At 38.1% G+C, this 143279-nt stretch overlaps 7 protein-coding genes across 16 annotated transcripts; 4 read left to right on the forward strand and 3 right to left on the reverse strand.

Moving 5' to 3' along the window:
* Positions 1-9226: 9226 nt before the first annotated feature.
* Positions 9227-30228, reverse strand: LOC113157523 (macrophage mannose receptor 1-like). 4 transcript variants are annotated; one of them, XM_026353074.1, is made up of 5 exons: positions 30115-30228; positions 11830-11879; positions 10977-11354; positions 10415-10756; positions 9227-10055 (listed from the first exon to the last, which is right to left on the reverse strand). In XM_026353074.1, exons 2-5 carry the CDS (start codon positions 11861-11863, stop codon positions 9709-9711), a joined length of 1101 nt encoding a protein of 366 aa, XP_026208859.1. In that variant the 5' UTR covers positions 11864-11879; positions 30115-30228; the 3' UTR covers positions 9227-9708. The 4 variants fall into 4 exon arrangements, with proteins under 4 accessions (XP_026208859.1, XP_026208860.1, XP_026208861.1 ...); XM_026353075.1 differs by having other exon boundaries at positions 11830-11899; XM_026353076.1 differs by lacking the exon at positions 30115-30228 and adding an exon at positions 12212-12248 and having other exon boundaries at positions 11830-11899.
* Positions 17082-21662, reverse strand: LOC113157522 (macrophage mannose receptor 1-like). Of its 2 annotated transcripts, XM_026353073.1 has the most exons (6): positions 21553-21662; positions 20912-21020; positions 20275-20324; positions 19450-19830; positions 18899-19237; positions 17082-18375 (listed from the first exon to the last, which is right to left on the reverse strand). In XM_026353073.1, the coding sequence occupies exons 3-6, from the start codon at positions 20306-20308 to the stop codon at positions 18029-18031; spliced, it is 1101 nt and encodes a 366-aa protein (XP_026208858.1). In that variant the 5' UTR covers positions 20309-20324; positions 20912-21020; positions 21553-21662; the 3' UTR covers positions 17082-18028. The 2 variants fall into 2 exon arrangements, with proteins under 2 accessions (XP_026208858.1, XP_026208857.1); XM_026353072.1 differs by having other exon boundaries at positions 20912-21662.
* Positions 30229-40624: 10396 nt separating the features above from the next.
* Positions 40625-54740, reverse strand: LOC113157521 (macrophage mannose receptor 1-like). 2 transcript variants are annotated; one of them, XM_033326563.1, is made up of 5 exons: positions 43573-43646; positions 42999-43048; positions 42162-42554; positions 41624-41974; positions 40625-41376 (listed from the first exon to the last, which is right to left on the reverse strand). In XM_033326563.1, exons 2-5 carry the CDS (start codon positions 43030-43032, stop codon positions 41030-41032), a joined length of 1125 nt encoding a protein of 374 aa, XP_033182454.1. In that variant the 5' UTR covers positions 43033-43048; positions 43573-43646; the 3' UTR covers positions 40625-41029. The 2 variants fall into 2 exon arrangements, with proteins under 2 accessions (XP_033182454.1, XP_026208856.1); XM_026353071.2 differs by lacking the exons at positions 41624-41974; positions 42162-42554; positions 42999-43048; positions 43573-43646 and adding exons at positions 53252-53590; positions 53804-54205; positions 54640-54740.
* Positions 54741-64056: 9316 nt separating this feature from the next.
* LOC113157502 (solute carrier family 12 member 3-like) lies at positions 64057-75810 on the forward strand. The gene is made up of 27 exons (XM_026353047.1): positions 64057-64220; positions 64888-65038; positions 65148-65291; positions 65410-65485; positions 67210-67305; positions 67597-67736; positions 68074-68184; positions 68317-68428; positions 68676-68806; positions 68904-68988; positions 69250-69407; positions 70661-70768; positions 70901-71024; positions 71141-71242; positions 71494-71649; positions 71746-71845; positions 72032-72143; positions 72314-72448; positions 72587-72693; positions 72784-72866; positions 72948-73016; positions 73179-73283; positions 73557-73668; positions 74094-74180; positions 74366-74501; positions 74651-74718; positions 75672-75810. The coding sequence occupies exons 1-27, from the start codon at positions 64057-64059 to the stop codon at positions 75808-75810; spliced, it is 3111 nt and encodes a 1036-aa protein (XP_026208832.1).
* Positions 75811-80892: 5082 nt separating this feature from the next.
* LOC113157784 (macrophage mannose receptor 1-like) lies at positions 80893-83277 on the forward strand. Its single transcript, XM_026353408.1, has 4 exons — positions 80893-80935; positions 81512-81886; positions 82108-82446; positions 82931-83277. The coding sequence occupies exons 1-4, from the start codon at positions 80893-80895 to the stop codon at positions 83275-83277; spliced, it is 1104 nt and encodes a 367-aa protein (XP_026209193.1).
* A 6778-nt stretch (positions 83278-90055) lies between these two features.
* On the forward strand, positions 90056-93369 carry LOC113157785 (putative C-type lectin domain family 20 member A). Its single transcript, XM_026353409.1, has 5 exons — positions 90056-90089; positions 90554-90937; positions 91104-91442; positions 92946-93049; positions 93259-93369. Exons 1-5 carry the CDS (start codon positions 90056-90058, stop codon positions 93367-93369), a joined length of 972 nt encoding a protein of 323 aa, XP_026209194.1.
* A 12358-nt stretch (positions 93370-105727) lies between these two features.
* LOC113157267 (macrophage mannose receptor 1-like) lies at positions 105728-111212 on the forward strand. Of its 5 annotated transcripts, none has more exons than XM_026352631.1 (6): positions 105728-106956; positions 107064-107293; positions 107696-108073; positions 108287-108625; positions 110020-110123; positions 110623-111212. In XM_026352631.1, the coding sequence occupies exons 2-6, from the start codon at positions 107260-107262 to the stop codon at positions 110734-110736; spliced, it is 969 nt and encodes a 322-aa protein (XP_026208416.1). In that variant the 5' UTR covers positions 105728-106956; positions 107064-107259; the 3' UTR covers positions 110737-111212. The 5 variants fall into 5 exon arrangements, with proteins under 5 accessions (XP_026208416.1, XP_026208417.1, XP_026208418.1 ...); XM_026352632.1 differs by having other exon boundaries at positions 107244-107293; XM_026352633.1 differs by having other exon boundaries at positions 107254-107293.
* Positions 111213-143279: the final 32067 nt, after the last annotated feature.

The following is a 143279-nucleotide window of genomic DNA, read 5'->3' on the forward strand; positions in this document are numbered from 1 at the left end:
CCCACAGCAACTCAAATCCAGACCTGCATACTCACCTGACTCCATCTTCTTCCATTTGGACCTCTGCTGAACCCCCCCTTATTTGTCTATTCTCTATTTCTGTTGTTAATAAACTTTTATGAACTCTGAGTTATCTCTGGCAATGGAGTCCTTTATCCACCTCGTGACACCCTAACCTGAACCAAATCTTTCTATATGTTTTTATACAGTGGTGTGAAAAAGAGTTTGCCCCCTTACTGATTTCTTATTTTTTTGTTTCTTCGTCACACTTTAATGTTTCTGATCATCAAACGACAACTTAACATGTAAACAGCATATTAGGTTTAAAGTACTGACATTTTCAAACCACTTGGGGCCATTCTTTGTGGATCTTGTAAGTTGTCATCTTGTCTGTCCAGGTTGTATCCTGCCACTCACATAGTGACAGCTGGGATTAGCTCCAGCACTTTTTCCATCCTTCACAAGTGTTACGATGGTACAGTGTTGAAGACAACAACTTTTGACTCATAGCATAGAAAACGTGTACACAGGCCTCTCAGTATCTCTAACTAAATATTGTCTGATGTCCATATGGAAGCAAAAATAATAACATGTCCACTTATTTCACTTTTTAATCTCTTTTGTCATATATCTTTTGTTCTGTTCATGTACATGTGTTAGTGTCTCCAGGAGTCTTCCTGTCCTGACTGGATGCTCTAACATGTGAAAACCAGGAGGACATCCTCATTTACTACTGCCTCAGAGTCCTACGGTAACGGTGATGTCTTAAGAAATTTAATTAAAATGGAGTCCTGGAAACAAAGTGTGAACTGCCACAAAGCTAAGAAGTAAATACTTTTCTGTAATATCTACTTCACCATATGTGTTTATGTTTTTTCTCTTTTATTATTGTTGATTTGTTTTCACATGAAACATACTTTCAATTTTGTATATCTTGTTAAAGTGAACTACTAAGTTTTATAATAGTAAATGAGTAAATGCTATCAAAGTTAAGATCATTGACTTTGTGTATCTCCACATAATCTGCCGTTTGAGTATTTCTGTCGTGAAAAAACAAACTGTACCTAATGTTGTCTTACATTTTCTACTCTACTAAAACAAATCAATGTTTTTCTTCTTTTACAACTGAACAAACTGCTCTCTACAAAGTGAAAAACCTCACTTGAGCTGGGCAGTGTGTGAAAACAAGTGTTTGTTAGCAGAGACAGATAAAGTCTCAAGATAGTGTCAATGAAGCAGACAAAGACAGAGATTTAGTTTTTTGTTAGATGTTCTGCTCACGTATAAGAACTTTTCTCTGCTGTGCGATTTCACACAGACACCCATCTGTACAAATGTGACTAAACAAAATATGGCCTCTATCAAAAATTGTCATTTAAACACCCAGTTCTCAGTGGTGCATTTTGATATTTGGGAGCTGGTAATTGTGTTTATATTAATGGTTATTTTAGATGATTGGATAATAAATAAATAGAATTGTTAGAAATCTACCAAATATAAAAGGATAAAAGGTAGCCAACTACACCAGCAGATAAACCTACAACTAAAGTTTCATAGCCCTGCAGGTTCTTTAGAATTTGGTGTGAGCAAACCGTTAAAAAGCAGCAAAGCAGGTGAAAGCATTCAAATATATTTTACAATTTAACAGCGATTGAATGAAAATTTGATTTCTAAAACAATAAAAACCCCAAAAATGTCCAGACATTTTTCCAAAAAGACTGTTTAAGAACACAACTACAATATGGGACAGGAGTGGAATCATCCCGCTAGAGATGGGAAGTTCGGTTCTTTTAAATGACTCAGATTTTTAACTCTGGAACTGTAAATTGAACGATTGATTTTGAGTCATTTCGCTCATGTTACAGAAGGAGGTGGTGTTTCCCTCTTGTGGGCGTTGTAAATATGGCCGAGGTTCTTAAACACTAAATACTAAAGACAACATAGTTTGCTTCAGCTGACAGATTATAATACACAAAATGCCACAAGCAATTCAAACCATGTGAAAACCTAGGAAAGCAAATCCACTCCACAATAAAGTGACTTGTGTCCTGCATCCTCCCTGCTATTGTTGTTTAACAGCCTGACAGTGACTTGGCAGCTGACTTACCAGCTGCCTTTCAGGTGACAGCTGGTAAAGGATAAGTGAGAGTAAAACTTATTTTGACAATTAGTAAGACTTTTCAAGCAACAAGTAACAATAACTTCCCTAAAATGTTTACATGGTGCATTTATTGTGTCCAAAACGTGATATTATCATTATTAAAATTATTATCATTGCTGTTGTTGTGGTTGTTTAACACAAAATCAACATGTTACATGAACTTTCTACATGTCTTTAATTCACACATATATTAGATCACAGTTGTTTACTTACACACCAGTATAAACTATAAGAACCATGACAGAGGTGGGTGTTAAATTCAGTCCCTACCCCAGTACACTTATAATTTTTAAAGACACTTGGTGCAGCGTAACATGATTGTCATGTATTCATTACTGTACATTTTGACCTAAGAAAAAGCCAGTATATTAAGTTAGATGCAGTACCAGTTTGAAGAGTTACTTCAGAGTAACTGAGAAAATTGTAGATGTTGTGCAAGTTAACAAAACTAGGAGCATTTTAAATATTAAATAAAACTGACTGATTTCCATACAACAGATTGTCCAAATAAAATTAGATCTTTAAGTCAGAGCAACTACATAACTTGTTAAATGAATTAATAAATCTAAATCAACCAAACCAAGACAATATAGATCAAGATAACATTTAGGTGTCATAGAAGAACAAATTAGACATTGACATTTGTTGACTTAATGTAAAAAGAATTTAAAGCAGCTTTTGTAGTTGAAACAACAAGTTACGTTTTTCAGTGTGTAAAAACTACTATTACTTCATATAAGTAAAAAAAAATAGTCATAATGGGAGAATTTTATTCTTCAGCTTCAGGTTTCATAGAATATTAACATAGATATAAGCTAATGATACTTATTGACAGGGCGTCTTTTATCTCACCTACATCAACTAAACCTTTTAACCACAGAGTACAGGTATGGAAACTAATACTGTCCCCTTTTTAATGGTTAAGAAAAAGTGTTTATAATTTAATAATTTATGTTCTAATCATATACACTGTCTTTTTAACTGTTGACACAATACATGGGGCACTTAAATATTTCCATGAAATCATTCTTCTTCAATATTAAGATCACAGGCTGCCCCTGGATTTCTTCTCTTATCCTAATAAAAGTTTATCAATTTCCCAGCAGATTTACTGGCCACATGTTTGTTTTTTTATTTTTAAAGTACACAATGCACATGAAGGACTTAGCAATGGTTTTATGATGTCAGCATTAGTGTTTAGCTTTGAAATAAGTTTAAAACTTTTAAAATATTTTTGAACTTATGGTTGTTAATTATTCACAAATTAACTTAAATGTATAATAAAAAAAATCTGGTAACTGTGCTTTAAGTTTAAATGTAATGGTAACAAAAGAATAAACATAGAGATTGAACTAGAAAAACTTTAAACTAGAATCATTCTGAAATAGCAACTGTAATCTTAGTAGATTAAATCATATTCAATCCATCTGGTTCCGCCACCAAATCCAAAACCAAGTATCAATGCTTTCCCTGTTTCTTTGTCATTATTGTCAATATGTATTTTCTTCTTAGATGAGGTTAAATAAGACACGTTAACATCAGTGATCACAGATCTACATACTCTTGTGTCACATTAAAAACTGTGTGTGTTTGACCTTTGGTTGTTGATCTAGTTATGCTGTCCTGTGGCCATCACCTTTGTCATCCTTGTGGTCCTCGTTTTTTCTGAACCTGCAGTTTCTTGCCCAGTGGCCAGTTTTCCCATGTGCATAACATGGTTTGTCTCTCTTTTGAGGCCACCCCCTTCCTCCAAAGCTCCTCCCTCGGCCCTTTCCTCCTCTGTGACCGACTCTGTCTCTGTTCCTCTCTTCTTTGTGCTGTCCTGCTTGGTCAAACACACCAGAGAGTTGGTCTCCTGAAGGAATGGTTAACACATCATCATAATGCTTCATTCTTTTTCTTATAAACCCCCTTGTCATTAAAATGATTCTCATTATGGCCGGCACATAAGCATGATGCATAGTAATAAATCAATCTATCTCGGGAAAAGATAATAATAATAATAAAAATAAAAAAAATAATAAATTCATTTATAGAGAACTTTTCTAAACATATGTTACAAAGTGCTTCACAAGAGAGACAAAAACACATGTAGCCTAACAAAATCAACTTGAGCAAGCACTGGGCAAACAGTGGAGAAGAAAAACTACCCCTAGAGGAAGAAACCTCCAGCAGAACCAGGCTCAAGTTAAACGGCCATCTGCCTCGACCGGTTGGATTTTTTTATTTTTTTTTACAAACGATCGCAAAAGGCTCGCCGGTAGAGGTATGTTTTAAGGAGAGATTTAAAAGATGTTACAGAATCAGCTGATCTTATTTCCTCGGGTAAGTTGTTCCAGAGTTTGGGGGCTCTAACTGAAAAGGCTCTGTCACTTCTAGTTGTCATTCTAACATCAGGGACATACAGACTAATTGAAGATTTCTACCAGAGGATCTCAGGCTACATGCAGACTCATACGGCTTTAAAAGCTTGTATATATAGCAGGGGAAATACCATCTAGGGCTTTAAAAGTTATTAATGAAAATTTAAATCAATCCTAAAACATCCTGGCAGCTAGTTAAGAGTCTTGCAGCTGGGTTCTGAACAATCTGGATACAGGTGAACAGACTGTTGCAATAGTCAAGGCGTGAGAAAATAAATGCATGCAGGATTACTTCAGTGTCATGAAAAGATTTGAACGTATTTTGTAGACATTTCTAAGATGATAAAAACATGCCTGAACAAGCTTTGTGACATGATGCTCAAAGTTAAGTTTACTATCAAACCAAACACCAAGATTTTTTGCAGTGGGCTTAGGATTATCTAAGAGAGAATCTGTATGTGTTTGGCTACACGCTGTGGACTGATCACAACTATTTCTGTTTTGTCAGAATTCAGCTGCAGGAAATGTTGAGCCATCCAGCTTTTTATCTCATTTATACACTGATGTAAGGAACTCAGTCCCCCGTGGTCAGAGATCTTAAAGGGACAGTACAGCTGAGTGTCATCAGCATAGCAATGAAAAGAAACACTGTGCTTAGGAATAATATGTCCCAAAGGGAGCATATACAAACAGAACAAGATTGGCCCCAGCACTGAACCTTGAGGGACTCCATACTTCACAGGAGAAAAAGATGACTTACAGTTATTAACGGTTATTAACACAACAAATGTTGGACAGGTATGAAGAGAATCAGTCCAGCGCAGTGCCTTCTATTCCAGCCCAGTGCTTTAGTCGGTCTAACAAAATTTGGTGGCAGTAAGATCAAGGAGGACAAGAATAGCACATACCAGCGTTAGAGGCCAACGAAATGTCCTTAGTTACCTTCAGTAGGGCAGTCTCTGCACTCTGTTTGCGAAAACCAGATTGCATTCAAAAAAATGCAAAAAAATGTTATAGTTGTCTGCAGCTAGAAATAAGTGTTTAGACACATACTTTTCTAAAATCTTTGATATGAAGGGTAGTTTGGAGATCGGTCTGTAGTTTGCGGGGGATGAGGGATCTAGACCAGGTTTTTTCAAAAGAGGTTGCACAGATGCAATTTTAAAATAATCTGGCACAATCCCAGTGGACAGAGAGGTATTGAAAATAATCAGGAGAGGGGGAGCAAGCGAATCAATGATCGAGATTAAGAACTGAGTTGAGATGACATCAATTGGGCTGGAAGATGGTTTCATTTTAGAGACAGTTTGTAGTAGCTCTAATAGGGTCATGGGAGGAAACCGACTTAAAGTGAATTCTCTAAAGGGTGAGAAACTATGACTGGTGAGGAGTTGGGGAGAACAGAAGCTCTGATTGATTCTATTTTATCATTAAAATAGGTTAAGAACTTCTCACACTCTGCATCACTTTCAACCGGGATGCTAGGAGGGGTTGGGTTTACTAACTTGTCAACAGTCTGAAATAGAAACTTAGGATTTTGGCAGTGAGCAGTCATCAGGTCTGAGAAGTATTTAGTATTTAGCTTTGGCATTCTTTATCGTCGTGTTGTAGTGGAGTAATGCTTCTTTCATAGCTTCATAATGCACTTGAAGTCCAGTTTTCTTCCATCTCCGCTCAACTTTCCTACACTCATTCTACAACTACGAATGCTGACATCTATCCAAGGCTGTTTGTTGGTGTATTTACGGAACAATTTGCAGTTTTTACAGGAGCAGCAGCCTCTAGCGCATAGGCACAAATACTATTAAAAAAAGCTGATGATACCATCAACATGTGATGCGCAATAAATACCCTGCTTCAACGTAGAAAAGGTGCTAGTGAACTTTGCTGCTGACTGGCTGTTGAATAAACGGCATTTAACTGTGAATTTTTGAAGTACAGTGATAGGATGAAGACAAGTATCAAATAAGACATATTCATGATCAGAGATGGAGTCCTTTAACTCAGTTCAAAACTAAAGTGAATATCAAGTCAAGGCTATGGCCCTGGTTATGGGTGGGACCCTCTGGCATGTTGAACCAGGTTGAAAGATTCAGTAAGACTGATAAAATAATTTGCTAGAGTATTAGTATTATTATCAATTATGAAGGTTAAAGTCTCCAGCGATAATGACCTTATCATACCTCACAACAATGTCAGCAACAAACTGGGAAAATTCTGACAAAAAGTTACCATTAGCTTTTGGTGGGCGGTAAATGACAGTACAACATACAGGAACAGAGCAGTGGATAAGAAACGACAGAGCCTCAAAGCTGTGAACCTGTTTAAGTGATAGCATTGAGCATTTGAATTGATTGTTAAAGACCACAGCAATACCACCACCACCCCGACCACTTAATCTAGGAGAGTTAAAATACATGAAATTTGGGGGACAGAGCTCTTGCAACTGGATACACTCACCTATCCTCAGCCAGGTTTCATTTAAGACAAAGAAGTCTAAATTCTGAGAGAGGATAAAGTCATTTAAGAGAGATGTTCTGTTAAAGAGGGATCTCACATTTAGAAGACCAAGTCTTGCATTAGGGGAACTAATATTAGTACTGGGGTTGGTCAGAGGCTTAACAAGATTAGAATAGTTTCTTTGTACTTCTCTGTGACCTGTTTGCTGTCTGCCATTGATGATAACTGGAATAATATTGACACTGATTGGACCTTTGAGGGAGCTGGTGAAATTCCTCACTGATGAGGAGTAACACCTGCTCCCCCCTTGATGATAACCTGTGACAGGTGTGTTATCCTGAGCTGGGACAGAGTGGACAAGACAGCTGGAGGAGAGAGGTTAGTGGGGATCACAGAACAGAGAGGGGAGCAGATCCCTGAGATGAAGGTAGGAGGCGAGGATCTCCAGGTGGTAAAAAATTAAAATCTAAATGCTGGTAATGGTCTAATGGTCCAAACCTCAGGTTCTATGTCCAAGTGTGATCAAGCATGATAGAAGGTACCACTGAGATGAGGTGGTGGGTCTGGTTCATAAATAAGGCAGAACATGTTGACTATCACCTTTTCCCTCCACCTTTTTCTCTTTTAACTTTGAAATACATTAAATTACCTCTTTTATTGCTGTATGCTACTTCTCGTTAAACAGAGCTGTGTCTGATGAAACGTCTATATTTTAATATTCAAATTTATTCAGCAAGTAAAATTAATTTGTACAGCATGCAATATTTTATTGAGAGCAGTCTACATTAACATGTCAAAAGTGAAATAAAGAGAAGGTGAACAAAATGTAAAGCCACTTTATAACCATTGCTTAGGCAGGTTTTCTATAAATAAAGTTTATGGAGCATAATGTATTAAAGTATGTCTGTTGATATTTTGAAAAAAAAAAAAAAAAAGAGGGATGAGATCCAAGATGGTGCATCACACCAAACAGTAAGTACAGTGCTCCTTACAGACCAGACACAGTACATTAAAGTATTTGTATTTTACTTGAGGCATTTTCAAGAGCTAAATATTAATTTATCAATCTGAACAATTAGGGAAAGTGAGTGGACTGAGATTTACATTATTTTACCTGCACATGCAGTAAGTGCTCAGTTTATGTAGTAACCTGTTGTCTGGATCATAGCAGGGAAAACATGCAGTGGAGTCTGTTTCTACTCATTGTGATGGGTAAGTACATCATCTGATCAACTGTACAGCAGCCAGTTAAAAATCACATACACATTTATCCGACTCTCCTGCCAGTGTATGCAGGCACACTGTCACGAGCTGGACGAATGACTCCATGACCAGAGATAACACAGAGTTCATGAGTGAGTTTAAAGTTTCATTAATAACAAGGGTCCAAGCAATGAGTCAGATGGATAATGGTAGGAAACTTGTCAGTTCAGAATGAGTGTGGAGGTCTGGGTGAACCGGAAGTAGTCGGTGACAGGAAATGGTGGGGTGAGGTCACGGCCAGTATGGTCGACCAACAGAGGTCATGTGGAGCAGATGGAGATGTTTGCCGGGAATGGTGGCTGGCAACAGTGTAATGAGTCCAGGAGAGTGATAACAGTTTGCATGATGGGGAAAACTGTCCAAATCCAAATACAGATTATGATGACAATGATAGAACCAAAGTCCAGTAAATAGTGGGATAATATAGTCCAGGGTGATATACAGAGTTCAAACAGGCCAATATCTGAGGTTAAAAACAAAGGAGAGAACAAGTCAGGAGAAAACATTCACTGTAGATGAGGGGTAGGCTGAAGACAGGTTCAGGTGAGGCAGGTCTGGTGGGTGGAATCATGCAGGGACAGGGCAGAATAACTACAGGTCCAGGAAGGCGGATCAGACAGAGACAGGATCAGGTCCGGTACTGTGAGCAGGGGAAGGAGGATGAGGAGAATGCAGATCAGGAGGGATAAACTCACAGTACCAGAGGGTCAGGCAAAGGCAGGGTCCATATTGTAAATGCTGGATAGTTATACAGAGGTTGAAGTTAGACTATCTGGCAGGGGAGAAAGGTGTGCGCACTATTTGACACCAAACTGAAGACCAGTTCAACGCTGCTGGATTCTCAGCCTAATAGATGGACTCCTTCTGTTCATGTTTAATCCACATTTTGGTTTAGTTCAAAGTTTAAAGCTGTAATTATTACAATTCAAAGGTGTTTTGTCTTGTTAGGTTAGGTTTAGAAAATGAAAGAATGTCACCGTGGTTTAACAGTTTACTCATGTCCAACAATCACAAATCACTGTGATCATCAAAGACATTGACTTTACATAATAAAACCATAACACCATCACCAGATCTTAACCAACACTTAGAAAATACCAACATGTTCCACTAATGTATGACAGCACAATCACAGCAGTTTACTGTAGATAAAAACTTATAAACTATATTATATAACTGGATAAATGAGATTAATTCACACTTTCAGAAAAACAACTGGTCACTGTCATCTGACATTTAAGAATCATTCAGGTTAAATCAGAAACAAAAAGATGTCACAAACACACATCTACACATCTTTAGTGCAGCTGTTATTAAGTTATTATCTTATTTTAATTTCTCTTTTCTTAAAGTTGTGATTAATACATATAATTTGCTTCATATACAGTTTAAATCTCTTCTAATAAAGAACTAAAAACAAAATGACATGTAATTAAAATCTCCTGTGTTTTAATGAGTGTTTTAAATCTCAGAACAGATGAAATTAAATGTCTCATTATCAGGTTTTTTGAACCACTGATTTCTCCCTCCTCTCTCCATGACTGCAGACATGTCACAGTCATCACTCTCTACACCTGAAGCCCAGTTAGTGTAGCTGACGACCTCATCACTGACCCAGAACCACAAATCCAGAGTGCAGGTGTAGCGCAGTCCCAGCCAAACAAATTCAGTTGAGGCCTTCTTGACTCTCTCTTGGACCCATCTCTGCTGGTGAGGATTAGTGATGGAGACCAGGTCATAGTGTTTCTCTCTGCAGTAATTCAAGGCCTCCACCCAGGTCTTACTCTCATTGATCAGGATCAATTTATCTGTCAGACATAAACACAGGAGTTTTAGTTACAACTGTTGAGTACAAATATGAGAACCTGTGAGTTGAAATGACTCATTCTATTCTTTGTCAATAATAAAAATACTACAAAAAAAAAACAAACAAAAAAAAAAACAACCTGAAAATCATTAACGTAGCTTTACTTATATTCACAGAGTCCATCAAGTGACATTTCATTCCAATCAACTTTCATTGTTTAGCACATTGTGACCAAAGTGCTGAAAATGGCTAAATAAATATAAATACATATAAACAAGCCATTAATCAGTTGGTTTTTCTGATGCTTCAGCGAACCTCATAAAAAAGAAAATTGTTTAGTTAGATCTTCATCAAACTCACCATCATAGCAGAAGAAGGGTTTTTCTTCATTACAATCAGCAGAGCTCCATTTCCCTGCTGTGTTTAACACAGTTGTAGCACATTTCTTGTCACTTTGTCCATCAACCAAATCTTCAACATTTTCCCAGTTCCTGAAAGAGAAGTTTTTCCCATCTGACCACCTCCAGGTGTCTCTGAACACACCGATCCACAGTTTCACAGAATCAGAAATTAAACAGTCATCATCCAACTGATCAAGTCCACTGACCAGGTCTGTGTGATGTTCTCTGCAGTATCTCTGAGCCTGAGGCCAGGTCATCATAGAGCTGATCACATGAAATGATTTGTTGAATTGTTTTGTTTCTGTAGGAAAAAAATATTGATTTCATCACCACAGTTATCAGAAATGCACAAGCAAACAAAATTAAAATATGTAATAGCAGTACCTTTTTTAAGCTGTATAATTTAACCATATTGTTTAAGTTCTCGATTCCACAAAGAAATAAATTACAAGTCCAGATAAACAGCTGACAGGATGATCTACTAAAAACACATAACATCATTATTAGTCACATATTCTTACCACTGTAACAGATAAATTGATGTTTATCATTACATGGGTAGTCACTCCATTTTTGATCGTTCATCAACACACAGTTCTCTTGTCCTCGATAATCATTCGGCTCTTCAGAATCCCATCTTGTCTGAGTTTCACTGAACTCCAGTCCTGGCAGAGACCAGTACCACCTCCTGTTGTTCTTTCCTGGGTAGCTGTGCAGACCAATCCAGGCTTCAGTCAGAGTCTCTGTAGACTTACGGAGTCTCTCCATGTCTGTCATGTTAGACACTGTGGCCAGGTCTGTATAGTTCTCTCTACAGTATTTCTGAGCTTCATCCCAGGTTTTCTTCTCTCCAATAAAGTGGTACACATACATGTGACATGTGAAGAAGGAACTCTGACCTAAAAACAGAGGAAATACTGCTGTGATGATGTGATAATAAAATCTAAACCAGGAGAACAGAAATTATACTCGTTACACAGACTTTGCTGTTTCTATTTTCATTCCACTAGCTGTTTTATATATATTATTGATAAGAGTTTGTTGTTGTTGTATTTTTTAAATGTTTTATCAATCTGCATTAAGGCTAAGAGGAGGGTGATGTCAGGACATGATGTACAGTACAACACAACACGTGAATGAGAACAGTTCACAGGTCAAAGACATTTTTATTTCTTGTTCTCATTAAAACTACTTTGTTTAGAGTGATGGAAAAATCAGACATATTCTTATCAACAGTCAGATACTTTAGTAAATTTCAAGGTTAATCAGCTTGTTGGAATATTTCACTCACTGTTTGACTTGTTTTTTTCTGTTTTCAGTTGTTTTATTTAAAATGGTAATAGAGCTGCTGTAGATGACATTTAATCCACTTACCCATCAGAATGAACAGAAACAGACTCCACTGCATCTTTTCCTGCTTTCAACTGAAATTTGACAGAAATCTCTTTTACACACACACACACACACACACACACACACACACACACACACACACACACACACACACACACACACACTGTGTGTTCAGTTAAAATAAAGAAAAATTCAGTACAATCAGATTTTACTAATGATTCACATTCAGGAATGAATTTCAGCTCTTGAACTTGTCTGTAAGTAAAATACACATAACTCTCTCCACCAGGTCTGAACTATAAACACACACAAATGTATATAATAGAAATATCTATAGTTTGTTACAATAACATTTACAATATATATTGTTGAGATCACTATTCCCCACAAACTGTTAACTTACATCTGGTCTTTTTATCTCTCTTCTCCTTCACTCTGATGCTTCTCCTTGTTGTGCTAATCTAAACTGTACATAACTAACATCTCTATAAATATAGGTTGGTGCTCTCTTCCTGGATGTTAACATTTGGATAAATTAGAATATGGTGATTTCAGTCAGATAATGATCTATTTGCAAAAATAACAACATATCACATGAAAACATATGGAAACAACTGGGGACAGGATCTTTTTTAAATGTTACAGTCTCTTTATTGGGGAATGACTCAGTTTACTTGTTTTGTTTTTTGAATACTAAGTATCCTTAACACCAAAGATGAAATAAATCACTAATTGTTTAATTATAGTGAATCCTACAATAACATGTTTATTCCCCACTATTTGTATTTATCTCCTTCTTCTATGTGTATTGGTCATGTTGAACCAGTACCAAATCTGAGACCCTAACCAGAAAAAAATTGTTTTTATGTTTCTCATTAATGCTATTGCTTACCAATAGCTTGTCAGCTGATCCTAAATACCTGTATTATCTATCCTTTTCCTCTTTCCATACATTCTCATATTTTTTGCAACAGATATGTGACATGTTGTGTGCACAGGTGCACTGAGAAAAGAATAAAGCAAGTTTTTAGTTCAAACTGATACTTCCTTAACTTTGTTTCCTGGGAAAAACCCAGAGGGGCCTGTGTATCAATCATATCTCTGTTGTCTTCATCAGATCCTGACTTCAACTATCATGTGTTTATATTGTGGGTGATAGTTGGGTTGGACATGTTTGATGTGATGTGCTGTCCTGTATAGGAAATATTTATGTTTACTCTGACATGAAGAGTTAGACCTTAGATCAGTGCAAACATGATCCAACATATTCCACGTAAATATAGAGAAAAAAATTAAAGAGACATTAAAATCTGATACAGGTTCTATTGAAGCTTTCAGCAATTTACAAGTTAGTGCTGTTTGGAAAGCAACATCTTGGATCTCATTTTTTTATTTTTTAAGAATGTGTTTCACCTTTGCCATGTTAATGTAGACCTACACGACCTGGGCGCCGTGCAATGCTGGGGTGGGGGGTTCTTGTGACCCCAGGAAACTTGCTTTTTGTCCGTACTACAATAAAGTATAATTGCATATCCTGAACAGTAGAGGGCAGTGGAGTGTGTGCAGAGCATATTAGCTCTATTGCGTTATTGCACTATTGAGTATGATACCATGAAAAAATGTTTAGTTCTCTCGGGTGGGGGGCTCCAAAGATAACTCAGATGCAGAATAGAGTTCAAAAAGTTTAGTAACATCACATGTAGAAAATTGACAAATCAGGGGAGTTTAGCAGAGGGAGAAGACTGTGTCAGGTGACTATGAAGGTCTGGATGAGAGTTGCTGTGGAAAACCACAGGGAACGGAGCAGTTGGTAATGGCGGTGATTGATAAGAACAATGATGATCTGGAAGTGGTGAGAGGTGAAGATGACATCACCGTCTAAGATGGCCGGTGCAGATCAAAGAGCACTTTGAGCTGAGAGAAACAGGTGGGAAATGATTGTCCTGTGGCACAGAGCTAGCCTGCAAGCACAATACAAAACAGTTAGTGTCCAAACAGACTGATGTGATACGTTCAGGGACATAAACAAGTGAGCAGTTTCACAATTAAGTTTGCAAAGTCCAATAATCCAAAATCAAGGAGAAAAATGCAGTCCTGGATCATACACAGTGAGGTCTAGAGCATAAATGGAGAAGGACAGAGAAAGGAAAGGGAGCACGAGGGAGAGAACAGGTCAGGTGGGAACTTCCTCACGGTACTGGAAAGTAGAGCAGAGGCAGGGACAGGTTCCAGGGCAAGCAGGGTTGGAAGCAGGGTGGCAGGTTCAGTCCTGAGTGGAGGAAGAGCACACGAGAAGGAACAGGTCGGGTAGAAAACACTGATGGTGACAAGGGGACAGGCAAGAATCAAAATTCAAAAAACTTTATTAATTCCAGAGGGAAACTGTTTTGCCTCAATACAGTTGTTCTCAAAACAGACAGAATGAAAAAGAACCACAACCAGGAAAGATCCACACCAACATAAATACACATAACTAATAACATCAATACAGAAAAACTCAATATATGTACAGAATAGATAGATAGATGATAGATAGATACATACAGTATACACACAAAACATACAGCATAGACAGTAATAACAACAAAACACACTTTAGAACTTGAATGTAACGTGACTAAGTTACACATTGTTAAACCATCAGCGTGGACACTGACTCTCTGTCAGTGAATCATTGTACAGGCTGATGGCTGTTGGCACAAATGACTTCCTGAACGGTTCCTTGTCACAGCGGAGCTGGAGAAGTCTCTGGCTAAAACTGCTCCGCTGTTTGATAAGCAGGCTGTGGAGAGGATGTGAGCTGTTCTCCATGATGCTCCTCAGTTTGTGCAGCATCCTCCTCTCCACCACCTGCTCTAAAGGTTCCAGAGAAGCCCCCAGCACAGAGCCAGCTTTCCTGATCAGTTTATTCAGTTTCTTAGTGTCGCTGGCTCTGATGCTGCTGCCCCAGCAGACGACAGCAAAGAATATCACACTGGCTACAACAGACTGGTAGAAGATCTGCAGCATCTTGTTGCACACATTAAAGGACCTGAGCTTCCTCAGGAAGTAGAGTCTACTCTGTCCATTCCTGTGAACAGCCTCTGTGTTGAACTTCCAGTCCAGTCTGTTGTCCAGGTGAACTCCCAGGTATTTGTACCTCTCCACCACCTCCACCTTCTCACCCAGAATGGACACAGTGTCAAAGCCAGTACCCTTCCTCCTGAAGTCCACAACCATCTCCTTGGTCTTGCTTACATTCAAGGTCAGATGGTTGTTCCCACACCACTTCACAAAACTGTCCACCAGACCTATGGCTGTATACAGGAATGGGCAAACTGAAGGAGGTCAAGTGAGGATTTGACCAGAGGTCGGAGGGACTCCAGAATTAGCCTCTCAGAGCTTCATAATGTGTGATGTCAGAGCCACTGGTTTGAAGTCATTAAGGACTCTGGGATGTGGCGTCTTATTCACAGGAACCAGGTACGACTTTTTCCACCCGTGAGGAACTCTCTCCAGGTGCAGGCTGAGATTGAAAATGTGCTGGAGGAAAACATATAGCTGAGGAGCACAGGCTTTCAGCACCCTTGGGCTGACTCCATCAGGACGTGCAGCTTTTGTGGGGTGAAGCCTGTGCAGCTGAGATCACTATGGTAAAAGTCGTGGCTGAGTCATGTGGGGGAGGGACTGAGGAGCGAATAATGAACTGAAGTGGGCTCTGTGGATCAGCCTGGAATCGATTGAAACATTTTTCAATTCGTTGGCTCGGTCCACAGTCCCCACAGTCTCCTGGCTGCTGGACTTGTAGCCAGTGCTGGTCCTCATGCCCCTCCAAACCTCCCTGGTGTTGTTCTGTTGAAGATGGCCAACATATAACTCTTAATAGAACAATAAGAAAATTTGTGGCAGACCTGCTATTTTAGATTGCCTTAAATTGCACAGGTGTGCCTAATAAAGTGTTGTAAAATCACATGGAAAATTTGCAGTTAAATTACTTACATTTTGGTCACAATTACTTTTGTTTTTTTTTTTCCACCAAATTTTTAAACCACTAGGTGCCATTATTTGTGGATCTTGTAAGTTCTCACCATGTCTGTCAGGTTGTATCTCTCTACATGTCCTGGCTGGATGCTCTACGAGTAAAAGAGGAGGACGTCCTTAGTTACTATTGCCTCAGAGTCTTACAGTGACAGTGATGTTTTAAGACATTGAATAAATAATAAATATTAAAAAATAAAATAAAAAATATATATTGTTATGGCAGCCAGAGGTAGTGTGGGACTGAGGACAGCACACACAGTGTGAGGATCTGCCGACTACTCGATGGCTGAGGACTCAGTTTCATGGATTATTGCTTTGGATTATTGACTGTGATATTTTTTCCCGGTTTGTGTTTTTCGTTGGATTATCTCTTGGATTATGTGTGGATTTCCTGTTGGAGCTTCATGTTTGGATTATCTATGTTTCGGGGACTTCGATTACTCCAGGTATTCATATATAGACTCCTTTTTGTGTTTAACTTAAGAAAAGACTGTGTTCACTACCCAGCTGATGGTTGCACTGTAGTTTTTGTTTGTGTGTCAAAATAAACTCCTTGAACTGAATGGATTGCTTCGGCCTTATTATTGGTCCTAACTCCAGACACACAGTGGTCATACAATGCAGACTACTGGGTTATTTTTTAATCTTGAACTCTGCTGAACTAAATACAACTTTACAGTTTATGTAGTGTGACTTTTAAAAATTTTGGTGTTATTTCACACAGATGCCCATATACATATATACATACATACATACATACATACATGTTTACTCACATATAGATTTACACACTAATTTACATGTGATGATTTCAACATGTCATGTCTGGTGGGAACTGATCTGTTTATGTAAAAAAACAGCAACAACAGCTGATTGTTCAGAATATAAATATAAAATGGATCAATTCAACCTTTTGCTGTCTTCTATTGTGACTCTTGATTTCTGATTTTGCACCCTGTTGGTAAGGTGACACAATTTGTCCCTATTGAAGAATAAATGTGTTTTTTTTGTTTGTTTTTTTTTTTTTTATGTGGCAACACTATAGATAATGTCCGGTTAGTGGTAAATATACAGTTGGTTAAGTGATAACAGAAGACCATTATGTGGTTAAAATGGATTAGCAATTTTAGAAAAGAAAACAACTGTTTGGTTTTGATTAAAGAATGTATTTTTTTATACTTAAACATATACACATAACAAATATATAAGTGACACTTCTACACTTCAAGACAAAATCAAATATAAAACGTTTAAGAAATAACTAATAGTTAACAATAATCTGGCATGTAGTAACAGAAGGGTCAAATTTTTATCGTAGTCAATTAAAATCAATTTACATCTGCTACAATTCTATAAATATATTTTATTAAACCCAGAGAACAAACAGACGCATCTCAACAAACTAGAATATGGTCACATATTAATAATAATGAATACTTTATTGATCCCCTTGGGGACATTGTCGGTGGACAGCTGTTGGCGGTTACTTTGCATTACAGGGTTACATATGGTTTACAGCTCAGAAATATCCTCCATTTCTAAATGTTAGAATATTTTCTAAGATCAATCCAAAGAGGATTTATAAATGTCCAACTTCTGAAAAGTCTGTTAATTTATTCACTCAATAACACTTTAACACTAATCACTGCAGCACTGTGGTGGTGTTGAGGTCTTACTGAAGACCAGGTTTCTTTGACAGCAGCCTTCACTTCTGTTTTCTTGTCCAGATAAGACTCTTCTGATGTCTCAGTGACTTGATACTAGAAATGAAATGGCTGTTTCTTGAAGTCTTGATGCTCTGACTCCAGCCTCTCTCCACCCTATTTAAAGTTCTCAAACATTCTTACATCAGCTTTAAATGAGAATCTTCTTCAGGCTGACGTCATGACTATCTGTGACTTATCCTCCATATGGAGGATGTTGAGATGAGACAGCTTCTTTCCTGTGACTGCATTAGTGTGTACTGACCTAGACTGAGTGATACACGGTATTTCTACTAATAGTGATAGTGATTTTCAAGTATTTCAAGATACTGGATTTCAATTCTTTTAACTTTACACATATGGTATGAGAATTATGCTTTATGAGTTAAATTATAAATAGTTCACAATGTTCTAATTTGTTAAGATGCATCTGTATAAATTTTAAACTTCTTTAAAATTAATAAATCAGAAATAACAAAAAGTAAGTCTCCATTGTTTTAATACTTGGAACAGATAAAATTCAATTTCTCATTATCAGGTTTTTTGAACCACTGATTTCTTCCTCCTCTCTCCATGACTGCAGACATGTCACAGTCATCACACTGTACACCTGAAGCCCAGTTAGTGTAGCTGACGACCTCTTCACTGACCCAGAACCACAAATCCAGAGTAAAGGTGTAGCGCAGTCCCAGCCAAACAAATTCAGTTGAGGTGTTCTTGACTCTCTCTTGGACCCATCTCTGCTGGTGAAGATTAGTGATGGAGACCAGGTCATAGTGTTTCTCTCTGCAGTAATTCAAGGCCTCCACCCAGGTCTTACTCTCATTGATCAGGATCAATTTATCTGTCAGACATGAACACAGGAGGTTCAGATACAACTGTACGAATATGAGCTTTGATATGTTGAAATGACTCATTTTATCCTTTGTGACTAAAGAAAATATTACAATTAGCACAAAACCCTCCTTTGATAACAAACAAATAATAATAATAGAGAATTACCACAAACTCCAAAACCACAAACCATTAAAAGACAAAAAAGTAAATAAAAATGTAGCTTTATTGATGTACGGCTGGATCATGTACTAGTAAAATAGTAAATGTAAATCAAATGATATTTAAACCAAATTACGTCAACTTTGATTGTTTTTGCACATTTACAACTGGGACCAAAGAGCGGAAATTTTTTAAAAACTTGAACTTAAATTAAAACAAATTACAGTAAGTTAATCTCAAATAAATTCAAAAGGCACCAGTAAACAAATATATAAAAATATAAAACAGGAAATGAATAAGTTGGTTGTTCTGATGCTTCAATGAACCTCGTAAAGAAGAAAATTGTTTAGTTAGATCTTCATTAAACTCACCATCATAGCAGAAGAAGGGTTTTTCTTCATTACAATCAGCAGAGCTCCATTTTCCTGCTCTGTTTAACACAGTTGTAGCACATGTCTTGTCACTTTGTCCATCAACCAAATCTTCAACATATTCCCAGTTTCTGAAAGAGAAGTTTGTCCCATCTGACCACCTCCAGGTGTCTCTGAACACACCGATCCACACATCACTTTCATTCTTCACACTGTTATCATCCAACTGATCAAGTCCACTGACCAGGTCTGAGTAATTTTCTCTGCAGTATCTCTGAGCCTGAGGCCAGGTCAATGTATAGTTGATCAAATGAAATGATTTGTTGGATTGTTTTATTTCTGTAGGAAAAAAGTTCATTTCAACAGTTACCAGAAATACACAAGTAAACAAAAACAAGACGTGTAACTTTTTATTTTATTATTATTCAACCATGTCGTTCAAGTTCTTAAATCCACAAAGAAATAATTTACATGTACAAATAAAGAACACCTGTTAAACAACATGATGTACTAAAAACACAAACACAGCATTATTAGTCATGTATTCTTACCACTGTAGCAGATGAATTGATGTTTATCATTACAGGGGTAATCTTTCCATTTTTCATCGTTCATCAGCACACAGTTCTCTAGACGTCCATCATGATCATCTGGCTCTCCAGATTTCCATCTTGCATGATTTTCATTGAACTCCAGTCCAGGCAGAGACCAGTACCACCTCCTGTTGTCCTTTCCTGGGTAGCTGTGCAGACCAATCCAGGCTTCAGTCAGAGTCTTTGTAGACTTACGGAGTCTCTCCATGTCTGTCATGTTAGACACTGTGGCCAGGTCTGTATATTTCTCTCTACAGTATTTCTGAGCTTCATCCCAGGTCTTATTCTCTCCAATAAAGTGGTACACATACAGGAGACATGTGAAGAAGAAACTCTGACCTAAAAACAGAGGAAACACTACAATGATGGAGCTGATAAAACATCATGAAAACAGAAATTACACTTGTTGCATCAGTGTTTTTGTTCCCATTCCACTAACTTGGTTATTTCACTTTTAATTGAAAAAGTTTTTTTATGTTTAATTACAGATTTATCTTCAATTGTTTTCTTTCAGGGTGGTATCAGGACATGATGTACAGTATAACACAACACGTTAATGAGAACAGTTCACAGGTCAAAGATATTATTTATTGTTCTCATTAAAACTACTTTGTTTAAAGTGATGGAAAAATCAGACATATTCTTATCAACAGTCAGAGACTTTAGTAAATTTCAGGGTTAATCAGCTTGTTGGAATATTTCACTCACTGTTTGACTTGTTTTTTGTGTTGTTTTATTTAAAATAGTAGTAGAGCTGCTGTAGATGACATTTAATCCACTTACCCATCAGAATGAACAGAAACAGACTCCACTGCATCTTTTCCTGCTTTCAACTGAAAATAAAATAAAATTAAACACTTATTTCAGTGTCATTGATAGATTGATTTCACCTTGTTTGAATATTGTTCTGAAATGTATCTGACATCCAAAGACACACATTTCATTAACCAACATCACACATTCTCTAACATTGATCACAAACACCAACATTTATCCCATGAGACCGTACAACACAGTACAAACACTCAGTGATTAGTCACTGAACTTCACTGAGAACCAAACTCTGATTCAGCAGTTTGACTGAATTGTTGACAGACATTTGTTGAACTCTTACACACACACACACACACACACACATACACACACACACACACACACACACACACACATACACACACTTGTATGTTCAGCTAAAAGATAGAAACTCACAGTACAATTGGATTTGACTAATGAATCACATTCAGGAATAAATTTCAGCTCTTCAATTTGTCTGTAAGTTAAATACACATAACTCTCTGCACCAGGTCTGAACTAAAAACACACACAAATGTATATAATAGAAATATATATATAGTTTGTTACAATAACATTTACAATATATATTGTTGAGATCACTATTCACCACAAACTGTTAACTTACATCTGGTCTTTTCTTCTATCTTCTTCTTCACTCTGATGCTTCTCCTTGTTGTGCTGATCTAAACTGTACATAACTAACATCTCTATAAATATAGGTTGGTGCTCTCTTCCTGGATGAAAACATTTGAATAATATTAGAATATGGAGGTTTGAGATCTCTGACGGATAATGATTCATTTACAAAAACAAGAAGAACATGTGAAATGAAAACATGGAAACAACTGAGGACAGGATCCTTTCCAAAATGGTACAGTTTCTAATGTGGGGACTGACTCTGTTTACTTGTTTTGTGCTTTAAGTATTAAGTATCCTTAACAACAAAGATGACATGAAACTGTTTTATTATAGTGGATCATACAAACCTACTACTGTTGTTCTACTATTTGTAATTTATGTTTATTGGTCATGTTGAGCCAGTGCTTAATTTGAGACCCTAACCTGAACCAAATTGGTCAATAGGCTGTCTTTATGTCTAACTAATGCTAAAAACCTGTATTATTTATCCTCTTCCTCTTTCCATAGATTCTCATATCGACATGCTGTGTGCACAGGTGCACTGAGAAATAAATAAAAACAGTTTTTAGTTCAAGCTGATACTTGTTTTCTGGTAAAAACCCAGTGGGGCCTGTGTATCAATCAAACCTCTGTTGTCTTCATCAGATCCTGACTTCAACTACCATGTGTTTGTCTTGTGGGTGATAGATGGGTTGGACATGTTTGACCAGTTTGACTATGAAGATTCAAAAACATACAATAATTAGGAATCTCTCTCACAATATTTGACATATTTGTGTAACATACAATGTACAGTAATGTCTTCTTTAGCAAACCAGTTCTTAAATGTGATGAAGCTATTACAATCGATGACCCACAGTCCTGAAGTGTCTCAGGTGAGCACTCACTGCAAACAAACTTCAACATGAGATTACAGCTTTTTGAGAACCAGGTTCTCAGCTGAAGATAATCATGTAGGGTTCCTTAAGTCATCATCCTGACAGATTTAAGATAGGATAGAAAACAGTATGTAGCAGCGCTGGGTCAGTCTGGCAGGTATCCTCCACTGTTTTAGGTAAATGTGATGTGCTGTCCTGTACAGGAAACATTTATGTTTACTCTGACATGAGCAGTTAGAGCTTTGATCAGTGCAAACATGATCCAACATATTCAAAGTAAATACAGAGAAAGAAATTAAACATACATTAAAATCTGTTACAGTTCCCATTGAAGCTTTCAGCAAATTACAAGCTAGTGCTGTTTGGAAAGCAACACTAAAGGAATCTGCAGGATGACGACTCACAGTTGCTGACTGTTTTGCTATTCAAATTGAATTCAAACAGAGCTGCAGCATTCTGTCAATAATAACAGTACAACAGTATGTGAAGCAGGATGATCACACCACATCAACATTACTTTCCAAAATCTAACTCAATGCAGCGCTGCAGCTTCCCAGTGTGTCAGCAAGGGTGCTAATCAGAGTAACACAAGAAGCAGGAAGATTCAATTCTAATATTCAACACATAACAACTGAGGTTTCTTTCTCACCTCACCACAAGAGTATTGTAGAATGACTGTGCAGCAAGTGTTGCTACATTCAAAATGCTAACTCAGTAAACAAACAAGACAGAAAACCTTCAAATTGTAACACTTACAGCTTCAAACTTTGAACTAAACCCAAATTTGGATCACACATGAACAGAATGAGTCCATCTTTGAGGCTGAGAATCCAGCAGCATTGAACTGGTCTTCAGTTGGGTGTCAAATAATGTGCACAAAGACATGTTTTTGTTGTTGTTAGTTTTTTTGTTAGTTTAAGAAAATTTACAAAATGTAACAAAATGTAAAATACATTTGCTGTTTCTTCAGATTTCAGGAGGATTAAGAAGAGAGACCTTTGTGTTCATCAGTACATCTAACAACTTAGCACTGTGCATTGCTGCGTTCTGCTGCTGGAGGGGCAACTGCCTTTTTGATGTAACATTGAGAAGTTAATATTTAGGTCTTGAAAAAGTAAAATATAGATAATAAATAAATAACACATACTGTTTGGTGTGATGCACCATCTTGGATCTCATTTCATCTCATCGTATCCCTCTATTTTTAGCATATCAAAAGACATGTCGTAATACATTATGCTTCATAAACTTTATTTATAAAGAACTTGCCTAAGCAATGGTTGCAAAGTAGCTTCACATTTTTTATTTGTCTCAGTTATAGTTATATATGAAAATAATCCATTCCAAACTTGACTAAGCCTAAAGCTTCACAGTTGCTTAACTCATACATTTCTTGTTTATCCCTCTTTACTATTTTGCACATTCCAGTCATTGGAAGCAACAGTAGTGACAAACTAGTGTATGTCATTTTAGACAGACATATATTGCATTTCGATGGTGAAGTATATGTGAAACAAGGACTACTATCACACTGGTGAAATCTTGACTGCAATTGTCACGGTCCCAGCTCCTCCTGCCTGCCCGTCTGTCATTTCCCTATTTGCTTCATTTCCTGTTTCCCTCCTTCCTGCCTTACGACTTTCTGATTGCTCACTGTCCTAACCTGTGTCACTGCCTCTTTTGATAAACAGGTCTGTGTGTCTCCCAACTCTGCCAGACAGAGTTGCGCTTGTCTGAAAGACTATTTAGTGACATTATGTTTAATTAAAAACTCATTGTACTTGTGCCACGTACAACAATCTCCAGAAAATATAGTTCCTCCTCCTAGTCTCCACGTGTTCCTTTCAGCTGTCAGCCATCTTGGAAGCTCCTTCATACTCACCGGTCAGCAGCCACAATCACTTTCAGTTCACCGCCCTACCAGTTGGCGACGTCTCATAGTTCCACTATTGCAGCCTTCTAATCTGGTTCATACGTCTCCGTCTCACTTCACTGCCACTCATCTATTCCTCCACCATTATACTCACCTGGCAACAGCTCTGAATCTTATGTCATTTATCCACTGCACTATTATATTGCCCTCTTGGATATTGGTAATCGACTTGAGTCTTTGTTCATCGCAATTCTGGCCTTAGGAGATAATTACCACAATCTGACCTCTCAGGAATCCCAACCTTCCCAGGCTCTGGAGCCAGTCGCTACTCCCTCTTCCTCTCGTGGTCTAGTTCTCAATAAAGATTCACCTTATAACAGAGACCCTGAAAACTGCAGATCCTTCCTCACCCAATGCACCATTTACTCCAATTTCTAACCAATTTCTAACCTAAATCTAATTTCTAAATCTATTTTTTATTCTGAGCAGGCTAAGGTGGGATTTGTGATTTCATTACTCACCGGACCTGCGAGAGCCTGGGCCACAGTGGAGTGGAGTGGAGCCTGTTCCCACTTCAAAGCATTTTCAGAGATACTTATAGAACAGTGGCATCAACTAAAATTTAAAGAGGTCTGGTTACACAAATTCTTTGGATGCAAAGGTCCAGAAGATTATAATGTCTAACCATTTACTGCAATACATTATTAAGTAGCCTGCATGTAATTAATACTCAACTGTCAAATCCAATGAATTCAGTAAAATTCAAAAACCTTTTGACAAATTTATTGTTCTTTAACATCAATCTGAGCATGTGGTTTAAGATCCTGGTGGACTGGTCATACTGGGCTCTGAGACTATCAACTTTTTGTGATTGTACTTCAGATTTCAGTGGTTATGTGTGTTCAAAACCTTTTTGTTTTGTTTGACATTGGTAATTTTAATAAGAGCTACAGTTTCTGATCATATCAGACACTGGTTTAGTGCTCCCAGTGGTAATATGAACAGACAGGAGTCTGTTCGTTCTGGATTAAAAACTCGATTTTCACTGTCCACTTTTCTCTTTTTGGACATTTTTATATTTATCTCTTCCTTTTTTAATCTCACTGTCCTTTTTCCTCTCTGTCGTCTGTATCTCTCCCCTGTCTCTGTTTTCACCGTCTTTATTTATTAATTCCTTTCCAACCTCAAACTTTCTCTCAGAAGTACAGATTCAGTGACTAAAGATGACACACCTTGCTGGCATCCAGCCCCCTCATTGGACCCCCACAACCCTCCACAGAGCAGTGATCATGATGTGTATGATGGTTCATACACATTCACTATTCAAGTAAACATAGTTTCCCTGGTTGTGTAAAACTGCTTTGTGAAAATGTAAATTGTAAAAACACTGTACAAATAAAATTGAATTGAATTGAACTTTTGAAGTATAAACCTTTAGCACCACACAATCTACTGAAAGACATGGCTGAAAGATCAAGTAAGGATGAAGAAAAGGCTAAGGATGATAAGAAACAATCCAAGCCTGTCTAAGATATGCGTGTTTAGTTTTTTTCTTTCTGTATGACTTAGCCAATTGAACTTGTACAACCCAATTCTACTGACTTGATTACTTGCACAAGTAAAACCTACTCCACAGAGTCATGCATCAGACTCTGTCTTCTTTGTGTTTTTGTTTTGTTTTTTTGACACTAGACAACAAAAGTGACAAGTGAAAAAATCAAATTCATCAGAAATACAGTGTAAACATTGTTAGGACAGTAAATGACTCTTGTGGCTAAAAACTTCTGTTTTAAGGGAATATAAACACAAATGTAGATAAGCATTAGTGTGTCATCAGCATTAGTGTGTCATCAGCATTAGTGTGTCATCAGCATTAGTGTGTCATCAGCATTAGTGTGTCTTGGTTCCTATTTTTTTTTTTCTTCTTCTGTTTAAGTCAGGCAGATGAATTACTAAATACTGTGAAGCACTTGATGTTAATAACACGTCGCTGTCAGCAGCCAATAGTGGACAGAGAACATTTCAATTTGAGGCTGCTTATATAGGATTGTACTATATCTACAACAGCAACAGGTCAATGTAGAAATACTAAATGATTTTATAGTATAAAAGCAAGTAATATTAGCCCACATGAGTGTTTTCAACTCTATGTTTAAATAAATATTTCTCTATCTTCTTAATCTTCCCTTATTCTTCTGACAATTACAAAAATAGTTCAAATCATGAATTTAATATTAAATTACTTTACTATTAGTTATTGTCATAAATATCGAAAACAAACTGAAGGAATCTGCTTAAGTATCAACACAACATATATTTAACTTACACTCTGATGTTAGTCTTTGATGTGCTAATGTAGATTGTGAATAATGCAGTATTGAATATTAGAAATTATACTATAAATATTTACATTTGACACGACTCACAAGTGACTACCAAGGCAAGCAAACAAAAGCTAAGTCAAGGAGAAAAAACATCAAAACAAAGTGCTATCAAAGAAGTGTAAGAGAGCAGAAATGGAAGGGAATGTAGACTTAAATGACTGAAAATAGGTGAGGTTCTCTTTAGCTTCCTGAATTTCAGTATTTGAATATTAAAATGTCATGGTTTCAGATGGATGTCTGTAAAAGATAATGATTCATTTAACAGACGAGGAAATTTATGTTGGTTAATTTAAATGTTAATGAAAAGAAAAGTGCATTTGATAAATAAATTGTCATGTAGTATTCAATGTATGAGTCATAGGCCTCTCTTACACTGTCTCTACAAGCCAATACACTGCCTTGTTGTGGTGTATAAAAAGTAGCAAACAATCATTGTGGGGTCCTTGATGACCCTCGAGAGGTCGCATCAGAGTGACGGTGAGTTTGCTGCACTGTCTGTGTAAAAAGATCAGAGCTGACATCCATTGTGAAATAGATATGACATCTTATTGTGAAGTTTTGTTTTGAGACCACATGCTGCAGTTACATTTTTTAGTATTCACCCACTTTTATACTGTTTCTACAAGCCAATACTCTAAAATGCTGCCTTCTTGTACAATATAAAAAGTGCCACACTGGTGTAGGGAGTCTGTGTTTGAGAGTTAAGTAATCACACATACAGCAAAGTTACTCTGGGGAACTGTAAAAGATGTGCAGAGGACCACCATGACATAAAAGTGGTAAGATGAAGGCAGCAGTGGAAGGTGTCTTTTTGATGACATAACAAAATAATAAATAAGACAATACTTAACTCTGGACTTGAATCTGCTCAGCAGCCTCTTAGCTGAGCTGTCTGTCGACTCTCCACAAAGACAAATTAAATCTGGCTGTGGCCTCAAGGGGGAGCTCAACATCTGCCCATTTAACCTTTCCAAACGGTCCAAACAAGTTCAGAGTACAAGGCTGAAAACTGTTCTGATTTTTAGTTTTTTTATATATTTAGTTGTTCATCTTGTGGAAACTTCATAAACAAATTTATTCCACATCAGTTACAGAGATATGTGGTAGCACTAGCAGAGCTGCTGAGCTGAAGGAGGAGATCAAGGATGTGAAGAGTGGGGAGTTGGAAAGTCCATAATTAACATCTAATTAACATCTCTATGATCAACAGATGATAGTAAATACAACATAAATCTCCTTATTCAGATTCTAATGAGATTCTGTGTTAAAGTTGTAATGTTTTAAATATTTGTTATTCCAGTTTTTTTCTCTCCTAAATCATCCTACACATCTTGTGCAGCTGTTATTCTGTCATTCTTTTTATTTTAATTCCTCTATGTTGTGATTACTATATATAATTTGCTTCATATACAATTTAAACCTCTTCTAATAAAGGACCAAAAACTGTAAAACAGACATGTAATTAAAATCTCCTGTGTGTTAATGAGAGTGTTTTAATCTTTGGAACAGATGAAATTAAATGTCTCATTATCAGGTTTTTTGAACCACTGATTTCTTCCTCCTCTCTCCATGACTGCAGACATGTCACAGTCATCACTCTCTACACCTGAAGCCCAGTTAGTGTAGCTGACGACCTCATCACTGACCCAGAACCAGAAATCCAGAGTACAGGTGTAGCGCAGTCCCAGCCAAACAAATGCAGTTGAGGCGTTCTTGACTCTCTCTTGGATCCATCTCTGCTGGTGAACATTAGTGATGGAGACCAGGTCATAGTGTTTCTCTCTGCAGTAATTCAAGGCCTCCACCCAGGTCTTACTCTCACTGATCAGGATCAATTTATCTGTCAGACATAAATACAGGAGGTTCAGATACAACTGTACAAATATGAGATTTGATATGTTAATATGATTTATTCTATTCTTTGTTAATAAAGTAAAAACTACAATCAGCTTTATTTGCACAACACCCTACTTTACTAATTACCATTAAAATTCTAAACCATCAAAAGAATAAACAGATCATTTGAAATAAAAATGTAGCTTTACTGATGGACAATGTTGTGGGTAAGATGGTGAATGTAAATCAAGACATATTCAAATCAACTGTGAAAAATTAACTTTTCAAACTGTTTTAATATTTTGGTCCAACTCTTTGTTTTTTCTATTTAAATACTATTACTCTTTTAATAAGAAGATTCATCTGTCAAACAAATTCAACAGACATCACTAAATAAATTTTAACAATTAATGAATCAGTTGGTTGTTCTGATGCGTCAATGAACCTCGTAAAGAAGAAAATTGTTTAGTTAGATCTTCATTAAACTCACCATCATAGCAGATGAAGGGTTTTTCTTCATTACAATCAGCAGAGCTCCATTTTCCTGCTCTGTTTAACACAGTTGTAGCACATGTCTTGTTACTTTGTCCATCAACCAAATCTTCAACATATTCCCAGTTGCTGAAAGAGAGGTTTCTCCCATCTGACCACCTCCAGGTGTCTCTGAACACACCGATCCACACATCACTTTCATTCTTCACACTGTCATCATCCAACTGATGAAGTCCACTGACCAGGTCTGTGTGATTTTCTCTGCAGTATCTCTGAGCCTGAGGCCAGGTCAACATATAGCTGATCAAATGAAATTATTTTGTTGTTTCTGCAGGAAAAAAGTTGGATTTTAACAACACAGTTATAACATATGTAATACCTGTTACTTAAAAATTATAATATAAAATATAATTAGAATTTAACCATATTGTTTAAGTACACAAATAAACAAAAAAAAAAAAAAAAATCCAAATAGAAAACAACTGTTAGACATGATGATCTACTAAAAACACAAACACAGCATTATTAGTCACATATTCCTACCACTGTAGCAGATGAATTGATGTTTATCATTACAGGGGAAATCACTCCATTTTTCATTGTTTATCAGCGCACAGTTCTCTAGATGTCCTCCATGATCATCTGGCTGTCCAGAATCCCATCTTGTCTGATTTTCATTGAACTCCTGTCCTGGTAGAGACCAGTACCATGTCCTGTTGTACTTTCCTGGGTAGCTGTGCAGACCAATCCAGGCTTCAGTCAGAGTCTCTGTAGACTTACGGAGTCTCTCCATGTCTGTCATGTTAGACACTCTGGCCAGGTCTGTATAGTTCTCTCTACAGTATTTCTGAGCTTCATCCCAGGTCTTATTCTCTCCAATAAAGTGGTAAACATACAGGTGACATGTGAAGAAGAAACTCTGACCTAAAAACAGAGGAAACACTGCAGTGATGGAGCTGAAAAAAAAAACATTCAAATCATGAGAACAGAAATTACAAATGGTTGGTTTCTATTTTTATTCCACTAACTAGATTTCTTTTAATAAGAAGTATGTTTCTTAAATCCAGATTCATATTTAGCTGTTTTCCTCTAAAAGAGGAATTTGACTTGTTTTTTCTGTTTTCAGTTGTTTTATTTAAAATGGTAGTAGAGCTGCTGTAGATGACATTTAATCCACTTGCCCATCAGAATGAACAGAAACACACTCCACTGCATCTTTTCCTGCTTTCAACTGGAAACAAAGTAAAATTAAACACTTGCTTCATTGATTGATTAATTAATTGATTGATTTCACTTTGTTAGAATATTGTTCTGAAATGTATCTGACATCCAAAGAAACATATAACAAAACAAAACATTTTATTATCCAACATCACACATTCTCTAACATTGATCACAAACACCAATATTTATCCCATGAGACCTTTGAAAGGTAGCTACAGTACAAACACTCAGTGTTTAGTCACTAATCTATTTCACACACACACACACACACACACACACACACACACACACACACACACACACACACACACACACACACACACACACACACACACACAGCTCTTGAACTTGTCTGTAAGTAAAATACACATAACTCTCTGCACCAGGTCTGAACTACAAACACACACAAATGTATATAATAGAAATATATATATAGTTAGTTACAGTAACATTTACAATATATATTGTTGAGATCACTATTCACCACAAACTGTTAACTTACATCTGGTCTTTTCTTCTATCTTCTCCTTCGCTCTGATGCTTCTCCTTGTTGTGCTGATCTAAACTGTACATAACTAACATCTCTACAAATATAGGTTGGTGCTCTCTTCCTGGATGAAAAATTTGAATAATATTAGAATATGGAGATTTCAGATCTCAGTCAGATAATGATACATTTACAGGAACAACAACATATCACATGAAAACATATGGAAATAACTAAGGTCAGGATCCTGTCCAAAATATTACAATCTCCAATGAGGGCAATAAATCTCCAATGTGGGCAATGAGTCAGTTTACATGTTTTGTGTTTTGAGTATTAAGTATCCTTAACAACAAAGGTTAAATAAATCACTAACTAATTAATTATAGGCAGTCTTACAATCATATGGTTATTCCCCACTTCTTGTATTTACCTCCCTATTATATTTGTACTGATCACCTTGAGCCAGTACCAAAAGTGTGAATCTATCCTGAACCAAACCTGTCTATATATGTTTTTATATTTCTAACAGACTATTGTTGACCATGCTAATGTCAACAATGTAATTTTAAATACCTGTATTATTTATCCTCTTACTCCTCTCATACATATACTCATATTTATTTACAACAGATGTGTGACATGCTGTGTGCACAGGTGCACAAATAAAAACAGTTTTTAGTTCAAGCTGATACTTCCTTAACCTGGTTTCCTGGGAAAAACCCAGAGGGGCCTGTGTATCAATCAAACCTCTGATGTCTTCATCAGGTCCTGACTTCAACTATCATGTGTTAATATTGTGAGTGATAGTTGGGTTGAACATGTTTGACCAGTTTGACTATGAAGATTCAAAAACATACAATAATTAGGAATCTCTCTCACAATATTTGACATATTTGTGTAACATACAATGTACAGTAATGTCTTCTTTAGCAAACCAGTGCTTAAATGTGATGGAGCTATTACAATCGATGACCCACAATCCTGAAGTATTCTCAGTTGAGCACTCACTGCATCCAAACATCAACATGAGATTACAGCTTTTTGAGAACCATGTTCTCAGCTGACGATAATCATGTAGGGTTCATTAACTCATCATCCTGACAGATTTAAGATTGAATAGAAAACATTATATTCTCGAGTTAAATGAAGCTCCTCATTAGAGCTGAAGTCATTTCTTATAAAAGCAACTGTACTGTAATGAAATCCTGAAATTCCCTCTTACTACTGAACTACTGTATGTGAATGCAATCCAGTATGTGCTATTATCTGCTTCAGGAACTTACTGTTCTTTCTTTGTTTACTCACATGAATAACCAGTGTTTTATAACTTCAAATGTTCTTTTCTTTTTATCAGCTTGACCATATAAAGTTATGATTTTCTCTTTTCTTGTTGTTAATTTGCAAGTTACAGTCACATATAGATGAAAGAGTTTTTAATCTTTCTGTCTTTTCTAACTTCAGATCAACTACTCACTTCAGGGGTGTCTGTGGATCAATCGGTAGAGCAGTTGTGTGCCAATCCTAGGATCGGTAATTCGATTCCCAGCTACCATGTTACATGCCAAAGTGTCCTTGGGCAAGATATTGAACCCCAAGTTGTTCCTGGTGAGTCAGATCAGCTGCATAGCAGCTCTACCATTGGTGTGTAAGTGTGTGTGTGAATGGGTGAATGAGGTCTTCACTCATATATGCATTTATATGAAGTAAATCACATTATAGCATGGCTGTGTTTTTCAGCAGGTTCAGAGAAAGTCTCTGGGACAAAGACAGAAAGTTTAGTTTTGTGTGAAATCTTGAGCTCACATCTTAATTTGAATCCCTAAACATTATACCTGGTCTTACTCTACTGGGTAAACTGGATACTACTGGCTTAGTACAAATATGAACAGGCAAATTATGGCTTCTTTTAAAAATCTCTCAACATGTCCAAAGAATAGTGATTCTTGCCTCAGTGCCTTTCCTCTCATTCTTTACATTTTTTTCCACATCTTGTTATGTTATAGTTTTATTGCAAAATTAATTAAATTGATTATTTCTTTAACCTTCTACAAACAATATAATGACAACTGAATTTTTAGAAAATGTATTACAAATAAAAAACAAATTAATTAAATGTACATAAGTCTTTATTTCATCAGGTTCTTAGTCACTTCCCTGACTAAGGCCCTTCTCTCTTGATTGCTCAGTTTTGCTTTCATTGTACTCCATGGCTTGGTTTGTTCTCTGACATGCACTGTTTACTGTGTATACCTTTCCAAATCATACTGAAACTTTAGATAAGACTCTTCTGGCATTGTCTCTGGATCAAAAGTGACTTGATATTAAAATGAAACATTTGTTCAGCTGTTTGCTGAAGTTGTCTGTGTGTGTTGGCTCTCGATGCCATGACTCCAGCATCAATACACACGTTCTTATCTCTGTTAGATTTGTACCTTTTCCTACCACATTTTTCACTTCAAGTCAACTTTCCATGAATATACTTCAATAAAGTTCTCTGTATCCAGGGGGGATTCATTTAGTCTTATTACAAGAACTGAAGTGAGGGAAACACAGGAACTATAACTGTTGTGAATAAAAGTCGGCTATATGTTCTGGTTCAGCTAAACAGGTCTTGTGAGATTTTTTTCTCATCCACTCCTTTACAGCAATCTAGTACTTGTGCACATAGTATTTCGCAGTGCGCCAGGGCAGTGGTTACATCAGGATTCTCAGGTTTACTTTTCACTCTAATACAGGGTAGGTCAAGTATGTAAACAGGGTATGTCTGTATGTAAACAGGGTATGTCTGTGTGTAAACATAAAAGGTTGGCATATTTAGGCTACAAACCTACAAACCTTATGTTCACTCTGACATGAGCAGTTAGAGCTTACATTTTTTTTTTTGATTTTTGATTTTTCCTAATCAAACAGAGCTGCAGCATTCTGTCACTAATATCAGTACTGCAGTATGTGAAGCAGGATGATCACACCACATGGACCTTGTAGCATTACTGTGCAGCTAGTGTTGCTACATTCAAAATGCTAACCCAGTAAACAAACAAGGCAGAACATCTTTAAATTGTAACACCTACAGCTTCCAACTTTGAACTAAACCCAAATTTGGATTACACAAACAGAATGAGTCCATCTTTGAGCCTGAGAATCCAGCAGCATTGAAGTAGACTACAGTTGGGTGTTAAATAATGTGCACACAGACTTGTTTTTGTTTTCGTTTTTTTCAGTTTGAGGAAATATTCAACAAAATGTAAAATACATTTTCAGTTTCCTCTGATTCCAGTAGGATGGGAGTAAGAAGAGAGACAACTTAGTACTGTCCATTGTTGAGTTCTGTTGCTGAACTCTGCAAACTTGAAGTTTGAACATTGAGTCTGCAGCAGCAAGAAAAAGGCCAAGGACACTGACACAATCCTAACATTTCTACATCTGAGGGACAACTCCCTTTTTTAAGTAAACTAGGGAAAGAATTCTGAATAGACCTCCAAAGCAGTGTTTCCCACAAAACCAGACAAAGTAGGGACTGAACTTCTGTCTTACTGTGTGTCTGCATACATCAGTCAGATCAGACAAATGTGCAAAGAGAAAAAAAAACAAAAAAAAATGGTCTATAAGGAATACATACTGTACATACTGTTTGGTTTGATGCACCATCTATGATCTCACTCTTTTTTAGAATAACAGGAACACTTTAATACATAAACTTTAAGAAAAAAAAAAAAAAAAAAAAAAAGGACTTGCCTAAGCAGCAGTTATAAAATAGCTTAACATTTTGTTCACCTTCTGTGTTTCACCTTTGACATGTTAATGTAGACTGCCACGTAGTGGAGGAAGGACTCCAGAGATAACTCTGATGCAGAATAGAGTTCAAAAAGTTTAGTAACGCCACAAGTAGAGAACAGACAAATTAGGGAAGTTCAGCAGGTGAACGGCAGAGTTGGTAATGGCGGTGATTAATGATGATGATCCTGAAGTGGTGAGAGGTGAAGATGACATCATTGTCCAAGATGGCCGGTGCAGATCAGAGAGCACGTGGAGCTGAGGGAAACGAGTGGAAACAGATTGTCCTGCGGCACAGAGCTAAAGCCTAATGGCTGATTACAGAGACATGTAAAGTCAGTGCAGAAGCACAATGATCAAACTATCTGACATCCAAAATCCAAACATTGGCGTGATAAGGCAGTCAAGGGTCATACACAGAAAAGCTGTTTCAAGAGATGGTAAAGTTCCAGTTAAGTAGTTGCGAATTTGCTCAAGCACAATACAAAATAGTTAGTGTCCAAAAAAGATTGATATGATAAGTCCGGGGTCATAAACAAGTGAGCAGTTTAACAATTAAGTGTGCAAAGTCCAATAATCCAAAATCAGGGAGATAAATACAGTCCTAGGTCATACACAGTGAGGTCCAGAGCATAAATGGAGAAGGACAGAGAAAGGAAAGGGAGCACGAGGGAGAGAACAGGTCAGGTGGGAACTTCCTCACGGTACTGGAGAGTAGAGCAGAGGCAGGGACAGGTTCCAGGGCAAGTCCTGAGTGGAGGAAGAGCACACGAGAAAGAACAGGTCGGGTAGAAAACTCAGGGTGACAAGGGGACAGGCAGCAGATGGATAGTGTATCTCTCAGGAGAGTGTGAGACAATCTGGCAAGTTACCTGCTTAAGAAGAGTTGAAGCAGCCAATGATTAGACGAGGGTAATTAGGCCAGGAGGAGTAAACCGGAAGCTGATTAAATAAGGAAGTGAGGGGCAGGCAGACAGGAGGAGCTGGAAAGTAGACTGCTCTCAATAAAATATTCAGGTAACATATCACTTTTAATTTGAATATTAAAATATAGACATTTCATCAGACGCATCTCTGTATAACAAGAAGTAGCCTACATATTATATCAGTGATAAAAGAGGTCATTTACTGTATTTCAAAGTAAAAAAAAAAAAGGTGGAGGGAAAAGCTGATAGTCAACATGTTCTGCCTTCTTTATTTAAAAAAATAGCATCATTTATTTATGTAATTTATAGTTATATTTCAAAATTATTATTATTATTATCATTGTTTATCCCTTTTTACTGGTTTGCACATTCCAGTCATTGGAAGTAATAGTAATGACAAACTAGTGTATGTCATTTTAGACAGACACATGTTGCATTTCAATGGTGAAGTATATCTTATACAAGAATGACCATCACACTTGTGAAATCATGGCTACAGTAAAATAGGAGAAAGAAGGCAGAAGAGTATTAATATTGTAATAGAGCAGTTCCATAAGTACATGACATGATGCCTACATATTAAGAAAGATGAGGCAGGAACAGTAGGTGTAACATTAAATATGATTAATAGAAGTTATAGCTTTGACTTACCCACATACCAGGTCCATTCTTACATGATTAGGATACTTTACATCCTGCCCCAGGTGAACCAAATACATTCAAAGACTTGCATTCATGATGTCCTACAGGAAGTCGGTGCAACATCAAGAGAGCCCTCTGCAGCTAGAAATGAAGCAGTGCATCTGAGAGATCCTACAGCTGGCTCCAGCCCACTCTGAGCTACCGTTATACTGAGCTGTTTTTGCACCTGACAGAGGAATGATGTATGTTTCACTGTGTATTAAAGGAGAGCACTGTGTTTGTACAGGATTGTATGGAGTATCCTCTTGCTCCACAACCAAGATTAAGCAGCTGCTGAACTGGCAGTGAGCTGAGACCGGACACCCAGGATGATAAAAAAATAATGTCTGTCTAAGATATCTGTGTTTTGTTATTTTTCTTTCTGTATCAAGACTTTGTAATAGCCAGGTGAAGTCAATTGAGCTTGTGCAACTCAGTTGTACTGGTTTGGCTTCTTGCTCAAGTAAATCCTACTCAACCAAGACTTGCATCAAACTCTGTCTGATCTAATTTTTCTGACAACTTGGTCCTTCGAGCTGGATGCCAAGATTTCCTCCTTCGTCCAGAAAGTGGGACTGCAATCCGTGCAGTGAGGAAAGTCCTTTCAGAACTTTCCTTAGAGAAAAGTCCTCCAGCTAATTGCTGAGAAAGGGTGATGGCATCCTTACCACAGTGAAGCAAGACAGTCTGAAGTATCGGGTGAGTATATGAGAAAACCATGAAGAATAACAAATAACTTACTCAGTGCAGCACGTAAAAATTGAGAAAAAAGTTCACGGTAACGGTAAGTGTGTGTGTGTGTGTGTGTGTGTGTGTGTGTGTGTGTGTGTGTGTGTGTGTGTGTGTGTGTGTGTGTGTGTTTGCTTAAGCAAAATATACAGATCAACAGACAAAAAACTTCGATATTTGAGAGTGAATGGTGGATATTCAACAATGTCCTACTAAAACAACAAGCAGCAGAAAGCTAACGGTGACAACAAAAGCAATGTTCACACTAACAGGGTCAGTTGCTTAAGCGTTATGCTACATAAGTTAACTGAATGTCAGAAGGGGAGTTAACAGGAATTAGACTAAAAGGAGAAAAGGAACTGAGAGATGCTAAATATATAATAAGATAAGATAAGATAAGATCTGTTTATTTGTCATATGCAAAAAATGTACATAGTACAGTGTACAATGAAATGCACTGATGTACCTGCTTCCTTTTACATAGTGAAACAAAACAAGTGGAAATCAAGAACAGAAACCTTTCCGAGTACCTTGAGGGGGAGCTTAAAGTCTCTTAGTCTTCTGAGGAGAGAACAAACACTGTCTGGCCTTTTTCACCATGATGTTTATGTTATAGGTCCAGGACAGGTCTTGAGAAATAGACACTTCCAGGTATTTGAAAGAGTCCACTCTCTCCACTTCAGAGCCATTTATGAGTAGTGGGTGGAAGACCCTCTAAAGTGTTGGTTTTGAAGAAAAAGTAGTGAAATGTGAAGATTTAATTAAGGGACATTGACAAGTGCGAGTATGAAAGACAAAAAGAAGTTAAAAAAGGAGATCATGACAATTGGGCCAGGCTGACTCTTCCCTTAGTCCTTTACTCTCTGTCACTGACATAGAACCTGAGGTTTGGACCATGTGCAAAGCAACTGGAACATATTTTCCCGAGATAAATAGATTTATTACCAGCTATGTGCCGACCATAAGGAGAATAATTTTAACAAGGAGGATATTCATAAGAAAAATATTGCAGCATGATGATGATTTGTCTCCTTCAGGAAACCAGCTCTCTGGTGTGTTTTACCAGACAGGACAGCACACAGAAGGCAGGAACAGAGACAGAGCAGGTCACAGAGGAGGAAGGGGCAGAGGATAGAGCTGTGGAGGAAGGAGGTGGCCTCAAAAGAGAGACAAACCATGTCATGCATGTGGGGAAAATTGGCCACTGGGCAAAAAATTGCAGGTTCAGAAAAGACGAGGACAGCATGACTAGATCAAGAACCAAAGGTCAAACACACACACACACGTGTTTGATGTGACAAAAGAGCATGTAGATCTGTGATCACTAATGATAATGTGTCTTATTTAACCTTGTCTTAGGAGAAAATACATACAGTGGCAAGAAAAAGTATGTGATTACATGGAGTTTTGCATGAATTTGTCATAAAATGTGCTCCGAGCTTCATCTAACTCACTTCATCTAACATGGAAAGCATTGATATTTTGTTTTGTATTTGATGGAGAAACCAGATGAATTGAATATGATTTAATCAACAGAGATTACAGTGGCTATTTCAGAATGATTCTAGTTCTATTTAAGCCACTTCGGAGTTCAATCTAAATGTTTATTTCTTTTACCACTACATTTGAACTCAGAGGACCATTACTAGATTTTATTTTCATTATACATTTAAGTTAATTTGTGAATTATTACTGCAGTAATAACAACATTACTACTGAAAATCTTTACATTTTTCAAATTATTTAAAAGGCAGCAAGGAGGCTGGAATCTAAACACTAATGCTGACATCCTAAAACCATCGCTTAGTCCTTCATGTGCATTGTGGAATTTAAAAACAAAAACAAACATGTCCAGTAAATCTGCTGGGAAATTGATTAACTTTTGGATGAGAGTGGATACGCAGGGGCAGCCTGTGATCTTAATAAAGAAGAAGAATGATTTTATGGAAATATTTAGGCTTCCCATGTATCCTTAATAAAACCACTGATGTGGGAGTTTCCTTGTGAGATAAGCGGAGGAAATGGATAATTGGTAAACCATATCCACCTCACCTGACTTTTTAGTTGAGGTGAATTGCTACAAGTTTACAAACTCGTCAACTGATTCGGACCAAAGCAAACAAATTAAGGTGTGAAAGCACCCTAAGAAATTATTTGATTAACCACATAATTTTAAGTCACAAACCTAAAGTAAAAAAAAATAATGTTTATAAGTTCTGTCAATACAACTTAACTTTAAGTTGCACTAGCTTGGAAATACAAAACTTAAATATGTAGGTTAAATTAATAAAAATTAAGCAAAACAATTCTCCCAAGTCTGAACAAGAATACTGGTTTAAACAAGATGCGGTTTAAACAAAATCCTGACAGCATCTGTATGTGATCACAAAACCAAATCCATCCATCTCTAAATCAAATGTTAAGCCATGGGTTAAACCATGTCTCAACAGGAGGGATGGTACATATGATAAATCAGGTATTTAACTAAATGGCTAAATGGTTCCCACAACCAAAACTTCTTAAAACTAGCAGAGACTAAGTTAAAATTTTCATTTTCATGCTTACTCGTCGAGGTAATTTAGGTACATTTTAACAGCAGTGGGCTCCATTAACATCAGTACTGATTTTAAAATCTATAACTTCTCTTTCTTCTCTTAGCAGCTGTCTTTTCATTTTATCCTATTCAAATATTCTCCAGGAACAAGCTTGTTACGATTCCTCCCTCTGCCCCTGTCTGTTATGTTTGGTTCTGTGTCTCACCCTCCTGCCACACACCCACATATGGACTTCCTCTACTCTCCACTCTCACTCACCGGACTTATTGACTCATTCAGTTCAACTGTGCATCCCTCCACTTTATAAGCTCCCGTCCGTCCTCTGCTCATGGCTGGTTTGCTGACTTTCATGCTCACTCACCCTGACTTTCATGTCCTCTCATGCCGACATTGATTCACCTCTGGTTAGTTCGTTTGCCGATTCATTCATGCTTCACACTACTCCTTCACTAATCTGGTCAGTCTGTTTGTGCGTTCGTTTGTTTGTCAGTGAGGCACCTGTCTGTTTTTGGTTTGTAGGTTTTGATTTGTTTGGTCTGTGTTTATGCAGCATTTTTAGTTGATACTTTGTCCTGTTAGTTTTGTATGTTTGTTCCTATTTGCCTGCCTTGCGCAGTGATTTTGGTTTGTCACTTTGTACATTTAGTTTGTTAGTTTCAAGTCCGCCTTAGTGCAAGGTTTTTTGTTGGTACTTTGTCGTCGGTAGAGTTTTAGTTAGTTTGAGTTTTCGCCTGTGTTTCCACAGTGTTGTTATGTTGATACTTTGTTAGTTTGTGTTAGTTCCCTGTGTCCCCTGCCCTCCTTTTTGTTAATAAATATCCTTTTGTTCATACCCGTTTGGTCCTCGTCCGTCCCAGTTTGTAACAAAGCTGCCATGAAGCTGCTTGAATGTCAGCATTTGAATACTGAAATATAAAGGTACCATAATTAGGAAATGGTTTATAGATGGCAGGAATATGATTTAGAAAAAACAACAGTGGAAAACACTTCCCTGTTTGAGTTGCACTTCTGGCTGCCACATAGCTTTAGTCATTAAATTTTACTATTAATGTAAAAACTAAACATTTCATTGTATTAAAATTGGACTTGTACCTCTGAGGTTACCTCTAATTCAATAAACACAATGTTCTTTGTATGTAAGGTTTGCTATCACTTGGCACAGTGATGGCATGGGTATATTCCAAGATGACAATGCCAGGATTCATCTAGCTTAAACTCTGAAAGAGTGGTTCAAAGAGCATGACACATACTTTTCACACATGGATTGGCTTCCACAGGGTCCAGACCTTAACCCCATTGAGAATTTTTGGGATGTGCTGGAGAAGATTTTGTGCAGTGGTTTGACTGTCCCATCATCAATACAAGATCTGAATAATTAATGCAATTGAAATGATGCAACAGCAAATGTGTACTGTAGTCAAAGCTAAAGGTCCAACAAAATATTAGAGGGTGTGACTGTGTATGTTTGATCAATTTTGGGGATCTGTCATTTCATTTTTTTTCTGATATTTATGTATGTTTGATCCAAAACAACTATGTAAGTATGACCTTGATCCTCTTGTTATTTATGATGTTTATGAAAAGTTATTTCCTTTGAGCTGTTTTCTTTCTTTGAGTTAATGTTCAGGTGTTGTTGTTTTACTGGACAACAACAACAAAGTGACAAGTGATCAGTTTAAGTAACAAGTGTCATCAACTATTAGAATGAAATCAGGAGTTTTTTCTGATTTGTTTGTGTCAAAGAGCTGCAAATCAAATACAAGTGATTTATGACATGACAACAATATACAGCAGTTAATGTTTAGTTAAGTTTAGACACAAACTCAACCAGGTTAGGTTAAGAAAATGAAAGAATGTCACCATGGTTTAATAGTTTATTCACGTCCAACACTCACAAATCACTGTGACCATCAAAGACGTTGACTTTACATATTCAAACCATAACACCATCACCAGATCTTAACCAACACTTAGGAAATACAAACATGTTCCACTAATGTATGACAGAACAATCACAGCAGTTTACTGTAGATAAAAACTTATAAACTATATTATATAACTGGATAAATGAGATTAATTCACACTTTCAGAAAAACAACTGGTCACTGTCATCATTGAGGTTGAATCAGAAACAAAGAGATGTCACTAACACACATCCTACACATCTTTAGTGCAGCTGTTATTCAGTTATTTTATTTTAATTTCTCTTTTCTTAAACTTGTGATTACTACATATCATTTGCTACATATACAGTTTTAGAGTGTTTTAATTTTTAGAACAGATGAAATTAAATGTCTCATTATCAGGTTTTTTGAACCACTGATTTCTTCCTCCTCTCTCCATGACTGCAGACATGTCACAGTCATCACTCTCTACACCTGAAGCCCAGTTAGTGTAGTTGACGACCTCATCACTGACCCAGAACCAGAAATCCAGAGTGCAGGTGTAGCGCAGTCCCAGCCAAACAAATTCAGTTGAGGCCTTCTTGACTCTCTCTTGGATCCATCTCTGCTCGTCCAGGTTAGTGATGGAGACCAGGTCATAGTGTTTCTCTCTGCAGTAATTCAAGGCCTCCACCCAGGTCTTACTCTCATTGATCAGGATCAATTTATCTGTCAAACATGAACACAGAAGGTTCAGATACAACTGTACGAATATGAGATTTGATATGTTGAAATGACTCATTTTATCCTATTATTTAAAGTCTGGTAAAAAGATTAATTTCTGAAATGAATGAAGTAAATATATATAAACAAATATATAAAAATGTAAACAGCATGTGAATCACTTGGTTTTTCTGATGCTTCAATGAACCTTGTAAAGAAGAAAATTGTTTAGTTAGATCTTCATCAAACTCACCATCATAGCAGAAGAAGGGTTTTTTTTCATTACAATCAGCAGAGCTCCATTTTCCTGCTCTGTTTAACACAGTTGTAGCACATTTCTTGTCACTTTGTCCATCAACCAAATCTTCAACATATTCCCAGTTTCTGAAAGAGAAGTTTGTCCCATCTGACCACCTCCAGGTGTCTCTGAACACACCGATCCACAGATGATCCTCAGACATTATCGCTGTCTTAAATTCTTTGTCATCCAACTGATCAAGTCCACTGACCAGGTCTGTGTGATTTTCTCTGCAGTATCTCTGAGCCTGAGGCCAGGTCATCATAGAGCTGATCAAATGAAATGATTTGTTGAATTGTTTTGTTTCTGCAGGAAAAAAGTTGGATTTTATTACAGAAGTTACGAATACCTGTATCTTTTATTAGAAATTATATTTCAACCATATTGTTTAAGTTTGTAAGTACACAAAAAATAATACATGTAAAGAAAACATATGTTAGATAGGATGATGTACTAAAAACACATAACAGTGTTATTAGTCACATTTTCTTACCACTGTAGCAAAAAAATTGATGATTAGTGTTACAGGGGAAATCACTCCAGTTTTGATTTTGGTTTGACAGTTCATGTATCAACACACAGTTCTCTTGTCCTCTATAATCATTCGGCTCTCCAGAATTCCATCTTGTCTGATTGTCATTGAACTCCAGTCCTGGCAGAGACCAGTACCACCTCCTGTTGTCCTTTCCTGGGTAGCTGTGCAGACCAATCCAGGCTTCAGTCAGAGTCTCTGTAGACTTACGGAGTCTCTCCATGTCTGTCATGTTAGACACTGTGGCCAGGTCTGTATAGTTCTCTCTACAGTATTTCTGAGCTTCATCCCAGGTCTTATTCTCTCCAATAAAGTGGTACACATACAGGTGACATGTGAAGAAGAAACTCTGACCTAAAAACAGAGGAAACAAACACTTGTCACTTAGACTTCACTGTTTCTATTCCCATTCGTTTAACTAGATTATTCTACTTTTTATTGATAAAAAATGTGCTTTGTTTTTTTGTTTTGTTATTTGAATCCAGATTAATCTTTAGCTGTTTTCTTCCAGAAGAGGAGGGTGATATCAGGACATGATGTACAGTATAACACAACACGTGAATGAGAACAGTTCACAGGTCAAATAAATTTTCATTTATTGTTCTCATTAAAACTACTTTGTTTAAAGTGATGGAAAAATCAGACATATTCTTATCAACAGTCAGATACTTTAGTAAATTTCAGGGTTTATCAGCTTGTTGGAATATTTCACTCACTATTTGACTTGTGTTTTCTGTTTTCAGTTGTTTTATTTAAAATGGTAGTAGAGCTGCTGTAGATGACATTTAATCCACTTACCCATCAGAATGAACAGAAACGGACTCCACTGCATCTTTTCCTGCTTTCAACTGAAAACAAAGTATAATTAATTACTTACTTCAGTGCGATTGATTAATTGATTGATTTCACTGTTAGAATGTTGTTCTGAAATGTATCTGACATCCAAAGACACATATTACAAAACAAAACATTTCATTAACCAACATCACACATTTTCTTACACTGATCACAAACACCAACATTTATCACGAGACCTTTGAAACGTAGCTACAGTACAAACATTCAGTGTTTAGTCACTGAACTTTACTGAGAACCAAACTCCGATTCAGCAGTTTGACTGAATTGTTGACAGATATTTGTTGAACTCGTACACACACACTCTCAGTACAATCAGATTTGATTAATGATTCACATACAGGAATGAATTTCAGCTCTTGAACTTGTCTGTAAGTAAAATACACATAACTCTCTGCAGCAGGTCTGAACTATAAACACACACAAACGTATATAATAGAAATATATATAGTTAGTTACAGTAACATTTACAATATATATTGTTGAGATCACTATTCACCACAAACTGTTAACTTACATCTGGTCTTTTCTTCTATCTTCTCCTTCGCTCTGATGCTTCTCCTTGTTGTGCTGATCTAAACTGTACATAACTAACATCTCTATAAATATAGGTTGGTGCTCTCTTCCTGGATGAAACATTTGAATAATATTATAATATGGAGTTTTTAGATCTCAGTCAGATAATGATACATTTACAAAAACAACAACATATCACATGAAAACATATGGAACCAACTGGGGACAGGATCTTTTTTAAATGTTACAGTCTCTTTATTGGGGAATGACTGAGTTTACTTGTTTTGTTCTTTGCATACTAAGTATCCTTAACTCCTCCCTAACTAAGATGAAATAAATCACTAACTATTTTATTACAGTGGATCCTACTAACACATGGTTATTCCCCACTATTTTTATTTATCTCCATCTTATACGTCTATTGGTCATGTTGAGCCAGTACCAAATTTGTGACTCTATCCTGAACCAAATCTTTCTATATATATTTTTATATTTCTAACTAATGCAAATCCTGATCATTAGCTAATCAGCTGATGCTAAATGCCTGTATTATTTATCCTATTCCTGTTTTCATACATTCTCATATTTATTTGCAACAGATGGTGACATGTTGTGTGCACAGGTGCACTGAGAAAAGAATAAAGCCCTTTTTAGTTCAAACTGATACTTCCTTATCCTGGTTTCCTAGGAAAAAACCAGAGGGGCCTGTGTATCAATTGTACCTCTGTTGTGTGTCTCATATTTGGGTTGGACATCTTTGATCATTTTGATTGTGAAGATTTAAAAACTTAGTAATTAGGAATATCTGTGTGTTGTTCTGTGAAGTAGGACACATTTGTGTAATAAACCTATTACTGTCTGTTTAATAAACCAGTGCTTGAGTGTGATGAAGCTATTACAGTAGGCAACACTGATGTAGGTTTAAGGTCATGAGATGAGTTAATCAATGTTGTGGTGTATACCAACAAATTTAAAATATGTTGGTAATTTCTCAGTAATAACTATTTTTGTCATTGACTATCATAGGTTTGTAAGTTCTTCTTGAGTATGTCCAGTGTGTATCCTGCCTCTCACACAATGAGAGGTGGGATTGGCTCCAGTATTCCTGCAAACCATGAAAGGACAAGATGGATAAAAATGTACAGTGCTGATAATAATACAAGTAAAGAAAAACTATTGAATGAGGACATGTGTCTAAGCCTTTGACTTGTGCTGTAGAGAACATCTACTCAGGCCTCTCAGTATCATTTTGAGACAATAAAAGCAATAATAATAATAATAATAATGCTTTACTTTTGTTTTGGGGAAATTGTTGCTGAATTGTAGCTGCAGTGGATGACGGTGCTACTGTGGGGTGTGAGTGTTTTGTCCAAGGACACCTCCTCAACATGTAGCCTGGATGAACCATTAGTTGAGCCACTGACCCTGGGGAACATAGATGACTGCTCTACCAACTAAGCTACACATCTCCCCTGTACAATGGGTACATCACAGTTCCTTTAATTAGAGGCACTGCACTGACACTCACCAAGGGGAACTTGATAACTATCCCACCGGGTCAGCCCACACATTCCCACTACTACCCCTTCATCCACATTTAAAAGACACACAAAATTCACAGATCTGTTTATTTAAATTGCACCTAACTCTTCCAGCAGGCAAGACCCCAGGGTCTGAGCTTCAGGTGCAATCTGACTCCCCACGGAAACAGGAGGAGCTAAACGGCTGCGTTTGACGGCAACCAAGGTCGGGTATCACTGCATCACATGCCAGCACATTACATACATAGAGCAGTAGCGAGTGGCGCACTCATCTAAGCCCAGCCCTCAGTATCTACAGGAGGCATCAAGCTTCCCCTCTTCACACTGGAACTGCTACCCCCTACCTTTCTGTCTTCATCGCCAGCAGATATACAAACTGCGAACGACACCCTCCCACCTGAAACTGTTGTGAGCTTCAATAACAGAATAATCTCCTGGTGCAGCATCTACACGCCTGTTATCTACCTCAGTGTCTCTTTGCTCCATACAAACTAGACCCACCTGTATCCACTTACCCAATGACATTCAATTCACTTCCGTCTAAGGGTTTTCCCCTCCCCGATCATCACACTCTCCCACACTTCAAAATAAAGGACTCATCCTTGAGTCCCAAAAGAGACTCACCCTGATCCACTCACATCTCAAGTAGTATGTGATTATGAGCTGTTAGTTATAATCACTGAAATTAAAACAATAAAGGCTTTAGGTAGTTCACTTTACACATAATGCACACAGTATAAGAGAGTTTTACTTTTTTACTTAAATCATGAAAACAAAGTTTTTGACAATATTCTAATATTGTTTTGATAAAGTGTAAATTAAACAAACACGTGGAACAGATCAAATTCTATTTCTCAGTATCAGGTTTTTCAGACATCACAGTCACAGTTATCTCTATCTACACCTGAAGTCCAGTTAGTGTAGCTGACGACCTCATCACTGACCCAGAACCAGAAATCCAGAGTGCAGGTGTAGCGCAGTCCCAGCCAAACAAATTCAGTTGAGGCCTTCTTGACTCTCTCTTGGACCCATCTCTGCTGGTGAAGATTAGTGATGGAGACAAGGTCATAGTGTTGCTGCTCTCTTCCTGGATGTAAACATTTGAATAATATTATAATATGGAGGTTTTAGATCTCTGTCAGATAATGATCTATTTACGAGAACAAGAAGAACATATATGAAACATATGGAAACCACTGAGGACAGGAACATTTTTAATCTGTTACAGTTTTTTATGTGGGCAATGACTCAGTTAACTTGTTTTGTTCTTTGAGTATTAAGTATCCTTAACACCAAAGGCGAAATATATTATTAACTGTTTTATTATAGTGGTTCCTACAAAGACATGGTTATTCTCCCCTATTTGTATTTATCTCCCTGTGTATCATGTATCGTGTCATGTTGAGCTAGTACCTAATTTGTGACTCTATCCAAATCTATCTACAGGTGTATGTTTTTATATTTCTAACTAATGCTACTGATGACCAAGTAGCAAGGACTAAGGCGGCTGGTTAGTGTAGTGGTAACATCACCACCTCCCATGTGGGAGACTGGGGTTCAATCCAGTAGGGGTCCTTAGGCAAGACCTCCTTACGCTTACCCTGCCTACCATTGTACCCTACTTGTAAGTCGCTTTGGATAAAAGCTAAATGTAAATGACCAATAACTTGTTAGGCTAATGCTAAATACCTGTATTATTTACCTGTTTCCAGACATTTTATTATCAAGCTCCAACACACATGTGACCTGCAGGTGAACTGTGTAAAGAATCAAGTCAGCTTGTTGTTTAAAGCGATACTTCATTTACCTAGTTTCCTGGGAAAAACCCAGAGAGGCCTGTGTATCAGTCGTACCTCTGTTGTCTGTCTGATAGTCGGGTTGAACATCCTTGACCAGTTTGATTGTGAAGATTTGATAGTAAACTCCTGCATTTCATTTTAACCAGTTTAATGTGAGTCCTCAAGTTAAGAACCAAATTTAGCCCATATACTTAGATCACTGTTTCCACTATACAACAATAATTATTTAGGGGACCATTGAGTCATCATCCCGACATATCCAGCATAGGATAGAAAACACTGGTGTCTCATGTTAAGTGAAGTTCCTCCTGTTTAAACATGTAAGGTCCTTTATGATAAATGTGACACTGACCACATCAAGACAGTTGTCAGAAGAACCAAGGAAAGAAGAACATCAACATCTACTGGATGGTTGATGATGGAGGTGAGTCCAGAGAAAGGTTAGATCAAGAAATCAGAACACGTACTGTAGGTCAGCTTAAACTGTTTCAGTGGAACTATCTCAGTTTCATTTGTTCCTTTTTCTATTTAAAAACATTAAAGCTGTATAACCTTCTACTTTTAGTGATGTGTTTGTGTGTTGGAGTTTGATTTGAGTTGGTTTGTTTTCTTCTTTTCTTATTTTAATGTCTGACACTGCAGCTGCTGCTTAACTGCTCAACAGGAGGAAACACTGACGCAGGATTAAATCAAAAATACAAAAATACAAGTATTAAGGAAAATAAATGTTTTATACACAATAACCTTAGATAGATACAAGCTAATTAAAATGTGAAATATCAAATGTTTATTTATAAACCAAATCAAATCCTCTTTGAGTTAGACTATGCTGTGGGGGCAGCAACAGGAACGTTTCTTTTCTTTTTTTTTTTTTTTAAACCGTGTCCTGTCCGACAGTGTAGCATGTAACATGGAGTACTGGATGCTTTGTTGTGCTTGAAAGTTTTGCTTTTTCAAGTGGAGTATGTGTTTTTATCCAGGTGTTACTTCACTTAGTATACTTCACTTTAAGAAATGTTTCACAAGTCCCATTTGGTTTGTTTCATATCCCACATAATTTTCCTTTCAGAAGAAATGGGCCTGGATTCTTATGAGTTAAATACAACTAGGGTGGATTTTAACACAAACAGAGAGTCTGTACTAGATCTGACGATGGTGCCAAGTGTCAGGGTTGTGGTTTTTGGACCAAATTAAAAAGTTTAAGTTCAAGTTCAAACATCAAGATTTAATGTTAGAAATAGGGAAAGAGAGCTCTGCCATGAATTCTAGAAGATGAAAACATAACTTTGTCTGACGTCTATATGGATGAAAAAATAATAAAATGTCCACCCATTTAACTTTTTAATTTATTTTGTCAGATATCTTTTGTTCTGTTCATGTGTTGGTGTCTCCAGGAGTCTTCCTGTGCCACTGAGCGACTGATCCAGTTCTTTCTACATTTTCTGGCTGGATGCTCTAACGTCCTGCAGTGTTGAGACGAGGCAACCAAGAAGAAGTCCTTATTTACTACTGCCTCAGACTGTGATGTCTTAAGACATTAAATTAAAACAGTAAAGTTAATTATTTTCTGTAATATCAACTTCACTATATGTGTTTTTTTTTCTCTTTTTTTATGAAACATACTGTTTCATGTGACTGTCCTTTATATATCTGGTTAAAGTGAACTACTTTAATAGTTAATGTGTAAATGCAAGTTAAGATCCCACCATTGACTTTGTGTAACCTATATCACTAAATAATCTGCCAATAAAAAATATGTATTGTTAATTATTGTTATTGTTCTTACAATAGAATTGCAGCCATAGGTGGTGTGGGACTGAGGACAGCACACACAGAGACCATACAATGCAGACGGTTGGGTTATTTTTGAATCTTGTGCTCTGTTGAACTAGTTCTGGACATGAACTAAATACACCTTTACAGTTCATGTAGTTTGACTTGTTTATCATTCAAAATACATCACAGTATAGCATCAATACTGCATCATCTACAAGTCTACTGAGGAAGACACACTGTGGTAAAACTTCATGTGTGAACTATTTTGCGAGTTTGAATATTTTTCTCCTGAAAAAAACAAACAAGTGTTTGTCAGCAGAAAATTAGTTTTGTGTTAGACCCTGATCCTTACTCCTGGTCTCCTCTTCCTCATCCCCCGTTTCTGCACCACTGCTCTCACAGATGGTTCCCACCGTACTTCACCCTCTCTGCCTCCAGTTTCGCTCCTCGCAGGTGTGCACGTTCTTCACCACCTTTTCTTTCAAATGCGTCCTTAAACTTCTTCTACTTCCATTGATCCTGGTCCAAGGGCGAGTTGTGCATGCAAACAATAAAATATATAACTACATTAATTTTGCCTCACTGCCTTTCCTCTCATCTTTCCACCTTCCTGCTGTCTGTTAGCTCATCATGAACATGTACACTCAAACACTAAGGCCCCAGCTCCAACTGATATGTAGAAGTAACAAGAGACTGAATCTCAAGTTGACCCACTTAAAGGAATCAAAACAACACTCCTCAGTTTTCCCACAGAGATGAATAAAGTTAATCTTTCTGTACACCTTTAATTAATTAATTTTATCACTAAATAGATTCTAGTAGTTTTCTAATAGTTCATGATTATGTAGCCCCTAGTAGGCTTGTGCCCTATCCTGGCTATCTAAAATCTACCCTTCTGAACCTGACTGAGTATCTAAGATGATCTGTTCTATGTTTCCTACTGAGTTTGGGCACAGTGTGATTCAGATCTGCCAGGTACTCAGATTTAGGGTTCTCCGTATTCACTTCTCACTGGGTTCGGTAAGGAGACTGGCAGCAGCAACTCTACAAAGAGAGTGAAAAGAGCTCCATCCCACTAGAAATTCACACATACACACTTATGACAATAGCAAAAGGAATGTATTTAAAAAAATGTAACAATTACAGTGACAAACAATAACTTATTTTAGACCATGTACTAAAAAATAATGAGAAAATAATTAACACAACATAAATGACAATTCTTTTCAAGTCAACCCAAATACTCAGTTATCAGTTCTTATTCTTTTCTTGAGTTCCTTGTTGAAAGATTCCTTTAAACAGTCTCAGTTTCATTTGTTTCAATATAAAGCCAAAATTATAGCCAACATATCAAACGGAAAAAATAGAACACCTTTAATTACAGTAATTCACTAAATTCGAGGGAAAGGGTGAATTTCCCTCGAAGAGTGTCTCCTTTAATCTGGTTCCTACCACCGCCTTGGAGTGATGATCTTGGAGTCCTGACGAGAAGACTTCAGCTCCACGACAGCAGAAGAACTGTTCCTCAAACAAAAAAAAACAGCCTGCACACAAGCGTGCAGAACAATTATCAAAACGTCCAAAACCCTATTTCAGGCTCCAATAACTTTCAAATAAAATACAATACTATAAACAAAATATACATACATATACATAAAACACCTGGGTTACAATTATCTTTATGAGTCACTTTATGGAGTGTGACAAACTGAGTAGATCCATCCTACTTTGTAATCATCTGATCATTATTTACAATTTATACAATTATATTTACATAAATTAAAAAATAAAACTATCATCAGAGAGGAATTCACATTTAAGTTGTCAGTAATAAATCAGAGACAGCAGCATCCTCAGATTGTGTTAATCATTCTGAGCAGATAGAACCACCTCATGCACCAAACTCTATTCTGTACACTGGATGTTGAGCTGACTTCAAACTGTATTCAACAAAACTACAGTATTCATGTATTTGTGCAGTGTACTGTAAAGTGTAACCACTACATTTATTGTATTATTATGTTCCTGTTGTACCTGGGAGCACAGACACACAGTACGAGGTAGAAGATGATGTCTGCTGTTGTACTTTTATATAATAATCATTGGTTGTATTTCTATCTTAAACTCTAAAGTGACTACAGCAAATACAAATATTTCAAATTTATACAGGAATTATGTATAAGAGTAAATGTATTTACCGGTAGTTACTTTTCACTGTTGGGGCATTCTGGGTTTATGCAATGTAAAACAAATTAATAATTTCTTTAAACTATATAAACTAAATTAAACTAAACTAAAAACAGGAAGTTAAAGAGTGGAATCCTGACTGTGACAAAACAAAACAAATAAAACAGTTTGTTCTGTCAGCAGAGGGAGAGAACAGGATCTGGAGTTATTCACATATAGATTTACAAGAATTTACATGTGATGATCTCAACACGTCATGTTTGGTGAGGACTGATCTGTTTATGTAAAAAAAAACAATAGCAACAGCAGTTTGTTCAGAATTTAAAACGGGTTTTCTTATGTCAGCTCTATAGTCTGGTTAGTTTTAAAGGAACATTTGGTTTTGTAATAAAACACAGATCCACTTCATGGTTTAGTTGGTTTATTCAGGTTACATAAAACTTTGATGATCAGGAATTATACACATACAAAAACATATACACAAAGAAAACTAAATCAATTACACTTCAAGACAAAATCAAATATGAAAACTTCAGGAAATTACTAATAGTCACTATAATCTTACATGTAGTGATCATTTAGGTGTTCCCAAATAAAACAGAAAGTCTAAAGTTACTATAGTCAATTTAAATCATTTTAAAACTGCTACAATTGCATAAATATCTTTCAGTAAATCCAGAGAACAAACAAACACATCTCAACAAACTAAAAAAATATGGTGACATGTAAATGTACTTTACATGTGAAGTGAAATCTGTGTTTGTTACTTAGCATTACAGGGTTACATATGGTTTACAGTTTAGCAATATCCGTTATCTCTAAGTGTTAGAATATTTTTAAATAAGATCAATCCAAGGAGGATTTATAATACAGAAAAGTCGAACTTCTGAAAAGTCTGTTTATTTATTCACTCAATAACACTTTAACACTAATCACTGCAGCACTGTGGTGGTGTTGAGGTCTTACTGAAGACCAGGTTTCTTTGACAGCAGCCTGTTTTCTTGTCCAGAAAAGACTCTTCTGATGTCTCAGTGACTTGATACTAGAAATGAAGCAGCTGTTAGCTGAAGTCGTCTGTGTGTGTTGGCTCTCTGACTCCAGCCTCTCTCCAATTTAAATAAAGTTCTCAAACTTTTCTTACATCAGCTTTAAATGAGAATCTTCTTCAGGCTGACGTCATGACTTTCTGTGACTTATCCTCCATATGGAGGATGTTGAGACAAGACAGCTTTTTTCCTGTGACTGAATTTGTACCGACCCACACTGAGTGAAACACAGTATTTCAACTAGTAATGTAATTTTTTTTTTCCACTTTACATATATGATATTAGAATTATGCTTTATAAATTAAATAATGAATAGTTCACAATGTTCTAATTTGTTGAGATGCATCTGTATAAACTTCTTTAGAAGTAATAAATAAGAAATAACAAAAAGTAAGTCTCCAGTGTTTTAATTTTTAGAACAGATAAAATTAAATGTCTCATTATCAGGTTTTTTGAACCACTGATTTCTTCCTCCTCTCTCCATGACTGCAGACATGTCACAGTCATCACACTCTACATCTGAAGCCCAGTTAGTGTAGCTGGCGACCTCTTCACTGACCCAGAACCAGAAATCCAGAGTACAGGTGTAGCGCAGTCCCAGCCAAACAGATTCAGTTGAGGCCTTCTTGACTCTCTCTTGGATCCATCTCTGCTCTTCTAGGTTAGTGATGGAGACCAGGTCATAGTGTTTCTCTCTGCAGTAATTCAAGGCCTCCACCCAGGTTTTACTCTCATTGATCAGGATCAATTTATCTGTCAGACATGAACACAGGAGGTTCAGATACAACTGTATGAATATGAGATTTGATATGTTGAAATGACTCATTCTATCCCTTGTTAATAATGAAAATACTACAATTAGCCCTACTTTGATACCAATTACTAATTTAGAGAATTGCCACAAACTCCAAACTATTGAGAGAAAAAGAAATTATTTGAAATAAAAATGTACCTTTACTGTTGTACGGCTGGATAGTGTAGTGGGTAGGATGGTGAATGTAAATCAAGACATATTCAAATCACATCAACTTTGATTGTTTAGCACATTTAAAAACAACTGAGGTTGACCAAAGTGCTGAACATTTCTTTGAAAGCTTCAACAACAAAAATAAATAGACAAACTTTTCAAACTGTCTCAATGTTTTGGTCAAACTCTGTTTTTTCCATTTAAATACAAATATATTTAAAGTGCATCTCTCAAATAAATTCAACAGGCATCAATAACTAAATATATAAAAATATAAACAGCACATGAATCAGTTGGTTTTTCTGATGCTTCAATGAACCTCGTAATAGAGAAAATTGTTTAGTTAGATCTTCATTAAACTCACCATCATAGCAGAAGAAGGGTTTTTCTTCATTACAATCAGCAGAGCTCCATTTTCCTGCTCTGTTTAACACAGTAGTAGCACATGTCTTGTCACTTTGTCCATCAACCAAATCTTCAACATATTCCCAGTTTCTGAAAGAGAAGTTTCTCCCATCTGACCACCTCCAGGTGTCTCTGAACACACCGATCCACACATCACTTCCAGACTTCACACTGTTATCATCCAGCTGATCAAGTCCACTGACCAGGTCTGTGTGATTTTCTCTGCAGTATCTCTGAGCCTGAGGCCAGGTCAATGTATAGTTGATCAAATGAAATGATTTGTTGGTTTGTTTTGTTTCTGCAGAAATAAGTGGGATTTTATCACCACAGTGACCAAAAATACACAAGCAAACAAATAAAGTAAGACCTATATATATATTATTATTCAAATTATATAGTTTAAGTTCTTATATCCACAAAGAAATCATTTACATGTCCAAATAGAAAACAACTGTTACAAAGGATGATGTAGTAAAAACACATAACAGCATCATTAGTAATATATTCTTACCATTGTAGCAAATGAATTTCAATTTACCATTGCAGGGGTAGTCATTCCATTTTTGATTTGGAATTGAATTTCCTACCATCAACACACAGTTCTCTAGATGATTGTTTTCACCCTTATCATTCGGCTCTCCAGAATCCCATCTTGTCTGATTTTCATTGAACTTCAGCCCTGGCAGAGACCAGTACCACGTCCTGTTGTACTTTCCTGGGTAGCTGTGCAGACCAATCCAGGCTTCAGTCAGAGTCTCTGTAGACTTACGGAGTCTCTCCATGTCTGTCATGTCAGACACTGTGGCCAGGTCTGTATACTTCTCTCTACAGTATTTCTGAGCTTCATCCCAGGTCTTATTCTCTCCAATAAAGTGGTACACATACAGGTGACATGTGCAGAAGAAACTCTGACCTAAAACAGAGGAAACACTGCAGTGATGGAGCTGATAAAACATCATGACAAGAGATATTAATCATTACTTAGACTTCACCGTTTCTATTCTCATTCTAGTTTGTATTGATTAAAAATGTGTTTTTAAATGTATAAATGAATCCAGATTCATCTTTAGCTGTTTTCTTCCAGAAGAGGAGGGTGATATCAGGACATGAATGAGAACAGTTCGCAGGTCAAAGACATTTTCATTTATTGTTCTCATTGAAACTACTTTGTTTAGAGTGATGGAAAAATCAGACATATTCTTATCAACAGTCAGAGACTTTATTAAATTTCAGGGTTAATCAGCTTGTTGGAATATTTCACTCACTATTTGACTTGTTCTTTCTGTTTTCAGTTGTTTTATTTAAAATGGTAGTAGAGCTGCTGTAGATGACATTTAATCCACTTACCCATCAGAATGAACAGAAACAGACTCCACTGCATCTTTTCCTGCTTTCAACTGAAAACAAAGTAGAACAAGTACAAAGAACCCAAACTCTGATTCACCAGTTTGAATTGTTCGCAGACATCTTACACACTTACACATTCTCACACACACACACACACACACACACACACACACACACACACACACACACACACACACACACACACACACAGTATGTTCTTGTAAAAGAAAGAAACTCTCAGTACAATCAGATTTGACTAATGATTCACATTCAGGAATGAATTTCAGCTCTTGAACTTGTCTCTAAGTAAAACATACATAACTCTCTGTACCAGGTCTGAACTACAAACACACACAAATGTATATAATAGAAATATCTATATTTTGTTAAATTAACATTTACAATATATATTGTTGAGATCACTATTCACCACAAACTGTTAACTTACATCTGGCCTTTTCTTCTGTCTTCGCCTTCACTCTGATGCTTCTCCTTGTTGTGCTGATCTAAACTGTACATAACTAACATCTCTACAAATATAGGTTGGTGCTCTCTTCCTGGATGTAAACATTTGAATAATATTAGAATATGGAGATTTCAGATCTCTGTCAGATAATGATACATTAACAAGAACATTTAACATGAAAACATATGGAAACAAATTGAGACAGAATCCTTTCCAAAATGTTACAGCAATTTATTTACTTGTCTTTTTGTACTGTGAGTATTAAGTATCCTTAACACCAAAGGTTAGATAAATCACTAAATGACTAATTATAGGAAATCCTACAATCACATGGTTATTTCCTACTACTTGTGTGTACCTCCGAATTTGAGACCCTAGCCTGAACCAAATCTGTCTATATATTTTTTTATATTTCTAATTAATGCCATTGCTGACTATTAGCTTGTCAGTTGATGCTAAATACCTGTATTATTTATCCTTTTCCTGTTTCCATACATTCTCATATTTTTTGCAACAGATATGTGACATGCTGTGTGCACAGGTGCACTGAGAAACGAATAAAGCCAGTTTTTAGTATTAACTGATACTTCCTTAACCTGGTTTCCTGGGAAAAAACCCAAAGGGGCCTGTGTATCAATTGTACCTCTGTTGTCTTTATCTGATCCCGACTTCAACTACCATGTGTTTGTCTTGTGGATGATAGATGGGTTGAACATTTTTGACCAGTTTGACCATGAAGATTCAAAAACATACAATAATTAGGAATCTCTCTCACAATATGACATACAGTATGTGAACCCTTTGGGATTACATGGAGTTTTGCATGAATTGGTCATACAATGTGCTCCGATCTTCATCTAACTCACAACAATAGAAAAACACAGTCTGCTTAAAATAATAGTACACAAACATTATATGTTTTTATTGAACATAAGATGTAAACATTCACAGTGCAGGGTGGAAAAAGTATGTGAACCTTTGGACTTAATAACTGGTTGACCCGTCTTTGGCAGCAATAACCTCAGCCAAACGTTTCCTGTAGTTGCAGATCAGACCTGCACAACGATCTGAAGTAATTTTGGACCACTCCTCTTCACAAAACTGTTTCAGTGTAGCAATATGCTTGGGATGTCTGGTGTGAATGGCTCTCTTAAGGTCATGCCACAGCATTTCAATCGGGTTGAGGTCAGGACTCTGACTGGGCCACTCCAGAAGGCGTATTTTGTTCTGTTGAAGCTATTCTTTTGTTGAATTACTTGTATGCTTTGGGTCATTGTCCTGTTGCATCACCCATCCTCTGCAGAGCTTCAGTTGGCTTAAATTTTCTTAACTTAATTTATTTAATTTAACTTAACTTAATTTTCTTTAATCTTTCTTAAATCTTCCTGCAAAATGTCTCGATAAACTCTGGAATTCTCCATCAATGACAACAATCCGTCCAGGCCCTGAGGCAGCAAAGCAGCCCCAAACCATGATGCTTCCTCTGCCTTGTTTTACAGTGGTGATGAGGATTTGATGTTGGTGTGCTGTGCCTTTTTTTCTCCACACATAGTGTTGTGTGTTTTTACCAAACAACTCAATTTTGGTTTCATCTGTCCACAGAATATTTTGCCAGTAGTGCTGTGGAACATCCAGGTGCTCTTTTGCAAACTTCAAACATGCTGCAATATTATTTTTGGACAGCTATGGCTTCCTCCATGGTGTCCTCCCATGTACTCCATTCTTGTTTGATGTTTTCCTTATTGTAGACGTGTCAACAATAATGTTAGCATCAGAGATTTCTGTAAGTCTTTAGCTGACACTCTAGGATTCTTCTTTACCTCATTCAGCTTTCTGCGATGTGCTATTGCAGTCATCTTTACAGGACGACCACGCCTATGGAGAGTAGCAACAGTGCTGCAACAGTAAACCCAAAACTGGTGTGTGTTTTTAAAGGGCAGGACAGCTTTCAGCAACACATTCAATATCATCACACTGATTGGACTCAAGGTTTGCTCACTCCTGCCTCCAATTAGCTCTTGGAGCAGTCATAAGGCTAGGGGTTCACATACTTTTTCCACCCTGCACTGTGAATGTATAAATGGTATGTTCAATAAAAACATATAACGTTTGTGTACTATTATTTTCAGCAGACTGTGTTTTTGTATTGTTGTGAGTTAGATGAAGATCGGAGCACATTTTATGACCAATTCATGCAAAACTCCACATAATCCCAAAGGGTTCACACACTTTTTCTTGCCACTGTATATAATGTATTTAGGCTACAAACCTGCATTTATGTGAGGCTCAAGACTCCTCCAAGAATACTGTAAGTCGACTGGCGAACAGTATGTAGCAGCGCTGGGTCAGTCTGGCAGGCATCCTCCATTGTTTTAGGTGAATGTGATGTGCTGTCCTGTACAGGAAACATTTATGTTTACTCTGACATGAGCAGTTAGACCTTAGATCAGTGCAAACATGATCCAACATATTCAAAGTCAATACAGAGAAAGAAATTAAACAGACATTAAAATCTGCTACAGTTCCCATTGAAGCATTCAATAATTTACAAGTTAGTGCTGTTTGGAAAGCAACACTAAAGGAATCTGCAGGATGACGACTCACAGTTGCTGACTGTTTTCCTATTGAAAAAGAACTGCAGCATTCTGTCACTAATAACAGTACCACAGTATGTGAAGCGGGATGATCACACCACATCGACCTTGTAGCATTACTGTGCAGCTAGTGTTGCTACATTCAAAATGCTAACCCAGTAAACAAACAAGACAGAACACCTTCAAATTGTAACACTTACAGCTTCAAACTTTGAACTAAACCCAAATTTGAATTACACATGAACAGAATGAGTCCATCTTTAAATCTGAAAATCCAGCAGCATTGAACTGGTCTTCAGTTGGGTGTCAAATAGTGTGCACACAGACATGTTTTGCTTTTTTTCAGTTTGAGGAAATATTCAACAAAATGTAAATGGCATTTTCTGTTTCCACAGATTCCAGGAGGGTGGGAGTAAGAAGAGAGACAAGTTGGCACTGTCCATTGTTGCATTCTGCTGCTGAACTCTGAGTTTGTTGCAGCGAGAAAAAGGCCAAAGCAGATATTCCCACAATTCTAACAGGTTTGTTTCTACGTCTGAGCTGGAGGAGGGGCAACTCCCGTCTTTATGTAAACCAAGGAAAGAATTCTGAATGGACCTCTGAAGCAGTGTTTCTCATGAAACTGGACAAAGTAGTGAGTGAACTTCTTTCTTACTGTGTGTCTGCGTACACTGGTAGGAGTCATAAATGTGCAAAAAAAAAAAAAAGTTTGTTCTTTTAATGAACTAGTTAGAGTGCTTTGATATTTTAATAGCTGCTGTACATTTCAATAAATGAATATTTATTTCTTGAAAATGCCTCAAGTAAAATACAAATGCTTCAATGTACTGGGTCTGGTCTGTAAGGAACACATACTGTACTTACCGTTTGGTGTGATGCACCATCTTGGATCTCATCGCTCCTTTTTACAGTATCAACAGGAATACTTTAATACATTATGCTCCATAAACGTTATTTATGGAGAACCTGCCTAAGCAATGGTTATAAAGCTTAAAATTTTGTTACTTTCTCTGTGTTTCACCTTTGACATGTTAATGTAGACTGTCACGTAGTGAAGGAAGGACTCCATGGCCAGACATAACTCAGATATAGAATAGAGTTCAAAAAGTTTATTAACTACACAAGTAGAGAAGTCAGGGGAGTTTAGCAAAGGTCCAATCTGGAGAAGACGATGTCCAGTGAGTATGAAGGTCTGGATGAGAGTTGCTGTGGAAAATAATAATGGCGGTGATTGATAAGAACAATGATGATCTGGAAGTGGTGAGAGGTGAAGATGACATCACCGTCTAAGATGGCCGGTGCAGATCAAAGAGCACTTTGAGCTGAGAGAAACAGGTGGAAACTGATTGTCCTGTGGCACAGAGCTAAAGCCTAATGGCTGATTACAGGGACGTGTAAAGTCAATGCAGAAGCACAACGATCAAACAATCCGACATCCAAAATCCAAACATCAGCGTGATACGGCAGTAGGGGGTCATACACAGATGGTAAAGGTTCAGGTGAGCAGTTACGAGTTTGCTCAAGCACAATACAAAACAGTTAGTGTCCAAACAGACTGATATGATAAGTTCAGGGACATAAACAAGTGAGCAGTTTGACAATTAAATGTGCAAAGTCCAATAATTCAAAATCAGGGAGAAAAATGCAGTCCTGGATCATACACAGTGAGGTCTAGAGCATAAATGGAGAAGGACAGAGAAAGGAAAGGGAGCACGAGGGAGAGAACAGGTCAGGTGGGAACTTCCTCACGGTACTGGAGAGTAGAGCAGGGCAAGTCCTGAGTGGAGGAAGAGCACACGAGAAAGAACAGGTTGGGTAGAAAACACTGATGGTGACAAGGGGACAGGCAGAGGCGGGTTCAGGTCAGGCAGGTCCAGGCAAGATTCAAGATTCAAGATTCAAAAAACTTTTAATTCCAGAGTGAAATTGTTTTGCCTCATTACCGTTGTTATCAAAACAGACAGAAAGAAAAGGAACCACAACCAGAAAAGATTCAACACCAACATAAATACACATAACTAATAACATCAATACAGAAAAACTCAATATATATACAGAATATGTAAAATAGATAAATGAAATTGGGTCAATAATACATTCAAAGACTTGCATTTATGATGTCCTACAGGAAGTCGCTGCAACATCAAGAGAGCCCTCTGCAGCTGGAAATGAAGCAGTGCATCTGAGAGATCCAACAGCTGGCTCCAGCTCACTCTGAGCTACATCATGCAGATGAGAAGTACAGATTCAGTGACTAAAGATGGCACACCTTGCTGGAACCCATTCGCCTCATTGGACTCCCATAACCCTCCACAGAGCAGTGGTGCTGCTAACACTACAAAATCTATTGAAAGACATAGCTGGAGGATCAAGTAGGGATGAAGAAAAGGCTCGTAGGCAGATAAGATAAAAAGAGAGAAAGAAGCAAATAGAACCTCCTCGATAAATGATAGTAGATGACTGTCTAAAAGTGTCTAATAAGCTTTTACACAGTGCTGAACTATGTACTATATGACTCCACCTCATTGCAAAATGCATTCACTGTGCAACTTCTTCATCATCATAACTCATATTGTAAATGTTTTTCATTCCAGGCTTTCATTTGTTGTTTATGCATTACCCTTACATAACTGCAGTCACGTACCATGGGAAAATAATAGTAGGCAGAATTTCTCCTTTACAGTAAAAGTTTCATTGTAGACTAGTAAGAAAAGGAGTAACTGAGGAAATGAATGACTCATGACTATAGAACTGTGACTCTTTCATTACTTTCCCTGAGATGACTACTGTACTTCTTCTTCTGACTGTAGATGTGCACTGGCTGCTGTCAAAACACAAATCCATAGCTGTCAACATCTCTAGACCTGTTCTGTAGTAGGGTGATGGACTTTGGCATCTGACATATGACTTGATTCTGTACCACCTTTCTAGTTTTTGGACTAAAGTTCTTTTCTTTCCTGATTCTCTAATTCTGTCTTCTTCAAGTCAAACTCTTCCCATTTGTTTTTGCTGTTCCCACTATCGCCTGGGCCACATGATTCAGACAACCAGGAGTTTAGTTTACAAAGAAAGTGCAAAAAGGGGAGGTCCAAGACATGGATGAAACGGGGAGGAACAGGGAGAGTGCTGCATTCCTGGAAATGTCGCATATCATTGTACTTATTCGATTTGACATCAGACATTACCCTTGTGACCCCTGAGGTGTTGTTCATTCTTTCTAAACATAACTGTACTTAAAAATTGAACTCTCAACAATGACAATATGACAAACCCTGTCCGTCACTGTCTTGTGCAATGCTAAAAGAAATTGTGTCAGTGCACAAACATTGTTCTGTTGCTCAGTACTAGTAATTGTCTGCACTGGCTGATATATCACAGGAATCCAGGTATGAACAGTTACATCTGATTCATTACACCAACATTTCTACAGTTTGGCAGCTTAGAGACAAGTGATACACCAGCACTACATATTAGTAAATCTTTATGCAGAGTCTTGGAATCTGATTTTGGAACGAGACCTTGCTGAATACTAGTGTGGGTGTAAGAAGTGACTTTGACCAAAGCACAATGGAAATGTGAACATAGCGATTTAATAGAGCAGGTTTAATTATAGCTGGGTACTAGCACTATGTAGAATACACTGCAAGAAATGTCCACCTTATAGAAACCAGATTATTAAGTCAAAAGTGCTGCTTTTTCTTGTGCCAGAAAACATGTGACTAAAGGATGTTGTTGCTACATTTTCTTTTCTATACAAATCATACAATATTGAACTACATAATGTTGTTTAAGGACCAACTAGCCAATATTCCAAATTTTATATTTTCAGGAAACCAAAACTACCAACTTGACAAAGTAAGAAACTGTTTCACTTCATGTCTTTTGGGTAATTTTTTAAATTTCATTAATCAGCAGCTTCCATCTTGTAATCCAGGTTTTGTGGCGAGATCATGTGTTAGAAACTCCAGTGTATTGATTGAAGTTTCTGGTTACTGTTCATCATCTGTTGCATACATATGAGTTGAAAATAGACAATTATAATCTAGTTTAAAATGGATATCTTTCCAAAGCTGTAAAAAGATATTGTACTGTGTATAGTGTGTAAGGCAGAGGAGTTTCATTCATTCATTTCTGATGTAGTAAACATTACTCTAACACGTACACTGAGCAATTCTAAAAAAATGTATGTTGAGTCAGCTACGAGAAATTCATCAGCTATTATCTCATCTTAAAACATCTAAAAATTCACAATTATTTATAGCTATCATTATAATTTAAACTAATATAACAATTTTGAATTTAAATAAAGATAAATTGAATGTGTAATCTAAAATATAAAATAATAATAAGTAGTAAAAATAATAATTAACAAATGTCACAGACCTTAATAAACCAATAAAATAAAAAAAGTATTATTGATGGGAAAATGCTAGGGATGTAAGCTTCATTTTTATACACACAGAGGTGTTTTTCTTTTTATTTCGGTTGGCACCTTTTCATCCTTGGACAGTGTAATTACTGATTTTTGCACACCCCACATGTAAAAATGTAGGTTTTGTCTGTAAAGCTACGGTTCGTGTCATGTATTTGCTAAAGGATGACCATAGTGAGTCGTTCTCAGGATGACATTTGGGAGGTTTATTCTTGATGATGTTGTCACCTGTTGTGTTGAGGGATGCCTGACATGTGCATTGCCTGGGCGTGTTTTCACATTTTTGTAACATGCGTTAAACTACTTGTTTTATTACACATAGTTCACAAATTACTAAAACTTTAAAAAGTACTGCAAAAGAGAAATAACTTGCTTGTTGGTGTAAATACATAAGATATCACTACTGTAGTTTCAGTTACTAGAGGATTCTGTGAATACAAGTACGTAAATGTGAAAATGCTAATAGTTTGAAGATCAAGTTTAAAGAAAATTCATTCTTATGTAACAATGTTAAATTTTTTTCAGTGTAGACAATGATGATTAAGGTGAGTGTGTGTCTGTGAGGGGGAGGGATGAAGATGAGGAAGAAGGGAGGGGATGTCACCCACCTCACTGGAGATATAAATGTTAAGAGTCGCAATATGAAATTAATAAAATAAATTTTTTTCACCAGCTGACAAGCACGATTTCATCTGGAAAGAAAACTCCTGTGTAAGTACTTAAGACTTTTTCTGCTTAATATTTTTTTTTCTAAATATTAGTATATAGTAAGTTGATGTTTGGTATGTCCTTAGAATGTTTATATTCTTAGTAGAAAAATGTTAAGGTATTGCTAGGCGGTGGCGTTTAAATTTACTGTATCACTGTTAATCCTGATAGCGTTTATTTATTATTATTTAGTATTTATAATTTTTATTTTGTTCCTTGAATTGCTAATGCATTAAAATATGCATCCATAGAAATTAAATTAAATTAAATTAAATTAAATGAACAAAAGCCAAATAGCAACTTCATCACCAGTAATCCTTAATAAAATTTAATACATTACAAATACATTTTAGCAAAGAAAGATGCACACAAAACACAATACTAATTATGTGACTGGTAGACATGTTCTTTATCTTTGAGAAAATGCTACTCCCACATACCGCTGTTGAATTAAACTTACAATGAATCAGAAACCACTTTGCACCAGTAATTAGTCAAACACAAGTTCCTTTTTACAATATAAACCATTTTTAAGAAAATGATCAATTGACTATCTTTGGTGGTGCACATATAAGCAGTCAAACCGCTTTAAGAAGAATTAAAGCAGTTTGACTAATACTTTTCAATGACTTCTGTACAGACACCAACTGACTCTGATCTACAGCTCTGGTCAAGATTGAGTTTAAATGCACTTTGCACCAAATTCATATGAGAGTAAGCATAATTTAGTAACAGTGACAGACATAATTGCTATTATATATATATATATATATATATATATATATATATATATATATATATATATATATATATATATATATATATATATATATATATATATATATATATAAAGCAGTCAAACCGCTTTAAGAAGAATTAAAGCAGTTTGACTAATACTTTTCAATGGACAATCTGATTATTATGATTCATACACATTCACTGTTCTTGTACTGTTCTTTGGTTGTGTAAAGCTGCTTTGTGACAATGTCAATTGCAAAAAGCGCTATACAAATAAAATTGATTTGAATTGAATGATTACTTTTACAGGGCCGATATAGATAAAAAAATAAAATATTTTTGCATAAAATAGTAATAATTCAGTTAATGGATCAAGTTTAGGACTGGTGACCATAACCTTTGTATTTAAACATATTTAATTTGTGCTATTAAGTATTTACAGCTTTTTTCCTTTGTGCAGGAATAACTACAACGTGCCAATGGGGCAGCTCCCAACCAAACAGGAAATCCCTCGTGTTCGCTTCTCAGCCAATGAGGAGGGACCTCCCAGATACTCATCACAGCATTTTGACATAAGCTGCCAGCAACAAGATTGTAACCTCCAAATTCCTCCAACCATTGTTGTCTCGGATGCAGATTCAAGGTTTGTAATGTTAGCACCTATTGTTCTTTTTTTCAATCTAAATAGGGCCTAGTTAACCACATTTCATGTGAACCCCATGTTGGGGTTTTGACTATATAAATGATGGTGTGGACCACAACCACATATCCACAGAAACCATTTACTGCTTTCCTAACAACAAGCCCTGCATCACCAGGGACTTCAAAGTCATCCTGAATGACAAAAAGAAGGCATTCAGGTAAGCGGACAAGTAGGCAGCTAAATGGGTCCAGAGACAGCTGTCTGTCAGGATCAGGGAAGGAAAGGAGGCTTGAGGCATGAGGACCATCACTGGCTTCAAGTCCAGCAGCCAAGTGACTGAGGGGACTGTGGACCACAATGCACAAAATGTACACATTTTGTCAATAGATTACTTGCTGAGCCTTAGAACCCCCTGGACTTCACTACAGGCTCATCAGTCCCTCCCCTTTACTATTGAGCTTCCATCCAAGTGATGTCCATGTCAGCAGATCAGGTCAGGAGACATGTTTTATCATGTTAAATTTAATGGCACTATATGTTTCAAGCGTTTTTCTTGTCGCAATGATAGATTGTTTGGCCATTAAAATTATAAATTTGCTTTAGCATTTTCTGCAGTATTGACAGGTTTCTTGTATTTAAAAAAGTGTTTGGACTTTCTGCCTCACAGTGCATCAGAACATCAGGGCTCAAGGATGGAGCTACGGAGATCTTCCTTCTACAGCACCTTAGACCTGGTGCCACAGCTGGAACATTATGCAAGTACACTGCCACACTCAAAGAGCAGACCGTCTCTGGAGGCTCTCCGCAGAGCATTTGAGGTAAGTTATCCCTCTCTGTAAATCATCAAAGTAATTAGCATCATTTTTGCAAAGAAATTTCGAACTGTAATATCTATTTTCATCACCTTGTTTAAATTGCATTTACCAGGAAGCAGAGGCAGGTATTGAGGTGCCAAACACCACCACTGATTCAGGAGTTAGCAGTCTGCCCACTACTGACAGTGGAAATGAAGAGTCACAATCTCCAAAGGAGAAAGCTCCCGTTAGATTTGGCTGGGTGACTGGAGTCATGGTAAGTAGTGAAGTGAAGTTTGTGCATTTCAGCCTAATATACATAGAATCCTATATTATATATCACAAATATCATAGTAAAAATTCTCACAAAACTGTTTGATTGAATTTAATCACAGATTCGTTGCATGCTGAATATTTGGGGAGTCATCCTGTTTCTGCGGCTGTCATGGATTATTTCTCAGGCAGGCATCTGTAAGTTATCACTTCAGTCCTTTGTTGCTGAATGCTAAAAAAGTGCGCAGGCACGAGCAGTGCAGCAGCCTGTTGCAGCTGCTCTCTTCTTTCCTTGTGATGTCTTTTTCCTTCATTTATTTTCTTTTCTTTCATTTGTTCGTGTAGATAAGTAACTAGTTTAGGAAATTAAGTTCTACCCTCTCAGATCGTGTTGTTCGAGAGAGTTTTATCTCCGTTTTTACTCTTTGATTCATACTTGCACTCATCTTGAAAGACTGGAGCGCAACAGCTGCTTCATCATCATGGAGCCAGCTCCTTTGTTGACTGTTGTTTGACTGGAGTAAAAGATCAAACTTTGTCTGGGACTTTAAACATCCCAGAGGAGATCAGAAGAAGGACAACGAGGGGATGTAGGGGAGGCAAAAAACAGCAAGGAGGAAATAAAGAAAGGAGAAGAGTGATGTTCAGAGAGAAGGTGAGAAGATTCAAACCTCATCTCCCCTCTGTGATTATGGGTAATGTGAGATCACTGGACAATAAGATGGACGAACTGACAGCTCTGGTGAGGAAGCAGGACATATTTGGAGAGTGTAGTTTGATGTGTTTCACAGAGACATGGCTGCATGATGGTATTCCTGACTCCAGTGTTAATATAGACGGTTTTAGCACCATGCGCTGGGACAGGAGGCGAGAGGAGAGGAGGTAAGAGGAGAGGAGGGGGGCTCGCCGTTCTCATTAACAACAGGTGGTGCCAACCTGGTCATGTAACTGTGAAAGAGCGTGTATGCAGCCCTGATATTGAACTGCTGGCTATGGGACTCCATCCATATGATTTGCCCAGAGACTTTTCTCACTCAATATTAACCTCTGTTTACATTCCTCCATTCCACAATACTCACCTTTGGTTCAGAGGCAGCCTGTCAACATTAAAACTGTAAAGAGATGCACTGAGTGGGCCAATGTTGGCCTGCAAGGATGCTTTGAAGATACAGAACAGAAGACTCTGTGAGCCTCATGGTGAGGATATTGATGGACTGACTGCTACAAGTCCAGCAGCCAGGTGACTGATGGGACTGTGACTGTGAATGAATGTACAAACTCCACACAGAAAGGTACCCTGCCAAACCGTGAAATCGAACCAGCGGCAGTACTAACCACTACTACCACCGTGTCCTTAGTGAGGATTATATTTTTATTGATCAATTGCATTCATCTTTCAATATTCTCTGTATATATTGAGTTTTTGCAGTGATGTTATTCTGTATTTGTGTTGGTGTTGGATCTTTTCTGGTTGTGGTTCTTTCCTTATGTCTGGATTGAGAGCAACAGTAACAAGGGGAAACAATTTCCCTCTTGGATTAATGAAGTGTATTGAATCTTGAATCTTGGACAAATAAGTCACTCTGTCATGTGTAATAATTTCAACAATACTTAAAATTACTTAAAACTTAAAATCTAGTCTACACTAGGTTTACAATAGAGTGGGTTGTGACAGTATTAGTGCCTGATACATGTACAAGAAGTAAAAGACCAACATGATCAGCGAGAAATGACTCTTAAATCCTAGTACTCCCACACACAGACTATCTAACACGCAGGCGCTGTGAAGATGTAGAGCACATTCCCATTACTTTTGAGTGTCTTTTGAGATCAGAAGTGTAAGTGAACCCTGATTTAAAAATGAAAAGTCAATCATATTAACAGTAGTATTGTGACTCGTACCTTGTTTCTCTTTATCTCAGTGTTGACCTGCCTTATTATACTGATGTCTGTGACGGTGACCTCAGTAACTGCACTCTCTATCTCTGCCATTGCCACCAATGGGAGGGTGATCTCAGGTCAGTCACTTCCTTGTTAATACCATGAGGTCAGGTTCATGTTAAGTTTGAAAAACATTACAAATACACTAGGATGCTCACTAAGGCATTCTGTTTATCTGTATAGACAGAGATTTGGACAGAAGAGAAGAGAGAAAGAGGAAGAAGAGAAGCTTGTATATGAACTGAGATTAAAGACAACAGTCATTTATGATTTAGTAGTTCAGTAATTTTTAAAAACATAGATGTACTATACCTCAGTGTTTTATAACATCATCTTTTACGACTTCTGTGGTCTAAAATAATTTTCAGGTGGGGCCTATTTCATGATTTCCCGCTCTCTGGGTCCTGAAATTGGTGGACCAATCGGGATGGTGTTTTCCTTTGCCAATGCTCTGGCTTGTGCGCTTAATACAGTTGGCTTTGCAGAGGTAGTCCGTGATTTAATGCTGGTGAGTTAATACCTATTCAATACTTAATGTTACTTATTGGGATTTTTCATTTCCATTTATGACATTTGGCCTTGTACTTAAAAAATCTAAGGCATTTCCTTTGTGAACCTTCACAAAGGAAACTGGCAAACTAAACTGAACAAACCAGCAGGCATTTATCAATGTGACTGTGAACTCACAAACATTTCCAATATTAGACAAAGACCTAAATGATTCCACATTTTAATGCTGAAGGGTTTTTAAAAGGTAGATGAGTTATGGTGCTGTATATAATAACCTGCATGCCATGTTATGCAACTGAGCAAGTATGTGTGATAATGTGGTTGATATACTGTAGGAGTTCGGTGTCGTCATGGTTGATAAAGACAGTGACGTCCGCATTGTGGGCGTGATCACAGTGACTATTCTTCTGCTGATATCAATGGCAGGAATGGAGTGGGAGTCCAAGGTGAGCACATCCTGTGCCTTTTATGTGTGTGCCTTAATGTTACAAAAATCCTGTTATGTTTAACTAACTTTTTGTCATTGTCATATATATTTCCTTTTCTTTCTCCTCTTTCCATTTTCATCTGTCCATCAGACCCAGATTTTGTTCTTCATAGTTCTCATGGTCTCATTTTCCAACTATCTTGTGGGCACATTTATCTCTCATGGACCAGAGAAAGAGGCTCAGGGCATCTTTGGATATCGCAGTGAGTTTAAGAAATTTTAGTCCTTTAACAAAGCAACCTTCTTGATAATTTCAATTTGGTGTAGGGAGCATTACATAGATTTTAATTTAAACAATAATAATCATATTTTATAGTTTTATTAGAACGCGTTCTTCAAAATGCAGTTGAACTGGATGTTTGTCAGATGAGATGACATCTAACTTGAGAGAGAAAAGACTGGAGCACATGATTGATTTGCTTGATTCAGCCTTTTGTTGCCCAACTCCAGGTGACATCTTCATATCAAACCTCAAACCAGACTGGCGAGAACCTGAAGGCACATTTTTCCAGATGTTTGCCATTTTCTTTCCATCGGCCATTGGAATCCTGTCTGGAGCCAACATCTCTGGAGACCTGAAGGTAAGAACAAGAGACAAGGATGACAGGAGAATTGATTGAATTGATATAAATGTTGACTTGTGACTGTGACTGTACTATGTATGATTTCCTTTTGCAGGACCCTGCTACTGCTATACCCAAAGGCACCCTTATGGCCATTGTCTGGACTACTGTCAGCTATTTAGTGATTTCTGTGACTGTTGGTAAGCAGATACATGCATTTATTTTTATTTCAACTTTGAATGTTTGAGTTTGTACAATGAAACATCAGAAAAAGAAGAACCAGCTACTAAAAAGCAAATGAGGAAATTCAAACCCAATAGACAAACATTAAAACAACCACTAAAGTTCTACATAAAGCTTTTACGAATCCACATTGTGACGCTGTTTGCACTGCAGTTCCTCCTGTGTGAAACGTCATATTACATCATGAGTATAATATTTGCAACCTATTTCTATTGTAGGCTCGTGTGTCATACGGGACGCATCTGGAAATATAAGTGATATTATGACTGGCAACGTCACAGATGGATGTGTGGATCTGGGGTGTACTCTGGGCTGGAACTTCACAGAGTGCATCCAGTCAAAATCTTGTAAATATGGTCTGGCCAACAATGTAAAGGTACTGTGTCGTACTTTATAGTACTGTATAGTACTGTATCGTAATAAACACATCCGTTTTGCCAATATGTTTTACACTTATTCCAATGAGGCAGTATTCTGTAAATGTTGATGTTTATAGTTACTGTTCATAAACCACAAAAATATATTACTGAAGAAAGAGTGAGGAACAATTCAGGAGCAACCACAGAAGTCATGTGTCATTAATAAATAAAGAATGAATAGTTTAGGTAGTAGTGTAATAATGAATCACCAGGTCACATTTAGTTCAATTATCATTGAAATAGACACCTCATAGGTCAGCCACTGGGTGGCACGAACTAGTAACAACTCATTCATTACTCACTATTAAACCATCAGTTACTCCGTTTGTGTCCCAAAAGTGACTCGTTGTACCTATTAGTCACCAGTTCATGTATGTTCATGTATGACACATAAGTAGTGACCCTTTGCTGCAGCCATTATGAAGAAAATACAAACTACTTTCATAAAGTGAGAAAAAAAAATCTGGTCAACAGTGCAACACTTAAGTGGTAAAGCTGAAAATGTATTCACAAATTCTAATCCCCAATCCACAAATTGTACTGCATATAGTTCATAATTAATCTGGATTGGCGGTAGTCATGTCATGATGATTGAAACTTGAAATGGTGGCTGATAAAGCGGCTCTTCCAGGACAGAGAGATTACTTGGTGTGTTGGTTGAGAAGGACTCTGAACCACCTTGCCAAGATCTGTTTTTTCTTTTTGAAGGTTGTGAGACCTTACAGTTCCTAGATGATATGAAAGGTTATTGTGGAGTTGTAGAATTGTGTACGTCTTCTCTGGTGGTATCTGATTTGATTTCCGGAGCACTGTTCATCCACTACATACACGGTGTACTTTATTTTATAGAGTATGTAGGGTTTTTTGTACCTCCTACTCGTACTTCCTCCTGCATGGCGATGGCATATGCAGGGCAGTTGAGAGTAGCTTTCTGTGCTCTGTACATAGTTTTCAGCAGGGATAGGATTGTGTCAGAGTTCCTGTTGCACCAGTCAGCTTAGTAGAATAGAATAGCATGACTTTGCTAGGCTAGGGTAATACAGAGTTTCTTTATTCCAGTAGGTCACAGTTACTGAGCTGGCCACAGCTCATCAATGGTTTCTTTTTTTTTTTATATTGTATTTTTCACAATTGTTGCATGTAATACAATAATCTTTTGTTTCTTATTGTTGACAGTTCTCACATTCTTTATGATGACTCCTTTCACCAGGTACTGGGCCAAATTTCAGGTTTCTACTACCTCATCACTGCTGGTGTGTTTGCAGCCAGTTTATCATCTGCTCTCGGTTTCCTAGTCTCTGCTCCCAAAGTGTTTCAGGTGACAAACTACAGCAAAACTATAAAGATGTTCTTCTGTATCTGCTATTGAAAAATGCTAATATACTTGTATGTATGCATGTAGCGTAGTCAATAAACTCAATAAACTCATATTTTCTGTTTTCTTTTTTAGTGTCTGTGCAGAGACAAAATATACCCATACATTGGATTCTTTGCAAAGGGTTATGGGAAAAATGATGAACCACTCCGGGCCTATATCCTCTGCTATGTGATTGCTGTGGCCTTCATTCTTATTGGTGAGTGTGATCTAATGTTGTATAAGGAGAAACAGTTCAGGGAGTTCATGAGATCTTTGATTATCTTCTTATATGTTGTAATGTAACTTTTGCTTCTCCCTCCTGTTTCATTCTAGGCAAGCTGAACACCATTGCAGCCTTGATCTCCAATTTCTTCTTGTGTTCCTACTGTCTCATAAACTTCAGCTGCTTTCACGCTTCAATCACCAACTCCCCTGGTGAGTTACTTTATCACATACTGGTCAAAATACTAGATGCAAGTCAACAGGTTGTACCCCACCTATTATATAGTGATTGGTGGCATATACATTTTGATCCCCTTTAACACATTCAGAGCATATGATGGAGAAAACTAATCTCAGCTGTTGTTTCCAATTGCAGGTGATTTTATTGCTTATTGCTTTATAAGCTTGATGAATCAGAGTTGTGAGATTAGAGGCTCTTTATTTCTCATTGTTGCCACCCTCAGGTTGGAGACCTTCATTTCACTACTACAGTAAATGGACAGCTCTGTTTGGAGCAGTGATCTCATTAGTTCTGATGTTTCGGTTGACTTGGTGGGCCGCTCTCGTCACCTTCAGTATCATCTTCTTCCTTTTTGGATATGTCAACTACAACAAGCCAAGTGAGTAAAAGATCCCAATAACCAACCTTTTCCCCACTCTCCTGCTTTTATTCATTACTTTCATACCCACCTCATCTGTGTTTCTAAAATCCACAGAGGTAAACTGGGGATCATCAGTGCAGGCTGGTACATACAACATGGCTCTGTCATACACTATCTCTCTCTCTGGCGTGGAGGATCATGTCAAGAATTTTAGGTGACCACATAGTAATTATAGTATCCACAAATTAAATTCCAGTTGACTGAGAACAAGTCTAAGTCTTGTGAGTCACCTTATAAACACTGAATCCAGAAGTGGTGTAAAACAACAAAATGCTGTATAAACTTTTATGTGTTTAACATTAAATGTTGTCTGTCTGTCTTCTCTAATGTGTTCTTTCAGACCACAGTGTCTTGTCCTTAGTGGGCCCCCAAACCAGCGACCTGCACTGGTGGACTTCGTTGGCTCCTTCACTAAGCATATAAGCCTCATGATCTGTGGTGACATCATCATGGTTAGTTAGGTTAGATAACTAACCATGAAACAATTATGTTTCAAAAAGAAAAGATTTACAGACAACCTCAACAGCCTCACTGTAGCTTTCCATCAGAAATGTTTTACTGGTCATGTTGAACATCTTTAACTCAACTAATAAAAACAAACCTGAATTCTTGACTCGTCTAGGAGAAGGAGAGGCAGACTCGGCCACAGGAAGCCACAGACTGGTTGGTGAAGTGGATGAACAAGAGGAAGGTGCGCTCGTTTTATACTCCCTTCACTGCAGACACTCTCAGGGTTGGAGCTCAACACTTGTTGCAGGTACAACATCAGTTACAGTTAATTCTGTGTGTTTTATCTGTGAGAGTGAAATTACAGCTTTACTAGTACAAAACACAGCTACTGGGAATTTATCTGTCCTCAGTTTGAGACTAAAACAATCGTTTCCCATTTTTTAAGGCCTCTGGTCTTGGCAAGTTGAAGCCAAACACTCTGGTCTTGGGCTTTAAGTCGAACTGGAGGGACAGTTCTCCAGAAAGCATTGAAGACTATATCAACACCATATAGTAAGTTAGTTATTATTAATATTAATAAAGAGGAAATCAAAGATGATTAGTGCTTCAAAGGATTTTTTTTTTTTTTTTTTTTTTGTCTAGTGATACTTTTGACTCCAACTACTGTTTGTGTATCCTGAGGATGATGGATGGGCTGGATGTCTTTGACCAGTTTGACTTTGAAGGTTTGAAATCATACATTAACTTACACTAAGACTTAAAATAATAAGAAGGCAGTGGTTGATGATGTAATGTCTGACCTTTAGTAAACCAGGGCTTTGAGTCAGATGAATCTGTAGAAAATGACGATCAGCCGTCACCTGAGAGGGTTTCAGGTGAGCAAGCACAGCTTCTGGTATTATGTGTGTTATTAGTGCAAAACTACAAAGCATGACACCTAAAGGTCCATCATGGTACTGTTTACCTCAAAGTGCAGCATTGCTTTTAAAATCCCCAAAAGTGAATATAACTATTGCCTCCTCTTCATGTTGACACAGCTGACGGCATCTCTGATAAAGGCGACAGTGATCAGATCAAAACAGTGTTTCAGAACGACCAGGGGAAGAAGACTATCGATGTGTACTGGATAGCTGATGATGGAGGTGAGCACCAAAGAGATGTTAGATTTGACTAAATAACACAACACAGTTTTGTCAATTTAACATATGTGTATGCAAATACAGTAAATGCATATTGACATGTAAAAAAGAGAGATGATAACTGATGTAAGCATGTCAGTTAAAAACAACAAATAAATAAATACAATGTTAGGTTTGTGACCTAGACAGTCTTCTATCATTTCCTCCTGAGATGCTGACATTTCAGTTGCCTTCTCCTTCATAGTAACTGCCTTTATATCCTTGTTCTCTCTTAAGGTCTCACACTCCTGGTGCCTTACCTGCTCACCAAGAGGAAACGCTGGCACAGCTGTAAGGTCAGGGTCTTCATCGTGGGAGATGAACAAAACATGGTGGAAGGTCGCAATGAGTAGGTTTTCTCTATTTTACTCAAAGAGTTGTTTGTAGCTGTGACATTTCAAATCCACAGAACCTCCACAAATGTAAACATTTAGGAACCCCCAAACTGCTTTTTAACACGTTTCTGATGAGAACAATTTAACATCCAGTCATGGTGCATACAATCAAGATGACATTGTATATCTTGATATTATGTAAGTATTTTACCCAATGAACTGCAGTGTGCATCATCTATAATGATCAGTATTTATACAGTACATCTGCATCTTTTTTTAACAAATGTAATGTAAAAGCAGATAGCCAATTATTCATATCAATTCTTCAGACTGTAAACTGTTTGACTGATGTAATCTGTATTTTCTTTAATACATGTCTGAAATTGTCACTTAAGTTCTGCTGCAACAGTCTGTCTGTAATTTTCACTGTTTGTTTTAGGATGATAGCTCTGCTGAAGAGGTTCCGTCTGGATTTTAATGATGTTATAGTCATGACAGACAGCGAGAAACATCCGCACTCCAAAAAGTATGTTGACAAAACCCTAATATTCATTTTCCATGTTACAGAACAGGTGTACTGACACAGGAAGAGATCAGTCTATGATGACAAGTTGTTATATTTACCACCTTACAAATTCTTTAAGTGTGACTTATTCTGAACACTCCAGTTTAGTCTGAACAATAGTTTTCTTCTTCTTGTTCTTATTTCAGCCTCAATAGGTTTGTGGACAGTGTCGCCCCCTTCATGCTGCATGATGAACAGCAGGAATGTGTCTCAGTTCAGGCGATGAGACAAAGTGCCCCATGGAAAATATCTGACAAACAGTTTGAGGCCTTCAGACTTAAGGTGTGTTTTGTGAGCACCACACATTCCCAACATGTGCAACACCATGCTGTCACTTTTAATGTCATCCACTGTGTCCAATTCATCTGTGTATGAGAAATAGTGAGTTACGTGTGCTGTGTGTCAGTTTCTTTTATTTCCTCCTTTCACAGTCTGAGAGAAAAGTGAGGTTAAATGAAATCATCCGGAGGAATTCTCAACACGCTGCTCTCGTGCTTGTGTGAGTAAAGTTTACATTAATAGTTAAAGTCACAATATGACAAATTGAGTTAGAGCTTTGATTAAGCACTAACTCAATTTGTCATATTGTGACTTTGAGTGAATCCGATGCATATGACAGATTATATTTTCACATTGAGGTCATGCTCCCTGCTCCTGACTTGACTATCTTAGATGACTTCTGTCAAGTTTGTTTTAGAGCAAAGTAATCCAATCACTATAAAGTTGTAGAAGTATTTGCTTACTACTAAATAATACTGTCAGGAGGCAAATATCATTAATAATTTAAACTAAAATGTTACGAAAGTTCTCTTGATGCCACAATCGTTCAGGTATCTTGATTGGACTAACAATTATTTATTAGGAGATTTTAATACATAAAGTATTAGCTACAGTAGCACTAATGGACAACAATAATGGGGAACTGTGGGGTAATATTAGGAAAATAAAAATGTAATAGTGAGGTGATATGTAGGTAACATCACAATAATAAGGTAATTGTGGGTAATATTATAGTAATAAGAATGTAACAGGGTTCAATTGATAATGAAAAGAAAATAACAGTGATATCATGGTGGTATCAAACGTACCAACAAGGAAATACTGCCACTATGGTTACTACTACTAACCACTCCCCCTACTACCCCCACTGTTACTCTGTCACTAACAAGCACAGTACGTAGGAAGTACTAAAGCCACAAACACACTCTAAGATGTTTGTGGTCCTGCAGGTACTTTATCTCTATCACTAATACAAGATAAACCTAACTTTCTGTCTAATGATCACAATGATTATACACACGGCATCACCAGCCACCATTACAAAACTGATAGAAAAAGAAATAGGAGAGATTTGCTTTTATTGTCTGTCAGTCCAAACCACAGCATGCACTCATTTGACTCTTGTCATGTTGTTTTGTTCTTTGCTCTGGACATGTGTTGTTTTTTTTTCAGGAGCCTTCCTGTGCCTCAGAGCGACTGCCCCAGTGCACTGTACATGGCCTGGCTGGATGCCCTGACCTGCGGCCTCCACTGCCCTGCGGTGCTGATCCGAGGAAACCAGCAGAACGTCCTCACTTTCTACTGCCAGTGAATGATTTGAGACATTGAATTAAACTATTAACAAACTAGAAACAAAATGGAAGCCCCACAAAAAATGAGTAGAATCAGCAAACTAAGAAAAATGGGTGTGTCAGTGGTGTCAGAGGATGCCTGCCAATTACCAGACAGTACACAGTAAGAGCTTTTATAGGCAGTGATGGAAGATAACATCAGTGCTGTTACTGGTACCAGTGTACCAATAACGGCACAACCTTCAGGTTGAATGTCAATTCCTTCTTAGATAGTTGACAACTAATGATGGTGCTCAGCCACAGCCTTATGTGCTCCAGGGCTGGAGGTGTCCTAGTAAGTAGTCACAATACCACAAATACCCAAATCCATTTACATTGATCGTTCCTTTTTATATTTACTGTACTATAATTTGGATGGATATTACCTCATTTGGTCTTTTGATGATGGAAGTGATTTTGATGATATAGCCTTATGGAAATATCTGCATTAGTTGCTTCTCTGCCCATTTATTGATGGTGTACTTTATCTCTGCCCACCACTGTATATATATTGTACATACATAATATAGCACTTAAATGAGCTTTGTGTTATTTACTAACTTGTATATACTGTGTTTCATAGTTTACTATAACAACTATTCTTGTTGTGACTAAGTGACTAAACATTCCTTAAATGTTTTTATAACGATGTCTCTGTTAGAACTCAGGCAGTAGTTTTTAGTGGTTCTAATCTTATTCACAGAGCTTAAGATGTTAAAAAGGACAATTACTAAATTAATTGTGTTAGTAGACTAGATTATGTGACTCTGCCTCTTCCTAACTCCATTAATCTGCTATTTTTACATGCTCCATCTTGTGTAATATAGATTTAATCTGTCTAATACAATAATACATTGTTCTGAAGGACAATGAGTTATTCTTGTCAACAGTAGACAGTTTTGTGGCAGTGATAAAGATCTGCAAAGTCATGTGTAATATTCAAATGCTGACATCAATGTGGCAGCCAGATCATTTGTACAGCACTAGGTTAATATACTGGTATGATCAGTGTCCATCAGCACAGAAGAGACATCAGGGCAGAGTGAAGCTAAGTAAACAGAACATGTAAGTTAAGAACTACATGGTTCAGTCCAGTAAATGTATTTAAAATGCAACCACATGTGTGCATTTTAAATCTTTTGGGACACAATGACAAAATCAACTTTCCTTATGGAGCAATATGTTGCACTGAATATCACCTGGACAGGAGTTTATGTTGTGCTCGAGGGACCTCTGTGGAAGGAAGAAACAATAAAAGAAACGTCAAAGTATTTTCATTATGTTTTAGGCAGCAACCAAGCAAATATAGTTGCAAAGAAAGAATAGCACTTTGACAATCTCGTTATGTAGCACATTGCATGATATTAATTTGATTTTATATTTAGTTGTTATTGCACTGCTAAAGTTAAAGATGTCCTACAGATTATAGACTTGATAAAACTCTACGGTACATGTCTGTATGCCTTGAAAGATTTTGTTATATGTTTTAAGAAGATTTATTTTGTGCAAATATATACATGGTAAAGCATAACATTTCTTGTTCCCTGTGTGTTTACTGTATTTGGCTGCACTTGAATAACTCAGACTGTTTTTCACTTGCACACATGAGTTCTTCTCCTTTGTTCCTCAACTGAGCCTGTTAGTCCCTCCCACTAAAGATGCAGGACGAGAAACAAGGAACAAAGGAGAGAAATGGGGACATTTGTTTTTTGAGGTGTGTACATACAGAAGCCAAGATTCATTGCCCTGCTGATCATTTTATACTTGTGTCATATGTAAAATGGTTGGTGGTTCATTGTCCAATATTTTTGAACAAATGTAAATTACATAAATAGATCAAACTGCTTTTCTATGTGATAAACAGTGACTGAAAATTATGATTTAAATCTTCTGTCTCCTCAAGATTTCAATGAGATGGTAGATCTGTAATTTTATAAATACATTTTAGAGTAAATTAAGGTCATTTGGTATAAAATTGTACTGCTATTACAAAACCATCTGATCCACTGCAGCGGTCCAAGACAGATTTATAATTTTTTTAAAAAGTTTTAAAGGACGGTCTCATGTATCCTCACTTCTTAGTTTAGTGTAACATGGATAATTGCTCTAGTTCCATCTAAACATGTTCAGAAATATTTACATTTAGTTACATCACCCTATGTACTGTGAACAGTACATAGTTTCATACCAGTCAAGGATTCAGGGACAGAAGACACAACGGGGGACACAGCTGGGCAGAGAAGATTTGTTTTATTCTGTGCATTCTGTTTGAATCACATTTCTGTTTTGATTTTCAGTGTTTGTAGTATTTCTGTTACTTTGTTTTACACCTGGAGCATATTTTATAATAAACATAATATAATAATATAATAGTATTCGAATATAAGTTTTCAGTTTGGCTGTGCCCTCAGTTTGCAAATAAGTAACAGGCTGTATATGCAAACACATGCAAACAAAACACAAATGGAAAAGAAAACATCCTTAGCCTTTACAATAAGGTGATAAGCACGATAGATGTGCAAATGGTAGGTCTGAGAGGCACAATAAGAGCAGCAAAGTGATGTTTAAAGAACAGTCTTAGTATCTACTTACTATATTGCATCATAGAGTATACTTCATCCAAATACGTGTATTAAGAAGTGAATAAAGTGCAGTAAATGTAGTAAATAACTGAAAATTATTATCAGTTAGCATTGAAAGTTGCATTATATGCTTAATTGGATGCAACATTAGTTGTGCTGAGCTTTTTAAATCATTCTTGTTTAATTTGTTTATTGTGAACAGCTGAGACTTTGTTAATGTTCAATGCATGGAATAATGTTGAGTGCCACTGTACATCAGTTACAGCAGCACGTCACTATTGTCAGACTGAGAAGTTGTCCAAGTTTACAAATGCTGATGTTGATGGAACCAAACCTGATGAAAGAAACTTATGTCCATTGTGTGTTTTATGACAGCCCCAAATATAACCCTACTCACACGACTGCTGTTTATTGCTTCTCCTGACCTAGCTGTATGCAAACAACATTACATCACAACAAACTCTTTTTGTCTGTTATTTTCAAAATGTGGTGAAATAAATTAATACGAATTTGTGTGGGAGGACCGGGAAGTGCCAGTGTAGATTTTTCTGGAATTCACAATAGACGGAGAGAGAGACAAAGAGCTTCCATATGGTATTCACACCAACTTCCTTTTAACAACATGTAATGTGAAACAAAGTGCAAAATACAACACGAACAAGCAAAGCACAAGCTAATACATAATGTAAAACAAGTTCAGCTGTTTGTAAAAGTTTTATGTTGTTGCAGTGTTTCTTCATTCACTCATTCTGATAAACAGCTGTGTGTCAGTTCTTTGTTCATTAGCTGAATAATTTATTATTTCTTAAAACTTTGTAATAAACTGCTTAAAAACTTGATATGACACTCGGCACTAGCTTTTTAAATAAAGCTAGTGCTATTATTATCACTTTATGTTTTGTATTTTGACACTTTCAGAAATCCCAAACAAACCTAAATGATGGATATATTACAGATGATATTTCTGACTGTTCTATAAATATAGTCTTTGAATTCAAGTTGTCCTGTGTTGTCAGTCCTTCTGTAAAGTGAGACTGTTGAACTTGCTGTGTTCTAATTTAGTTTGATGTCTTTTGTCTGTTAAAATGCATTTTTGACATGTAATAGATTACATATTACTAGTTACCCTGTTAAAATGTAAAAGGTAATGCATTACTTTTTTTTTTTTAATTACTTAATCAAAGTAATGGATTAGATTTGATTATTTTACCAGTAAAGGTTTGCTCACAGCAGCACTTGACAGTGATGAGAAAGAACATTTCACTGAATTTTTGTCTAACAGCACGATCACCTGTCTTGTTGTTATCGGCTGGTAATTACCAGGCATGGCGGACTCCACTTGTTTATCAATATGCATTGATTCAGTCGGCAAATGAGGAGCACATGGTACAAAGTGATTATCTTAGACTGTAAAATAAGAGTGTACTTTCTATGTTTATGCTTTTTACTAAATAAACCCCTCATCTGTGACAGTGCTGCTTTTCCAGATGGCACTCATTGTTGGTTCAGGTGAAGAGAAGACACATTTTGAGCCTATTCTTCCTGAAGTCAGGACAACAAGAGGAGTGTTTTTGAATGAGACAAAGAATAGAAAGAAAGAAAACAATATTAGCATTAACATGTAATTATTTAGGTACTTCTTCCAGTATTCAAGTGAAGCTGGATTTGTCTCCACTTTTTGACTAGAGATTAAAATAGATACATACATCTTTTTTATTATTATAAAAAACATGGCCAAAGCTGTATAATAATAAAAAGCTGTCAATAATTTCCACATCAGTATCTGCAGTATTTATGACTTCAGACGCCTTCACATTTTAATAATATTCAAATGCTGATATTCAGGAAGCTAACGATAACCCCACCTATATTTATAGAGTATTCATTATTGTATTATTTACAGTCTACATCATCACATCAAGGAGCAACATTACAGTGTAAGTTATATCTCTATTGTGTCGATACTGTTTCTTTCCCTTTCCTTTAATACTTTGTATTTATGTATTTTAATTTTGAATTTATGTTGCAGAAGATGTGTTATAAACATAAAATATTTCACAGTATCTTCTAATCGTTCTTGTTGTTGTGTAATTGCAATTTTCATACAGAAAACATGTCTGGCTGTGTCATCATCATTGTAAAAGAGTTTTTTAATTGGCCAGTTATCCTTTTAAATACATAAACTTCAATTAGAACATTTTAAACATAGCATGCTGTTGAAAGACAGTAGTAAGGCCTCTGTACATTTATACAGATGTCCTTTAAAAAAAGCTTTGTATCTTCTAATAAATACACACTCTAGTTCACACACCTATAGCGTTTGTGTGTGTGTGTGTGTGTGTGTGTGTGTGTGTGTGTGTGTGTGTGTGTGTGTGTCACGTTCATTAATTTAGATATAAGAATAGTGAAGTAAATCTGTTTAGACTGAGGTTGACTGTAATTTACCTGGACATTGACTATGGTGTAGTGTTAGGGGTCAGCATGGCCACTCTGACCAGTCTGCTGCGTTACAATGTTGATCATGGTCAGCATTTTTCCATGCAGGTCCCTGTCCACCACAAAATCACCAAACTGTGTTAATGTTGAGGCTGATTAGTTAACAGTACTGTGTGTATTTCAAGAGCCAAGACAACTTATTAACCACAGTTTACTTCAAATCAGATAAAAGATGCAGTCGGGTCTGTTTCTGCTCATTCTGATGGGTAAGTCAATCATCTGACTACATTTACTGTTGTCACTTTAACAACAAAACTAATATCAAACTAACAGAAGAAGCTGAGTTTTCACTCATTTATCTGTCTTGAAGTAAAATAATTATAAAGTCAAACAGCTCAGCAGGCCTATGAACATTTTCTCTAATATTCTTCATAAAAATTGATTGTTTTTTTGTATTTTGTTTTTTTTACTAACAGAAAACATCTTCATTAGTAGCAAACAGATATTTCTTTGAATGGTGCACTGCATTTCCAATACATTCACATGTTGCACATCATTGTTTAATGACAAACACAATAAAAACATTTTGTCAAGTTAGCAAAGTCTAAGTAGTGACTGTTTTGGTTTGTTCAGCTCCATCACTGCAGTGTTTCCTCTGTTTTAGATCAGAGTTTCTTCTGCACATGTCACCTGTATGTGTACCACTTTATTGGAGAGAATAAGACCTGGGATGAAGCTCAGAAATACTGTAGAGAGAAGTATACAGACCTGGCCACAGTGTCTAACATGACAGACATGGAGAGACTCCGTAAGTCTACAGAGACTCTGACTGAAGCCTGGATTGGTCTGCACAGCTACCCAGGAAAGGACAAGACGTGGTACTGGTCTCTGCCAGGACTGGAGTTCAATGACAATCAGACAAGATGGAATTCTCGAGAGCCAGATGATTATGGAGGACAAGAGAACTGTGTGATTATGAACGAACAAAAATGGAGTGATTACACCTGTGATGTTAAACATCAATTTATCTGCTACAGTGGTAAGAATATGTGACTAATAATGCTGTCATGTGTTTTTAGTACATCATCCTGTTTAACAGTTCTTTTCTATTTGGACATGTAAATTATTTCTTTGTGTACTTACAAACTTAAACAACATGGTTGAATAATGAATGTAAAAAAGGTAAAAATATAACATTTTCTTCTGTTTGCTTGTGTATTTCTGGTAACTGTGGTGATAAAATCCAACTTTTTCCTGCAGAAACAAAACAATCCAACAAATCATTTCATTTGATCAACTTTAAATTGACCTGGCCTCAGGCTCAGAGATACTGCAGAGTAAATCACACAGACCTGGTCAGTGGACTTGATCAGTTGGATGATGACAGTGTGAAGAATGAAAGTAATGTGTGGATCGGTCTGTTCAGAGACACCTGGAGGTGGTCAGATGGGACAAACTTCTCTTTCAGAAACTGGGAATATGTTGAAGGTTTGGTTGATAGAAAAAGTGACAAGACATGTGCTACAACTATGTTAAACAGAGCAGGAAAATGGAGCTCTGCTGATTGTAATGAAGAAAAACCCTTCATCTGCTATGATGGTGAGTTTGATAAAGATCTAACTGAACAATTTTGTTTCTTTGCGGAGTTCACTGAAACATCAGAACAACCAACTTATTCATGTGTTTATATTTATTTAGTGATGCCTGTTGAATTAATTTCAGAGATTAATGTTCTTATTTTGAATAATTAGTATACAAAAACAAAGAGTTGGATGAAAATATTGTTTGAAAACAGTATTGAAATACAGTTTGAAAAGTTTGTATTAGATCAATTAATTTACGTTCACCATTTTAGCCACTACACTATCAAGCCGTACGTCAGTAAATCATTTTTTTTTCTCTTAATGGTTTGGAGTTTGTGGTAATTCTCTAAATTAGTAATTGGTATCAAAGTAGGGCGTTGTTCAAATGAAGCTAAGTGTAGTATTTCCTTTATTAACAAAGGATAGAATGACACATTTCAACATATCAAATATCATATTTGTACAGTTGTATCTAAACCTCCTGTATTTATGTCTGACAGATAAATTGATCCTGATCAGTGAGAGTAAAACCTGGGTGGAGGCCTTGAATTACTGCAGAGAGAAACACTATGACCTGGTCTCCATCACTAACCTGGACGAGCAGAGATGGGTCCAAGAGAGAGTCAAGAAGGCCTCAACTGCATTTGTTTGGCTGGGACTGCGCTACACCTGCACTCTGGATTTCTGGTTCTGGGTCAGTGATGAGTTAGTCTGTTACACTAACTGGGCTTCAGGTGTAGAGAGTGATGACTGTGACATGTCTGCAGTGATGGAGAGAGGAGGAAGAAATCAGTGGTTCAAAAAACCTGATAATGAGACATTTAATTTCATCTGTTCTGAGATTTAAAACACTCATTAAAACACAGGAGATTTTAATTACATGTCGTTTTGTTTTTGGTTCTTTATTAGAAGATTTAAACTCATTATGAAGCAAATTATATGTAGTAATCACAACTTAAGAAACGAGAAATTAAAATAACTGACTAAACAGGTACCGTTTTTTTTTTTAAAAGGGCAGGGGGCTACACCTAAGATGTGAGGGTTGTGACTTTGTGACATCATTTTATGTTTCTGATTCAGCTATGTAAAGCACACTGCTGTGATTGTGCTGTCATACATTAGTGGAACATGTTTGTATTTTCTAAGTGTTGGTTAAGATCTGGTGATGGTGTTATGGCTTGAGGTGATGTTAATGGTTTTACTATAAAGACGCTATTTTGAAACAGGTGTAATTAGCAGGTTGTAAATAGGTCAGGTGACTGGCAGGGGTGAGACTGAAGGGGGAGGTGACAAAGAACAGTCTTGTTGCTGTACATGCAACACAAGTGAATACATTTGCGTCTCGAACAGTATACTATGGGACAACAATCGCACTCTTCATAATGTGTTGTTTATCAGTACTATTAGTCTGTTTTCTTGGAGTTATATTTTGCCACGATATGACTTTAAAAAGCCACAAAGTCACGACAATGAGCATCAGTAATTTTACCGTATGCCACAGCAAGGTGGTCTCTTAAATCAGTGCCATGTTGGTAGAGTGCCCTGAGATGTGTCTGAGTTTCTAAAATCTCAGGAGTATTGTTGTGGTTTTATTATCTTGAGCATTAGCATATTAGCATAGAAATATTTCTATATATTTTGAGAATTGGTCTAATATTCTCAGACAAAATTTCTTCCCTTCACATTTATTTATAAATAATATATACAATTTAATTAGAGAAGGTGTTTTAGTAAACAAAAATGTTTTGTAATTTAGTAAAATACCTGATTGATCATATGAACCATAACTCCTGTTGAGACATGGCTACAAATTGTAGCATAGCAAAAAGATTTTGGAGAATGATGGGTTTTTGTTTTGTGATTACATATTTCACACATAGTTTTTTTTCTTTGCATATTGTTTAAACCAGTATTCTTGTTCAGTCTTGGACAAATTATCTTGCTTATTTTATATTAATTTAATCTGTCTAACATATTCATGATTTATATTTCCAAGGTAGTTCAACTTTTTAACAGTTCAACGGATGTTTTTGACAGAACTTATAAACTAAGTTATTCTTACTTAAAAGTGTGTGGTAAATGAATTAATTTCTTAGGGTTCAATTAGTTCAGTGAATTGATTTGATAAAATACAAATCTAATAGGAATATTAGTAGATTTCTCAGCATGCATTGGTCAAGTAAATGCTCTCAAAATCATCTTAGGTATTTAAAGAAAATAGTCACTGTTTCTATTTGTCTTTAATACGCACATATATTAGATCACAGTTGTTTACTTTCACACCAGTAAAAAATATAAGAACCATGATAGAGGTGGGTGTTAAATTCAGTCCCTACCCCAGTACACTTATAATTTTTTGAGAGTGCTTGGCACAGCATAACATGATTGTCATGTTTTCATTATTGTACATTTTGGCCCAAGCAAAAGTCAGTATATTAAGTTAGATGCAGTACCATGGTTTGTCTACAGATTTGAAGAGTTACTTCAGAGTAAATTTTAAAATTTACTCTACAAAATTTTAGATGTTGTGCAAGTTATTTTAAATATTAGATCAAACTGACTGATATCTATACAACAGATTGTCCAAATAAAATAAGATCTTTAAGTCTTGTTTAAGACTTGTTCAATGGATTAATAAATCTAAGGCTGCTTTCACACCGACAGGATTTTGTTTGATTAAAACAGACTCAAGTTTGTTTTCTCTCTTGGTGCGGTTCGTTTTGTCTGGTGTGAACACGGTAATGGCAACAATTAGGGTTCCCAACCCTAAGTAGAAGTTCAAAACTTTATAATATAAGTTTCTCTCAATCTACCCTTTAACTTATGTTTCATTAAGTTACAGAACATGATCAGCTCACAGTTGCCTTGGCCTATCAAACAATTTAGAGACTATGTGTTACTCTATCTACTATCACCCACTTTTTACCACTAGTCTCACAATAATCGACTGAAAACCACATACCTTTTTCCACTTTTTTTTATTTTATTGATTTTATGATAGGTTTTTTGTCTTTTTCCTTTTATTACAAAATAGATCTAACTTATTAATCCGGTGTCCTGGATATGCATCGATCATGTCACTTCTTCCTCTTTCAGAGGAACCTGGCCTCTCTAAAGGGCAAAACACCAATGTAGGAGAAGTGCACCAGAGGACTTAGTAAGGAGTCCCAAGAGTCTCAGGTCCTGTAGTCTGGATAATGGGATCTGGCTCCCAAGTTGATCAGAAATTTCTGTAACAAACTTCTCAGGAACACTCATGACAATAAGGCAGTAGTTTATTGTCTCTTGTGCAAGGGAACATGTATACATTAGCACAGAACTGACAAACATACTCAAAGAATCTAACACATACAGTTATTTTTATAGATTGCAGATGTTTTTTCTGTTTGTAACTAAAGACGTAACAATTGCAGTTGTGATGTCGCAGTTGATTATTGTCTCGAGGTGAATTCTACGCTGGAGCATCCTATCTGACTCCCTGAGATAAAAGTCTGGTGCCCAAGAGCAAAGGCAAGTTTCACAAGGGTCACTTTTAGTTATATCAAATGGCAGTTTAATGAGAGAAACAAATGTAAAAGTATAACTCTCTGTATAATTTTTCTAACACACTGAATACTAAAAAGATTTTTTTAATGTACCGTTCTTTTCAGTGATATTTAAAATTTTTGATATGAATTTCCTCATCTTATAAATGAATCATTACCCATTAGGGACATCCATCTGAAATCACCACATTTTAATATTTAAATCTTGATATTCAGGAAGCTAAAAAGAACCTCACCTATTTTTATAGCCTAATATGTAGTATTCAATATTTTATTATTTGCAGTACATTACCACATGGAGCAACATCAGAGTGTAAGTTAAATCTCTGTTGTGTTAATACTGAGAGCTGATATCTTCAGTTAACTTGATTATTTATAACAGTAAGTAATATTAAAGTACTTTAATATTAAATTAATTTTGTGAATTTTTTGTATTTGTCGGACAAATAAGAGAAGATTGGATTCGTGTAGGCTAATATTTTTTTAAACTGTAAATCATTTTGTTTATTTTAAAAGATGCCCTATAGAGCTGTTGAATGTCTAATGTTTAGATATAAAAACACACTTCAAAGTATCTAAAAATGTTCCTAATAATGTATCTACTGACTTTATTAACAGAAGGAGAAAAACAAGACCTGAAAGGGGTGAATATTATTGAATAACACTGATTTCACCTCATATTTTTATTTAATTGACATTACTTTGTAGAATCCTGTTTTTACTTTGACATTAATGAGATATTTAAAAAAAAATGTTTTCAAAGTCTTGTCAACTTCTATTGGCCAAGGTTGATTTATAATGTCAATAAAATATCCAAGGGGGTGAATGGGCACTGTAAGTAGCAGAGACGGTTCTTAATCAGCTTCAGCTGCTTGGGTGATAATGAAATTAACAACAGGTGAGCTAGAGGGGCAACAATGAGAAGACATTTTTTCCCTCTCCTTATGTTTTCTGACAGATTTGCATTCGGCTAGGGTCCTTCAGTAAGGTCTGCTGTCCGAAGCGTCTCTCCAGCGCCACGGTGATCACCTGTAGCTCCTGCCGTTGCTCCGGTGCGACATCAATTAGCACCTGCAGAGCGGGACCCTCCAGAGCCAGGACCAGCTGTGTCGCCGTGTCTTTGCAGCGAGCTGGACCTGAACGAGGTAGGGCTCCAGGGGAGTCAGCCCGTTGAACCCAACCTTTCCCAGTCTAACAAGACAGGTTAATTATCCCACTTCTGACACCAATGTGACGAGCCTCAGAGTGAACAACTGTTGGGATAAGGTGCACCATAGCGACACCTCATCCCGTCTGTCCAGTCCTTAAATACCTGTCTGCTCACTCTGCTCTGACAGGTGTGCTCAACTTACTCTATGCAGGAAGGAGGTTAATGCATAGTTCATGCAGGTAAACATCAATAAAACTATGCACAACAGAAATTAACAAAACATGCAATAAAACACTAAAACATGTGGTTAAAATATGAATAATAATAAAAAAAACACATGATTAAAATACAAAGTAAAACCTTCATATAAACAGAATACCAATATGAAATCAAAAATATAAAAACATACACAGATTATATAATGAATACTTTATTGATCCCCTTGGGGAAATTGTGGGTGGACAGCTGCTAGAGGGTATGTCAGCGCTACACTACGGGGTTTTGGTGTCTTGTCCAAGGACACCTCAGCAAGTAGCCAGGAGGGACTGGTTTGGTTCATGTTTTCGGTCTCAAATTGGGTAGGTCTAATGGAGAATACCAGTAGTAAGTTTGTTAGATTTACTAAAATCAAATGGTTAGTGATTAATTTCTTCTTTGGTGTTAAGGACACTTAATACTCAAAGCACAAAATGAGTAAACTCTGTCGTCTCTTACTTAAGTGTCTGAAACATTTTGGAAAGGCTCCTGTCCTGCTGCTCCTGAATAATTATCTGACAGAGATCTGAAACCTCCATATTCTAATATTATAACCATAACCGTTTGCCCAGCCGTCCATAAATGCAAAGAATAACTCATATATGTACATGGTCTAGAAACATCGCTGTCCTCTTTGGTCCGAAGCACATTTAAAATGGTCTGAATTTGTTTAACTTTGTTTGAGTGTTCATGCAAAAGAGAGACTGTAATAAGTGAAACTATCCTCAATATATCGGATCCAGGTAATTTTCTTGATAAATAAAAGTTATCAAAACATGTTGGCCTAAAATTAAAATAAGAAAAATTACAAGGCATACATCCTGGTCATTTATCTGGATCAATTTATCTGTTTGACTGTCTGACAAACACAGAAGTTTCAGATACATTTTGACAACAGAAAACATCAATAAGGATTTTCAAATGTGAGTACATGTTCAGGTCAAAGACAGATGTTGTAGGAATATAAAGTTGTATTTTGTCAGCATTTAACTGTAGATTATTATCTACCATCCATCTGAACCAGTTTAAAGTTGTTACTGAGTCAGCTGATCTTATTTGATCACATAACTTGTTCCAGAGTTTGGGGGCTCTACCTGCAGAAGCTCTGTCACCTTTAGTTTTAATTCTAACATCAGAGATACACCTCCACCATAGGCTCTCAGGCTACCTGCAGGATCCTGGTGCTTTAACAGTTTAAAATATATCCTTTAACAAGAGAGTTTGACAAATATCTGCGGAGTAGTTAAAGTGCCCATATTATTATGTGAAATCCACTTATTGATCATTTTGGTACATTTATATGACTATTGTGCAGACACACATCAAGTATGCACTCTGTCCAAACAATCCCGATCGAACACTTGCAGTCTGACATTGTTTTATTATTATAACTATATGCATACTGGATACTGAAAACTGAAAACCAATTCAACCACTCATAGTCCAAACATAGGTCCTTCTTGCTGTGAGGTGCCAGTTCTAGTCACTACACCCCTGTGCCACCCCTACACATTCACTGATTCAAAAAACGAAAAGAAAAGAAACATGTTGTTTCATAATTTCTCCAGGACAGGAAGCTGATTTTAGAGTTACTTAACTTTGAATGTGTGCTCACCTCTACCCAAGTTGAGCCTCATATGATGAACATAGATCAAAGCACTTTGGATACTTCAGGTACCAGGTCACTAACTGGGCCAAGCGTATACATGTTGCCAGTCAAGGCAGTTCTTTACTTCATCCATGGGAACAGGTTAAAAGCTATATTCATTTTGATGAAAAATATGTACGGCTCATACACTGATTACTTCGTGTTTTTGATTATTTTTATCACATATAAAAATAAACCCTTTATTTCCTCTTGTTTCTGTTTGTATTGCATTGCACTCAGTGGCATCTAACATATCAAATATGACTTTCTTCTTTGTGTAAATGGATCATTATTTGTGGTGATACATAAAACCTCAATAGTTTAATATTCAAATGTTGACATTCAGGAAAAAGAGATCCATATGTGTGTGTGTGTGTGAGGATTTGGATCCATAATATGTGTGGAAAACTCATACTTAAAAAACAAGTTTTGTTTATGAAAGCTTTACCTTATGACTAGGAACGTACAAGTTTGAATCGCTTGTTTAAATTTGTAGATGTAAAGACACACATGTAAATACTATCTAATATGGAGTATCCAAGTAACTGATCTGTGTTAATAATTAATAGAATAACATGCAAAACTCTGACCTCTTGATAATAATAGTCAAATGTTTACATCCAGGAAGAGAAGTATTAGTTCTGTGAAGCTTAGAAAGGAGAAGCATCGGAGTGAAGGTGAAGATAGAAGAAAAGACCAGATGTAAGTTAACAGTTTGTGGTGAATAGTGATCTCAACAATATATATTGTAAATGTTATTGTAACTAACTATATATATTTCTATTATATACATTTGTGTGTGTTTTTAGTTCAGACCTGCTGCAGAGAGTTATGTGTATTTTACTTACAGACATGTTGAAGAGCTGAAATTCATTCCTGTATGTGAATCATTAAATGTTTAGTTTTGTAATATGTGTCTTGGGATGCAAGATAAAGTTTAGAACAATATTCTAACAAAGTGAAATGAATGAATCTCACTGAAGCAAGTGATTAATTTTACTTTGTTTTCAGTTGAAAGCAGGAAAAGATGCAGCGGAGTCTGTTTCTGTTCATTCTGATGGGTAAGTGGCTTAAATGTCATCTACAGCAGCTCTACTACCATTTTAAATAAAACAACTGAAAACAGAAAAAACAAGTTAAATAGTGAGTGAAATATTCCAACAAGCTGATTAACCCTGAAATTTACTAAAGTATCTGACTGTTGATAAGAATATGTCTGATTTTTCCATCACTCTAAACAAAGTAGTTTTAATGAGAACAATAAATGAAAATGTCTTTGACCTGTGAACTGTTCTCATTCACGTGTTGTGTTATACTGTACATCATGTCCTGACATCACCCTCCTCTTCTGGAAGAAAACAGCTAAAGATGAATCTGTATTCATTTATACATTTAATAACACATTTTTAATCAATAAAAAGTAGAATGAGAATAGAAACAGTGAAGTCTAAGCAATGATTAATATCTGTTCTCTTGATTTGAATGTTTTTCAGCTCCATCACTCAAGTGTTTACTTTGTTTGTAGGTCAGAGTTTCTTCTTCACATGTCAACTGTATGTTTACCACTTTATTGGAGAGAATAAGACGTGGGATGAAGCTCAGCAATACTGTAGAGAGAAGTATACAGACCTGGCCACAGTGTCTAACATGACAGACATGGAGAGACTCCGTAAGTCTACAGAGACTCTGACTGACGCCTGGATTGGTCTGCACAGCTACCCAGGAAAGGACAACAGGACGTGGTACTGGTCTCTGCCAGGACTGGAGTTCAGTGAAACTCAGACAAGATGGGATTCTGGAGAGCCGAATGATAAGGGTGAAAACAATCATCTTGAAAACTGTGTGATGAAAAATCAAAAATGGAATGACTACTGCTGCTATGGTAAATTGAAATTCATCTGCTACGATGGTAAGAATGTGTGACTAATAATGCTGTAATACGTCTTCAGCATATAGTTCCATTATTACATAATTTCTTTGAGTACTTAAATACTTGAATATGGTTAAATAATAATTCTTTTTTTAAGCCTGTGTCTTTGTAACTGTGGTGATAAAATCCAACTTTCTTCCTGCAGAAACAAAACAATCCAACAAAACATTTCATTTGATCAACTATACATTGACCTGGCCTCAGGCTCAGAGATACTGCAGAGATAATTACACAGACCTGGTCAGTGGACTTGATCAGTTGGATGATGACAGTGTGAAGAATGAAAACTGGATGTGGATCGGTGTGTTCAGAGACACCTGGAGGTGGTCAGATGGGAGAAACTTCTCTTTCAGAAACTGGGAATATGTTGAAGATTTGGTTGATGGACAAAGTAACAAGACATGTGCTACAACTGTGTTAAACAGAGCAGGAAAATGGAGCTCTGCTGATTGTAATGAAGAAAAACCCTTCTTCTGCTATGATGGTGAGTTTGATCAAATCTACAACAATAAGGTCATTAAAAATTTAATGAGCGCAATTCCCATAAAAGTTGGGGCAGCAACAAAGAGCTGAAAAGGACAGTAGTAGAACCAAGGGAGAACTGGAAGAACATTTTGCAACCAATTTGTCTAATTGCTTCTCAGATGTAAAGATGGTCAAAGGTTCACCAATCTTTATAAAGCTGTGTCTATAAATTGTTGTCTTTGAACATCTCATGTACAGTACATAATATTAAACAAAAACACAGGCTCGATGGAACAAAGTGACAACTGAAAGCGACAAACAAGATATTAAGTAGCAAACCCGAATACAAGGTAACAACAGAGAGCACTGAACGGATGCAGGCAAGCTACTCAAAGTAACACACTAACAAGAAACACAAAGATGTAGATGGAAGTGAGAAGGTGAACACCAGGGGGAGACAAAAACACCAAGGGAACGGAGATGAGACAGGAACCGTGACACTATCAACTCTGAAAGCTATATCCAGGTTGTACAGCAGCATATGTTTGTATTCATAGTTTTCAGGAAAACTTTAATATTTAAGCAGAAAAATTATAAACCACATGTTATTAAAAAAAAGAGGGGATGCTACACATAGGTAAACATGGTCCTGTCCAATTTTTTTTTTTTTTTTTTTTGAGACTTGTTGTTGGCATTATTTTAAAAACTTTGTTTTTCATTTAAAATGGTCCATTTTCTCAGTTTAAACATTTGATAAGTTTTCTATGTTGTATTGTAAATCAAACGTGAGTTCATGAGATTTGCAAAACATTGCATCATGTTTTTCTATAGATTTTAGACCCAATGTCCAAATGTCCAAACATTTTGAGAACTAAGGTTGTATATGTCCCAAAGCAACACTTTCTTTCTAATAAATTATTATTTAATGGTAGACTTAGTGTTAATTAAAACTAGTAAAATTAGTTTAGATTCAAACAACAAGCCATGAGTTCAACATACAAGTTTTGATTCCAATCCAATTTAACTGTCTTACACCTACTACTTAGTCCAAATCCTCTATGGGTGTCCCAATTCTCTTTGGAAGTGAGGAGTAAATTGAAGATATAGGGCAAGATAGTCATTAAAATTGGAAAGGACAACTGAAAAATACAGCACTTGCAAATCCCTCGTCAACACTCAGTGGTCAACAGCTCACACTGTGTTTGTACTGAGCAATTTCCAGGTGTGAATGTGTTGTTCAGGTAAAAGAGAGATTGTAACAAGTGAAACAAGCCTCAATGTATTATATCCTAGTTATTTTTAATACAAGGGTCAAATAAAAAAACTAAAAGTTAAAAAAAGAAACACACAAGGCCTAAATCTAGGTTTATTAGCATAAATTTATTTGTCATGGACAAACACAAGAAAATGGCAGGCCATTACTTTTTCTTCTACTTATCATGTTCAGGTCAAAGTCAGATGTTGTAGGAATGCAAAATTGTATTTTGTCAGCATTTAACTGTAGATTATTATCATCCATGTGAACCAGTTCCACTGAGGAAACACTTGGTGCGATTGACTCTGTCTGCTGAGAACCCCTCTGTGAACATGAACGACCCTGCTGTGATCAATATCATGTTGAAACAGGTAAATATCACATTTTACTATTAATATTACTGACATCAACCTTCTAGTTATGTTTATTTACTTGTATTCACAACATTACTATTTCTGTTTACACAGTTTCTGTTCTATGGACAGTCCTTATTTCATCTTTCTAATACACACACCTTTATCAGCAAGTTCATGCAATTATATCTAAATTCACACTGTACCATCTCTTTTCTGTTGCACAGCTGGAAAATAAGTTTAGAGATGAAGGTGTTTCTGTAAAACTGAGCTGGAGGAAGTTCCCTGAGATACAAAACAACATAGAAGCACAAAGAGAAGAGCAGTGTGCTCCATAATTCAAGTCATTTAGTTAAATAACACCTGTAAGTTTTGATATATGTATAAAAGAAGCTTAATGAATAGTTTCACATGTTTTCAATAGTCTGGTGTCCATTTAAATACTGAAACAGTTTTGTTTGCTGTAACCATTCATTTTATTCACACTAGCCACAAATAGATTCTTTACTGTTGCTCTAAAATTTATTGGTAGACTCAATCCAAAGTCTTTTGTTTGTGCAAAGATGTATTCAGATGCTACAAAAATCTTAAATCTAAATAGAAAATTCCCAGTGGTCTGGGATGTGGGCTAACAATTTTCTAGTCACAAGTAACCTTTACACAATTTTCCCTAATTTCTTCCCTACATCTGTCTGTGACTGGATTTCTGGGTCTGCGTCAGTGACAGGGTACTCAGCTTTAAGACCTGGACCTCACATAGAAAAATAAATGACTTTGATACGTTTGTAGTCATGGACAGAGGGGAACAAGTGGTTCAATAGACTTGATGAGACATTTAATTTATTCCGTTTAAAGATTCCCTTTTCTTCTTCATAATTTTAGTCTCTTTTTGAAGAATTTAAATGTATAGGGTTTTTTTTTTTTTTGGTGTCTTGGTTCAGATCTGATGATATAATGGTTATATTTTGTAAAATTGATGCTGTGGATGTTCACAGTTCTTGTGATGATTAAAGTTTTGAAACTATGTTTCGTCATTTTACCAAATGCCTTATTTCTTGTTTATTTGTACAGATATCATATTCTTGTCATCTGTAGATCATTTAATCTATTCTGAATTTATTTTATTGAAATATTATAACACAGGACAAGAAATATAAAAAAAAAAAACAATAAGCAAATAAATGTGTGTCTGTAAAGATGTATTCAACTGGGGTATGCACATAAAGTAAAGAGGGAAAGAGAAGAAGAAGAAGGTAGCATGTTATTATATATTAACATATTGACAAACTGAGCTCCTCTCCTCTCTCCTTTCTCCTATATCAATGCAAATACCACTATTTAACTTTGTGTCTTCTCTCTCCTGTAGTTGTGTTTCCTCCTCTTTGTCTCCCTCTCTCTGTACTTTTCTGCAGGTATCCTCGGCCTGGACATGTACAGCTGTACATCTCCAGAATCTAGTTGACCTGTCCAATGTTCTTGATGCTTGTTGTTGTCTTTATTGCCTGCTGTTCTTTTCTCTCTCCTCTTGCTACTCACCCCAACCGGTCGAGGCAGATGGCCGCCCACTATGAGCCTGGTTCTGCTGGAGGTTTCTTTCTCTAAAGGGAGTTTTTCCTCTCCACTGTTGCCTAAAGCTTGCTCAAATGGGATTGTTGGGTTTTCTATATCTTTTTTGTATAATGATACTCTGTAAGGTCTTAAACCTTACACTGTAAAGTGCCTTGAGATAACTTCTGTTATTGTGAATTGGCGCTTTACAAATAAAACTAAATTGAATTGAATTGCTATAGATATCGTCTGAGAAAGATTAAGAACTAAATAACAATGAAATCTATTAATAACAATGAAATCTATTAATAACAATGAAATCTATGTATTAATAACAGGACAAAAAGGTATATTTCTATGCTATAAAAAAATTAAGCTATATTTCAATTGAATTCAATTGAACTGGGGGTATCACAGTGATGTAATACTGTAGGTAGCACTGTAAATAGTGTAAAGCTCCAGGAGAAGAGCTGCCTTTTTGTTTATTTCTAACTATTTTTGTCAAGGTAAAAGTTGTTATATTAGAAAACTCATAATATCAATTGAGAGTGAGAAAGATACAGTCTGTGTAAAATGTATTGTATAAAGTACCTTGGAACTATATGAAGAGAAAACGGGTTCAAAGAGAAGAAAATGTACATGCACTAGCACGATAAATCTTAGTAACTAAGATATTCACCAGAGATACACTCCCACACAATGTACTGATGTACTGATTCTCCAACAGGGAAGAAATAATTTATGGCTCACATAGTGATCACTTTTGAAATATTTATTTTTTCCCCTGTTTGTTTCTGCTTGTTTTGTATTGCATTCAGTGACTTATCTTATACCTCTTTTTCTTTTTATTAATGTATCTGTTACAAACAGGGACGGACGGGGACCAAACAGGTAAGGACAAAAAGCTATATTTATTAAAAAAAAGGGCAGGGACACGGGGAGCTAACAAACATGAACAAAGTCTCAAACGAAAGAGACCCGAACACACGGTGGTAACTACAAAGTGACAAACAAAAGCACTGCAGCGACGCAGGCAAAAGATAAACTACTAAAACAACAAAACATGCAAAGTACCAACTAATAAACCACTAGACAAAAATACAAACTACGACTCACTAATAGAAATACAAAGTAACGAACGAAAATCACTGCCGAAGGCAGGAAAACGAGAACAAAACATGCAAGACGAACAGGACAAAGTATCAACTAAAAATGTTGCATAAACGCAGACCAAACAAATCAAACGTACAAACAAAACCAAGAGCTGCCTAACAGACTAACAAACAGACTAACCAGATTTCTGGAGCATACGGTGCGAACAAGACATGGTGCAAACCATGAGCATGAATGAACATCAGTGAGCATGAAAGACATGAACTAGAAACTAACAGCAAAGTAACAACAGAACATACACTGCAAAGGCAGGCAACTCACAAACTCACAAACAGAAACTCACTAATGAAACCAATGGCCAACAAACTGTAATGCAGTCCAGAGTGAAAACAAACAGAGTCCAAAGTAATCCAAAAACAACAGAGTGACGAAGACCAACAAACAAACGAGAGTTGAGGAGATCCAAGTGTGCACAGCATGAGGACAACAAAGCAGCACCGGACTGAGGACTGAGGGGTGCTTATAAAATGGAGGGAGTAACAGGTGAAATGAGTCAATTAGTCCAGCAGTGAGTGGAGGGTGGAAAGTGGAGGAAGTCCATATCTGGTGTGAGACAGGAGGGTGAGACCAGAACAAAACAAAACCAAAGCCGCAGACAGGGGCAGAGGGAGGAACTGTAACAGTATCACTATTCATTGGTGACACATGAAACATATTAAATTACAGGAAAAACAGATCTGTGTGTGTCAAAATATTTCTATCTATACAGAATGAGGTCAACAAAAATGATCTACAAATGTGGAAATGCTTTTTCATACTTTCATACTTTTCATACATACTAGAAACAAGTTTTATACTTGAGTGACTTTGTGCACTAAAATGTATGAATGTGTGATGTGTTTAAATGACATTTGTAAATCTGTAAATACTGTTTGATATATTAGATCCATAAAAAACAACATAATGTTGTGTGTCCTCCTTGTTGACTCATATTAACACTTCAGAGCACTTGAGGCCACATGTTAGAGCATCCAGCAAGACCTGGGGCACAAGAAGGGTCCTGGAGGAACCAACACATATACATGTACAGTGGGGTGAAAAAGTGTTTCCGCCACTGTGTCTGATCATCAAACAAATTTAATTATTAGTCAAAGAACACAAGTAAACACATCATGCAGTTTTTAAAAGAAGGCTTTTATTATTAAGGGCAAAAAAAATCAAAAATCAAAAACTACATTGCCCTGTGTGAAAAAGTGTTTGCCCCCTAAACCTAATAACTGGTTGGGACACCGTTAGCAGCAACAACTGCAATCAAGCGTTTTCAATAACTTGCAATGAGTCTGTTACAGCTCTGTGGAGGAAGAAGAAAAACAAAAAAAGAAAAGAGGGACATACAGAGTCAGAAGGCACAATAGTAATTATGAGATAAATATGGTTGTGGGTGTGAAATTGAGCATGAGCATAAATATTAATGTAGATATGTATATGAACAGAAATATGCATATTCGCAGTCGGTTGGGAGGGGTGGGTTTGTGCAGAGTTATCTGGGGGTAATTGGGGAACAGTTCAGCAGGCTGACAGCAGCAGGGAAGAAACTATTCTTGTGGCGTGAGGTCCTGGTCCTGATGGACCGGAGTCTCTTGCCAGAGGGGAGAGGCTGAAAAAGTGCAAGGCCGGGATGAGAGGGATCAGCTACAATCTTAAATGCACGTCTCTAGGTCCTGGAGAGGTACAGGTCCTGGAGTGATGGAAAGCTGCAGCCAATCACCTTCTCAGCAGAGCGTATGATTCTCTGCAGCCTGGCCTTGTCCCTGGCAGTGGCTGCAGCAAACCACACTGTGATGGAGGAGGTGAGGATGGATTCGATGATGGCGGTGTAGAAGTTGGTCAACATCTGCTTAGGCAGCCGCAGGAAGTGTAGCCTCTGCTGAGCCTTCTTGGTGAGGGAGCTGATGATCTTCTCCCAGTTGAGCTCCTGGGTGATGGTGGTGCCCAGGAAACGGAAGGACTCAGCAGAGGTGACCGGGGTGTTACAGAGGATGACAGGCTGGAGTGGAGCTGGGTCTCTTCTGAAATCCACTATCATCTCCACTGTCTTGAGAGCGTTAAGCTCCAGGTTGTTCAAGCTGCACCATGACACCAGACGGTCCATCTCGCTTCTGTAGGCTGACTCATCTCCATCAGAGATGACGCCAATGAGGGTGGTGTAGTCTGCGAACTTTAGGAGTTTGACGGACTGGTGTCCAGATGTGCAGTTGTTTGTGTACAGGGAGAATAACAGAGGAGAGAGGACGCAGCATTGGCAGGATCCAATTAACTTTTGAAGAAGTTAATTCTCTATACAGATGCATCACAACGAGTGAAAATATTAGGGTTACATATGGTTTATTGAAAGATATTTATGCAATGTAAAATGATTTAAATTGACTATAGTAACTTTAGATTTGATCCTATCACAGATGTTTCTGTGACTATTAGTTATTTCCTGAAGTTTTTATATTTGATTTTGTCTTGAAGTGTGGAAGTTTTTATTTAGTTTCCTATGTTCATATGTTTGTATACATATAATTCCTGATCAAAGTTTTATGTAACCTGAGTTGTTTTTTTCTGAAACTGAATAAACCAACTAAACCATGAAGTGGTCCTGTTTTAAATTCTGAACAAACTGCTGTTGTTACTGTTTTTACATAAACAGATCAGTTCCCACCAGACATGACGTGTTGAGATTATCACATGTAAATTCTTGTAAATCTATATGTGAATAAGTCCAGATCCTGTTCTCAGACAGAACAAACTGTTTTATTTGTTTTGTTCTGTCACAGTCAGGATTCCACTCTTTAACTTCCTGTTTTAGTTTAGTTTAATTTAGTTTATATAGTTTAAAGAAATTATTAATTTAGGAGCGAGCGAAGACTGTCCCGAGACTTTCTCTGTCTCTGCTCAAAAATAGTTCACACATGAAGTTTTACTACAGTGTGTCTTCCTCAGTAGACTTGTAGATGATGCAGTATTGATGCTATACTGTGATGTATTTTGAATGATAAACAAGTCAAACTACATGACCTGTAAAGGTGTATTTAGTTCATCTCCAGAACTAGTTCAGCAGAGCTCAAGATTCAAAAATAACCCAACCGTCTGCATTGTATGGCCTCTGTGTGTGCTGTCCTCAGTCCCACACCACCTTTGGCTGCAATTCTATTGTAAGAACAATATCAATAAGTAACAATATTTTTTTTTTTTATTGCCGGCTATTTAGTGATATAGGTTACACAAAATCAAAATCAAACTGGTTAAGATGAAATGCAGGAGTTTACCATCAAATCTTCACAATCTAATTGGTTAGATGTTCAAGCCAACTATCATCTACCAGATATATAGTACACTAGTAAGAGTCATGAAGACAAAAGATACACATGCCTCTCTGAGTAAATGAAGTATCAGCATCAGCTCACAAGCTATTGGTCAGAAATAGGATCAGTTGGAAATGTAAAAACATACATATACATACAACATTAAAAAATATCCTGTCCTCAGTTGTTTTCATCACATGTTCTTCTTGTTCTTGTAAATGAATCATTACTGTACCTATTTGATCTTCTCCTTTTATGAAGATGAACAACTAAATATCTGTGTCAGTAATTTTGTTTTCAGCCTTATGTTCTGAACTTGTTTGGATCTTTTGGAAAGGGTAAATGAGCAGATGTTGTGATCCCCCTTGAGGCCACAGCCAGATTTTATTTGTCTTTGTGGAGAGACGACAGGCAGCTCAGTTAAATGGCTGCTGAGCAGTTTCAAGTCCAGAGTTAGATATTGTCTTATTTACACATTATGTTTTCCAGTGGTCTGAACGACTAGTTGTGTTATTTCATCAAAAAACTGACCACCTGAAAGATGGCGCTGCAGGAGCCGCAGCTAGTTACGGCAGCTCTCTCTTCTCTTTTTCCTTTTCTATTCTTTTCTATTGTTTCTTGGCCTGCCTTACGGGTTTTCTTTTATGTGGTCACTGCCTTTTGCAAGTCTGCACATAGGGAGACCAATTTTATTACTTTTGTGTTCTGTTTTTCATTGTTTTTTTAACTTTTTTGGGAGTGCGTCGGCGGATCCCCTCAGCTTCGCACATGGCTCCATTGTTTACTCCAGGGATCAGCTGTTAACTCTGCGCGGCCCTGCACCTCTCTACAACGAAAGACCTGAGGTTCCACCTGAAATACGGAGGAAACGGAGAGGCTGCAGAGCAGGACGAAGGCTTCGGGAGAGGAGATGGAGGTACAAACCATACGTTCCATCCATCATTATGGGAAACGTCCGTTCCCTCTCCAACAAGATGGACGAGCTGACGGCGCTGACCCGGCTACAGCAGGAGTACAGGGAGTGTAGCCTCATGTGTTTCACTGAGACGTGGCTGAACGAATCGACACCGGACTCTGTGGTCGCCCTGGATGGATTCAAACTGGTTCGGGCGGACAGGAGTTCAGGAGACAGTGGTAAGAAGAAAGGAGGAGGACTGGCGGTGTTTATTAACGAGAGATGGTGCAACCCGGCGCACGTCTCTGTTAAGGAACAGCTTTGCACCCGTGACATCGAGGTTCTCGCTGTGGGCATTCGGCCGTTTTACATCCCGAGGGAGTTTTCTCATGTTATAGTGTTTAACGTGTACATCCCTCCATCGGCCGACGCAGCGGCAGCCTGCGAGCGACTCCACGGAGCGGTGACGCGCATGCAGACCCGGCACCCGCAGGCGCTGCTTCTCATCAGCGGAGACTTCAACCACGCCTCGCTCTCCTCCATTCTCCCCACTTTCACTCAGTACGTTAAGTGCCACACCAGGGAGAACAAGACGCTGGACTTACTGTATGCGAACGTTAAGGACGCATACGACTCCAACCCCCTTCCCCCCACTCGGCCGCTCTGATCACAACCTGGTGCATCTGCTTCCTGAATACAAACCCAGGGCGAGAAGAGAACCACCCCAGAAGAAGTCAGTGAGAGTGTGGACTGATGAGGCCAGTGAGAGATTGAGAGACTGTTTCCAGACCACGGACTGGGAGACACTCTGCAGCTCTCATGGAGATGACATCGACAGCCTGACCCACTGCATCACTGACTACATCAACTTCTGTGTAGAGAACACTGTACCAACTCGGAGGGTGCGGTGTTTCTCTAACAGCAAGCCCTGGGTGACCCCTGAGCTGAGAGCCCTACTGAAGGAGAAGAGGAGGGTTTTTATTTCAGGGGACAGAGAGGAGCAGAAGAGAGTTCAGCATGAACTCAAATGGAAAATCAGACAGGCCAAGAACAGCTACAGGAGGAAGCTGGAGGAGCGGCTGGAGAACAACAACACTCGAGATGTGTGGAGAGGCCTAAAGACCATCACTGGCCACGGACAGAGAGCAGGCACGGTGGCATCTGATGAAGATCAGGGCTTGGCCAACGAGTTAAATCTGTTCTTCAACAGGTTTGATTCCAGCCCTCCCCCTCCCACTTCACACATCTCCAGTACAGCAGCTACACCCACCCCCACGCACTCTCACCATTGCACGCCACCCCCATCCACAACCATCCCATCTCTGCCCCCCACCTCCACCCCCCTTTGCCTCACTTCTAATCAGGTAAGGAGAGAACTGAGGCGACTTAAGACCAGGAAAGCTGCAGGTCCAGACGGCATCGGACCCGGACTGCTCAGGGACTGTGCTGACCAGCTCTGTAAGGTGGTCACTTACATCTTCAACCTGAGCCTGAGTCTGGAGACGGTCCTGATCCTGTGGAAGACCTCCTGTGTGGTTCCGGTTCCTAAGATGGCGCACGCTAAGGAGCCAAATCACTACAGACCAGTAGCCTTGACCTCCCACTTGATGAAGACCATGGAGAGGCTCATCCTCAGCCACCTTCGCTCAGTGGTCAGCACCGCGATGGACCCGCTGCAGTTTGCCTACAGGCCGAACATCGGGGTGGATGACGCTGTCATCTACCTGCTGCACCGGGCGCTGACTCACCTGGAGAATGCTGGAACCGCTGTGAGGGTCATGTTCTTTGACTTCTCCAGCGCCTTCAACACCATCCGGCCAGCTCTGCTGAGAGAGAAGCTGGAAGGGGCAGGAGTGGAAGGACAACTGGCTGCATGGACAACCGACTACCTCACCAACAGGCCACAGTATGTGAGGCTACACAACTGTGTGTCAGAGGTGGTGGTTTCCAGCACTGGGGCTCCTCAGGGGACGGTGCTCTCACCGTTCCTTTTCATCCTTTACACATCGGACTTCACGTACGACACCAGCAGTTGTCACCTCCAGAAGTTCTCTGACGACTCGGCCATTGTTGGCTGTGTGTCGGGGGGGAACGAGCTGGAGTACAGGTCAGTCATTGTGGACTTTGTGGACTGGTATGAGCGCAACCACTTGTGCTTGAACACCAGTAAGACAAAGGAGATGGTGATTGACTTCAGGAGGAGAACACCACAACACACACCGGTGAGCATCCAGGGTTTGGACATTGAGGTGGTGGACAGTTTTAAGTACCTGGGTGTTCACCTCAACAAGAAATTGGACTGGACTCACAACACCGATGCCCTGTACAAGAAGGGCCAAAGTCGCCTCCACCTTCTGAGGAGACTGAGGTCCTTTGGAGTGTGCAGGCCTCTCTTAAGGACATTTTATGACTCTGTGGTAGCCTCTGCTATCCACTACGCCGTGGTCTGCTGGGGAGCAGGCAGCACAGACCGGGACAGAAAGAGGCTCAACAAGCTGGTCAGGAGGGCCAGTTCTGTCCTGGGCTGTCCACTGGACTCTGTGGAGGAAGTGAGTGAAAGGAGGATGTTGGCCAAGCTAACATCCATCATGGACAACACCTCTCACCCACTACATCAGACAGTGGAGGCACTGAGCAGCTCCTTCAGTTGCAGACTGTTACACCCTCCATGTAGGAAGGAGCGGTTCCGCAGGTCATTCACTCCCACAGCTGTTAGACTGTACAATGCCAGTTTAAATATACATGTACAAAACCGGTCCATAGCCCATCTGACTGTATTGTTTTTACTTTATTTTATTTATTTTTTATTACGTATAACATATTATATATGTTAAGTCGTAATAGTGTATATAGTTGTAGATTCTCGTAAAATGTTTATTACTTTTGTATTTTTGCACACCCTCTCATTCTTTTTGCACATTGCTGTTGTTCTTTTTGCACTGACCTGCTGTAGCAATTGAATTTCCCCAATGTGGGATCAATAAAGAATATCTTATCTTATCTTATCTTATCACCTTACTCTGCGGACTTTATCCAACCACTTGTACATCATAGTGTTCCTTTGCAAGTCTTCTCCTGTGTATATTTACTGTGAGTGTGATCATTTAACCATGAGGCCAAACGTAACTGTAATCATTAACATACTGAACACAGTGTATTTCAGCTGAATCGTGTTGTGAATTCTGTTTGTTTCCTCCAGTGTACGTAGGAATAACTGCAGCAGGTGGTCTCAAAACAAAGTTTCACTAACATTTCACACCTATTTCACATTTGATGTCAGCTCTGATCTGTCTCACAGACAGTGCAGCAAACTCTCCATGCCCCTGATGCAACCTCTCGAAGGTCAACATGGACCCCCACCATACTGGCACAGCAAGGCAGCATATTGGCTTGTAGAGACAGTGTATGAGTGGCTTATGACTCTTTATTTATTTTTGAAATGCACTTTTCTTTTCATTAGCATTCAAATTAACTGAAATAAATTTCCTCATGTTATAAATTAATCTTTATCTTTTACAGATATCCACCTGAAACCATCATATTTATTTATTCAGATGTTGATATTCAGGAAGCTAAAGAGAACCTCACTTATATTTATAGTATAATTTATAGTATTTCATATTTTATTATTCACAGTCTACATTAACACATCAAGGATCAACATCAGAGTGTAAGTGAAATCACTTACGTTGACACTTAAGCTAAGTCCTTCACTCTGCTTCAATATTTATAACTGTGAGGGACCAAGTAAACAAACCAAACACAAGTGGATTTTCAAAACAGGGGTTTAATTATCCAACAAATGTGAAAGATAATTCACAAAACATATTTAAGAGTTCTTTGGCCCATAAAAGAGAAAAACAAACTAAACTAAACTCAGACAAAGTTAACTAAGCAAATTTAACTTCAACTGAATAGACTAAAGCAACTGACCTGAAGAAGTGAACACACAGGTTAATGGGACTTGACTTGATCAGACCATATATGACACACAGGGGATAGCTAAAAACAAACACTACTAACAAAACTTCAAAAAAGCAAAAAATAACAGTCAGTCTTTTCAATTCTAAATAATTAAACAATTAATCAAGAAATACTCCATCCAAAGAATTAATGTTTATATAAATTAACATAGTCCACAACATCCCAATCCAGATTCCCCCTTAGAGGTGGTAGGCAATGGTACAGTCTGATGAGCCTCTTCCTGTATAAAACAGGTCTGTTTTCAGGGCCTCAAGAAATGACCAGCAGCATGAGCAGCCAATCCCAAAAAATTAAATATGAACACACATTAACACAAGAATTATTAAACAAACATTTGTTACGTACGTATATTAAGTATGACAGAACAAAAGATACCTAAATGTGCCTGCTACAAATAGGAACTAATGTATTAGTGTATAAGTAGATAAATTAAACAAAGGCTGTTTCCTTTCTTTATTTTCCAAATGTATAAACTTAATATGGTTATTAAAGTAAATATGAATCTAATCAAGGCAAATAAGAAAAGATTGAGAAGATGGAGAAAGATTTGAAAAACAATTTGAAAGCACTGGTGTGGGTTTAATATTATTTGCTTTTATACTGTAAAACATTTAGTAGTTTTAATTTTAAAAGATGCTCTATTAATATGTCTAATATTTAGATATTGAAAAAACAAACATATAGTACAATTATATGTAACCAGCCTCTCATTAAAATGTTTTCTGTACAGTGTTGGCTGCTGACAGCGACGTGTCATCAACAGAAAGTGAGTTAGCTGAGATCCACATGAGTTTTCACTCATTTATGGTTTCTGAAGTGAATAATTATATAATCAAACAACTCAACAGGCCCATAAACCATTTTTAGGTAAGTGTTGATCTGGTTTAATAAATCAACAGAAAAGCCCACATTTAGTATCAATACAAAGTAAAATAATTTAGTAAGTGACCTGAGGGCAGAACCCGGTTCATTAGGCAGCAAAGTCTAAGTAGTGACTGTTTTGGTTTGATATCAGCTTCATCACTGCAGTGTTTTCTCTGTTTTTAGGTCAGAGTTTCTTCTTCACATTTCACATGTATATGTACCACATACAGTTTGTTGCAGTTTGTTTAAGTTGTCTCTTGATCTAGCAGAAGAATGGGGTGCTGCTAAGTCACTGCATGTTTCTACTATAGCTCATCCTACCATCAGGACAATCAAGAGCTAAAAGGAACCATTTACGACAGAGGATGAGAATAAAGATCAATTATAAGAAAAACTGTCAGTATTTGGAATTTTAACACATCCAAATGTAGTTCAGTAGAGCTTCACAATTAAAATATGAATCCAAAATTAAATCTAATATTGCTTCTTTAAGTGCTATCCCTTGTTCCACAACACATTCTCTGACTTAAATATTGGCTGAATTTCCATTATAGCAACATTAACCATTACTTGGTTAATTATTTTCTATTGCCAGGTTATTTAGAAAGTATACTGAAGGCTGTTCAAGATCTTTGCTGTAAACCTAACTTGAACAACATATAAACATATATTAATAAATGATAGTGAGTAGTTGATCTTAACCAGATATAAAAAACAAAAAAAGAGTTGATCTAAAAAACAAAAAGAATCATTTGACCAAGGACATATGTGACTAACTAAAGCAAGTTCAAGCAACATGTGTCTGAAGCACAGTGGAGTTGGCGTCTCCCAGTGTTTGAGAATAATCCTCTTTAAGCTAGTGTCATGCTCACTGACAGAGCTGATGACGTGTTTGAGTATTAAAGTGTAAATTAATGACTCACTGAGGACAGTAAAAATATAAAGCAGGTGTAGTTTTCTACACTATGATCCAAAGGTTTGGACACATGTCCTCATTCAATCGTTTTGCTTTATTTGTATTATTTTCAGCATTGTACATTTATATCCATCTTGTAACCACTTGACTTTTCATGGGTTGCAGGAGTGCTGGAGCCAATCGCAGCCCTCATTGTGTGAGAGGCAGGATACACCCAGGACAGACCCAAGAAGAACTTACAAACCTATGATAATCAATGACAAAAATAGCTTTTACTGAGAAATAACCAACATATTTTAAATTTGTTGGTATGCACCACAACATTGATTAATCAGTGTTGCCTCCTGTAATGGCTTCATCACGCTCAAGCTCTGGTTTATTAAACATACATTACCAAGTTTATTACACAAATCTGTCCTATTTCACAGAAGAGCACAGGAATTCCTCATTATTGTAAGTTTTCAAATCTTCACAAACTAGTTAAAGATGTCCATCCCATCTATCATCCCATAGATGCATACAAGGTAATTGAAGTCAGAATCTGATGAAGACAACAGAGATATGATTGATACACAGGCCCCTCTGGGTTTTTCCCAGGAAACAAAGTTAAGGAAGTACCAGTTGATACTAAAAACTGGCTTTATTCTTTTCTCAGTGCACCTGTGCACACAGCACGTCACGCATCTGTTGAAAATAAATATAAGAATGTATGTAAACAGGAAGAGGATAAATAATACAGGTATTTAGCATCAGCTGACAAGCTAATGGTCAGCAAAAGTTAGAAATATAAAAAGATATATTGAAAGATTTGGTTCAGGTTAAGGTCTCAAATTTGGTACTGGCTCAACATGACCAATACACATATGAGAGGAGGTAAATACAAGTAGTGGGGAATAAACGTGATTGTACGATTCCCTATAATTAATCAGTTAGTGATTTATTTAACTTTTGGTGTTAAGGATACTTAATACCTAAAGCACAAAAAACAAGTAAATAAATGGCTGTACCATTTTGGAAAGGACCCTGTCTCAATTTGTTTCCATATGTTTTCATGTGATATGTTGTTGTTGTTCTTGCAAATGAATCATTATCTGAGAGAGATCTGAAATCTCCATATTCTAATATTATTCAAATGTTTTCATCCAGAAAGAGAGCACAAACCTATATTTGTAGAGATGTTAGTTATGTACAGTTTAGATCAGCACAACAAGGAGAAGCATCAGAGTGAAGGAGAAGATAGAAGAAAAGACCAGATGTAAGTTAACAGCTTGTGGTGAATAGTGATCTTAACAATATATATTGTAAATGTTATTGAAACAAACTATATTTATTTCTATTATATACATTTGTGTGTGTTTTTAGTTTAGACCTGGTGCAGAGAGTTGTATTGAAGATATGTTGAAGAGCTGAAATGCATTCCTGGATGTGAATCATTAGTCAAATCTGTGTAAAAATATGTAAGAGTTCATCAAATGTCTGCAAACAATTCAAACTGGTGAATCAGAGTTTGGGTTCTTTGTACTTGTTCTACTTTGTTTTCAGTTGAAAGCAGGAAAAGATGCAGTGGAGTCTGTTTCTGTTCATTCTGATGGGTAAGTGGATTAAATGTCATCTACAGCAGCTCTACTACCATTTTAAATAAAACAACTGAAAACAGAAAGAACAAGTCAAATAGTGAGTGAAATATTCCAACAAGCTGATTAACCCTGAAATTTACTAAAGTATCTGACTGTTGATAAGAATATGTCTGATTTTCCCATCACTTTAAACAAAGTAGTTTTAATGAGAACAATAAATAAAAATGTCTTTGACCTGTGAACTGTTCTCATTCATGTGTTGTGTTGTACTGTACATCATGTCCTGATATCACCCTCCTCTTCTGGAAGAAAACAGCTAAAGATAAATCTGGATTAAAAAACACAAACAAAGTCTGTTTTTGTTAGCAGTAAAATAATAATGTACTAGACTAAAAACGGTGTTTCCTCTGTTTTTAGGTCAGAGTTTCTTCTTCACATGTCACCTGTATGTTTACCACTTTATTGGAGAGAATAAGACCTGGGATGAAGCTCAGAAATACTGTAGAGAGAACTATACAGACCTGGCCATAGTGTCTAACATGACAGACATGGAGAGGCTCCGTAAGTCTACAGAGACTCTGACTGAAGCCTGGATTGGTCTGCACAGCTACCCAGGAAAGGACAACAGGAGGTGGTACTGGTCTCTACCAGGACTGAAGTTCAATGAAAATCAGACAAGATGGGAATCTGGAGAGCCGAATGATAATGGAGGACAAGAGAACTGTTTGTTGATGAACAATCAAAAATGGAGTGATTACCCCTGTGGTTATAAATTTCGATTTATCTGCTACAATGGTAAGAATATGTGACTAATAATGCTGTTATAAGTGTTTTTACTAGATCATACTTTTTAAGAGTTGTTTTTTATTTGGACATGTAAAATATTTATTTGTGGGTTTAAGAACTTGAACAATTTTTTGGGATAATAATAAATTAGAAATTAGACAGTTATAACATCTTTTTTATTTAGTTTGTTTTTGTTTTTGGTATCCAACTTTTTTCCTGCAGAAACAAAACAATTCAACAAATCATTTCATTTGATCAACTATACATTGACCTGGCCTCAGGCTCAGAGATACTGCAGAGAAAATCACACAGACCTGGTCAGTGGACTTGATCAGTTGGATGATAACAGTGTGAAGTCTGGAAGTTATGTGTGGATCGGTGTGTTCAGAGACACCTGGAGGTGGTCAGATGGGAGAAACTTCTCTTTCAGAAACTGGGAATATGTTGAAGATTTGGTTGATGGACAAAGTAACAAGACATGTGCTACAACTATGTTAAACAGAGCAGGAAAATGGAGCTCTGCTGATTGTAATGAAGAAAAACCCTTCTTCTGCTATGATGGTGAGTTTGATCAAATCTAGATCAACTGTTTAATCCTACAAAACTGGTATTAAATACATTTTGCCAAATATACTAATGTTTGTAAGTATGATGAATATTAGTAACAGAATTCGGCTCCTAGTTGTAACAAAAGGTTATGACAGCTTAAATATAATGAGTACAAATTCAAACTATTACTCCAGTTCCCAAAAATTTGAAATATTTTACAACATGACAGTGACACAGCTCAAAGAAGTTGGAAAGAGGCAACAAAAGGCTTGAAGACTAAGTGGTGGCTGTGGCTCAATAGGTAGAGCAGTTGACTGCCAATCACAGGGCAAGATACTGAACCCCTAGTTGCCCCCGGTGAGTCAGGTCAGCCATCGGTGCGTGAATGTGTGTGTGAATGGGTGAATGAGACGCAGTGTAAAGCGCTTTGAGTACCGGCTAGGTAGAAAAGCGCTATATAAGTGCAGACTGTTTACCTTTTACTAATGACGGCAAGCTGAAAGAAAGGAGGGCAACCCCCTGTCAAGAAAAATGGAGGCAGGAGTAAAACCGGGAAAAAGGTTTATTAACACACAAACTCAGAATAGAAGGACTGGAAAACTAAGGAAGGTGTCAAAAAGATACAACAAGAAAACTGGAAAAACATAAAAAACAAAGTGACAACATAAAACAACCTGAACACAGAGTAACAACAAAAGATCACTGCAAGAGGAAGACCAACAACTCACATAGACAGGGAACTAAGGTTCGGGATACAGGGACAAGGTCCAGGGTGTAGTATAGGCAGGACGACACGGCTGGAAGCAGAGCTAGATACAAAGCTGGAAACAAAGCTGTGAAATGACTGGAGAGTTCATAACATGACACGACAATCTAGCAGAGAAGTGAGAGCAGAGAGGAGCTAATGATGGAGAGGAGGAGCACAGGTGAAGCAGACTGAGTATTTAGAGCAGAGGAAGGAGAGAGTGAATCAATCCATGTTTGGTCATGGCAGGAAGTGGCTGTGAGCAGAGGTAAAAAGGGGAAAAACTAAACCACCTGGACCAAGATCAGACAGGAATCATGACACCTCCAGGTGTGACTGTGTTTAACTTGTGAATGTGGTCTGAGTGTTCATGCAAATGATTGACTGTAATAATTGAAAGTACTCTCAGTGTCCCTGATCCAGGGTATATTCTGGATAAACAAATGTTATAAAAAAAAAACAACAACAAGGTTTACTGTCATTGGTCAGGATCAATTAGTCTGTCAATAACAAACAACAACTTTTAGTGTAATTTGGACAACAAAATCCACCAGTAAGGATTTTCAAATGCCTGTACTTATTGTCTGTAGGACAAAGTCAGATGGGGTAGGTGTTAAAAGTTCTGTTTTGTCTGCATTGAATATTATCTACCCTCCATCTGAACCAGTTCCACTGAGGAAACACTTGGTGAGATTGACGCTGTCTGCTGAGAACCCCTCTGTGAACTTGAAAGACCCTGCTGTGATCAATATCATGTTGAAACAGGTAAATCTCACATTTTACTATTATTAATAGTAATAGAACGTCGTCTGGTTCAGCTCAGAGATCCCACGATGGTGGAATGAGCTGCTTATCTCTGCACGCTCAGCCACCTCACTAGCAATCTTTAAAAAACTGCTGAAAACAGAACTCTTCCGCATCTTCCTTTGCACTTAAAAAAACGTTTCTACTCTTTCGTTCTCACATCTCTTGAAACAGAAACACTTTTTTGATTGCACTTTGCTTTGATGTTGTTTCTTCTTGACTTAGATTTTGTTTGCTTGCCTTGTACCTCACTTGTAAGTCGCTTTGGATAAAAGCGTCTGCTAAATGACTAAATGTAAATGTAAATAATACTAACATCAACCTTCTGCTATTTATGTTAACTGGACACAGTTTCTGTTCTATGGACAGTCCTTATTTCATCTTTCTAATACACCTTTATCTGCAAGTTCATGCAATTATATCTAAATTCACACTGTACCATCTCTTTTCTGTTGCACAGCTGGAAAAAAAGTTTAGAGATGAAGGTGTTTCTGTAAAACTGAGCTGGAGGAAGTTACCTGAGATACAAAACAACACCAAAGAAGCACAAAGAGAAGAGAAGTGTCCTCCTTAGTTAACACGTCATTTAGTTAAATAATACCTGTAAGCTGCTTTGATATCTGTATAAAAGAAGCTTAATAGCTGTTAAATCTAAATAGAAAATTCCCAGTGGTCTGGGATGTGGGCTCATAATCTTACAGTCACAAGTAACCTTTACACCATTTTCCCCAATTTCTTTCCTACACTGTCTGGGACTGGATTTCTGGATTGGTGGGTCTGGGTCAGTGACAGGGTACTCAGTTTTAAGACCTGGACCTCAGATAGAACGATAAATGACTTTGACATGTTTGTAGTCAAAGGTAGTAAATCCTTTAATCTATATGTATCTTGTGTCTTTGTCTGTGAAGATGTTAACGTAAACGATGATAAAGTAAAGAGGGAAATAGAAGAAGAAGAAGAAGGTAGCATGTTATAGGTATTAATGGTGAAAGATTGAGAAATGAATAACAATGGAACCTATTTATTAATAAAAGGACAAAAAGGACATTTAGAGCTATATTTCAATTGAATTCAATTGAACTGGGGGCATCACAGTGGTGTAGTAGACCTAGTCCATTCCTTTTGTTTGGTTTCTTCATGGTTTTTCTGTCAAACGTTGCATTTTACACTTATACACTTCTACTGACTTTACTGATTATAACATCTCTTCCTCTTTTGTAGTTTATGTTTTATGAATAAATTAGGGTTTTTAAGAGAATGTTTGGTGCATCTCCTGTATTTATCATGTCACAAAGGAGCAACAGCTGTTAAGAGAAGAGACAAACTGATATTTCAGTTACTGTGTATGTTGAACGATTATGAGGATTTTCTTTAATATCCACTGTTCAAAATAATTAAAAAAAAAGAATGTTTTAAAAACAAACCAGATCTCAAGGGGGAAATAATATTTGCTGAATATCTACACTGCCCATCCCCGCAAAAAAAGTCACATACTAATATTTCATTGGACCATCTTTAGCTTTGATTACAGCACACATTCACTGTGGCATTGTTTCGATAAGCTTCTGCAGTGTCGCACCATTTATTTCCATCCAGAGTTGAGTTTTTTGCCAAGATCTTATGTTGATGGTGGAAGAGTCGGACCGCTGCACAAAGTCGTTTCCAGCACATCCCAAAGATTCTAAATGGGGTTTAGGTCTGGACTCTGTGGTGACAATCCACATGATGTGCCATGCTTTCTGAATCACTCTTTCACAATTTGAGCCTAATGAATCCTGGTTTTGCCATCTTGGAATAGGGCCGTGTCATCAGGAAAGAAAAATTCCATTGATATAATAACCTGGTCATTCAGTATATTCAGGTAGTCAGCTAACCTCATTCTCTGGACACATAAAGTTATTGAACCTAGACCCTCTAGACTTTGCCCCTCTTTGGACACTAATCACCTGTTTTCTGTGAGTTGTGTAAGCAGTGGTTTTCTTTAGTACTTTGGTTTCTTGTTTGTTACTTTGTTCTCTGCCATATTGGTAGTTCTATGCTGTTACTTTGTCCTCGTGTTTTTGCCTGTTTTTGTAGTGTCCATTGACACCCCCCTTAGTTCCCTGTTTTGTGTGTTTTTTCTGTGAATAAATCTAGTTTTAAGTTCATACCTGCCTCGTCCCCTTCCCTTACTTGTGACGCAAGATGCCATTCTCTAGCCTGTAGAGATATGTGCATCCCCTCATGGATATGCCTCCATGGCCAAAAGTTAATGTAGCAAATGTTAGCTTCTGTCAGACTCTAAAGCAGAACAAATTTTCAGGCTAATTACACATTGGGTTAGTCAGGATGTCCTAGAGATGTGTGAAAGTATAGTTTCATGATAGTAGTTGATGGGATAGTGATAAAGTAGTAAAATTAACTGACACCATTATACCTGAGTGCAGCTGAGCTGTGTCTGTTGTTACTGTAACATGCGTTAACATGCACATCATTTTGATTGAGTTTATTATACTGCTTTAAGTTGTTTACTGTTGTAAAGCACACTGTGTTAAGCACAGTTTGGATTTGCTTGCTTTGTTTTGACAGCAGTGTACAGCACAAGTGGAATTTAGTAATATTTTTTATGACCATTAATATTTGACCTATCAGCTACAGCACTTTATGATTTTATTTATATTAACATTTAAAATTTAAGATACATAGGATGTCTCTTGGTTAAGAACTGTAAGAACTGTAACCCCAACTACTGTGAATTAGGCATCCAATTCACAGGAACAACTTTCTGTGTCACTTGGGAGCTGCCCCCTGGGCTTTCGCTCCATTGTGTCTAAACGAAAGCAGGAAATACTCTATACCCCACTGGGCACAGTCCTGCAACCATAGCAAAGCCATGGAAAACCCTCCAAAAGGGCATCAACACAACACCAAACAATTAACAAACAAAGTGGATCGCAGTTCCCAGGCCCGGAGAAGCCACGCATTACACCAGTGACTCACTCAACACTGTGTGAGTCATAGAGGAACAAGCCACGTCCCTCAAATAAAACAGAAAAAATGAGCACGCGGAGGCCGAGCATATGTGCTCCACTGAGGTCCCCCAGAGCAAAGCTCCAGAAGCAGACACGCCCCTGGTGGCATGTGCATGAATGTCCTCCCAGACACCAGATAAGCGTGAAGCGTGTTTTGTCTCATAATGCTGTTTGACAAGACAATTTCTGAACATATCAGTGCTCCCAGTGGGTAATATGAACAGAAAGGAGTCTGAAGGAGTTCTGTCTCTCTCCTCTCCTCTCTGTCGTCTGTATCTCTCCTCCTCTGCTCTCCTCTCCTCTCTGTCTCTCTGTTATCGTTGTCTTTGTTTATTAATTCCTTCCCAACCTCGAACTTTCTCTCATCTACTGTTGAGTCGCAAAGAGGGGTAATTATCATTGACAAGCTGCCAGATGTCTTCCCTACACCACAGTGAAAAACTCTGCTCACTGCCAGCACTGCTCCAAGGACAGCCGTCTGCAGAAGTAGCAGGATGACACCAAAAAACTTAAAAATGGTGTTTTGAAAAGAACTGTAAAACTACATTTTTGGTACCTTTTGAAGCTTAATTTTTTTGTATGTTGTAGTTTTTTGCATTTGGGTAAAATAATATTCGAGTAGTTTCAGTGTTTATTTTGGATTTGAGTTTCCAATGTATGTGTATATACACACACATACATACATATATATATATATATATATATATATATATATATATATATATACATATATATATATATATATATATATATATATATATATATATATATATATACATATATATATATATATATATATATATATATATATATATATATATATATATATATATATATATATATATATATATATACATACATATATATATATATACATACATATATATATATATATATATATATATACATATATATATATATATATATAATAATTTACACACACACTGACAGAAATGCAGAACTGCAGACAAGACACACACTAACCAGAAACACAAAGTAACAATGCAAATCAAAAGCACTAAGGCAGACAAAATACACACTAACTCACTTAACTAGACATAAAAAGCAACAACTGAAAAGTGCTGCAAATGGCAGCAAACTCACAAGTAGGAAAATACAAAAAGGAAACAAAAATGTAACGTCCTGGGTTAAATAAAGGGGTGAACTCAAGTCCATGTATAAACAAACTGTGCAACAAGCAACATACAAACAATCAATATACAAACCAACCAGGAGGACGTGTGTGTATTGGAAAGAAACTGGCAACGAGTATGATGACTGAGGGATCTTTTAAAGACACGGGTGAAACAACTCATAATCAAAGTCCAGGAGAGTGAAGAGTGCAGGTGGTCCATATGAGGGCATTAGGAAGTGGCTGTAGATGTAAGTGAGAAGGTGAACACCAGGGGGAGACAAAAACACCAAGGGAACGGAGATGAGACAGGAACCGTGACACCATCTATGCTGAAAGCTATATCTAAGTGTTACAGCAGCATATGTTTGTATTCAGACAACTGCAGTCAGACACTGGTCTTTTTTTTTGAGACATGTTGCTACCATTATTTAAAAAACTTTTTTGTATTTAAAATGGTCCATTTTATCAGTTTTAACATTTGATAAGTTTTCTATGTTGTATTGTGAATCAAATGTGAGTTCATGAGATTTGTTTTTATATAGATTTTAGAACCAGTGTCCAAATGTCCAAACAATTTGAGAACTAAGGTTGTATATGTCCTAAAGCAACTCTTTTCCTCTAATAAATTATTATTTAATGGTAGAGTTAGCGTTAATTAAAACAAAGTAGATTTTTCGGATAAAATCTAAAGCCGTGAGTTCAACGTACAAATTTTGGATCCAATCGAACACTCAGTGGTCAGCAGCTCACACTATGGTTTTACTGAGTGACTTCCAGTTGTGAATGTGTTATTCAGTTAAAAGAGAGATTGTAACAAGTGAAACAAGCCCCAATATATTTAATTCAAGATATTTTTAATACAAGGATCCAATAAAAAAACAAAAACAAATAACAACAAAAACAAAAGGCCTAAATCTAGGTTTTACTCTTATTTATCAGCATCAATTTATTTGTCTTGGACAAACACAAGAAATGGCCTGTACTTATCATGTTCAGGTCAAAGTCAAATGTTGTAGGAATATAATATGTATTTTGTCAGCATTTAACTGTAGATTATTATCTACCTTCTGAACCAGTTCCACTGAAGAAACACTTGGTGAGATTGACTCTGTCTGCTGAGAACCCCTCTGTGAACATGAAAGACCCTGCTGTGATCAATATCATCTTGAAACAGGTAGATCTCACATTTTACTATTAATAATAGTGACATCAACCTTCTAGTTATGTTTATTTACAAGTTCATGCAATTATATCTAAATTCACACTGTACCATCTCTTTTCTGTTACACAGCTGGAAAAAAAGTTTAGAGATGAAGGTTTTTCTGTAAAACTGAGCTGGAGGAAGTTACCTGAGATACAAAACAACACCAAAGAAGCACAAAGAGAAGAGCAGTGTGCTCCATAATTAACACGTCATTTAGTTAAATAATACCTTTATTGTTTCACAGCTTTTCAACAGTCAGGTGTAGTCAATTTTAAAAATTTCTTTGCTTTAACCTTTTTTTATTGACATTATACCTGAGTGGACACTGACAGGTTAGTCAGCTTTAAGACCTGGGCCTCAGATAGAAAAATAAATGACATGTTTGTAGTCATGGACACAGAGGGATAACATTGGTGGTTCAAAAGATGAACCACCGATGAAGATTTATTTAATCTGTTTAAAGTTTCAAGTTTAAGTTTCAAGTTTCAATTTTGTGATCTGTTAATGTAATTTTGTTAAATTTTGTTTCATGTATAAATGTAAATGTCTCAGGATTTGGTTCAGATCTGATGTTAAAATCATGGTCATATGGTGTAAAATCATCAAGCTTTATCTTATAGAGGTCAGACAGGCTGTTTAATATAGTTCCAATGATTTTATTACTAACTTTATCCTGCACTCCCCTATTAATTCTATAAGAAACCGCAAGGGAAAAGACAGGGCTTATACCATAAGAAGTGCTCAGATTACTTTTCAAAGCAGTTGTTTCCTTGCTGAAGCCATGCACAACAAATCTGGAATAACATTTATTAGGCTCTTCGGCCAGTTCTAGGTCAGATGACAACACTTCTAGAGCCACTTTCTTCTTACTCTTGTTATTTCTTCCAACCATGGTCCTCCTTCTATCCCAGGCAGATCCCAAGCTGTTTGTGCTGAGTTTATGTTCCAGTGTAATTCAAAATTTGATAACAACTTTGATTTTGATGCATTATTATTTTCATTATTTTTCTACATTTGTGGCCTGCTGGAGGTCATTTTGTAGCGCTCTGGCAGTGCTCCTCCTATCCCTTGTTACCAGCAGGACCACTAGGCGGAGATAGTGGTCCTGCTGGTGGGTTGTTGCTCTCCTACCGCCTCCTCCACGTCTTCTGATGTACTGCCCTGTCTCCTGGTAGCGCCTCCATGCTCTGGACACAACGCTGACAGACACAGCAAACCTTCTTGCCACAGCTCCCATTAATGTGCCATCCTGGATGAGCTGCACTACCTGAACCACTTGTGTGGGTTGCAGACTCCGTCTCATGCTACCACTAGAGTGAAAGCACCGCTAACATTCAAAAGTGACCAAACCATCAGCCAGAAAGCATCGGAACTGAGAAGTGGTCTGTGGTCACTACCTGCAGAGCCACTCCTTTATTGGGGGTGTCTTGCTAATTGCCTATAATTTCCTCCTGTTGTCTTTTCATTTGCACAACAGCATGTGAAATTGATTGTCAGTCAGTGTGGCTTCCTAAGTGGGCAGTTTGATTATTCAGAAGTGTGATTGACTTAGAGTTACATTGTGTTGTTTAGGTGTTCCCTTTATTTTTTTGAGCAGTGTACAAAAACATGCCGTATTTACCAAAAATAAGATGCAAAGTGAAATATTCGGGACGAGGGTATTAGAGCCTTGACTACGTCAGTAATTGATAACAACTTGATTATTATTTTTGAAGCAATAAGAGTTTATATACAAAACTTATACTTTTTACCTTTGGGGGCTAAGCGGGCCCTCTCATACAAGTGAAATAAAATTATAGTTTTTATGCCCTTTTTGCCATAAGAACAGTAGAGAAAAACTCAACATATGCAATATTTTCCAATTTGTGTGTCATAAGATGTCTTGTTTTGTCATGTGTGTCTGTGTGTTTACAATGCATGTTAATGCACAAACCACAGATCCCTGGGAGGTGAATTTAGCATGCATGCACTCCACATTTGGTGCACTGGTTCCACACACTGCTTCTGCTCTCTGGAGGTCCCTGGCTGTAGCTCCTCCTCCTCCTCCTCCTCCTCCTCTTCTTTCTCCTCATGACCATGGGAGTGTAAGTCTGTCCTGGGATAAAGATGGAAGGGGGAAAGAATGGCAGGGGCTCTTCATGTGTGGCAGACCACGGGATTTCCCCATTTTTTGATCTCTATTGAGACGTTCCCACTTTCTCTTCCTCCTCCAAGTTGCAGGTCCCCTCTGTGCCTAGCAGGAGTTCCACCTCTCATCCCACCTGACTCTCGAGTGACTCTTCACTGCTGGTATCATGCTCCTCACTCTCCTCAGAGGAGTGCAAGTCTGCAGCAGGAGCCTCCTTTAGTTTCATACTTTCCCTGATGGCTGTCTCCTGGATAAATGACCAGCCAGACAAGGCTGCAAACTATTGTCCCTGCATGTTTATGCAAGTGCATGGTTGTGTTTACCACACATTCAATAGGAGAGACGAGGCTCTCTCTTCATAAAGAAACAAGAAAGCCCAATTAGCCTCTGATGTCTGTGTGTGTGTCTGTGTCTCTCTCTCTCTCTAAGCCAAAACCACCTGACCCTGGTGGTCAAACCCATCTGTGTGTTTGACAGTGTATATTTAGCTGTGTTCAAATGCCACGTTTGAGATAAGATACTGGTAAAACGTTGTTAGACAACGTTACAATTGTCTCTGTTGTGTTGTGTTTTGGTTAGCACCTAGCCTTGACGCTAAGTAAAAATTAATGGAGCATTACAATACTAACCTGAGTTACTGACATGTAGATGATGATTTACATTTCTACTCCTTAATAGCAGGTTGTAAGTAAGTCCTGGAAGGTCAAAACAGCAGCTTCTCGTCTGTGTCCATATGTTGTAGATAAACAGCACAATGCTGCAGCACTTGATGCTAACAGTTAGCCTGCACAAATCAAATGTTTTGAGAACGTGGAGAAAGGTCGGAGCAGGAACACTGGAAATCTGAGAGCACAAACAGATTTAAACATGTGCAGAGCAAATGTGAGCACAAGAGACATCTCAAGGGAAGGGTTTTAAGAGAAAACCTAACAAAATCTGAAAAGGAAATCATTAAACTATGCTCTCAAAAAGAATGCAATCTCATCCCATACATTCTGCCCTTGCTAGGAAATGATCAAGCACACCGTACCTGAGCCAGGTAACACACCAGCAGCAGCATCAGGAATGCAGACGAAACCTTTTTACTCAGGAAGATGTTGTGCCGCATCATCTTAAAGTAAAATGGAAAAGATCAACGAGAAAATTCTGAACTAAGATACACACATTTTAACAACATTTTTCACAATTATAAAAGGATCACTACTTTCCTACCAGTCGCAGCATGTGCATGTGGCCATATAGAAACAAATCAGGTCTTTAATAATAGGACAAAAAGGATCCAGGCTTAAATGTAATGGTGTGCGGGCGTCTGTCTACCTGAATGTGTATAAAGTATAACATTTATTTCTCTAAGAGAAAACTGGTTCAAAGAGGAGAAAATGTACTCATGTTGTAACAACAGGTGAACTAGAGTGGCAACAAGGAGATGTTCCCAAAAAAAGAAGAATGGTTTTACAGGTATATACATATATGATACAGTGGTTAGACGGCAGCACCTACCTATTGAATAATTGAACAGTTTTACTCAGCACACATGTGAGGCCTTCCATCTTGCTTTTCTGGTTGTATCTTGTTATTATTTCCTCTTTTGCAGGTATATTTAATAGGTAGGCAGAACTGTCTACTTGGGATGACTGGGAGAACCTGGACCTAATGTCTCTAGTCACCATAAAACCTGCTACTTCAGTTTGCTAGATGACTCTTTCCCCATGCATTTTGTTTTGTTTTCTTTTCAGGTTTTCTGTCACAAATTGCATTTTACATTGATCCACTCACTAACACCACCTGTTGGCTAGCAATACTGATTAGACATGGGAAATTTGATTCATTTCACTGACTCAGATCTGTGACTGTCGTACAGTAAAGTGAATGAATCATTTTGAGTCATTTCGTTCATTTTGTTCATTTTACACCAGCCCTCTAGTGGGTGTCGTAAAAATGGCCGCGGTTCTCAGACACTATATACTGAAGACAACATGGTTTGCTTCAGCTGAAAAATTACAAAACACAAAATGCCAGAAGCAAATCAAACCTTGTGAAAACATAGGAAAGCAAATGCACACCACAATAAAGTGACTTGTGTCCTGCATCCTGCCTGATATCGTTTAACAGTGCAGCAGTGACTTTGTAGCTGTCACGGGACAAATGCACGAGAGACAGATACGCGAACGAGTTACTGCTGCCACAGCCTGAGCTGCCTTTCACGTGGTAGGGGACGAGTGAAAGTAAAACTTCTTTTGACAATTAGTGAGACTTTTAAAGCAAAAGGTAACAATAAGTTCCCGAAAATGTTGCAGTTGCAGTTATTGTGTCCAAAACGTGATATTATTATTATTATTGTTGTTGTCATTGTTGTTATTAATAATGGTTTATTTTATTATTTTATGGAGGAGAATAACATACTTAACATGTTGATATCATTTTCGTAAGTACTTATGCACAAATTTAATTTACATTATATCACTACACACATCTACAAGAATCAAAGACCACTAATTAATTATGAATCCATGAAGAAATAATGTATGTCGGGCGTCAGGTGACAAATAAATGAACGTCAGATATCAGACATCATTAATTTCCTTGTTTCTCAGCCCTGCTGACTGAGCTTATGTTACACCCTGAAAAGGGAGAAAATCAGGAAAGATGACGCACACGGACTTCACTCTATGGCGTCTTTATCCAGAATGATTTTACAAAACATAACAAACATGGAAGCAAGCATTTTACACAATATGTCTATTGACATTACATTATACATCAGAATACATCTGTCTCAGTTCCTCAAATTCTGTCCCTTATACACAAAATGTGCATATGATCAATCCACTAACTCTCATTATGTCTTTTGTACAGTAGCAACCAAAAAAGAAATACACAGAATATCATGTGAATTCACATTTACATCATCCTGTTAAATTTCCCCTTATCCTGACAAATTTAGCTGCTAAATTACTTACTACAACATTTTCCTTAAACACTGTCAGTACATATAGTAACAATAACATAAATATGTTTTAATACACACATACATTTGCATTTCAACATTCCACCACGTGTAGAGCTAACGGCGCACATTTAGCTAACCATGCCTGTTGACACCGTCTACAACCTGGGTGCTAATACCTCCATTACGTTTGTAATAAGTTCCATTAACCCGAATATGCAATAAACTCAATTTCTTCTACTTTACTATACATGTATACATTCTTTATGGCCTATCCATAACGTTTTACACCTATATTTATTACACATTACACACACAACACAGCGCATTTTCACTCGTTATTACCGAACGTACATTGTGCCACACTTGCTAGCTTACTAGCTACTTCCATCGTTACATAAACAAACTATGTCATGCACACAGTTATTCGAACAGTTATTAACGTTATAAAACAAACTTAAATCAACATTTACTTACTTACTGGACATTTATACAAAACTTAGAAAGGTTTCAAATACCTGAAAAGAGAGAAAATCAGGAAAGATGACGCACACGGACTTCACTCTATGGCGTCTTTATCCAGAATGAAGCTACCGCGGCGATACTCCCTCTACTGGATACTCAGGTATAACTAATTAATTACAATGTGAACTCACCCAGCCGATTCAGCAAATTCCCTGCTTTAACACAGACTACACTGCTATTTTCTATATACGGAATTGCATTTCTGTCTGGAACATTAACACTGTTTATAATACATATTTAACATATTTCAACTATTTTAAAAGAAGACAAACTCCACAAATAAACTCTGCATCCTGTACACTATTCTCTCAATTCCAAACTTACTCAAACTTTAACAATACTGTCCTAAGCTTCATCATCTGTTACTCTATAATTTCCATCTACTACACTCTCCCCTGCAAAATAGATGTCGTCCCGACATCCAATTACTTGAAAGGGGACTCAATTTACATTCTAACACCTATACATGAAGACTGGTTGGTAGCCCCGGATGTGCTCTCCCCACATAGTTACTGGTCCATAGTCTTGGCTTACTATTGAGTGGTACTGGCAGGGCGTTACAAAAGAACTGCTTGTTTTGTAACACATCGGAGTCCCTAATCGGTCATATGTAAAGAGTTTAGGGGCTCTCCTTTCCCTTTTTGGCCTATGGTAACTTGGCTCCTCTTCATCGACAGTCTCACTGGAGGTTGAGTGTGGAGAGTATGGCACATCCCCTCCCTCAGTTACCTCAACCAACTGTTCCTCAGAATGGCTGTTGTCATTATCTTCAACCTCAGCATTTTTCTGCATGTCAGGATTGCTCTGCTCATTTGTTTCCTCAGATCCAGATTCTGCATTTGTTACCTGCATCCCAAGCTCATGGTCCTCTGGTATGGTGACATGCACGGTATCTCTCAATGCCTCTGGTGGATCGGTTGACCTTGTGGGAGGATGTATCACAGGTTCCAGGAAATACCCATATTCATCCTCTTCATCCTCTTCCTCCCCATCTGGGCTCCTAGAGGGGAGTATTGGTGTGGTTTTCCTTTCCTTTGGTTTTGTCATGGGATTCAGTTCCAAAGGCAAATGGTCACACGGTAACAACAGGTTTCGATGTAACACTCTTGATCTTCCTCTTCCGTGCTCGGGTTTCACTTCATATATTGGGATTCCTTCGCCCATCTGCCGAACAACAACATGAACATCATCTTCCCAGTGGTTGCGGAGTTTCCCAGTCCCACCTCTGGGTGACAGATTCCTGACGAGGACACGATCACCTGGATGCAATATGGAACTTCGCACCTTCCCATCGTAATTCCGCTTACTCCTTCCTGCTGCTTTGCTTGTGTTCTCTCGTACTATGTCGTAGGCTTGTCGCATTTCCTGTTTCCATCTCTCCATGTATGCCTGTTGGTTAGCGTTCCCGCTCCCAGAGATGAGGCCGAACATGAGGTCAATTGGTAGTCGTGGTGACCTTCCAAACAGTAGATAGAAAGGTGAAAACCCTGTTACTTCTGACTTGGTGCAGTTATATGCATATATGAGTTTATTTAGCGACCCTTTCCAATTTGTTTTTTCTTTTTCAGTAAGTGTCTTGAGCATCTGCAGGAGGGTACGGTTAAAACGCTCCACCTGCCCATTCCCTTGGGGGTGGTATGGTGTCGTTCTTGACCCTAACACACCGCAGTTCCTCTTCAGTTGGGCAAAGAGTTGATTCTCAAACTCACCTCCCTGATCATGGTGGATTCGAGCTGGAAGTCCAAACTTTAAAGCATAGTCATTAAAAATCCGATCTGCAACAGTTTTGGCAGACTTCGAGGTGGTGGGATATGCCTGGGCGAAGCGGGTGAAGTGGTCAACAATGACCAATATGTATTCATATCCGCCTTGGCATTTGTCCAGGTGGAGGAAATCGATGGACACCAACTCAAAGGGCTGCGTGGTTACAACATTAACCAGTGGGGCTCTTGTCTCTCTGCAGGGTATCTTTTGTTTCAGGCATGTGCAGGTTCTAGCCACATAGTGTTCTATTTCCTTTTGCATATAGGGCCAAAAGAATCTCTCTCTGATCAGTGATGTTGTTCGATCAATGCCTTGGTGGCCCATCTCATCGTGCAGCTCCTTTAAAACTGTAGCTTTATACTTTTCAGGTAATACCAACTGATTGTATTTTCCTGCCTTTCGAAAGAGGGTGCCATCCTCATTCACGTAAAGTTTCTCCCACCAACGTAGAAGGCATCTACTCTGACTGCTGAGGGTTTTCATCTTAGATTCAGATGGTTTTGTGTTCGTGAGTTTCAGTTGTATCACTGGGCTTATGTGTTGGTCGTTCCGTTGTGCTTGTCTGAGATCTGGTGCAGACAGAGGCCTTAGTCCGCTCTTACTCTCAATGTCACACTGCAAGGGTGATGATAACATTGCACACGCCCAAGGTGAAGAGTCTTGGGCCTGAATAGCTTGGGTTGCTGCCGCCACACAGTCAGATGAAAGCTCTTCTGTGCAGTGACTCATCATGACTTCTATGTCCACAGGCATTCTGGACAAGCTGTCTGCATCCACGTTCTCTCTGCCTGGGCGGTATCGGATGGTGAAGTGAAAGTCTGCAAGTTCTGCCACCCACCTGAATCCGGTGGCGTTTAGCTTGGCACTTGACAATATGTACGTCAGGGGATTGTTGTCACTAAACACAGTGAATGTGGGAGCATAGTATAAATAATCCCTAAATTTCTCTGTGACTGCCCACTTTAACGCCAGAAATTCTAATTTACCAGAGTGTAGATGGTAATTTCGTTCTGGTGCAGTCAGTGTTCTTGACCTGTAGGCTATCACACGAAGTTTTCCCTCTTGTTGTTGGTACAGTACGGCCCCGAGCCCCTGATTGGAGGCATCTGTGTGCAATATGAAGGGCTGTGAGAAGTCTGGGAACCCAAGCACTGGGGCTCAACAAGACAATCTATTAGCCTCTCAAGTATGATCTGATGTTCTTCGGTCCACACAATTGGGGTATGTGAAGGCACGCCCTTGTCTCTCCTCTTCAGATGTCCATTATTTAGATTTGTCCTGGTCTGTTTTTCTTTGTGACTGTCTGCTGTCCCTTTCAACAGATTGTAAAGTGGTCCTGCGATCCGAGAGAAATCTTTTATGTATTGCCTATAGTAACCCAATAGACCCATTACTGCTCTCAGTTTCCCCACCGTACTTGGTCTCTTGTCCTTTAATGCCTTCACAGCTAGGGTATCAGCTGGATCTATTTTGCTACCTTCCGCTGAGACAATCCTTCCTAGATAGCGAACCTTGCGCTTAAACACCTGGCATTTGCTTGGTTTCAGCTTTATCCCATACTTTCTTAGCTGCTGGAGTACACGCCTCACATGAGCCACATGATCTTCAAAGGACTGGCTGTAAACCAAAGTGTCATCCAGGTAAGGAACGCAGATATTGTCCCGCAAATCCTCCAGACATTCCTCCATGCAGCGTTGAAATGCTGCAGGGGCGTTCATCAATCCAAATGGAATCCTGATCCATTCAAAGAGACCCCATGGAGTCACAAATGCAGTCAAGGGCCGGCTGGCTTCATCCATGAAACCCTGATGGTAGGCCTTGCCTTGGTCCAACACCGAAAACCAACTATTGCCTCCAAGGCTGTCAAGGATGTCCTGTACTCGTGGGATTGGTTGTCGATCAGGATGTGTTTTTCGATTCAGTTCTCTGTAGTCTATACAAAGGCGGAGACTACCATCTTTTTTCTCACACACACAACTGGCGCGGAGTAGGGTGACTTAGACGCTTGTATCCACCCCTGGGCAATGAGGTTGTGGAGATAGTCTTTTATCTCTTTGTAAAGTGGCTTTGGCACTGAGAGGTAAGTGCGTGCTACTGGCTCTATATCCTTCAGAGATATGCTCAGTTTCAGGGTTGGAATGTTCCCAATATCATTGTCGGACTTTGAAAATGATGCACTCTCTTCTCGCAGCATTTTTTGCACCTCCACCTTTTCTGGCTGGCTGAGATGGTTTAAGTCAACAGGTGGATCCCACACACTATCATCACGTTCCTCACTGCCTACCTCAATATCATTCACTGACGCTGTGGGAGAGGAATGGGTTTCTCAAAGGCACTAGCTGGGTACACAGCTTGCACTTGGTTCAATGTGCCCACTACAGTCTTTCCAAACAGTGTGATATCATGATCAGTGGGGTTTTGGACATCAACTACCATGTAAGGAGGGGCTCCACCTCTCAGCGTCACCAGCGTCTCACAAAATTCAAGCCCTTCAGGCCATTGGGGGTTTACATCTGGCTCAAAGAGAAGTGTGACGTCTCTTTTTGGTGACTGGATGTTCACTTTACATTCAATCTGAACAGAGGTGTGTTTTGGGATGTTCACTTTTTCTTTTGCAGTGCGTGCTACATATTCGCATGATGTTCCAACACTCACAAGGTCAATGAAAGCAGGAACACTGTTGTTCTCTAAACTGGGAAAGGTAGCTCTGAGGATTGCATGTAACTGTTCTTTGCATGTCTCATCTGAGTCTTCAACAGCCTTTTTGACTATCTGTTCAATGACATTATAGCCTATTATGGGTTGAGACAGGCTTCTGCCCTTCATAACTAGTATAGGGACAATAAGTTCCCCTGCAGCAGCACAATCTGCAGCTAGCCTAAAGGTAGTCTCTATCCAGCCCATATATGGCATGCTCTGTCCATTTGCAGCTGTTATTTTCAAGTCATCTGGTCCATCAACTAAGTCTGACACATCTCTCAATTTTTCATGGGGCAAATGTCTTTTTTTCCAGTTTTCACTCACTATGGATACTTGAGAACCAGTATCCCATAATGCCTGGGTCTTACTGCCTTGGATGTAACAATCAATGACACACTGTTTTCCCACTAAATCCACGAGCTGAGGCTGGCTGTTTCCTGTTGCAGTATCTCTACTATGTACTTTATTGCAGTTATCTGGCTTACACTGTTTTCTGTGCTCAGCCCAATGTGCCACTTGACAACTTTTTGTGCAGTAAGTACCCCTCTTACAAGATGAACACACTTTAATCTTTCGGCCTACTGGAATAAAACCACAATGCAGACACCTCTGTTGGGACTTCGTATTGCTCCTGGTTACTCCCTGTCCCGTGGGGGTAACCCTCTCTCGTTTAAATGATTCTCTGGTTTTGACACACCGACTCTGCACCCAGCAAGGAAATGCTCCCCACTACCACATCTGTAACAGTGGGTACAGTACTCAACATTATTTTGATAACAGCTGAAACATCTTCGCTGCCGTGCACGGTGTGAAGGATAGTGGTAGTGTTGTCTGGCGAACCGTTGTTGGTACTGGGCCACATCACCCCTTACTCCTGGTCCTGGGGGAGGCCAAAGATTTTGCCATTGTTGCTGTTGGGACTGAGTGGCAGGGACGTACTCTTGAACTACTGGTGGGGGTGGATGTTGAGGTAGTACTGGAGGAGATTGTCGGATTGACTCTTTTATCTGAGCAACTTCAGCAGCAAGAGTTTTTAGCACAGCCATGTCTGAGCGCACCTCTCTCAGTTCATTCAGTACAGTTGGCTCTATCTTATTTGAAGTGTCTTTATTTGAGTCTTTCTTTCTTTTTTCAGCTGATTCATCACTCGCCTGACCTGAGTGCACAATAGCTGGCCGCTGTAGCATCATTTGCCTCCGTTTGTTCTGCCTCTCCGCCTCATTTGCACATGCGATGTTTAGCTTTTCAAGGAGCAGTTCATCACAACATGTCTGCTGTTGTAAGTACGGGAGGAGGTCGCTTCTGATACTATCATTCTGCAAGCCTGTGAGAACGGTATGGAGGAACATGCTCTGCACAAGGATAGGGTCATATTTCAAGGCTGAGTCAGCTTCCTGTGAAGCAAAAAGAATTTTCTGTCTCAAATCAAGAGCCCTAATCACAAAATTCTGTGGGCTTTCCTTGCTACTCTGTACTTCTGAGGTTAGCTGTTTGTACAGTTCTGTTGCACCTTTTTCCTGATAGTGAAAGCGGAGAATACGCCTCAAGGTGGGTAAAGTCAAATGTGGCTTTCCCTCAAGGTAACTGCGGAGTTGTAAACCTGGTGCTATGGCCCTGATCACAGCATCAACTATCTCTGTTTCAGGAAACCCTTTACTGATGCCTTGTTCAATTTGGTGGGCTAGACTTGAAAAACTAAGCTTCTCTTTTTGCCCTGGCTCACCAATCTGACCAGATATTTTGAATTCTCTGCTCCACTGAAATGGGAAACGTGTCTGCAGAGTCTGCTGCTGAGCTGGAACTTCAGCTTGTCTCGTGCTGCTACCACTAGTGTTAACTGACTCCTGAGCTGCAGTAGGGTTTTCTTGAAGAGATAACTTTAATGCTAACTTCATTGCTTCTAGTTCTTTCATCAACCTTTCTTGCTCTGAAGGCACAACAGACTGTTTCTGTGCTACCCCAAACCCTGCTTCATCTAATGCTCTATTCTCAATAGATCCACGTGATTCACTGATTTTATCCCTTAACATTAACAGCTCGGCCATGCCCTCATCTTCTAAATCTTCCACTTCATCCCTGTTCAAATGTTTTACAATAACTGAAATGAGGAAGGAACGGCTCTTGCCAGTTAAATCTATCTGTATCAAACACTCAATGTCAAGAAAATTACAGATTTCAATGAGAGTTTCTCTTGTTAACGTGTACAATGTTCCTATCACCTCAAGTTTGAAGTCCTCAAGTGTTGTTGAATCCATCTTCATTCCTGAACAATCCTCAATAGCTGCTGTTGTCACTTTAAGCACCTGCTGATCTCTGCTTGTTGTAGCCAGCCGTCTGCAAGCCTGAGGTGGAAAGCCACGCCGTTTCTCGCTGAATTTCCACGTGCTAGTGCTGTACCTCAAACTGCCTTTGGTCGCTGAGAGCTGATGCCGGTTGTCACTGCTGCTCCTAGTCTACTGCACACTGCTAGTGGACCGTTGTGGACTGCTGACACACCGATGTACACTCTCAATGGACCGCTGCAAAACCAGGAACAGACCACTGCACACTGCTACCAGGCCGCCACGCGCTGCCGTTGACAAAAGGGGTTCGGGATGAATAGTGAGAGGGATGTCTGCCGTCTAGAAACTGTCCCTAATCACATTTCATCCCAGCGGTGCCTCCAAATGTTACACCCTGAAAAGGGAGAAAATCAGGAAAGATGACGCACACGGACTTCACTCTATGGCGTCTTTATCCAGAATGATTTTACAAAACATAACAAACATGGAAGCAAGCATTTTACACAATATGTCTATTGACATTACATTATACATCAGAATACATCTGTCTCAGTTCCTCAAATTCTGTCCCTTATACACAAAATGTGCATATGATCAATCCACTAACTCTCATTATGTCTTTTGTACAGTAGCAACCAAAAAAGAAATACACAGAATATCATGTGAATTCACATTTACATCATCCTGTTAAATTTCCCCTTATCCTGACAAATTTAGCTGCTAAATTACTTACTACAACATTTTCCTTAAACACTGTCAGTACATATAGTAACCATAACATAAATATGTTTTAATACACACATACAACATTTGCATTTCAACATTCCACCACGTGTAGAGCTAACGGCGCACATTTAGCTAACCATGCCTGTTGACACCGTCTACAACCTGGGTGCTAATACCTCCATTACGTTTGTAATAAGTTCCATTAACCCGAATATGCAATAAACTCAATTTCTTCTACTTTACTATACATGTATACATTCTTTATGGCCTATCCATAACGTTTTACACCTATATTTATTACACATTACACACACAACACAGCGCATTTTCACTCGTTATTACCGAACGTACATTGTGCCACACTTGCTAGCTTACTAGCTACTTCCATCGTTACATAAACAAACTATGTCATGCACACAGTTATTCGAACAGTTATTAACGTTATAAAACAAACTTAAATCAACATTTACTTACTTACTGGACATTTATACAAAACTTAGAAAGGTTTCAAATACCTGAAAAGGGAGAAAATCAGGAAAGATGACGCACACGGACTTCACTCTATGGCGTCTTTATCCAGAATGAAGCTACCGCGGCGATACTCCCTCTACTGGATACTCAGGTATAACTAATTAATTACAATGTGAACTCACCCAGCCGAGTCAGCAAATTCCCTGCTTTATCACAGACTACACTGCTATTTTCTATATACGGAATTGCATTTCTGTCTGGAACATTAACACTGTTTATAATACATATTTAACATATTTCAACTATTTTAAAAGAAGACAAACTCCACAAATAAACTCTGCATCCTGTACACTATTCTCTCAATTCCAAACTTACTCAAACTTTAACAATACTGTCCTAAGCTTCATCATCTGTTACTCTATAATTTCCATCTACTACACTTATACAGCTGCCGCCACGTGGCGAGAGAAGGTACAGCAATGAAATCACTCACTGAGAGGACTCATTATTCCCAAGTCATATAAAAGATTAGTTCATATTGAATGAATCGTTCACGAACGAAACATCGCTAATACTGATGCACTGGGTACTGCCTTAGGGACAAAAGGTTGCTACGTCATTCATATCTCTCCTTTTCCTCCATCCTCTCAGGATCTGAACAAACTGTGGATTCGTTTTTTGATGGAGAGGTCCAGTATATATGGGTTTCTAAAAAGTTCCAGTTTGTGGATACTGGATCAATTTCAGGTGCACAGGGGCATTTTAGGGCCTTTAAGCCCAGAAAAAGGCATAATATGGCCACTTTAAGTGAACTCCATCAACAATACAGGGCAACCATGAGTCAGCTGTATTACCTCTTATCTTTACGACCACTCCTCACATCTCATGTTTACTCAACTGGAAATTGCTGCAATCTGCTCCTCAAACAGCAGTCATGTTACATTTAAAACCAGTGTATTCCTGACAAATTTACCCATTGAATTTGATTTAATTCTTCTACTGAGAAAACTAAAGAGCTGAGAGGGAACACTTAAACAACACAATGTAACTCTAAGTCAATCACACTAATAATAATAATAATTAATAATAATCAGATCTGCCCGCTTAGGAAGCCACACTGATTGACAATCAATTTCACATGCTGTCGTGCAAATGAAAAAGACAACAGGAGGAAATTATAGGCAATTAGCAAGACACCCCCAATAAAGGAGTGGTTCTGCAGGTAGTGACCACAGACCACTTCTCAGCTCCTTTGCTTTCTGGCTGCTGTTTTGGTCACTTTTGAATGTTAGCGGTGCTTTCACTCTAGTGGTAGCATGAGACGGAGTCTACAACCCACACAAGTGGCTCAGGTAGTGCAGCTCATCCAGGATGGCACATTAATGCAAGCTGTGGCAAGAAGGTTTGCTGTGTCTCTCTGCGTAGTGTCCAGAGCATGGAGGCGCTACCAGGAGACAGGCCAGTACATCAGAAGACGTGGAGGAGGCCGCAGGAGAGCAACAACCCAGCAGCAGGACCACAACCTCTGCCTTTGTTCAAGGAGGAACAGGAGGAGCACTGCCAGAGCCCTGCAAAATGACCTCCAGCAGGCCACAAATGTGCATGTGTCTGCTCAAACGGTCAGAACCAGACTCCATGAGGGTGGTATGAGGGCCCGACGTCCACAGATGGGGGTTGTGTTTACAACCCAACACCGTGCAGGACGTTTGGCATTTGCCAAAGAACCCCAAGATTGGCAAATTTGCCACTGGTGCCCTGTGCTCTTTACAGATGAAAGCAGGTTCACACTGAGCTTGTGACAGACGTGACAGAGTCTGGAGAAGCCGTGGAGAACGTTCTGCTGCCTGCAAAGTCCTCCAGCATGACTGGTTTGGCAGTGGGTCAGTAATGGTGTGGGGTGGCATTTCTTTGGAGGGCCGCACAGCCCTCCATGGGCTCACCAGAGGTAGCCTGACTGCCATTAGGTAGGGAGATGAGATCCTCAGACCCCTTGTGAGACCACATGCCGGTGCAGTTTGCCTTGGGTTCCTCCTAATGCAAGACAATGCTAGACCTCACGTGGCTGGAGTGTGTCAGCAGTTCCTGCAAGACGAAGGCATTGATGCTTTGGACTGGCCCGCCCGTTTCCCAGACCTGAATCCAGTCGAGCACATCTGGGACATCATGTCTCGCTCCATCCACCAACACCACGTTGCAGACTGCAGACACAGACTGTCCAGGAGTTGGACATCAAGAGCATGCCCATCACTGTAGGGAGATCATACAGGCACGTGGAGGCCACACCCATTTTGACTTGTTTTAAGGAAATTACATCAAAGTTGGATCAGCCTTTAATGTGTTTTTCCACTTCAATTTTGAGTGTGACTCCAAATCCAGACCTCCATGGGTTAAATAATTGGGTTTCCATTGATAATTTTTGTGTGATTTTGTTGTCAGCACATTCAAATATGAAAGCAATAAAGAATTTAATTTAAAATTTAAATATTTCATTTAGTCAGATCTAGGTTGTGTTATTTCAGTGTTCCCTTTATTTTTTTGAGCAGTGTATTTTTGCAATTGGGCAAAACAATATTTAATTTAATTTAAGTTTAGTATTTATGTTAGATTTTAGTTTTTAATGTATTTCTATATGTGTATTGTGTTTTTATTTACTGTTACAGCATAAGGCAAATACAGAGAAACGCTCAAGCAAATAAATGCAAATAAACAAAACACACAAACTAATTCATTCAACATCCATCCATGCTTTCTCTTAACCACTTGTCTACTCAACAGTCACAGGGGTACTGCAGCATATCACAGCTGTCATCGGGCAAGAGGTACACCCTGGATAGATCACCAGTCCATCACAGGACAGATGCGACTTTTCACTTTGAACCTAGACCTGACCAACTGCAGCAACCCCAGATCATAGAACTGCCCCTACAGGCTTGTACAATAGGCTCTAGACATGATGGGTGAATTACTTCACCCGCCTCTCTTGTTCTTCTCTTTAGCCAAACACAAGGGCCAGTCCGTGCCAATTGCTTCATCCTCCAGGAACTGCCTGCATAGTCTCATCACATGAGGCATTGTTGTACCCGATACCTAATGGCACTCAAGGTGCATTCTCTAGCCTGTAGAGATCTGTGCATCCCCTCATTGATATCTATAACATATTAATTTCAGGATTGCAACTCAACAATTGATTCATTAATTGATTGATTGATTGATTGATTGATTTTCACTGTCTGTGAGTCTCATTCATTTATTCACAGTTTGAAGCTGTTACCATTTTAAAGTTTTTCTTGTTTGTTTGCCAGGTTAACTTGTTGAACGTAGCCACATTAGTTGCACAGTAATGCTAAATGTGGCTAATGTTAGCTTCTCTTAGAATCTGAAGCAGGACAAATTTTCAGGCTAATTACACATTGGGTTAGTCAGGATGTCCTAGAGATGTGTGAAAGTTTTAAAACTATTTTCATGGTAGTAGTTGATGGGATAGTGATAAAGTAGTAAAATAAATTGACACCATTATAGCTGAGTGCAGCTCAGCTGTGTCTGTTGCTACTGTAACCTGAGTTACAGTGCACATTATTTAATTATAGTAACAGACTTTCCGTCTCACTTGGAAGCTGCCCTCTTGGCTTTCGTTCCATTGGGTCCGAACAAAAGCAGGAAATAATCTACACCCCACTGGGCTGTTAAACCCAAAAGTGCAGTGCTGCAACCACAGCAAAGCCATGGTAAAACCTCCAAATGGGCATCAACACAAAACAATTAACAAACAAGGTGGATCACAGTTCCCAGGCCCGGAGAAGCCACATATTACACAAAGCTCCGGAAGCAGACATGCCCCTGGTGGCGTGTGCATGAATGTCCTCCCAGACACCAGATAAGCGTGACGATTAGCATCACACAACCAGTCTGATGATAGAAGCAGGATTAAGGTGCAGCACCACCGTGCAGTAAGGGCATCTGGTTCAGCAGCAAGTCCTGAGGGAGCGTGAGCCAAAACCGATACATCAGGGGTATTCAACAAAAATTTAAAGAGGTCTTGTTACAAAATATTTTTGGAAGCAAAGGTCCAGAAGGTTATAATATACTATAACAATTGCCCACAATATATTATCAAGTAGCCTGCATGTAATCAATACTTGACTGTCAAATCAAATTACTTCAGTACAATTCAAAAACATTTTGACATATTTATTATTAAAACTGAGCATGTGGTTTAAGATCCTGGTGGACTGGTCATATTGGGCTCTGAGACTAGAAACTTTCTGTGATCGCACTTCACATTTCAGTGGGTATGTGTGTTCAAAACCTTTGTGTTTTGTCTCATAATGCTGTTTGACATTGACTCTTCTAATAAGAGCCACACTTTCTGAATATATCAGACACACTGGTTTAGTCCTCAGGAAGGAATGAACAGGAAGGAATCTGTCCATTTTGGATTCAAAACTCGATTTTCACTGTCCACTTTTCTCTTTTTGGACATTTTTATTTATTTCTTGCTTTTTCAGTCTCACCTTTACCTTTATTAACGTTTCCCTCTCTGTCGTCTGCCCCTCTCCTCTCTGTCTCTCTGTTATCACTGTTTTTTTTTTAATTAATTTATTTCGAACCTCGAACTTTCTCTCATCTACTGTTGAGTCGCAATTTTTACCGTCTATGATCCACAGAATCTATTCGCTAAGTGAAGTCACGTGGGATGGCTTAACTCGCATTGAAACTAAATAACTATTCTAAAGGTCACAATTGCTGTGCCAGTAAAAATTAAGGTGTCCCGCTAGATTTTCAATGAAACTGTTTGGAGCTGTGAGAGCAGGGCCAGATGGCACACGGTGAGGTGTCTGCTGCGGACCATTTCAACCAAAAGCAATGCTCTTCTGAGGATCCTGAGTCAGCACAGGAGAAACAGTAGACCACACCGTTTGGCTGCCGAGCATATGATCTCTGGCAGCTCCTTCAACATTTGACCAAAAGGGGTGGAAAGGCCTGAAAAGGTTATTCTCGCATAGGGAGCTCCTCCAGACTTGGCAGAGAGAGGAGTGAGCTGGCCAGAGAGGGGCCAGCAGAGGAGCCGTACCCGTCCAAGTGCTGGAACCCAGGCGCAGACTGGATTGACCAGAGACAGGAGGAGGCAGCAGCGGGGGAATTATCATTGACAAGGTGCCAGATGTCTTCCCTGCACACAGTGAAAAACTCGCTGCCAGCACTGCTCCAAGGTCAGCCGTCTGCAGAAGTAGCAAGAGGCCTGAGGTGTCAACACCATGCCAGCATGCTCCATACACCCAAACACTGAAAAATTGTGTTTTGAAAAGAACTGCAAAATTACTTTTTGGTACTTTTGAAGCTTAATTTTTTAGTATTTTGGGTAAAATAATATTTAAGTAGTTTGAGGGTTCACTTTGGATTTGAGTTTCCAATGTATTTCTGTATTCGCGTGAGCTGACAGTATTTGTAGTATGATTTTAGGTACTGTTCAGCAAAAGGCCATCACAGAAAGCAAATACAGAATCAAGCTTAAGTAAATAGATGAAAAACAACATTCATGCATTCATCCATTCAAAACCAGTATGTCCAATAAATAATACAACATAACAAAAAACATCATGTCAACACATTCACTAAGTTTTAATATGTTGTTTTAAAAAAAAATCAGATCAGGAAGCTGATTTTTGTAGCTGCTGAATTTTGGATGAGTTACCTCTACCCAGGTTCAGCATCACCTGTTGAATATAGATTATTATAAATTATTTTAAAGCAAATACTTTGAATACTTCAGGTACCAGGTCATGAACTGGGCCAAGCAGCACAGATGTGACTGCCTGGATCCAGTTCTTCACTTCATCCATGAGAACAGTTTTTTACTTTTCACGTATCTCTTACATCTTTCGTCTTTTGATAAATGTGCGACTATTCATTGGTGACACATGAAACCTCAATATTTTAATATTCAAATACTAACATTCGGGAAAAAAGAACTGTAATACAGTAAATACTGTTTGCACTGTATGAGATCCATTCAAAACTACCTAATGTTGAGTGTCCTCCTGGTTGACTCACATTAACACTTCAGGGCAGTTGAAGACACATGTTAGAGCATTCAGCAAGATCTGGGACATCCTGTGGCACAAGAAGGGTCCTGGAAGAACCAACACATGTACATGTACAAAAAACAATGAGATATTTGCCCAGTATTACATAATATTACATTACATAAACAATGCATAATTAAAACACTGACACACATCTAACCTATACACTATAATTGCATAACATCATTTCATTCACACAAAGCTACAGATGCCAGTCGAGCTTTGACAGGAGAGAAATACAAAATGTGGACAATAGCCAGGTGTTAGATTCACTTCAAATAAACAGTTAGTGACTAATTTCCATTTTGGTGTTAAATATACTTAATACCTCACATAATTTGAAAAAAACTAATATGTTCCTGTTCTTTTAAATGTATTATTACCTGACTGAGATCTGAAATCACCATATTCTAATATTATTCAAATGTTTGTATCCAGGAAGAGAGCACCAACCTATATTTGTAGAGATGTTAGTTATGTACAGTTTAGATCAGCACAACAAGGAGAAGCATCAGAGTGAAGGAGAAGATAGAAGAAAAGACCAGATGTAAGTTAACAGTTTGTGATGAATAGGGATCTCAACAATATATATTGTAAATGTTATTGTAACAAACTATATATATTTATATTATATAAATTTGTGTGTGTTTTTAGTTTAGACCTGGTGCAGAGAGTTATGTGTATTTAACTTACAGACAAGTTCAAGAGCTGAAATTCATTCCTGAATATGAATCATTAAATGTTTTGTTTTGTAATATGTGTCTTGAGGTGCAAGATAGAGTTTAGAACAATATTCTAACAAAGTTAAATGAATGAATCACACTGAAGCAAGTGATTTATTTACTTTGTTTTCAGTTGAAAGCAGGAAAAGATGCAGTGGAGTCTGTTTCTGTTCATTCTGATGGGTAAGTGGATTAAATGTCATCTACAGCAGCTCTACTACCATTTTAAATAAAACATCTGAAAACAGAAACAACAAGTCAAATACTGAGTGAAATATTCCAACAAGCTGATTAACCCTGTCACGACTCCATGACCAGAGATGATACAAGAGACAACAATAAGGGTTTATTACAAAAGAGAATACAATATAATTAGAGGAGGTTCGGTGATGTCACAGCTGAAGAGGGGAGACTTCGGATGTGGGTGGCGGTCTATGAGAGGAGACAGAGTTAGAGCGAGTCTGGCTGGATTTTGGGTAATGTTTGAGAAGTGATTGAAGACAGAAGGCTAGGTGAATGGTGGTCCAGTGGCAGAGAGGAGTGAACCTGATAGAAGACAATGAGGGGTCGTCTGGAGTGTTGAACGGGAAATAATGATGGCTTGTTCAAAAGAACAATCCAGGTCGAGAACAGATAGGCAGAACTATGCACAGAAGTTCAATTGGCTGTTAGCACGGTCTAGAGACGGTCCGGGGTCATACACATTGAGACACAGAGACAGAGTAGGGTAAAGGAAGGACTGGAAGTAGGAGCAGGTCTGATACAGAGAAGAAGGGAACAAGTCAGGTGGTACTGGTGGTTTAAACAGACGCAGCTCAGAACAGAATAAGACAGGTCTGGTTAGGGGGGGTCAGGCAGAGACAGGTTTCAGATCAGGCAGGGTTCATTTCAGATAAGCAGTCTTGAGATAAATGTTGGACAGTATGTTTTCTCAGGTCGATGTGAGACTATCTGGCAAACAGGAGACTGACAGACCTGCTAATAAAGGGACCGGGGAGAGAATATGCAATTTACAGGTCACCTGACAGAGGTAGAAAACAAGGAAATCAGGGGCAGACAGGCAGGAGGAGGTAGAATCATGACAATCCCTAAAATATACCAAAGTATCTGACTGTTGATAAGAATATGTCTGATTTTTCCATCACTCTAAACAAAGTAGATAGATAGATAGATAGATAGATACTTTATTGATCCCCAAGGGGAAATTTTGGTGTTGCAGAAGCCATTACACACAAAAACATTTGAACATTGAGTAACATGATCTACACAACAATACACGTAACACAGTACAAGAATAACACACAGAATAGACAGTAATAACAACTAAACACACTGTAGGACTTGAATGTACGCTGATTAAACCATCAGCGTGGACACTGACTCTCTGTCAGGGAGTCGTTGTACAGGCTGATGGCTGTTGGCACAAATGACTTCCTGAACCGTTCCTTGTCACAGCGGAGCTGGAGAAGTCTCTGACTAAAGCTGCTACGCTGTTTTTGACAAGTGTGCTGTGGAGAGGATGTGAGCTGTTCTCCATGATGCTCCTCAGTTTGTGCAGCATCCTCCTCTCCACCACCTGCTCTAAAGGTTCCAGAGGAGCCCCCAGCACAGAGCCAGCTTTCCTGGTCAGCTTGTTCAGTTTCTTAGTGTCGCTGGCTCTGATGCTGCTGCCCCAGCAGATGACAGCAAAGAATATCGCACTGGCTACAACAGACTGGTAAAAGATCTGCAGCATCTTGTTGCACACATTAAAGGACCTGAGCTTCCTCAGGAAGTAGAGTCTACTCTGTCCCTTCCTGTATACAGCCTCTGTGTTGAACTTCCAGTCCAGTCTGTTGTCCAGGTGAACTCCCAGGTATTTGTACCTCTCCACCACCTCCACCTTCTCACCCAGAATGGACACAGTGTCAAAGCCAGTTTTCTTCCTCCTGAGGTCCACAACCATCTCCTTGGTCTTGCTTACATTCAGGGTGAGATGGTTGTTCCCACACCACTTCACAAAGCTGTCCACCAGACCTCTGTACTCGGTCTCCTCCCCACCGCTGATACACCCAACCACTGCAGAGTCATCTGAAAACTTCTGCAGATGGCAGGACTCAGTGTTGTACTGAAAGTCTGAGGTGTACAGGGTGAAGAGGAAAGGTGAGAGGACAGTCCCCTGAGGTGCTGCTGTGCTACTGACCACCCGCTCAGACTCACATCCCTGCAGTCGGACAAACTATCTGTCTGTCAGGTAGTCAGTGATCCAGGAGGCTGTGGAGGAGTCTACCTGCATCTTCAGGAGCTTCTCTCTCAGCAGGACAGGCTGGATGGTGTTAAAGGCACTAGAGAAATCAAAGAACTTGATCCTCACAGTGCTGTTTGCCTTGTCCAGGTGTGAGAGCGCTCGCTGAAGCAGGTAGACAATACCATCATCTACTCCAACCCGGGGACGATAGGCGAACTGCAGTGGGTCTAATGATGTCTTGACCTGAGGTGTCAAATGAGTCAGAACCAGTCTCTCCAGGACCTTCATGATGTGTGAGGTGAGGTTTTTGGAAGTGGCGTCAGACATGATGTCTTCCAGTCCTTTGGCACCTGCTCCATTCTCAGGCTCAGGTTGAAGAGGTGCTGTAGAATCCCAGAGAGCTGCTCAGAACAGGCCTTCAGGACTCTGGGGCTGACACCATCAGGTCCTGCTGCCTTATTCTGGTTCAGCTTCTCCAGCTGCCTCTTCACCTGGCTGCTGGTCACTGACAGATGGGTAGGGGAGGTGGGTATGGTAGAGGAAGGGGAGGGGGGTGACGGTGGGATAATTTCTTCTGTAAGAGTTCCAGTGACGGGTGTGATTTTTTCACCGTCTCTGATGTTCCTTGTAGGATGGGTGTGGGGGGGCAGCAGTGGAGACGCTGTTCTGTCTGTGAGTCTGGCAGAGGAGGGGGTGGAGGAGGAGGGTGCAGCAGAGTGTCTGGAGGTGGAGGAGGGGGAGAGGGAGGGCGGTAGTGCTGTAAACCTGTTGAAAAAATGGTTCAGCTCATTGGCCTTGTCCAGGTTCCCTTCTACCTGGTTCCCCTTCTCCTTGAAGCCAGTGATCTTCTTCATTCCAGACCACACATGCTTCATGTTGTTCTGCTGGAGTTGGTTCTCCAGCTTCCTACTGTACGCGTCCTTACTCTGCCTCAGACTCACCCTCAGCTCTTTCTGCACAGACTTCACCTTTTCCTTGTCTCCCTCCAAAAAGGCCTTCTTCTTCCTGTTCAGCAGCTCCTTTAAGTTGCTGGTGATCCAGGGCTTGTTGTTAGAGAAGCACCTCACTGTCCTGGTTGGGATGATGTTGTCCACACAGAAGTTAATGTACTCTGTGACGCTGTCTGTCATGGAGTTGATGTCGTCTCCATGTTGGTCACAGAAAACATTCCAGTCTGTGGCTTCAAAGCACCCCTGCAGAGTCTTAATAGCTTCCTGAGACCACTTCCTTACAGTTCTCATGGTCACTGTCTGCTTCTGAACAATAGGAGTGTAGACGAGGGTGAGGAGCACCAGGTTGTGGTCAGATCTGCCTAAGGGAGGGAGAGCAGTGGAGGTGTATACATCCTTAACATTTGCATACAGTAAATCTAAGATCTTATTGTCTCTGGTGGAGCAGTTGACAAACTGGGAAAAAGTGGGAAGAGTTGTGTCCAGAGACGTGTGGTTGAAGTCTCCTGTTATTACTATGAAGGTGTTTGGATGCTGGTTCTGTAGGTTAGCGGTGACTGAGTTGATGACGTCACACGCTACTTCAGGAGCGGCTGACGGGGGAATGTAAGTCGTGATGACAATAACACAGCTAAACTCCCTCGGTAGATAATATGGACGCAGACTTACAGCTAACAGTTCAATGTCCGGGCTACAGAGACGTTTCTTTACAATAACATAACCACCTGTTACTCACAAGCACTGCAATCCCCCCTCCTCTCCTCTTACCACTCCTCCTACAGTCTCTGTCCGCCCGCACAGTCCTGAAGCCGCTGATGGTGCAGTTGGAGTCAGGAATATGTTCCTGCAGCCAGGTCTCAGTAAAACACATGATGCTGCACTCACGATATTCCCGCTGGCTTGAAGTCACCGAGCTCGTCCATCTTATTCACCAGGGACCTCACATTTCCCGTGACCACAGAAGGTAGAGAAGGTTTAAACCTTCTCTTCCACTCTTTCTTTTTTAGTCCAGCTCTGCATCCCCGGCGCCTTCTCCTTAGCTCCACGGGGATCAGAGGCCTTTCTCCCAGTGAGTGTTGGGAGAGAGCGATCAGCTGATGCCTGGTGTAAACAATGCGTCCGCTCCTGGTCTCGTCCATTGTTATTCCCCATCAGTACATAAAGTGTTTGAAAATTCACGAAAAATGCGGAAAAAAATCATATTCCAACGTGAAGTAAGTTGTTTCGAAGGAGAGTTTAAAGAGAAAAGTAAGGAAAGAAAAAAAAACGGCCAAAATAACTACAAAACTACAAATCTAATGGGAGATACTGCAACAGGCAGCCACCTGAGGCGGCGCCAGGTAAGATGTTTTAATGACAACAATAAATGAAAATGTCTTGAAAATTTCTGACCTTTGAACTGTTTTCATTCACATGTTGTGTTGTACAGTACATCATGTCCTGATATCACCCTTCTTTTCTAGAACAAAAACCTACAACATTAATACAGATTGATAAAACATTTAAAAAACACAACAACAACAAACTCTTATTGTTAAAATTAGTCCGCGTGAAAAGTATCATTTCTGTTCTTCTGGTTGAGATTTTATTATCAGCTCCATCACTGCAGTGTTTCCTCTCTTTTTAGGTCAGAGTTTCTTCTGCACATGTCACCTGTATGTGTACCACTTTATTGGAGAGAATAAGACCTGGGATGAAGCTCAGAAATACTGTAGAGAGAAGTATACAGACCTGGCCACAGTGTCTAACATGACAGACATGGAGAGACTCCGTAAGTCTACAGAGACTCTGACTGAAGCCTGGATTGGTCTGCACAGCTACCCAGAAAACAACAACAGGAGGTGGTACTGGTCTCTGCCAGGACTGGAGTTCAAAGAAACTCAGACAAGATGGGATTCTGGAGAGCCGAATGATGTTGGAGGAAAAGAGAACTGTCTGGTGATGAACAATCAAAAATGGAGTGATTTCCCCTGTAATGATAAACATCAATTTATCTGCTACAGTGGTAAGAATATGTGACTAATAATGCTGTTTGTTTTTAGTAGATCATCCTGTTAAACAGTTGTTTTCTATTTGGACATATAAATTATGTCTTTGTGGAATCACAAACTTGGTTGAATATGACTGAATAATAATATATTAAAGAAATTACAGGTCTTACTTTATTTTGTTTGCTTGTGTATTTTTGTTAGCAGTGGAAACAAAACAATCCAACGAATCATTTCATTTGATCATCTATACATTGACCTGGCCTCAGGCTCAGAGATACTGCAGAGTAAATCACACAGACCTGGTCAGTGGACTTGATCAGTTGGATGATAACAGTTTGAAGTCTGGAAGTGATGTGTGGATCGGTGTGTTCAGAGACACCTGGAGGTGGTCAGATGGGAGAAACTTCTCTTTCAGAAACTGGGAATATGTTGAAGATTTGGTTGATGGACAAAGTGACAAGACATGTGGTACAACTGTGTTAAACAGAGCAGGAAAATGGAGCTCTGATTATTGTAATGAAGAAAAACCCTTCTTCTGCTATGATGGTGAGTTTGATAAAGATCTAACTAAACAATTTTCTTCTTTATGAGATTCACTGAAGCATCAGGACAACTAACTGACTCGTGTTCATACTTTTATATATTTATTTACAAATATAAATTTTCTTATTTTAAATATTTCTCTTTAAAAAACTGAGTTGGACCAAAATTATAAGACAGTTTATTTATCTGGCTTTAATGTGTTGTTGAAAAAATGTTCAACTCAGTTGTTTTAAATGTGCTAAAGAAATCAAAGTTGATTTGAATATCACTTGATTGACTCTCTGTATGAGTAAAGCTACTTTTATTTCAAATGATTTTCTTTTCTCTTAATGGTTTAGAATTTGTGGCAATTATTAAAGTAATATTTGATATAAAAAAAGGGCATTGTTCAAATAACGCTAATTAATATATTTTCCTTATTGACGAAGGATTGAATGCAGTCATTTCAACATCTCATATTCATACAGTTGTAACTAAAACATGTCCGACAGATAAATTGATCCTGATCAATGAGAGTAAGACCTGGGTGGAGGCCTTGAATTACTGCAGAGAGAAACACTATGACCTGGTCTCCATCACTAATCTTCACCAGCAGAGATGGGTCCAAGAGAGAATCAAGGAGGCCTCCACTGAATTTGTTTGGCTGGGACTGCGCTACACCTGCACTCTGGATTTCTGGTTCTGGGTCAGTGATGAGGTCGTCAGCTACACTAACTGGGCTTCAGGTGTACAGTGTGATGACTGTGACATGTCTGCAGTCATGGAGAGAGAAGGAAGAAATCAGTGGTTCAAAAAACCTGATAATGAGACATTTAATTTCATCTGTTCTGAGATTTAAAACACTCATTAAAACACAGGAGATTTTAATTACACGTCATTTTGTTTATGGTCCTTCATTAGAAGAGGTTTAACCTGAATTATTCTTAAATGTCAGATGACTGTGACCAGTTATTTTCCAATAGTGTGAATTAATCTCATTTATCCAGTTATATAATATAGATTATAAATTTTTATCTACAGTAAACTTCTGTGATTGTGCTGTCATACATTAGCGGAACATGTTTGTATTTCCTAAGTGTTGGTTAAGATCTGGTGATGGTGTTATGGTTTTATTATGTAAAGTCAATGTCTTTGATGGTCACAGTGATTTGTGAGTGTTGAACATGAATAAACTGTTAAACCATGGTGACATTCTTTCATTTTCTAAACCTATCAAGGTTGAGTTTGTGTCTAAACTTAACTAAACATAAACTACTGTATATTGTTAATAAATTTTTATTTAAAGCGCCTTTCAAAACACTCAAGGACACTGTACAATCAACAATAAATCAACACAATAAATCAAAAACAGACTATACAAGTAAATAAACACAATAAAATCAAACAAACTATACAAGTACAAAGGTGGATTAAAGTGAGTAGGCAATCTTGAACAGGTAGGTTTTGAGTTTGGATTTAAAGATAGGAAGAGAGTCAGTGTTACGGATGTCCTGTGGTAATGAATTCCAAAGAGTAGGAGCAGAACGGCCAAATGCTCTGCTCCCCATGGTGCTTTGACGGGCAGGAGTGACATTGAGGTGGATGACGGAGGAAGATCTGAGTGAACGAGAGGAGGTGGAAATGTTTAGAGATATGGGGTGGCTAGATTGGGAATAACCTTAAACGCATACAGAAGGATTTTAAAGTCAATTCTATATTTGACAGGAAG

The sequence above is a fragment of the Anabas testudineus genome, chromosome 18, assembly GCF_900324465.2.
Source record: "Anabas testudineus chromosome 18, fAnaTes1.2, whole genome shotgun sequence".
Lineage (NCBI taxonomy): Eukaryota > Metazoa > Chordata > Actinopteri > Anabantiformes > Anabantidae > Anabas > Anabas testudineus.

What these genes read in the sequence shown, in the direction of transcription:
- LOC113157785 (XM_026353409.1), top strand. Translation starts at nt 90,056, where the DNA reads ATGCAGCGGAGTCTGTTTCTGTTCATTCTGATGG. An exon ending in ACCCTTCTTCTGCTATGATG is followed by an intron (nt 91,443 to 92,945) that starts GTGAGTTTGATC and finishes ATCATCCATGTG; the next exon opens with AACCAGTTCCACTGAGGAAA. An exon ending in TCAATATCATGTTGAAACAG is followed by an intron (nt 93,050 to 93,258) that starts GTAAATATCACA and finishes TCTGTTGCACAG; the next exon opens with CTGGAAAATAAGTTTAGAGA.
- LOC113157502 (XM_026353047.1), top strand. Translation starts at nt 64,057, where the DNA reads ATGGGGCAGCTCCCAACCAAACAGGAAATCCCTCGTGTTCGCTTCTCA. An exon ending in TAGTCCGTGATTTAATGCTG is followed by an intron (nt 67,737 to 68,073) that starts GTGAGTTAATAC and finishes GATATACTGTAG; the next exon opens with GAGTTCGGTGTCGTCATGGT. An exon ending in AGTGATTTCTGTGACTGTTG is followed by an intron (nt 68,989 to 69,249) that starts GTAAGCAGATAC and finishes TTTCTATTGTAG; the next exon opens with GCTCGTGTGTCATACGGGAC.
- LOC113157521 (XM_033326563.1), bottom strand. Translation starts at nt 43,032, where the DNA reads ATGCAGTGGAGTCCGTTTCTGTTCATTCTGATGG. An exon ending in GTTTCTGTTCATTCTGATGG is followed by an intron (nt 42,555 to 42,998) that starts GTAAGTGGATTA and finishes CTCTGTTTTTAG; the next exon opens with GTCAGAGTTTCTTCTTCACA. An exon ending in TCAATTTTTTTGCTACAGTG is followed by an intron (nt 41,975 to 42,161) that starts GTAAGAAAATGT and finishes TTTTTCCTGCAG; the next exon opens with AAACAAAACAATTCAACAAA.
- LOC113157267 (XM_026352630.1), top strand. Translation starts at nt 107,260, where the DNA reads ATGCAGTGGAGTCTGTTTCTGTTCATTCTGATGG. An exon ending in GTTTCTGTTCATTCTGATGG is followed by an intron (nt 107,294 to 107,695) that starts GTAAGTGGATTA and finishes CTCTGTTTTTAG; the next exon opens with GTCAGAGTTTCTTCTTCACA. An exon ending in ACCCTTCTTCTGCTATGATG is followed by an intron (nt 108,626 to 110,019) that starts GTGAGTTTGATC and finishes ACCCTCCATCTG; the next exon opens with AACCAGTTCCACTGAGGAAA.
- LOC113157784 (XM_026353408.1), top strand. Translation starts at nt 80,893, where the DNA reads ATGGCCACTCTGACCAGTCTGCTGCGTTACAATGTTGATCATG. An exon ending in GCGTTACAATGTTGATCATG is followed by an intron (nt 80,936 to 81,511) that starts GTCAGCATTTTT and finishes CCTCTGTTTTAG; the next exon opens with ATCAGAGTTTCTTCTGCACA. An exon ending in ACCCTTCATCTGCTATGATG is followed by an intron (nt 82,447 to 82,930) that starts GTGAGTTTGATA and finishes TATGTCTGACAG; the next exon opens with ATAAATTGATCCTGATCAGT.
- LOC113157523 (XM_026353074.1), bottom strand. Translation starts at nt 11,863, where the DNA reads ATGCAGTGGAGTCTGTTTCTGTTCATTCTGATGG. An exon ending in GTTTCTGTTCATTCTGATGG is followed by an intron (nt 11,355 to 11,829) that starts GTAAGTGGATTA and finishes CTCTGTTTTTAG; the next exon opens with GTCAGAGTTCCTTCTTCACA. An exon ending in TCAATTTATCTGTTACAGTG is followed by an intron (nt 10,757 to 10,976) that starts GTAAGAATATGT and finishes TTTTTCCTACAG; the next exon opens with AAACAAAACAATTCAACAAA.
- LOC113157522 (XM_026353073.1), bottom strand. Translation starts at nt 20,308, where the DNA reads ATGCAGTGGAGTCTGTTTCTGTTCATTCTGATGG. An exon ending in TCAATTCATCTGCTACAGTG is followed by an intron (nt 19,238 to 19,449) that starts GTAAGAATACAT and finishes TTTTTCCTACAG; the next exon opens with AAATAAAACAATCCAACAAA. An exon ending in ACCCTTCTTCTGCTATGATG is followed by an intron (nt 18,376 to 18,898) that starts GTGAGTTTAATG and finishes CATGTCTGACAG; the next exon opens with ATAAATTGATCCTGATCAAT.